This window comes from Monodelphis domestica, chromosome 2 (genome assembly GCF_027887165.1).
Source record: "Monodelphis domestica isolate mMonDom1 chromosome 2, mMonDom1.pri, whole genome shotgun sequence".
Taxonomy (NCBI): Eukaryota; Metazoa; Chordata; class Mammalia; order Didelphimorphia; family Didelphidae; genus Monodelphis; species Monodelphis domestica.
Window position 1 is genome coordinate 9795645 of NC_077228.1, and position 144179 is coordinate 9939823.

General features: G+C 43.8%; 2 protein-coding genes across 11 annotated transcripts in view; one reads left to right on the forward strand and one right to left on the reverse strand.

Annotated features, from left to right (window-relative positions):
- Positions 1–16721: 16721 nt before the first annotated feature.
- Positions 16722–85110, reverse strand: IL23R (interleukin 23 receptor). The gene is made up of 11 exons (XM_007480418.3): positions 84829–85110; positions 79908–80010; positions 78490–78792; positions 71140–71263; positions 65375–65535; positions 63457–63602; positions 54292–54442; positions 34384–34473; positions 27515–27620; positions 23105–23195; positions 16722–19051 (listed from the first exon to the last, which is right to left on the reverse strand). Exons 2-11 carry the CDS (start codon positions 79975–79977, stop codon positions 18440–18442), a joined length of 1854 nt encoding a protein of 617 aa, XP_007480480.2. The 5' UTR covers positions 79978–80010; positions 84829–85110; the 3' UTR covers positions 16722–18439.
- An 11849-nt stretch (positions 85111–96959) lies between these two features.
- Positions 96960–144179, forward strand: part of C2H1orf141 (chromosome 2 C1orf141 homolog) — a 65029-nt gene continuing 17809 nt past the window's right edge. For 3 of the 10 annotated variants that reach the window (XM_056814973.1, XM_056814980.1, XM_056814982.1), the window contains exons 1-7: positions 96960–97256; positions 104159–104256; positions 117649–117802; positions 119726–119818; positions 122156–122322; positions 124389–124510; positions 138567–138649. In XM_056814973.1, the coding sequence (XP_056670951.1) occupies positions 119747–119818; positions 122156–122322; positions 124389–124510; positions 138567–138649 (444 nt within the window). In that variant the 5' untranslated portion in view covers positions 96960–97256; positions 104159–104256; positions 117649–117802; positions 119726–119746. Of the gene's footprint in view, positions 97257–104158; positions 104257–108773; positions 108820–108965; positions 109177–109209; positions 109336–117648; positions 117803–119725; positions 119819–121298; positions 121469–122155; positions 122323–124388; positions 124511–138566; positions 138650–144179 lie in introns of those variants that run through there. The other 7 variants (XM_007480419.3, XM_056814974.1, XM_056814975.1 and 4 more) reach the window with 7 other exon arrangements.

The following is a 144179-nucleotide window of genomic DNA, read 5'->3' on the forward strand; positions in this document are numbered from 1 at the left end:
TAGAAAAAAGAATAGAAATAATAGAAAAATAGAATAGAAAATATAAAATATGATAGAAATATAATAGAAAAAATAAAAAATGATGACATGCCATCTAATTAGGTTCAACCTAAGATTGTATCCCACCCAGCTGCCCCCGAGAAAATCTTTTATGGGAAATAGACTATTAAGCATTACAGCATTCTTGAGGGGGGGGTGTTACTGTCCCACAGGATGATGCTTATGAAAATGACTTTACTCATGAATGTTACCAGGGTTACTATTACAGACAAGATGAGAAACAGTGGTTGCTAATCTGTTCTTGGGGAAAGGCAGGTTTGGTACTTTCAGTCATGATGTCACAAGGACTTCTTTGCTCTTTAGAATGAGGGGGGACTCAGGGTTTAATGATGACCTTTGCTGAGAGTAGCAGTGCCTTTGTGTGAGAGATTGGGGACCTTGCCAGCAATCTCAGGCAAGTATGGTCACTTTCCTTAGTGGGCATGACTTGTGTCCTCACAGTATGTCACTTGATCTTGGACCTCAGTTTCCACATCTGTAAAATAAGGAGGCTTGAATTCAGTGGCCTCTAAGACCCCTTCTAGATTTATGATCACATGATGATTGGAAGGGATAAAGAGCTTTATCTAATCTAGCGCTTATTTTATTTATATTTTAATCATTTTTAATTTTTAATATAGTTTATATTTTATCATTTAATTTTTATTAGATTTAATGACAGTTAAGCTACCAGATATTTTCTAAAGTAATTTCTGCATTTGGCATCAAAGTTGTGAGAACCTGACAAATGTGAAAACAAGGAAATGACATTGTAATTGAATTGGAAACTGTTAATAATCATCTCAACACTTTTTATGGTATGAGGGAGCATTTAAAAGAGAACATTCAAAATCCTTGTGTTCTCTCATCAAATACCCTCATTTCTAGTCAGCTTGATGATTCCTCTTAAGCATAAGCCAAGATAAAGCCAGTGGATGAAGCCAACCAATGAGAACTCAGAGCTGCTGAGGCACTGAGTGACACAGTTTCTCCTGAGCATAGTATCGGACTCTCATTTAAATGGTAGAGTAGGAGCAGGATGGAAAAGAGTAGTTTTTGTCATTGTGTATTTTTTCCATCACACAAAGCTGAATACAGCTGCCATCATGTGTGGCCCGGCGAGGGGGGGCACCCTCTGAGGAAGAGGTCAATTGCAGAGAATGACCGATGCCTAGTACACATAGAAGAGAGATTTCCTCTAGATGGTGAGATCCTCTAGATGGATTTGCCTAGAGATGGCATCCTGCTTATTATATCCACCCCCAGAGTTTTGTATAAGAGTTTTTAATATTCTGTGTAGGTGGAACATTTGATGAGCATTGTACCTACTATGTGGTGCCAAGCATTGTGCTAAACTCTTTACAAATATTATCTCATTTGATCCTCTGGTTAGAGAAGTGGATTTTCATAAATGTAAGAGAATGGAAGGAGTGTGGAAGAGCTAGATAAACAGATAGACAAATAGGATAGATGAATGGATGGATAGATAGAAAATAGGAGATAGAAAGATAGAATAGACATACAGATGGATGGAGAGAGATAGACAGTAGATATATAGACATAGACAGATAGATAGATGGACAGATGGATGGACGGATGGACAGATGAATGAATGGAAATAGCATTTCTTAAACTCTTGTTTTGTTCCAAACATTGTGCTTTATAAATCTTATCCCATTTGGTCCTTTGGTGGGAAAACCATGGTTTCATGAATGCAAGAAAATGGAAGGAGTGTGAAAAAGAAGACTGAAAGATAAACAGGCAGATAGAGAGGTGAATAGAAAGACAAATGGATAGGTAGCTGGATAGATAGCTAGAGAAATGAACAGATGAATGGATATAACATTTATTAAGCTCTTGCTTTGTGCCAGGCATTGTGCAAAGTGTTGGGAATACAAATACAAATACAACCAAGTAAGATAGCCCCTGCCCTCAAGGAACTTATATTTTAATAAGAGAATCCATAAAAGAGAGGCTGAAAGTGAGGTAGGTGGGAAGAGGAATAAACAACCCAGCTGAGATGGCTAGGAAAGGGTGTGGCAGCCTGTTTCCCAACAAGATAAGGCTACAGCTCACCCATCAGAGCTTGGACTCCAGAGACTGAATCCAAGGGTATGGGATAGTGGGAACAAGGATGATGGTGATAGTACAGTCAGCACAGTGAGAAAATAGGCAGGACGCCCAGGATGAAGGGAGCTCATTAACGATAGAAGGAGGAAGAGGGCACAGGGACTCAAGGAACGTAGACCTGAGGTAGTTGGGGAATGAGAAAGCAATGGAAAGAGTTTCTTCTTAGCTGATGGAAATTTTGTATCATGGAGATTAGTTCCTTTGCTGAGCTCCCAACCTATGTAAGCTTTTTCCAAAAACCATATTTGGATGATATGCTTTTGGGGGATTACCACTTTCCCAATTTGAATAATAATTTTTAGAGGGAGAAGTTCAGACCAGTGATTCTGTCACTCCAGGGGAACTTCCAATATAGAAACCCTCTTGCAGACCCCAGAATATCATATGGTTGTATTGTATAGTGAATATTTCTCTAAGAAATAGCAGTTATTTGATCTGTAACTCAAAGTGTTGTAGAGGTGCTCAGGACATTGAGACATTGGGATGTTTGCCCAGAGTCATACAGTTGATAAGCATCTGAAGCAAGATTCAAATCCAGTGCTCTTGATTCAAAGTCTAGAGTTTTTTCCAAGTCCTTTCCCCCTCTTCACTACAATTTTAGGCTAACATTCAACAATAACTCCTCTTTGAACAGAATCTTACAGCTGGAAGGGCCATCTAGTCCTATTTGTGTCCAAACAAGAACCCTCTTGCTCCCCAAATATTCCTAACAAATAGGCCTACTGCTTTTGCTTGAAGAACTCAGCTGAGTAGCAATCCACTCCTTCCTGAAGTGACCCCTTCTACTTCAGGACAGCTCTAAGAGGAAATGTTTGCTGACAGCAAGAATCAACCTGCCTCTCTGCATCTTCCACCCAACAAGTATTAAGCAATGGTGCTCTCTCAACTGGGGAACAGCGAACTAGATTGTAGTATATTAATGTACTGGAATATTTCTATGCTATAAAAATGGCCAGTGAGAGGAATTCAGAGAAGCAGGGGAAGACTTACATGAATTGAGGCAAAGTGGAGTAGCAGAGCCAGAAAAAACAATAGACCCAATGCAAGAGAAATGGTTGAATCATTCATGAAGCACTCACTATTTGTCAGCAGTGTGCTCAATGATGGGAATTCAAATGCAAATGCAAATCAAAAACATAACTGAGCCCCTACACTCAGAGAACTTTCTTTCTTTCTTTCTTTCTTTCTTTCTTTCTTTCTTTCTTTCTTTCTTTCTTTCTTTCTTTCTTTCTTTCTTTCTTTCTTTCTTTCTTTCTTTCTTTCTTTCTTTCTTTCTTTCTTTCTTTCTTTCTTTCTTTCTTTCTTTCTTTCTTTCTTTCTTTCTTTCTTTCTTCTCTCTCTCTCTCTCTTTCTCTCTCTCTCTCTCTCTCTCTCTCTCTCTCTCTCTCTCTCTCTCTCTCTCTCTCTCTCCCTCCCTCCCTCCCTCCCTCTCTCTCTCTTTCTTTCTTTCTTCCTTTTTTTACTGCATGAGAGTACTTTATTTTTTTAATTTTTATTTTTTGAAAATTTTATTTAGTCAATTTAGAACATTATTCCTTGGTTACAAGAATCATATTCTTTCCCTCCCTCCTCTCCCTCCCCCCTCTTCCAGTAGCTGACACATAATTTCATTGGATATTACAGGCGTCCTTGATCAGAACCTATTTCTATGTTGTTGATATTTGCACTAGGATGTTCATTTAGAGTTTACATCCCCATCAACCCCAGATGACATTCTAATGGGGAAAACAATTTATAAGAGGGAGACAGAAAGCAAAGGGGGAAGAGGGACAGAAGCGATGGAAAGGAATGTAAATGGAAGAACAAGAACAAACAACTGGAACAAGACTACAAAATTATAATGACCCAAAGAAGAAAGGCTATGGGAAGGCATCTTTGCAGAGGCGAGGGGCTATCGGTGGAACACTATCGGTAATGTCAAGTGTTTTTCATTATTTTGGTCAATCTTGCTGAGCTGCCCCCCTATTGTTATTTATTATAAGGGATGGCTGTCTTGGAGGAATATATTGGGAAATGTAGATGATGTTAAAAAAAGTTGTGAATTTTTAAAAAGAAATGAACTCCAAAGCCAGGATCTAATGAAGAAGTGAGACAGAATGGGGAATATGGAAATATGTATTGCATGACAGCATTGGGATAACCTCCAACACACCGTTTGCCATCTTAGGGGGGGGGGGAGACATCCTGAATAAAAAATGTCAGAAAAAATTTCAAGTGAGAAGAAAAGGGAAAAAAAAAAGGGAATGACTTATTCTTATCAGCCCCAGATGATGGAGGTGTAGAACAACCACCATATTCTTTAGCTGTAGTCCTCGTTTATGGCTGGAGAGCCAAGGCTAGTGATGGAGCCCGCGGCCTTGGTTCAAACCCTTCCTGGCTGGGTGTCTCTTGGCAAGGCACTTCATTCCCCCCCTGCCTAGCCCTCAGCGCCCTTCTACGTTGACAGAAAATAGAAAACTGGGGCTCACCAAATAAACTTTTAATATACCTCCTCCTTGTTTGAGGGACGTGAGATAAAAGCCCGGCTAACGACAGTATTGGCTACTCCTCAAACTCTTCAGCGCCCCCCCCTGCCCCCCCCCCCCCTTCTGCACGGCTTCAGCCGCACCTCGGATGCAATCTCTCTTCTCCACTTTTCCAATCCTTTCTTCAAACTTGGCTCCCGCCAGAGCTCGGACTGATGTAATGGCCAACCCGAATCTCCTCCAGCCCCGCTTCGTTCCAGTGACGTCCCGGGTGCTTCAGTGCCTCTTTATGCTGTCTAGAGCTCACTGTGTGCTTCCTTCTGGATGGTGAGCCCCCCCCCCCCCCCCTTTGTACCGCCACAGCTTAGCACAGCGCCCGCCCCGCAGCACAGCGCGTGCTTACTAAACGTTGATCCATTGACCAGACGGATTTCGGGCTAGCTGAGGGGGGACAGCTGCGGGGCGAGCCGCGCCTGGTTCCCACCCTCCGGAGCCCATATATTCTCTCCCAGCCGGGGGGAGGTGGCCGCTGCCGCTGCCGCCGGAGGCAGGAAAGCCTTCGCCAAGTCCGAGCTGGCTGCGGCGAGTCCTTCCTCCCCCGTTTCACTACCAGATGGGTTTGGTTCTACCTAGTGCGCAGCGCTGGCCCCGCCCCGTTTCCCCGCCGCCCCCCGGCCCGCATCCGCGCCGCGGGGTCCCGGTAAAGAACAGAGAGTTCTCGGGCTTCTTTGTTCGCAGAAGAGGAAACTCACTTCTCACTTAGCAGCCTGCTGGTCAGCGGGGCCCCAGCCTGGCAGCTGGAGGGGGTTTCCCCACCGCCGAGCCCGTCTACAGGTTCCCCAGCCCGCTGGGTGGAGGAAGGAAAGTTAACCACCTTGGCAGAAAGATAATCGAAACCAATAGAAGTTAGCCCACAGAGCACCTAAAGGTCCTGCGGCCAGAGCAGCCTGGGGGGCTCCCCCACCCCAGCAGTTAAGAGCATTTGGGGGATGCACTCGCGCACAATTTCCTCCCCAGCACCCTAGAGCACTGGACCCGGTGTTCCGCAGACCTGGGTTCAGCTTGCACCCCTGAAACTTACTGGCTGTGTGACCCTGGGCAAGTCACCTCCCCTCGATGGTTCTCACCTTCTTCATCCACAAAACGGAGATAATAATACCTCCAGTATTATATAAGAGCGTATTTCGGGGTATGAGGTTCTTTTATATGTGTGTGTGTGTGTGTACACAAACATTTATATTTATGTATATGTATACACAAGTATGACCCACGTGAGATTATCATCCTCATTCGTGAGGGGGAAGTTCTATCTCTATCTCGATATCTAGCCATACTTGTCTCTCTCTGATGTGAACCTCACCACCTAAACTAGAACACCCTGCGGAGGATCCCTCTGAGTTTTCTGTAGATGGGCCACTCTATGGGCCGGAACTATGCGGCCATTAGTGGGAGGAGCCTGCTTATCCTCCTGGCTCTTCTCATCTACTGGGGCTGGTTCCGAGAAGTCAGCTCTGAAGCGTCAGCAGGACCCTGGCCTCGTGCCATCCATCACTCCCGGAGATCGTCAAACATTAAAGAAACTTTCATCAGCTGCTGCCGAGTTAGTCATTGCAGCCTTAAGGTCTTGATGGTGGCCCCACGAGAGGAAGCCTAATGGGTCTGAAGCCCGCACCCAGGTCACTTGAGGGGATCTTCTCTGATTGGCTAGGCTGAGAAAATGACATCCAGAAAGAGTCACAGGCTCAATGCATGACAGGATGCCCCTTCATGTTAAAATTAAAATTTTAAATTTGTGATTCAAATTTGAAAATTAAATAAGTATAATAGAAATGAAACAAGTTAACCTTTCAAATGACATTTTTGGTACATGTGTAGCCTTTATACTTCTGAAGTTATTAAAGCATAAAACTGCACTAGGAATTTTGGGACATGCTTCGTAAATCTAGTTATTCATAACAATGATAATAATTCACATTTATCAAGAAGTCTGAGCTCCTTAAGGATAACTTTTTGGACCTTTCTGGTGGTGATGGCCTTATCCTATACCACCATCAAGTGCAGCTGATAACCTCGGCATCTTTGATGCCTGGCCGGGTTCTTCTTTTTTTTTTTTAACTCTTACCTTTAGTCTTGGAATCAATACTGTGTATTTGTTCTAAGGCAGAAGAGTGGTAAGGGCTAGGCAATGGGGGTCAAGTGACTTGCCCAGGGTCACATAGCTGGGAAGTGTCTGAGACCAGATTTGAATCCAGGACCTCCCATCTCTGGACCTGACTCTCAATCCACTGAGCCACCCAGCTGCCCCCTGACAAGTTCTAAGAGTTCCACAGTGCTTACTTCCACCGCCTTCGTAGCCATTGGAGCACATAAATAGTTCTCTTCCACCTATTCTGCCAGGGCAAATCTTCACCTACTCAGGGTGGGTCTATTGGTTAGCCTCAATCTGGCTTAGCCTATCTGCTGAGATGGTTTTACTTGGGTTGGCGGCCTCTGTGCATACTATGGCATCTTGGAGCCATAGCTGGGGGACGTTTCAGTATATACATGTATGTTATACACACATATATGTGTTGTGTATACATCCATACACACCTCACTGCCTTCCTTTCCCATTAAGAAATAGCAATCAGGAATATAGTTTGAACCTAAAATTATTTCCCCTAGACGAATAACATTTAAGGAAACAGATGCATGCATGTATATGTTTATGCGTATGCATATGTATTGATGCACACATATGTGTGTATATTTCTCATCTGGTCCCCTTTCTCTCTGAGGAGAACAGAGAGGCGGCTTCCAGCCCCAACTTCCTGTTCCCTTGGACAAACGTGGGGAGGACACTAAAGAAATCTACTCTTGCCTCCCTGAAAGTCACATCTAGACCGAGCCATGTGGCCAGACCTAACCCAAATGGGCAAAACCAAGCAGAACCCCACCTCCATCCCCCACATACTATCGATTAGTTAATGGAGCTATTGCCCATGTAGAGTCTTGGGTTTGACTCTTGCATCTCAGCTGCTCCATAGACTCTTTGCAGAAGTGAAAGGCTTTGGGTTCCATTCGATAAAACCAGTGGTGTTACCCCTTGTCAGCCTTTCCTCTGGTTTTGTGAAGTCCTGTCTATGAGCTCCAAAAGGACTTTGTTCAGTTTTTAACCTGTTTCTCGTGTGTCCTGAGAACATCCACGGAACCTTCTTCTCTTTCTTGATGAGAAAATGTTGCTCTCCATCGAGCTGCCTTGGGCTGCTGTGTTTCACTAGGCTGTACAGGGGGTTTCTGTGAGGATCCTTTCCAAGTCTGTTATTGTTCAGAAGTGTACCCGAAGCCTCTCTGTGTGGGTGTGAACGACTTTAACTGTTCTTTCCATTGAGCTCCATCCATTCAGGATGTAGAAAGTCTATTCCGCTACAGCCACAGCTTTCTAGTTAGTGGCTTCGTGCTCATTTACCGTCATCCCGATCGTCTTTTTCAAGAAGCAGTCTTGGGACGAGTCCTGTTCTCCTTCTGTGTTTAACCATCTGAAGACTGCTGCCTAGGAGGAGAGAACAACCGCCTTTCATCACTGAATAAAAGGAGGGTGTGAGCCGCTCTCCCAAGGGGGCTCCCAAAGAATTCTGGATCCACCTTCAGCAGAGAAAAGAGGATGGAGAGTCGTACCTCATCCTGTTCTCCCATGAAAACATCGCACTCTTCGCAGCACTGAGTATTTGGGATGGTGACAGCTATTGAGAATATTGTCTTTACGACTGTGTGGCTCATAGACAATGATCCAGTCTGGATAATGGTCTGAGTCCAATATGGTTATTTGTTGAATTCTCTGAAGTATTGGGAGCTCTAGATTTGTAATAGAATTTGTCATTTTTTTTCTGTAGACAATGAAAGATGGCAAGTTTCTCCAACAGTATTCTCGTGCCTTCCTAGGTATTTGGCAGGTGTTAAAGTGTCACAACTTGCTATGTGTGTCTCTATTTCTTTTTACAATTATTTTAATCACAGAGCCCTTCTCTTTAAAGCTAATTCTCTTCTGTAAATTTTGGTGGCAATGACTCATCTTTATTTGCCATTTAAATCTCTTCACTGTTATTGTTGCTGTTACTCATAGAATAATGTGTGAAACTGAAAATTGCATTTACCAAAAGACTTCAATAACCATCTTGGTTTAATTTCAGGTAGGTGAGAATTAAAAAAAAAACCAAATGAAACCAAAAAACCCCCCCAAGAATCCATCACCCACTCTTGCTAAGCTTTATTAAGAAGTACTAGTCCAGAATGTCCAAATTCCAGCAAAGCCATGCTAGAGATGGAGGGAGGGTTTTCTCCCCTCTGAAGTTGCAGAGGGTCTGCTCCAGACTTGACTTGGGAGAATTCAGCCATCCATTAACAGAGGACACCAAAAGTTGGTTCTTTTTTACAATATTAGAAAGGCAGAAGGACCAAGGGAATTCTTGGGCTGACACTCAAATCCCTCCCCAACCCAGCTCAACTGCCTTTCTGGCCCTTTCTTACCCTATTGTCTTTCATGTAATCTCTTCCATTCCCCAAACCCAGATCATCTGTGGCCACTCCATTCATTCACTTAGTCATCTCTTCAGCCCAGAGAGGTATCTACTATAAGCAAGACATTCTGCCAAGTACTGGGTATACCCAGCTTAAAAAACACCACAGCTGCTTGCCCTTTAGGAGCCATTTTGTCTCCAAAGGGGAGATAAAGCCTACAAAATTAAGAATAAAAGTACAAATTGGAAATTGAATGAGGATAACAGAGTAAGTGGGAGAACGTGAAAAGGGGGTCTAGAAAGGTTTGAGGAGGGATTACATGCTTTAAGTGAGATTGGAAGGGAAGTTTCATTTCAGAGGCTTAAAGTAAGGCTTCATCTCAGAGACTTCATAGGTTTGGTGGTACCTGAGCTAAGCCATGGAAGAAGAAAAGGCTTTTTCTGAATCCTTCAGTTGGTAATGACCTCTTTTGGAAGAAAAAATATTTTAACATATTCTTTATTATTTATCTGCCTAATGTTGTCACCTCCCAGGAGAAGGTAAGCTTTGTGAGCACAAGGACTACAGTACTTGGTTTTGGTAACCCTAGCACCCAACATAATGCTTGGCACATAGGGATAGTTAAAAAAGCTTGGGAAGGAAGGAAGGAAGGAAGGAAGGGAAAAATGAAGAAAGGAAAGGAAGGGAGGAAAGAGCCAACCTACAGCTATAAAAATACACTTAGAACTAGAATCTGAGCCTTTGAACTCCAGGTCCAACACTTCTCCCTCTGAACAACTCTTCTACTTTCCCACCAGACTATACTACTCAAGACTCAATGGTTCTGGGAAATCTTTTTCAGAGAAACATGCATGCATGAGGTCAGCTCTTGACGTAGCTGTGAACTAGTGGGACATGTGCCAAAATCTCAGAGCTAGGAGGGACCTCAGAAGCCATTGAGTCTGGCCCATACCTAAAAAGATTCCTCTCTACTACATACCTCCTGATTAACTGATCATCTAGCCTCTGCTTGGAGACCTCCAGTGATGGGAATTCACTAACCCAGAGGCAGCCCCTAGCTAGTTTCTCCCTCTTTCTGGAATGGTCCTCTGTCTTCTTACTTCTCTTGTCTCTTGAAAGTAAAGTGTTTGGTTCTTTCACTTCTGTGGCTCATGTTGGGGCTTGGGGATTTGACAACTTATGATTTCCTTCCTGTATTCTGGTAGGGCGTCACTAACTTCAGATGTCGGGGGTGTTAGAAACAACGTTTTTTTCCTCTCTTAAATTGTTAGGGCAATGACCTTGGTGAAAGAGCAATGTCTTCTGTGGCCCAAGGGCCTTCTTTATGGTGAACTGGGGCCTAGGAACCACAAATCCCTTAATTCAGAAGATGAGAATTATACAAATCATTTCACAGAATTAGGGACTCTGATTTGGAATGGATCTTAGAGCAGAGTCTGTCATACCTTTACAGAAATCCCCATCAATGACATATCTGAAAAGTAGTCATGCAGGCTTCTCTAAAATATCTCCACACTGGGGAAAACCCACTACTTCCTGGGGAAGACCAGGATGCTTTGGTTTTAAACATTTCTAACAGCTTAGTCCCTTCAGTAACGAGTTCCCAAGGGGGCAGAGAGAGCAAGCATCACTCTTGATACTCCCTCCAATTGACACAAAGCATCATGGGCAGTCAGTCAAGATGTCACTCGTTATGATGTCACTGGTCTTCCTAAAGACAAAAGATGAACAAGAATAGGGAGCCAGCGCAACTTCTGAGAAGGTCAGACCTGAGCTTTGTATCAATTTAATTTTTCAATGAACAAAAATGCTTTTCTCTTTTTCCTACCTTTCCACTTTCCTTTAAAAAAACAAAAGCAAATATTCTTTAATATAAATGTACATAATCAAGCAAAACAAATTCTCACATTGGCTGTGTCTGAAAATGTATGTGTCTGTGTTTTGAATCCATCACCTCTTCTTCATCAAGAGTTGGTTAGGGGGGGCAGCTGGGTAGCTCAGTGGATTGAGAGCCAGGCCCAGAGATGGGAGGTCCTGAGTTAAAATCTGGCCTCAGACACTTCCCAGCTGTGTGACCTTGGGCAAGTCACTTGACCCCCATTGCCTAGCCCTTACCTCTCTTCTGCCTTAGAGCCAATACACAGTATTGATCCCAAGACAGAAGGTAAGGGTTAAAAAAAAAAGAGTTGGTTAGCATGCTTCAGCATTAATCCTTTAAACTCATAATTGGTTATTATATTGATCTGAGTTTTTAAAATGTCTTTTAAAGTTGAGGGGGGGCAGCTAGATGGCTCAGTAGTTTGAGAGCCAGGCCTAGAGATGGGAGGTCCTGGGTTCAAATGTGGCCTTTGACACTTCATAGATGTGTGACCCTGGACAAGTCACTTAACCTCCATTGCCTAGTCCTTACCACTATTCTGCTTTGGAACCAACACATAGTATTGATCCTAAGACAGAAGGCGAGGGGTTAAAAGAAAGAAAGAAAATTGCAACCTTAAAACTAGTTGTTATTATTATCTCTAATGTGAGAAGACTAGTACCAGTCCAGTGTACTTGACAGCTGAAATGTCCAACGAAACTAGTGAATGTGGACATTTTTTCTAACTGGAGATGGCCAGAGAAGGAAGAAACTCACATCGCAGTTCCTTAGCTGATCCTTGACTCCATCCATTGCGCCTTATCCACCCTGAGGTTTCCCTTAAGGTGCCTTCCCCAGGATCTCTCCAATGTGCTGGAGACTGTCTTCTAGGGGAGATCACGGCCCAAGGTTTGTCCAGTTGCTCCCCGCTCCTTCTTCTCCTTAAACAAACAGCCTCCTCCTCATCCCACTAGATTCATCAGACTCAAGTCAGGCAGACGGCGGGGAGGGCAAGAGCCCGTGGAGGGTTGGCTCCTCGTCTAGTCTGCAAGAAGAGACAACATCTGCCAGACCCTTCCTTGAGGGCCACGAGAGCAATGAGCGTCTCAACTCGCCCCTCCTAGGAATAAAAATCGAGCCATTTTGTAGGGGCTTCACTTGTCTTCCGTCAGTTGGTCTGCAACGTTCTAACCGCTTAGACCCTTCAATACATGGTTCCCAAGGGGGCTGACAGAGCGTCACCCTTCAATACATGGTTCCCTAGGGGGCTGACAGAGCGTCACCCTTCAATACATGGTTCCCAAGGGGGCTGACAGAGCGTCACCCTTCAATACATGGTTCCCACGGGGGCTGACAGAGCGTCACCCTTCAATACATGGTTCCCACGGGGGCTGACAGAGCGTCACCCTTCAATACATGGTTCCCTAGGGGGCTGACAGAGCGTCACCCTTCAATACATGGTTCCCTAGGGGGCTGACAGAGCGTCACCCTTGCCCCGCTGTCCAACTGACACAAAGCTCGGATCGGAAGTCCTCCGAAGCTTCAGTGGCTCCCTGTTCTTCTTGTTGGTCTTTTTAGGAAGACCAGCGACATCCTGACGAGGGACATCTCGACTGGCTGCCGACTGGATTAAAGCGCACCCGTCACACACAGTCATCTGCCTCCCCCTCTCTTCCAAACGCTGAAGTCCGGGGACAAGACAAGATGGAACAATTGCTGATGGCCCAGGAGGCGGTGGATGACCTTGGCTTGGTCTGGCCAAGCTCAGAGCTCTCGTGCCTCCACGGCCGTTGGAATAAATTGTTCTCATCCGCCCATTTGGCCAGGATAAGCCTTCCCATGCTGGACGTAGCCATCCACCTGGACCACCAGCACCATTTAATTTCTTCTGCTGACCTGAAATAGGGCAGAATCTGCAGTGGGGAAAGCCATGGCATGGAAGGGATGACTATGCTTCTGTAGAGACGCTCTCATGTATTTACTATTCTGAGACCTCAATATCCCACCTCCCCGACTTTGCACAATCTAACCCGCAGGGACTACCTCCCCCCACCTCTTAGAGTCCCATCAAGACTGCTCAAATACTCCTGTCTATAGGCAGCCTTTCTTAATTGTGTCTTCTGCCCACCCTCACATTATATTGCATTTCATTCCCTTTGAGAATGTCATATCCTCCATTGTACACTGTAAGCTCTTGGGGTGGGGTGGAAGGAGGAAGAGAATAGATATGAAACCCCTACTGTTTAACTGACAGGCAATATGGGAAGCACTTTCTAGACATTATCTCATTGGCTCTTCACAACAACCCTGGGGAATAGATGCTATTAACACCCTTGTTTTACCAGTGAGGAAACTGAGGCAGACAGAGGTTAAATGACTTTTCCAGGCTCATACAGCTACTGAGTATCTGAGTCTGGATTTGAACTCAAGCCTCCCTGAATCCAGATTGTGGTGCCCTTTAGCTGCCAACTGGAGATCAGGGACTGTTGTCTAGCACATTATCTGAACCACAAAAGGCACTGAAGAAATGCTGGATTGGAGTGGAGTGAATTACATTTTTTGATATGTTTGTGATATATTTCATTCTAGTAAGCTTAGAAAGAACACACACTTGAGCCTCATACAGACTTTTGGGGGACTTCAACCTATAGAGAGCTGGATTCAAATCCCCCCCCATTTGTTAGCTATGTGACCATGAGAAAACTAATTGATTTCTTGTATCTGTAAAATGGGGATGATAATAAGCTTTCCCTCACAAGGCTTTTGGAGAACCAAAGGAGATCGGGATTATAAATAAAGCATTTTGTGTCTTATAGCATTCAAGAGCTGCTAGGAATATTGTCATCATCACAATGTAACTGCCCTAAGACTTTGGGGACACTAGATGGCAATACCTCGACTAACAAGCCCTCTGGGAATGAAGGTTTTTTTTTTTTTAAACAAAGCATTCTGGGACTGGCTGGGGAACATTTCGCCAATATAGACTGGAAGACCAATCCTAACATGAACCAGGCTCTTGAGCAAAGGGAAGGTCACCCAGACTTTGGCCAGATCCAGCCTCCTATCACAATTTCTGTCCTAAGAGAGGGAAGAATCTCTCATGCGGGGACCCTGGTTGGTGGAGCGATAGACTATGGTGGATCTGGAGCCAGGAAGTCTTGGATTCAAGTCCTGACTTAAACACTTGCTCTGTGACTGGGAAAATCACTAAACTTTTCTAGATCTCTGTTTCTGCAGCTACAAAATAAAGGAGTGGGAAGAGGGGTGTGCAACCAGGTAAAGCAATGAATAGAGAGAGGTCTTGGGTTCAAATCTGACCTCAGACACTTCCTAGCTATGTGACCTTGGGCAAGTCACTCAACCCCAAGTGCCTATCCTTGCTGGTCTTCTGTGTTAGAATTGATACTGAGACAGAAGGGGTTAAAATAAAATGGAGGAGTTGGGCTAGAGGTCCTCTGAGATTTCTTTCAACTCTTGTCTGAGACTCTAGCTGAACTGAATCTCGTGCTTAGCTGACAAATTCAGCTCCCCCACCCTACACTCCCAAGTCTTGGGACTGTTTCCCCCCAGGCAACAGAGAACTCATCCCAACTTTCAATACTGCAGTTCTAAGACATCCTCTCAAGGATCTCAAAAGCTGAAAGCCTTCTTCCCCGAGTCTCTCTGTCCCAGGGGATCTAACCAGGACTGAGGACAGCGGGGCCATCTATCCCCTCCTCATTCTTTATTGGCTATCACAATTTATATGGAACTTGTGGCTCACCGGGGTCCCCCCCCAGATCTTTTCCAGATGTTAACGGCTCTCTGACCGCATCTCCCACATCTTCTGGGAATTGCGTATTGGGAGACCTGGCGAGTTCTCTCATGCCTGGGGGGAAGGAAAGGGGGAGAATCCCAAGACTTGGGAGCGTAGAGTGCAAAAACTGAGTTTTGTCAGCCGAGCTCCTTCCGCTGGAGTCTCAGATCCTGAAAGGGGCTGGTGGACATGGAACGGTGGTCTGCCCATCAGAGAGATACAGGGATTCCCCCATGGATGCTGCAAATGGAGAATAAAGCTGGAGGTGTGGGTGCTCCTAGATCACCTCTTTGTTTAGTTCCCCAACTCTCTACATTCCTGAAGAGGGGTGAAAGTACTGACTTACAGCTCCTTAAGAATGAAAGAACCAGGGACAGCTGGGTGGCTCAGTGGATAGAGAGGCAGATCTAGAAATGGGAGGTTCTTAATAATAATAATAATGAGCCCATAATAATAATGCATGCCCCTAGACACTCTCTAGCTGTGTGACCCTGGGCAAGTCACTTAACCCTCATTGCCTAGCCCTTACTGCTCTTCTGGCTCAGAACTGGAACATAGTATGGATTCCAAGTTGGAAAGTAGAGGTTACAAAAAGGAATGAGAAAACAGTGCAGCCCAAACCCCCACCTTCCTGTCCCCCATGTCCGGTGAGGGGTGGCACCTTTCTACATGCTTCTTCTGCTTCTGGAGCTATGACCAGTCATCATTTCTACACTGTATATAACTCACGTCTTTTATTAACTGCATGCATGGGAGGTGGGAATGGAGGAAGCCAGAGAATAGTTTAGATAATAGAATTTAAAAAGGCAGGTCGGAGGTTTAAATCTGGGGAAGTGAGAAATTGAGAATGGTTTGTAGCAGGAGCTTGGAGTGACTGAGACTGATGACCTGGCCCTTACGACAAATCTCAGTCCAAAATGCTGAAGAGTTTTGTGCTGGGGGCTGAGTTGAATGAGAGAAAACCTGATGGTTTTGATTTGTAAATAACTTGGCAGAGGAGATGAACCACCTGACTCAGCAGTCACTTCGACTTCATAAAATGTGGGATGATTTTCCCTCAGACAGCAGGGAAAGCTTATTCCTCCCTCCCTCCTCCCCAACTGGCCTTTTCAAGACAAATCATCTGGATGACCAAGAGAGCTGGTATCTGGGAGGGACCATTGTCTAGGAGAGAATTTTGCCCGAGGACCATCAAAGGGAGGAATTGGTAAAAATCTAGCTAGCCTAAAAATGGTAGGGTAGGAAACAGTCTCTCAGCCCTGCACCACCAAACCTTGCTAGACAGTATCCCACAGTGGCTACACCTATTACATTCCATCATTTTTTACAGGGCTCCATGTTCTGGCTCTGCCATCTAATAGGTTAGTGATCCTTCCCAGCTGTGTCACTGGCTACGGATTTATCCAAGTCACTGATGATAATTACGCCCCCCCCGCCCCCCCCCCCCCACACACACAGAGTTTTGGATCGAGTATAGATGTCTTGTTGCCTCTCTGGAAACTCCCTTCCACGACAGCACTTTTGCCCTTGTCTAACTCACATCGTCCTTTTCTTTCCTTCTGGTAGGGATGAATTTTAAATTCTTTCAACATAAATGGAGTCACGCTTTTTTTAAAACATGCATTTCCCATCTCAAAAGTCAACCTCCCGAATTTCATCCCTGAGATCTTTGTGAAGCATCCCCACATTTCCTGATGTCCGGGATAAAGAATATTGTGTACAGCCCAGGGCCACAATGGCCCTAGTTTAGTTATGCTCCATAAGAGTTCTGGAATGTTTCCTATGAGGGAGATGGGAAAGGAAGTGATGCATGTGGAATGGTAACCAAGAATGCCAGAGGGCAGGAGAACCATCTCTTGTAACACAAATGCAAAAAGGCACCCTGATTATTTCCTCTGTCCTCTTTCTCCTCGTCCTATTAATTATTAGAAATCAACAAAGAACAAGTTCATTTATAGTCAAATGGGGGAAATAAGACATTTTTTGGTAGTTAATCACTGGGTACCAACACTTATCCCCTGCACAGTGCTATGGGCACTAAAAGGAAAAAGCTGATTCTGAAGTCAGAGGACCTGGAATCGAATCTCACCTCCATACTTTCTGTGTGACCTTGGACAAATCACCTTTATGTCTTTGGGCCTCAATTTCCTTTTGTGTAAAATGAAGGAGTTGGTCTTGATGGTCTCTGAGGTCTCTTCCAAGTATAGATCTATGGCCCTTTGAGAGATTTCCTTGTAAATATGCACATATATGTCTCGGTGTACTTACATATGCATCCATCTATCTACATATGTGATATAAAATTGCTTTTAGCATCTACATTACTTTTCACGTGTGGGTGTGGAGGTTCATCTCTTTTGAGAGGTTCCAAGAGTAGTGTTCCAGAGCCCAGGACAATTGGCCCAATGTCGATGGCAAGCCAGAGCATAAAGAAGGCACCTTCATGGAGAGGGAATGGCTTTTGTGTTGGGCCTTTGGGTAAGCCATCCTCCATGATGCTTGTGGGCAGCTTTGGGGAGCATAAATCTCGGTATCATGCCTTAGTGGATGAGCATCACAGGAAAAATCTTCTGGAGTAAAGACTCTATAAGAATTTGAGGATAATAAAGTTTTTCTGTATTAGACGAAGACTGATTCCTGGGTAGTAGAGTAGATGGTAATCCTCAATCACGTCAACAAGTCGGTAAGCATTTATTAATCACCGACTGTGTGCCAGGCACTGTAATAATCACTTCCTAGCTGTGGGACTCCCGGAAAATCGTTTAGATTCTCTCGGCTTCCATTTCCTCACCTGTAAGAAGGAGGTAACGGCACCTACCTCCCAGGCCTGCTGTGAGGCTCAAACGAGATAATATAGCAAATGTTTTGCCAACCACCACGAGAATGCTGGGTAAACGCCAGCCTTAAGGAGGAGGACGATGATGAAGAAGAAGATGGCCGGGAGACGGCCCATTGGGGTGGTCCATCCGAGCCGGCATCTTTGGGGAGATGCTACTTCTGGACGTGAGCTGGGCCCAACGTGGACTACCCAGGAGAGGCTGCACGGATGGGTCCCCTTTGAGAAACTGCGGGACTGCCGTAACGCCGAGTGGCTCGTCTTTCCCACAGCTGGGTCAGAGGCTGCCTTTGCCGTCTTTGGACCCCGGAACGCCGCGCTCTCAGAAGGTTCCAACGGCCCGGCAGATGATCTCTTCCAGGCGGCCCAAAGAGGAAAACAGGCCTGGTGGCACCTGGGAAGAGGCACCAAAGCCACCTCAAGGACACGAGGGTTCGGGGGGGGAGGAGCGTCCCCTAGCGGGACCAGGGCCAGCAGAGGCGCGCCCAGCCAGCAGGGATGCCCAGGAGAGCCTGCTCCGCGCACGGTCCCTTCCCTAGCCCAACACCTCGTCAGCACGGTGCCCCCCCCATGGCTCTCCCCCATGGACTGTCCCCACGTGGAAGGCGTTCTTCTCCGTACAAGGATACCTCGAGGGAGGCCAGCGAGAGAAAGAGGGAAACTGGCTGGGACGGGAAAGGGCCGCGGCTCCCCCAGCCGACGTCGCAAACAGACCATCCACGAGAGGACAAAGAGGGCGCCAAAGCTTCGAGCAAAGACGAGGCTCCGGGCCAGGCTGGCCACTGGGGGGACGAAATCTCTCTCCTGGAAGGAGCGTCTCATGGAAACGGCCTCCCAAACCTCTGAGGAAAATAAGACCGGACGTCCGGGGCCTCCTCGTCCCCTGTGAGCCTCACACAGGAGGCCGGGGCAGCGGGCAGCAGGCTCTGCTCCGGACGGCTCTCCCTGGACGGCTGCTTCTCCAAGAGCATCCCAGCCTCCAGGTCAGCCTCTTCTGGTCCTCCCACTGGGCCGCGCTCACTGCTGTCCAAGACGAGGCCGATTTCTTCCAGGGATAAGAAGTCCCTCCCGGCCCTCGTGCCGGAGCCGGGGAACACGGGGCTCGGGCAGGCTCTGATCACCACGTTCTTGCCCAAGCCCAGGGAGGCGCCTTGGCATTCGAGGGCCGAGAGCCCCGGGTCCCTCGTCGCACCGGGAGGGCTCCCCGAAGGAAGCGCGTGGGACATCTGCGGCCTGTAGCCGGTGCCGGGAGCAGGGAGATAAGGGACAGTCAGATCCCCAAGCGGAGCGCTTTCCCCGGGGTCCCTGAGGGCCGCGAGCTCGGCTCTGCTGCCTGCTCCGTGGGGAGAGGCCTCCTCTAGCTCCGTGATGACGGGGTCCGGGGCCAGGAGCGACGCCCCCGAGTGGCGCGTCATGAACTCATCGGTTTCCTGGAAGAAATGAAACGATGCATCATTCCTACAGAAGCAAGCCGAGGAAGCCAGGATGGCCGGCGGCCCAAAGCTCAGGATCCTGTCCCCCTTCCGCCTTTTCCGTTACTCTTCCTCCCCTCAGCCTCCTTCCTACCTTTCTGAGGGAATATGAATCCGGCCCTTTTGTCGCACATACGTGTCTGTACGTCTATGAACATGTTGGTTTAGTTCCATCTGACTCTGTGCCCCCATTGGAGTGTTCTTGGCAAAGAGCCTGGAGTGCTTGGCCATCTCCCTTCCCAGCTCGCTTGACAGGTGAAAACACGGAGCAAGCAGGGTTATGTGACTCGCCCAGGGTCACACAGCGAACAAGCGTCTCTCGGGTCAGAACTGAGCTCGGGCATTTTTGCCATGTTATGTTATGTTATATTATATTATAATACCACATTATATTATATTACATTATATTATGTTATATTACATTATGTTACATTATATTATATTATGTTGTTATATTATATTACATTACATTATATTATATTACATTATGTTATGTTACATTATATTGTGTTACATTCTATTATATTACATTATGTTATATTTATGTTATATTGTGTTACATTCTATTCTATTATATTATATTATGTTATGTTATGTTATATTTATATTATATTGTGTTACATTGTATTATATTTATATTATATTATATTGTGTTACATTGTATTATATTACATTACGTTATATTTATGTTATATTGTGTTACATTACGTTATGTTATGTTATATTTATTACGTTACCTACAAACCCACAGGCACGTGTACACACACTCACGCATGCATGCAGCCCCGAGGTCTTAGTGCGCTTTCGAGCTCTAACACTCAAACCCGCCCTTTGGGCCTCTCTGCTCAAAGGTCCGGCGGGGCCCAGGAGGCGCCGAGGGCTCTGAATTCCAGCAGAACAGCGTCAGTCGTCTCACCGCTCGGATGCTGTGACGGAGGCGTTCCGCTACTTATGGCCGGGTTTGGTCATACCATGAAATGAGATCAGGAGCTGCTCAGCAGAGGGCGGGCGTCTGTCAGGAAACTCTGGCCCAAAGGCCAGATCCGGCCCAAGGCCTGTTTTCATCTGACCCTCGAGCCCTCCGTATCAGTAGCCGGCAGGCCTTTGACGGCCCTGACAGAGGATGCTACCCCGCAAATCAAAGGAGGCCCAGGTTCATCTCTAGCCTTGGACACTCCTTGGCTGTTGGCCCATGAAGAAATCAGGGAGGTCCTCTGAACCTCAGTCTCTTCATCTGGATGCATTCTGGGCTTGAATCTCTCCCCCCAACTATAGGGGAAAACCATGTTCCAGGGCCTGCTTGCATTCAAAACAGAAACCGTCCTGTAGGTGGCAGCCCCAAGAGGTTCTTGGGACCCAAAGGGGATCATGAATTCAGATGCACTCCGTGATCGTCAGCTGTTGTTGTTAATGATGCGGTTGTAACCCAGGAGAGGTCTGTGAGGGTCAGCCTGATGTCGGGTGGCTGGAGGGATACCGGCGACCGTTGTCTCTCCAATGGATGGCGGCCTTCCCAGGCCCCTGGCGGGGATGAGGGGGATGTAGCCCCGAGCATCTGAGGGTCCTGATCCAGGCTTGGAAGGGGCCCCACTTCTCCTTCTCCCTCTGCTCTCTTTTATTAAGTTTTATTTTGTTTCTTCTTTTCTCTCCCTCTCCGCCTCCCATGAGAAAAATAAGAAAAAAAGAAACACAGGCCCTCGTCACAGTTGTGCAGTCAGACGTCACAAATCCCAGGCCCCGAGGCTCCTCCTTCCATCGTCAGGAGATATCGTCCGCCTGCTCCTTCACCGGCCCATCTTACAGATGAGGAAACTGAGGCCCAAGGCTCTCAGTGGCCTGTCCAAGCTGCACGAGGCCTGGTGAGCTCCTAACCAGACAGTCAACACGCTCAAGAACACAACACAACACAGAGCACGTCCATCTGTGCTTCCAGACCCAAGACCCCCTTTCACTGCCACCATTAATCCCAGCCTCTCATTTACCGATGAGGAAACGGAGACCCGGCACGGTGAGGGCCTTGGTCAGGGTTATGCAGACAGCCATGCCAGAAGCAGCGTTTGAACCCTTTTATGCTAACACTGTCGCCCAGGCTGGGGAAGGCTGTCAACAGAGAAATGCTGTAGAGAGAGGAAGGAATAACCAGCGGACAGCCCTCGGGCCCTGCCGGCATCCTCCCGGCTTCTGGAGCATGTGCCAGACCAGGAAGGGGAAGTCCTGCCTCGGCCACATGCGAGCTGTGTGACCCTGAGCAAGTCCCTTCCTTCTCTGCCTCAGTCTTTTCATCTGTAAAACGGAGCTAATAGTCACTTCTGCCTCCCCGGCTGTTTTGAGGGTCACACGAGATCACCTAGTCTAGAGGCACGTAAGCACTCCGTAAATGCTGCCGAGATCACCTAGTCTAGAGGTACGTAAGCACTGTGTAAATGCTGCCGGTGTGGTTTGTTAGTGCAGACGAGGCCCAGGACGAGGGCTGGTGGTCCTCGTTGTTCCCCAGAGTCTTGTATCCGGGCCATTCCTTGGAGCAGTGGAAGGTCTTAGAGCTCCCCACACGGAGCCCAGAAGACGGGCTCCCTTGAAAGCTAGAACAAAGATGGAGCCTCCGAGGAGGAGAGCCACGGAGCCCTCTGGGTTGTTTTTCTTTTAGCTTGTATTTGTGTCCTTAGCCCGGCACACAGCAAGCGCTTCATAAATGCTCCTTGCTTGGTGACTGAAGTGACAAATAAGGGAGGGAGGTCTTCCCGACACCAAAGCCAGTTCTGTCCAATATGGCGGGACACAACGCAGGGCCTGGCATACAGTAGGTGCTTCCTGTATGTCTGCTTAATTGTTCCGCTGAGGCAGGATTAGGGGCCATTTAGAAGTCACCCCACAAGACCACACAATGGGAAAATCTTTCATTCAGGAACTTTGCGAAGTCCTTGCTGAAGGGACATTTTTAGTCCCCAGATTGCTGGCCTTCTTTTCATTCATTACGTCGGCCAATCAACAGTTATTTAGCACCTACTACACGCCACACTGTTCCAAGGGCAGACATCAAAAGAAAGGCAGTAGACAGCTCCCGCTTCCCATGAGACTGGTCTGAAGCATCTGGAATGGCCAGCTCTGTGCCAGGGAGCCAGAGAGAGCCGACAAAAGCAGGCCCTGCCCTCCAGGAACGCACGTTCCCCTGGTGAAGGGGCAGCCCACAGAGAGGGAAATGCCAGAGCCATGCAAATCTCTTGGTGCATGTAAACATCATCATGCACATCAGTTAAGGGCAGGGCTGTGAGGAGAGGGAATGAGCCATTGGGAAATCCACGCATTGATTGCTCTTGGAAAGTGGTGGACAGCGAGTTCACTAAGGAAGAACTGGGGGCCACACAGGCCACGGAACCCTCGATCCCATGAGCCGGAAGGGACCATGGCGCCATCTTGTATGCCTTGTCCTCAGCCCAGACGTCCTTGCGAAGCTCTCCAGTCAGCGCTCTGAAGACGCCAAAGGACAAGGAAGCCATGATTATCAACCGAGGTAACCCACAAGACGGGTTCGGGTATGGCCTCAGCAGAGTAGCGACACAGTTAACCCTCTCAGAGTTTCCAAAGATATATTTCCAAATTGTGTTTGGAAGGACGCAGCGTTCTTCCTTTTTCCTTTGTATTTGTTTTCCCACCTGGGGATTCGTCCATGTGGGAAACTTCCAGTGGGTAAACTCCCTCCACCGATGCAGATTGCCACGTGCTTCTGTTCTCTTAGGGAGCCGCCTGGGGGCCCAGACTCGGCCAGGGGGTGTCAGAGGAGGGACTTGAACTCTGGGCTTCCCAACTCCCCAACCCACCCAACAGTCTTGTTTTTGCCCCCATCAACTTCCTGTCCCCTTCAGGGTACTTTGTTGTGAATCATACTAAATGATGCATTCTTAACATTAAAACATAAAGTGATCACCCTTTGGACCCTCTCCATTCCCATGAACACCCTCCTCCTTCCCAGGCCCCACCCCCACCCCAGCTCTCACCAGTCGGGCTGGCATTTACCTGGAGGGTCTTCAGAGCACAGCTATTCCTCACATTGGGAATGTCCTCATGAAGCCAGCTTGGTAGGAGCAACAGGAGTCTTCCTTTAATTCTTAAAAAAACGCCCAAAAGGAGACATTATGTAGAAATTAAATTATATCTCTAATAATAAAAATGTTATATCTTAGGGGGTTTACTAAAGATTATTAGAAATCAAGGAATAAAGAGGATACAAAATAGAAACCACACGTCATGGCTGGTTAGCCATTTTCAAAATCTCCCCACCTTACCACCATCACCGCTGATGCTACATCATGCAAGAAGAAAGGACGTGGGAGGCATTACTGCCAGTTAAATACCAAAAACGCGATCTCACCAACCACGTGGAGACGCAGGAGAGATTATAGGGAATTCTGGGAAATTCCAAGGACTTCTGGGGAATGAAGTCTAGGGTTCAAAATCTCCAATTACAAGAATTGCCACATTCAGGTCTGGCGGTCTGAAGACTCCAGAAAGAGTTCCTCATATGTACTTCATTTAGACCATGGGCCTCAGTTTCCTTTTCCAAAAAATGGGGATAATAGTACTTACAGGAGCATACCTACCTTATAGGGTTCTTAGGAAGAACTATTAAAAATAGTAGCAGTGGTGCGGTCCTGCCCTCCTCTTTGTGACCCCACAGGAGGTTTTCTTGGCAAAGATACTAGAGGGGTTGGTTATTTTCTTCTCTAACTCCTTTTTCAGATGAGCAAACTGAGGCAAACAGGGTGAAGTGACTTGCCCAGGGTCATACAGCTAGGAAGTGTCTGAGTTCAGATTTGAACTCAGGGCTTCCTGACTCTAAGACCAGCTCTCTAATCACTGCACTACCTAGCTGTACTTCAGAAATATTGGTATTTTTCTAATACAAGGTCTGGAGAGATAGAGAAGAAATGACAATTTATTAATTGCCTGCTATATCCTGGGCTCTGTACTAAGCAAAGAGAGCGGATATGGTTGCTTGTCTGGGATAGAGTAAATCATATTTGTTCTGTGTGAAGAGGATTGTAAAGGAAATCAAGATTGAAAAAAAAAAGTGGTCCAGGATGAATTTAGCGGTTATAAACATCGTACTTTTAGCTCCCTTTTAAGTCCCAAGAGCCAGCGAGGGCCTTGGCGATCATCTCTTCCAAGTCTTGTTTGGCAGACGAAGAAACCGAGTCACAAGAGTTGGGCAATCAGTCTGGTCATGCTTTGGAGCCTCTTCTCCAAATAAGATTTTAAATGCACAAAATAAAAGATAAAGGCAATTATATTGAAACAGTTACTGGCTAGGTGATTCAGTGGATAGAATGCTGGACCAAGAATCAGGAAGACCGGAGTTCAAATCCAACCTCAGATGCTGACTAGCTGTGGGAACCTAGGCAAGTCATTTAACCTCTGTCTGCCTCAGTTTCCTCAGATGTAAATGGAAAAAATAGCATCTACCTCCTCGGATTAATGAGATATCGATACAGTGCTTAGCACAGGAGCTGGCACATAATAGGCGGATTCTTGTCTCCTCCTTCTCCTGCTACTTGTTGTCTCCATCCTCCCTCCCTTAGAATGGAAGCTCCTTGAGGATAAGAACTGTTTTGTCATTCTTTTTATTCCCGGAGCTCAGTACAGTGCCTGACACTTAGTGGGTGCTTAATACATGTGTGTGGACCTGAAATAGTTATAAAAATATTAATTTAGAAAAATTCCCTGACCTGACCCCAGGTTTGAACCATGTTCCTGATCATCCTCAGCTGCTCCAGCCTCCCCTCTCTCCATCCCCTTTATTTGCTGTCAACATATTTTCCATTTCTCCTAAAACGTGCATCCGGGCTGTAAGATCCTTGAGGGCAGAGACCAACTCCTAGTTGGCTTTGCATCTCCAATCCCTAGCATAGATCATGAGGGCACACTGATGTTCTGAATGAGGCGGACAGATGGATGGATAGATGGATGGATGGATGGATGGATGGATGGATGGATGGATAAATGGATGGATGGATGGATGGATGGATGGGTGGATGGATGGATGGATGCATGGATGGATGGATGGATGGATGGATGGATGCATGGATGGATAAATGGATGGGTGGATGGATGGATGGATGGATAGATGGATAAATGGATGGATGGATGGATGGGTGGATGGATGGATGGATGGATAGATGGATAAATGGATGGGTGGATGGATGGATGGATGGATAGATGGATAAATGGATGGATGGATGGATGGATAGATGGATAAATGGATGGATGGATAGATGGATAAATGGATAGATGGATGGATGGATGGATGGATGGATGGATGGATGGATGGATAAATGGATGGGTGGATGGATGGATGGATGGATAGATGGATAAATGGATGGATGGATGGATGGATAGATGGATAAATGGATAGATGGATGGATGGATGGATGGATGGATGGATGGATGGATGGATAGATGGGTGGATGGATGGATAATGAATGAGCTTGGCAGCCTGATCACCAGGTCCTCAATAGAAGCTTTAGGACAAAAGCTTGGACAGCTTAGGAGGAACTTGCAAATGGACGCCCCCTTTCCCACTTAGTGTCATTTGAAATGTTTTTCCAAGCTTATTTCCATTTCTGTTTCCTATAGGAGGATTGGACAAACAATTCCCAGTTGATCATTCAATAACAGGATATGTTCCAATGTATAACAATTAAGTTGGCTTTAGAATCACGCTCCTTCTCTTCCTCTTTTAAAGCATATTAATCAAGTCAAAACCATTTCCTGCCCCGCGCCCTGTGCCTGGGAATCCTTGCCAACAGAAGGCTGGTCTTTGGTGCCTCTTTCCGATTTGCCCTGAGAAGCTAATTGGGAATCTTTGGTTCATGCTAGTCATGTTAATGACTTTCTGTAAAGCCCAGTCTCAAAGGGCTTCTGCCAAGCTTAATTAAAGGCAACCTGGAATGATGGTGCAGGTTCCTGGGTTCACAGCTTTGTGAAGATGGTTCTACCTGGCTCATCTCATGCTTGAAATGTTATTACAGAAGAGACCTCAGCAGCCCTTTAGTCCAAGAACAGGAAGATTCCTCTCCACAACACACCCAACAAACAGTCTTCCAGCCTCCCTTTAAAGCCCTCCAGGGAGGGAGATCCCACCTCCGATCAAGGCAGCCCATTCCCATTCAGGACAGCTGGTTGGAGGCTTATCTGGCATGAGGCCCGAACTGTCCTTGGTAATTTCCCTCCCTGTTCCTGGTCCTGACATCAAGAGACAAGCAGAACAAAGCTAATCCTTCCTCCATGCAATAGCCTTTCCAGTATGTGAAGACACCTGGCACCCCTATCCCTTCCCAGCCTTCTGCTCTTTGAGCTACCTGTTCCCAGTTTCTCTTGCCAATCCTCGTGGAGCATGATGTCTAACCCTCTCCATTTACTTCAAGCACACACATAATAAATAGCAGAACCAGTACCCCAACCCAGGTCCTCTGATCGCAAATCCCAAGAGATCGCCCAACGAATCGGCCATCTTTCTCTTTAGCCAGCAATGACTGCTCTCTGTCTACCCTACTAGCAGATTCCTACGTTTTCCCCTCCTTCCTCTCCTCTTCCTTTCTCTTCTTGAGTCTCCATCTTCCCTCAAGCTCAGTTAGAAGCTTATGGCCCCAACTTCAATAATAGCATTTGCTTTTAGAAATTAGGATGGTGCTTTGAACAGAATAGGCATGTCAACCACATTCGAACAAACCAGAGAAGCCAGAAGAACTCGAAAGGATGGTTCTGTGGTTGGACTCATATTCAATTCTGACCGTCCCAAGAGTCCCTACTGAGATCTTCATTGTGGTCGGCTTAATTTCTGAAATGCATTTTTCTTTTTGGTAAAGTTACAGTTTTTTTTTTGGGGGGTAAAAACAGACTAGGGTGGTTTGGTTTGTTTAAAGAGGAAAGAAACAAGAAGCTCCTTGTTGCAGTTTGGGCATGCGGCCCCTCCATTCACAACAGCTCTATGCATTTGAGAGGATGAGAACCTTGATGTTCCTAAGCCTTATTCAGATTATATTTATTCTGCCTATACTCGCACCTATGGATGTTCCTGGAGGAATATAAACACCCTGAGGGAGGGACTATTTCATTCTGTCACTCAATCTTTAATGCAAAGCAATGTCTTGGCAAAGGATAAGCACTGACTAAATGGTTTTTGATTCATATATCTGAGTGGATTTAAGAAAAAAAATCCATTCAGGCAGTTGGGTGAACAAAGCTAAAGCAGTTGTTGGGTGCGAGGCCAAAAATATCCAAGTGATTGATGGGATTATTTTTCATGGAATGAACTGACCAACCAGATATGCTTTGCTATCGTCAGCATGCATCCACCTGGTGTTTGGTGACCCGGAGCTGGAGGGAAGGGCACGGTGGGGGGACTGACATGGTGATGAACACACTTACCTAACTCGGAGGGACTGTTTAAATATCACGGTCAGGAAAAGAGCAGACAGCACCATGATACCCAGGACCATTCCAGCCAAAAGTCCAGCGCTGGGATTTCTATTGCCTGAAACGGGAAAAAGACACGTGCTTGGCTTTGCTGGGGCTGAACAACAACAGAATCGCTTTCTCTCTTCACAATGTACCCTGGACCATGGATGTCTCTGCAAGGGGGCAGGAGGCGAGGAGGAAAGGGATTCTGCTTGATGGGTTTCAGTCTTACAGGCAGCCACACACTGGAGGCTGCAACAGTGAATTCCAGAGCAAGCAACCGTTAAGGAGCCACGGATGTGCGAAACCATCGTAAATGGACGAGCGTGGCCAGCAGAGGTCCAAGAGAGGATGGCAGCATTCTACGGGAGACGGAACGAATGTTACTCCCCTGTGCTGCCTGCTGGGAGGGTTGGCTTGCAAAGCTTGTGAACGATTCAGTGTTCAGACATTCATGAAAGCTGGTTCCATGCCAAGCAAAGTCCTTGGTTTGAGCAAACACCGACCTTGGAGGTAGAGGCTACAAGAGAACACTGGAAGCAAATCAATCCACTCATCCATCTATCTTTCATGGGCTATTTATTAGTTTTGCCTACTATGCTGAGCAAGTGCCTTGGGAAGAGGAGAGATGGGAATTGTTCTTTCAGAACAGGATTCTTCCCTCATTTTCAACGATACCACGAACAGCCCAAATGTGAGAACGAACATCTGCATGACCGTTTATACTTCCTTCTTTCTTGAGGCATGGTGGAGAGCCTCTCTTTTGATAGGTGAGGCTCTTCTCTAAACCTAACCTTTCACTCAGGAGAGCTGACGGGCATGGAGGTCTGGCGTCAGAGTTTCTAGAGGGGTAATTCTGAAAATGTGGCCAGATGCAATCCCTTTGGGTGCTATGTGTGCATCTTTTGGTGGAGCCCTCTTTAGTCATGCACCTTATTTGGTCTGTCTGATCCAGGGGAGAATTCTCAATCACCCTTCACAGGTAGCAAAATGAAGTTCAATGGGGTCCACACTCGGGGCTGGATTTTGTTTGTTTTCTGTTTCTTTTTAGCCATCTGTGCAAAATAAACAATATTCGTGTCCATTTTCAAGATAAAGAAGAGAACTCCTTCCAGTTTGTTGAACAAAGCATTGTTTGTCTTCTCAGAACTAGAGGAGCAAGCTCCCCAAATCGCTCTTGGCAAGATCCACATTATCCCTCTATTAGATTAAAAATGCAGGGCATTATGGGATATTAATACATTCATTTGTCTACCTACCCAACTATCCATTTTTCTGTGGACCCACCCATCTGCCTGTCTGTCCATCCATCCATATTCACCCAACATTATTGGGCACCTGCACACTCCTGTATACATATAGGCTACTGTGCTATAATGTTGACCATGCTGAGTCATTTCCTTCCTTAACAAGTTTTAGCCCTGCCTCCTTCCCCAGCCCAACTAGAATGGAAATTTCTTGACGCCAAAGACTGTTTTCCATGTTCTGTTTGTAGGCTCCGGCACCCCACATGATGCCTTGCACATGGAGGGCATGTGATGCTTATTGGCTTGACCTGGAGTAGACTGGAGGAATCACAGCATTCAGAGCCAAAAGGCAATTTAGAGATCATTTGGTCTACCTAAGCCACTGCCCTCATTCAGAGAAAGAAGCTGAGGTCCAGAAGAGTGAAATCACAGAGGCAGTGATAAGCAGGGTGAGTGGAATTTGAATTCAGGTTCCCCCGGAATATAAGATCTAGGAACCTGGGTTCTTAAATCTTGTGGGCTGTCACTGCACCATGACTGTACGACCCAACAGGGTCCTCCTAGAAACAGCTGTTTCAGACTAGCCTCCTACTAGTAGGTGGGGGACAGGAGCCTCTCATGATAACTTTGACCAAGTTGGTGAAAGTGGCCAGCATGACAATATCCATAGTTGGCTCCACCAGCAGCTTTATGCCCAGACCTGAACAGGAAGCATTAGATGTCCAATGCCCACTCTAGTCAATGAATAAGCACTTGTTAGCCATCTACTTTGTGTTGAGCTCTCTGCTAGGGCCTGATGACCCAAACACGAACACCGAAGCAAGTCTTCCTCTCCAAGAGTTTGCATTCTAACATGGCGGACAGCCCAAGGACCTAGGCTTGGCTCTGTCTTATTTGTGTCAATTGCTTGGATGAGGACGGGGAGGGTATCTTCGATTTTCAGGTCTTCAGGCAAAGGTGGGATGAGCCTTTGTCAGGGGTGTTGTAGAGGGACCCTGTTCAGGTACATGATGGACGCAATGGGCACCAAGGTCACTTCTGACCTTGAGATTTGATCATTTCATAAATCTTATAGACAGCCATTCTCTAAAGGGAATAAAATATTGGTTGTTTTTCTTTTGTTTTCTTCTTTGACTGTATGACATATTCAACTTGTTTTTGGTGGATTAACATTAAAAAAAAATATCAAGCCCTTCAATGAGCCTTTCCTGGCTTTTAAAAAGAAGATTCCCTCTCCTCCAGGCTGTACTCCTGACCTTCTCTACCACGCTCTTCATTCTGAATGCTTGCTCTGGCCCCTGAATTCCCACACTGGATTTAAGTTACTCTGCCCTTGTGGTCTCTTCTTCTAATTCAGTTGGGCCCTTCCAGAACCTCCAACTAAGGAGGATGCCCAGGCCAGCCATGCCTCATTTCTCTCCGGGCTGTAGGATACCTTCATTCCTGGCTCCCCAGGCTACGGTTCCCTTCATGTCTTCTCCCATTTTCACAAATGCCCTTTGTGCCCAGGGACTTTCTTCCTCCTTGTATTTGCGTTCCCAGAAGCCTAGCTCAGTGCTCTCCATACACATTGCTTGTTGAATAAGGGCTTGTCGACTGACCGAATGCGTGCTATGTTCAAGGCATACACTGGAATATTCAAATAACCTGAGAGATGCATGACCTCATCAGTGTGGATGTTATAGATGCCAACCCATTTCTGCTTGTCCATCCTGTGGAATTCGTCTGTCTGTCTGTAAGTTCACCATACTGGGTCCTTCCACATGGTGGAGGGCCCCCTTGACATCACAAAGATCCTAATGGAGCCAATAGACTATTTATTAGCCCTTGAGTTCATTCTCTTTGGAACTTGGTGCTTTTTAAGCTTGTGTATTGCTCTGTCACGGAGAATGCGGGGGGCCCTTCCTAGCCTTCTCTTAACCTGGCATCACAGGGACAGCAGGGTAGTGTTCTGGCTGCCCACCAGCCACTCCTCCCTCTTGCCACACCTTCCCTTCCCATCAGACATTTCCTTGGCGAGATCTCCTCTGCTCCTATTCCAGGTCCTCATTGCTCACCTACTGTACCCGGCCCCCTCCCTTGCCTCGCTTTAATTCTTCAGTCTGGGGCTCACGGCTATCTAGCAACGCTGATGGAATTTTGGTTTGGAAAAGGTGGGCTCAGGATCAGGAAAAGAGCTTGGAATGTGCTGGCGTCCTGGGTCCATGCGTGGCCCCTGTGCAAGGCTTCTCTCATATCTCTAAACTCATGATGCCGACGCCATGGTCGGCACGGCCCAGCTGTGTGCCGAGTTGAGCGTGGGAGGAATCCTGTGCTTCAATCTGGAGGGTTTATATCCCCAACCCCAGGTTCGGCCCCTGCGGCAGCTAACCAGGCACGGCTAGGTGGTGCTGCTGAGCACTGAAAGGATGTTGGTGGTTCAGGAGAGTCCTAGGTCTGCCGATTAGATATCATCTGGGCCACGTAATAAACTGCAACCACTTCCCGAATGACCAGGGAGTAACAGTTCATCCGTTCACTGTATCTCTGATGTATGTCCGGTGATGACTTGGGGATCACTGCAGGGAGATTGCAAGGAAGGAGACGTCCGGGCTCCGCCCTGAAGGAACTTATAATCGAGCCAGGGAGGAGGGGTGACCCCACAAAAAGGGGGCTCATGCCTTCAAAACGGCAAAAGATTCGTGATTGGAGCAATGCAAATACTAGCCAACAAAGAGGACCTGGTTGGGGTGAAAAGATGAAATGTGGGAGAAAGTGGCAGAAAAGCAGAGGAAAGGTCGGTATCCCCAGACGTGTACCCCATCTTTTCTTGGAAATCAGGTTTGGAAGGGTTCAGAGAAAGGTCAGACACCATTCTACGGCTTCAAATCCTATAGGGACGTCCGCTCGGAGGGGAACGGGTCAGTAAAGAAATTCTGAAGATCCCCAAATAATTTCTTTGAGGCAGAAAAGGATGAGCCGCTAAAGAGAACAAGTTAGATTTTTGGACAGAATTATTAGAGCAGTAGATTGAGGCCAGGGACCTAATCTGCCTAGATTTCAGCAAGAATTTCAGAAAGTCTTTCATGTTATTTTTATGAAAAAGGAATGTGCTGCTGAATTGGGAAAAGGGCAGTTGAGTGGAGTCAGACAGGTTGAATGATGGGACCTAAAGAGCAGTCGTTAATCATGCTGTGTGAACTTGGAAACAAGCCAGCCCGGAGGCTGTCCCAGGGAGAGAATCGTCCTTCTCCCAATAACCCAGCCTACAACCAAAGTGCCCTCTTCAACGCCTCTCACCCCCAAATTCCTTCAGCTGCCTAAGCCTGCTGAATCTATTCCCACAGCATCTCTGGCAGCTGGGCAACACTATAGATATATAGAGTGCTGAGCCTGGAGTAGGCAAGATCTGGGTTCAAATCCTGCCTCAGGCATTTAATAGTTGAGTGACTATAATTAAGTCAGTTATTCTCCCTCAGTCTCGGGTTCCTCATCTGTGAAATTGGAATAATAATAGCATGTACCCCTAGGGTTTCTGTAAATGAATAACTGTAAAGGACCTTTGTGAGTCTTAAGATACTGTATAAGTTCTAGTGTTATTGTTATTATTTCGTATGTCACCTAATCTCTCCTTCAGATATTCATCAGCTCTTGCCTGGACTACTGAAATAGCCTTCTAGTTGGTCTCTGTGCCTCAAGTCTCTCCCGACTCCAATTCATAAATGGATAAAGTGATCTTCCTAATTCACCAGGCTGAGCAGATCACCTGCCTCTCCTCCTGCCACTCCACAAACTCCAGGGCATTCAACTGTCTTTGGCATCGAACATCAGTCTTCCCAGGTTCTTTCACTCTGCTCTCTGCCCTCTCCTCCTCACACACAGGAAGTGCCGCCATGTTCCATCTCTCTGCCTTTGCACTGGCTGCCCTCCATACCTAGAAGGCTCCTCCCCATTCGTGGCTCATGGAATTCTCCATTTCCTTTAAGATTCACCTGGAGCATTTTATCACGGAGCCTTTCTAGGTCCCTGTGGCTGCTCGGGCAGCTCCTTCCGAATCTGTGTATATTCAGGGGTACATGTCGTCACCTCCTTTGCTTTCATGTCCCCAGCACTTGGCACACCAATAGAGATGCAAAAAAAGGCAAAAGATAATATGCGTCCCAAGGAGCTCCTCATCTAAAGGGAGTGACAACAAGGAAATAAATGTGCCCCTTTGGTTCTGTGCAGGATAACTAGGGGGTCATTAAGAGAAGAAAAGCACCAGGATTAAGAGAGGTCAGGAAAGGCTTTCTGTAGATACTGGGATTGTAGCTGGGTTCAAGGAGGCTAAGGAAGCTGAGAGGCAGAGATGAGAAGAGAGAACATTTGCATACTTAGAAATCTTGAACCCTTGGACTCCATCTCCCAGAATTCTTCTAGCATCTCTTTCCTTTTTGTCCCCAGTTGCCTGCTTACATTGTTTGTATATAAGTTTCCGTAACTCCACCCGATCTCATGACCTCAGCTGAGTTAGCTCCCTTTTTACTCTAGCTTTTATTTTAGTTATTATTAACAAATCTTATTAAATTTAACACTTGGGATATTTTGGATATTAATTTTTAATCTACACATTCCAGGCGTAGAACATAGCCACAAATGCCAAGCGATGGAGTGTCTTGTTCATAGAACAGCACGGGAGTCCGTGACCTCGCTTCGAAGAGTACGTAGCAGAGAGAAAAGTCTACGGCCAGAAGATTAGGGGAAGGCGGAGTTATGAAGTTACGAAGGGCGTCAAAGGCCAAACGGGGGATTTTCCCATTTGGCCCTGGAATCAATAGGGAGCCACTGGAGTTTATTGGACTGGATGGGGCATGGGGGGAAGACATGCTAAGATTCGCGTAGTAGGAAAATCACTTTGGAGGATGGATTGGAGTGGGGAGAGACTTGAGGCAGCCACACCACCAGAAGGCTAGTCCCTTGAGCAGGAGGTGATGGGGGGAGGGGGTAAGGGGCCTTGGCAGCAGATTGGTCATGGGGCCGGGGAGAGCGAGGAGTCAAAGATGGCAGCCCCACTTTGAGCCTGAGGGTCTGACCAGATGGCAAGAGCCTCAACAGTCACAAGAAAGTCTGGAAGGGAGGAGTATGTGTTTGGAGGGGAAAGATGCGGAGTGGAGTTTTGAGCAGGAAGGCTTTGAGACGTCTACAGGATATCCGGGGTCCAGGGTCTGCTAAGCCGTTGAAGACGTGAGTCAGGAAAGAGGTCGGGGTTCTGGATCCATCGCCATAGAACTAATCATGGGATCTGTGGAAGCTGACGAGTCCACGGCTAATGGGGCAGCTTAATGAATTCGTTACCTAAAGGCTGAACTTCTGAAAGGAGAACTTGGAGGGCAGGAACTAGGTCTGCCCTTCTTAGCCCTGCCAACTCCAGGTTCCCAAGCCCTGCACTCTTCTACTGGCATCTGAATCTTTAGTGTTCATCTTCTAGCACCCACGCTTAGTGGCTCTCCGTTTCCCTCGCTCTAACAATGGGAAAACGAATCCACTGGACTATCCACCTCCCCGGGCTGATGCGAGGCGAACCTTATAACCCTTCGAGCATCATGGAAATGTGAACGATTACGTCGTTCTTACCCGAAATCAAACGGTCTTTAAAGATGGAAGCATTTAGAGGTACGATGCGGCGAGGCGGGTCTTGGAGCGGTTTCCAGGAGACCTGGGCAACTTGGAGAAAAAGAGAACAACGTTAGCCCGCTGGATGACAGGGCGCCGGAGGCTGGAGATGTGTCTGCAAACCAGTTTTTCCACTGGCCTGGCGAAGAGGGAAGGAAGCCAACCACCTTTCCTGGCTTGGAAGGTGAACGAAAGGCAGCAGCCTTTAAATGGAGCTTTCTGATCAGGTAAATCAGGAGGAGGAGGATGGATTGCTTGGCCTAGAAATCTACTTGGTGTCAGGAAAAATCGAACGTGGCGTCTGCATGGGAAGTACCAGCAGAGTTGTATTTCCTGGGCCCAGCGAGGTGGCTCAGGAGACGTCAGACTCTGGGCTCCTCCCTATCCACAATCCATTTCCCTGAATCCCCAAAGATGCCTCAGCCTCACCCTTCCACGACTGCTAGGAGGCTGCTCTCTCCCTTTCTTGGCACTGCAAAAGAAGCCCAGTTTTGTCTAGCAGGCATTTGGGGGAAATTCAAGGCAGGGAAGGGGTCTACTGCCAGAGCCTTTGGAATGAGCCTTCCCCAAGGTCTCTGGTCAACATGGTACCACGAATACAATCTCAGGAAGCAGGGGCTGTGGGGAAAGGGAGGGAGGGAAGAGAGGGGGTCTTTCAGCAGTAGATTCTCTCTAGGACTAGGGTATCTTGGTGCTTTTTTCACCTAAGAGTCTCCTGCCCCCCCCTTTTTAATACCCCACCTTCTATCTTAGAATTAGTATTACTTCCAAGGTAGAAGAGTGGTAAGTTAGGCAATTGGGGTTAAGTGACTTGTCCAGGGTCACACAGCTAGTAAATATCTGATACCAGATTTGAATTAAAGATTTTCCATTTCCAGGCTTGACTCTCTGAACACTGAGCTATGTAAGATTCTCCTTTAAAAGTTGCCCAAGATAAGTTTGAGGGTGTTCTCCTCTCTTCGACAGAAGAAAGTCTATAAAAAAGCTTTTAAAATCGGCTCTCTAATCATTTAGGAGGCATTAACTTTAGAATCAGAGGACCTGGATTTGAATTCTGTTTTGGGTCATTCCAAACTGTGTGACCTTTGGTAAGTCACTTAATTGTCCCACATTTCAACTTGCTCATCTGTAACGAGAGAATGTATACTAGAAGATCTCTGAGGTTCCTTCTAACGCTAAATCTGTGATCCTCAACCCTAATCACTCGGTATTCCTGATGTTTTGAATTGCTCTGTGTTCAAATGATCCCTTTTTAAGAAATCACACTTAAAGACATGAAAACATCATGCATTGGAGCTATGTGTAGGAGCGGCACAGAGTTCCCATGAAGTCTACACCCTGTTGTCTCCCCAGCCGGAGTTCTGCTATAACGGGGCTCGGAGATTTCTGAGAAACGGCTTTGTTCAATCCCAGTGGAATGTCTTTGGGAACAGTTTAATCGGGTACAGGTCTCTGCGGAATGGCTTCCAGAACATGGCAGAGAGAGCATTTTGCTAAGAGCACCAACAAAGCAGGACTGAAAGGCTCTTTCCTGCTGCTGCAAATAAATAAATAAATAAAGACAATCCCCTCGTTAATCTGACTTTCCTACCTAGAACGGAAACATATTTCTTCGTTCCAAATTGATTGCTGGAAATTTGACTTTGCTTGAATTCTTTCCTGGCCTTTCGGAATCACGTGCCTTCGTAAGTCATGGGACATTCCGAGGCATTGCCAGCCCCATCGCGCTCCACCGCAATTTCCCCGAGATTTCGTTTACGTGCAGCAACCATGTCTACAAATGTTTTCTGCAGTTATGTGACCTAAATTGTCTCCTTCCCTCCCCCTGGAGAAGGTGAGCAATTCGATCTAGATTAGACGTGTATATCACACACACCATGCTTCCATTGTTGTAGGAAAAACTCTCCCCCAACCCAAATCCCCAACTAAAAGCCTCTTCTTTCACCTGCATCTGAGTCCAGCAGTCCTTGTCCCACGTCCTTCAGAAGGGGCCCGGACCTCTGAGAGCAGCTAACTCCACCCCGATGGCCCGTTCCACAGTCCTGCGGTACTGGGATCTCCTGGTTCTGCTTGTTCACGCTGCATCCGTTCGTGGAGGTCTTCCCGTTCATCACTCCTGACCGCGTGACAGCTGTACTTACTCCGCCCCCAGCACGTGCCACCGTTGGCTCGGCCGTGCTCCAGTGGAGGGACGTCCTTCCGTCTCCCATTCTTGGTGGGTCCTTCCCCTTGTTGGGGCCGAGAAGTCGGACTTTCCGCTTTTCTCTTATGGCTGTTTACAGCCTCATATGCATGTAAAAGGTACCCGACTCTCCCTGCCTCATCTGCTGGCCTTTGCGGGCCATTTGTGGCTTCTGCTAAACTCGCCCCAAGTTCCCGTTTAATTTCTTCCGCCAACTCCCCACATATCCAAACCGCGATGGAGAAAGCGGCCCTACGGAGGGGCTCCCTGCCATGGCTCACGGCTCAAAAAGCCCGTGAGGGAAGCTCATTCTCTGTAACACCTGTCACAGCGAATCCTTGCAAGAACGCCAAGAGAAAGCCACCAGCCATCTCCATCTCACGCTCGTCTATGTGAGTCCAGGACTTGGGTTGGGCTTAAATGGACAATACGGCGGGAGGCCGGGAGGCCATGCACACGCTGGCCGTGACACGGGCGCCATATTATACATGGATGGCCCAGGGGAAGTGCTTCTCAGCGCTGGGAAGGGGGAGGGAGAGGACGTGAATCATGTACATTTGGAAAACGTGTGTGTACATTTGTTACTGGAATAAAATAAGGAAAAAATATAAAAACAAAGCAGAAATGGCTAATAATGGGTGGGGCGCCTCCCCGCCTCCCCACTGAGATTGGGAAGCTCCAACAAGAGCAGGGTTGTTCAGTGATTTGTACATTCTAAAATGCTCTTTAAATGGCAATTATAAGTGAAGCAACAAATATTTCTTTAGGGCCTGCTTTGTGCCAGGCACCAGGCTAAGCATTCGAGATGCAGAGACAAGCACATGGGATGTTTGCAGTCTAATAAGGGGACACATCGGCGGTGAGGGGGGGTCTGTCCCAGCAGCCTCCCATGCCCCACTCAGAGCCAGCCAAGCAACAGTGCAAACGAGATGTGCGACAAATCCCTAATCAGCCAGAGCGCAGTAAAGACCTTTGAATGTTAGATGGAGACAGATGGTGCTACCCAGGAGACGGCTCGGAACTGGCTGAAAATGTCAGACCCTGCTAGGCCTCTACAGGGGGTCCCCGAAGCCTTTAAAGCTTTGGTTGCTCTTCATGTTAACAGCTGTCAAAGTTTAACATTGCACGAACACTTTGGGCACACTGAGTATCAAAGGGAGCCGTCAGTCCAGCAGGGAACTTAAGCAAGGGGTAGACCAGCCCAGCCCAAGGTGGAAAGGCTCCATTTCGGAGGATGTCAGTGATTAGAGATCATGATCATGGTCAGGGAAGAGAGAGCCTCAGACACTTACCTCTGTAACCTGGGGGAGTCACTTAAGTTCTTTGTGCCTCAGTTTCCTCATCAGCAAAACAGAGTAATGATCTTGGATCTATCTATCTGGCAGGATTAGTGTGAAGAAAGTAGGAGGGAAGGAAAGAGGAAAAGAGGAAAGGAAGGAAGGAGGAAAAGAGGGAAGGAAAGAGGAAAAGAGGGAAGGAAGGAAGGAGGAAAAGAGGGAGGGAAGGAAGGAGGAAAAGAGGGAAGGAAAGAGGAAAAGAGGGAAGGAAGGAAGGAGGAAAAGAGGGAGGGAAGGAAGGAGGAAAAGAGGGAAGGAAAGAGGAAAAGAGGGAAGGAAGGAAGGAGGAAAAGAGGGAGGGAAGGAAGGAAGGAAGGAAGGAAAGAAGGAAGGAAGGAAAGAAGGAAGGAAGGAGAAAAAAGGGAAGGAAAGAGGAAAAGAGGGAGGGAAGGAAAGGAGGAAAAGAGGGAGGGAAGGAAAGAAGGAAAGAAGGAAGGAAGGAAGGAAGGAAGGAAGGAAGGAAGGAAAGAGGGAAGGAAGGAAGGCAGGACAGTGGGAGGGAATGAGGGAAGGTGTTCGTGGACCGTAGGGAGACAGAAGCTGTTGGTCTCTCCTGCCCAACCTTGAGCATAAAGTTCAAAATGATTTTTCTTAATTGGCATCCAAAGGCTCTTTACATGCTAATTGGGTTTGCCCAGAATCAAGGCTCCTTCTTAGCTCATTTGGCCCAACTTTTCCAAAAAGGCCAAATCCATTCCATTGATTGTAAGAGATGCCCAACGAGGAAAGGATAATTTTACAAAAGCATCCCCAGGACTAATCCCAGGCAGAGCTGGGAAGAGATGGGCGCACGCTCCCTGGATCTGCCATGGTTTGCTGCCCCCTGGTGGACGCTGCACACCCCAGCCAGGATTCAGACATGCGAGGGGCAGAGCAGGCAGAGCAGGAAGGGGGTGCTGAGCTGCAGCTAATCTAAGCTCCTCACTTCTGAGAGGAGGGAGCTGTCTGGAGTTTCCATTCCACCTGGGTGGAGGGTCAGGATGGGCAGAAAGAGATATGGCGCATCCATACAAAGGATAGACAAGACACAGGGACAAAGAGAGAAAGCTGGCCTCGGCAGAGTCAAGTCCTGGGTTCAAGACCTGCACCTATTAATCCTGGCTGTGTGACCCTAGAAAGTCACTGACCTCTCTGGGGCCTCAGACAAGCCTAAGAAGAAAAGAAGGTATCGGTCGGCTTTGGTCTGGAGGACTGCTTGCTTCCCGGGGAATTCCCAGCCCCCTGAAATCCCAGGTGCCCAGCACAAGAAGAACATAGTCAGCAGTCATTTAGCACAAAATAAAGGGGCAGCCATCCCCTCCCAGCAGGACTTTCCAAATACTGCAGGTGGGCAGGAGAAAGGGAACTGGGGGGACTCATGCAAGAGCCAGGAATGACATGCCAAGGCCAGCAGATGGCACAGAAAAAGCTTAGAAGCTCCAGAAATGTGTGTATAGTTTTGGACATTATCAGCAGAGTTTGGCTTTTAGTACCATTCACAATCCCCATTTCTCTCTGAAGTTAAATGTAAGTTTATATGTATAAATGTCATATATATAAAAATATAAATATATATAAGGAGGAAGGAAGGTTTATATATAAATATTTATATATAGTAGTAGTCTCTCGGTAACCGAGGATGACGATTGTCTTTGTGCATGAAGATTTAAGTGGAAAAGCCGATGCACAGAGACAGTCCCACTCTCTCGGCGTTGGAAGCCTGGGTTCAGTGGCACGAAAAGTCGTTACACCTGGAGACTTCCTCAGCTGCATTGGATGGCCGTGTTGTCCTTTGTGCTCCAGCACGCCCTGAGCACTCCACAGTGCCTTGCTGCATTGCCATCTCAGCCGTTGAACCTTCTTATTGGTTTCTTCCTCTTCCGCCGAAACACTCTTCACATGCTGGGTGAGCAAAGCCCTGGTTCACCAGGGGTCGACGACCCGATGGCTACCCTCACAAGGTTTAGCCGGCCCGTCGTTGCCCAGGGTGTGGCCGCTGCCGCATGCTAGCAGCTACTGGGAGTCACAAATGAGAGCTGGGTGTCAGGTGAGGGTCAGAGGCTGGAGAGCTGCCCTAAAAGGGCACAACAAGCCCTCTATTCCAGAGATACTACCCCTCCCTGAGCACCCCATATACCCCATTTATATATAAACATATATATCATACATGTTTATATATAAATGTTATATATAAAATATATTTTATATATAAGGAGGAAGGTTTATATATAAATTTATATATGTCATACATGTTCATATAAATATGTCACATGTAAAATATGTCAAAAATTTACATATATAAATACAAGTTCTAAAGTTAAAGTTTGTGAAAAGGTTGCAAAAGCCAGAAGAGGACTAGAAATACAGAGATATAAGCCCATTGACCTTCCTATAGCTTAACCCAGATTTTACAACAAAGTGCTGTCATCACCTTGTAAAAGAGGAAAAAATCAGGTTTCTCTGGTCCAAAGGGAGGGCCAAAAAAAGTTACCTGGATTTTCCAGATTGGTGGTGGTGGTGGTGGGGGTGGAAGAGATAGTTGGAATTTCAAGAGAGAGAACACAGACATGTTCTAATGAAGTCAGGAAGGTTCATGTGTGGTGACGGAGTCCCTTCAAAGGCAGCCAGGGACTCCTCGACATGGAGGACTGTGAGGCTGCATCCTAGGACCAGGAAGGGCCTTACGGATTGATTATCTACCCCAACTGCTGCAAAGACTGAAGGAGGTCTACTGTCCTTGGCCCAGGTTCCCAAGCTAGTCCCCAGAAGAGGTAGTGTTTGAATGCCAGTTTTCTGCTTCTGAATTCAGCCCTCTCTCCATAGACCCACAATATCTGCCATCTCTCCCAGTCTCCTGAAGAGTTTATCCTAAACACATGCTTCACCTCCATCTCCCATCCCCCTCCCACTTTTCCAGGCTTCCTTCCCTTTAATCTCCCAGGAAGTCCCATTTTCTGGATGTTTCTCAAACAAGATTCTCCATCTCTGGGCTCTGGGCATTCTCATCTGGCTCTCCCTCGTACCCAGAATTCTCTTGCTCCTCATTAGCTGCCTCCTGGCTTCCATCAAGCCCCAGCTCAAATCCTGCCTTCTCCAGGAAGCCTTTGCCAACCCCTTTTAATGCAAGTGCCCTCCCTCTGATGATTCATTCCAGTTTATATAGAGTTTGTACATAGGTCTTTGCACGTGGTCTCCCTCTTTAGACTGTGGGCTCCATGAAGGCAGGAAATGTCTTTTGCCTATTGATATGCCATGGGCTTAGTGCTGTGCCAACCTCACTTGGATTGGATGTTAAATCTGTGATGCTATTGGCGAGCCAGTCAGTCCCGCTTCCCCAGGGGTGCTTTAAGCATCGCCCTTTGTCTCCGCCCTTCCTCATCCCTTCCCTCTCCAATCAGTTAGCTTTTCTCGGAGGGGCACCATCTTTCATGCCTTGGCGGCATTTCCACAGCTCCTCCTGTGCTCACCACCAGGCGCACAAGCAGTTTCTGAGAGCCTGAAATCAGTCACTGAGCATGAAAGTTGTAGGTTTCACTCACTTTTTCCTGCAAGGGAGAATGACTTTTCTGTCAGTCAATTAGAAGTGAACGAAACTCCAGTTTTGACCACAATGAGTCGGTTCTGACTCAGGAAACTTCTTCTTTCTCTGTTGGCATTACGTAATCACAGAATCGCAGAGCTGGCAGGAGCTTAGAAGCCACACAGCCTGCCCTGTTCCTTCCAGAGGATCCATCCATCCCTTCGACAAGCCGCACCTTTGCCTGAAGCCCTCCATGGAGAGAGAGAGGGAATCTAGAAGGGCAGAGCCAACTCCCTCTCTCTACTCTGGGACAGCTCTGGTTGTGGGCGAGTTTCCTCCTTTCCTGGGGAGAAATCGGCCCCAGCTGCAGACAGTTCTTGCTCCTCCTGTGCCTTCTGAGCTCGGGCATCCGGAGGACTTCTTGACCCCTGAGAAAGATGGCTCCAACTGGGCAGAAGTGGTTCAGACCACAGTCTCCTAAGAAGAAAACCAAGACAGGAAAGTCTCTGCCCACAGCAAACAGGCTCTCTGCGGTGCCGGACTTCTCTTCTTCACCTGACAAATTGGCTTTAATAATGCCTATTTCTGCAGCATCCTAAAAGCTCCTGCCTTCAAGGATGCTAATGAAGCACACAAAGCTTCCCATATCCTAGCATTTCAGTGGCTCCATGACCTTACTCATATGCCAGTCCTTCCTACAACACAGGGAGCAACCCATCCACCTTGCCTCGCCTGCACGATGAGGTGCAGGGCTTGGAGTTCCAATCCAGCCTCAGACGCAGACTAGCTGTCGATAGCACTTAAGTCACTCAGCCCCGTTTGACTTAGTTTCTTCATCTGTACAGTGAGGTAGTTGGGCTCACTGGGCCCTTCCAGCTCTAACTTGATGATCCTAAGTTCACCAGATGTTGTTCACCCAACACACTGGGAACCCTCCTCACTTTCTCTTGATCTAGAGATCTCAGTGGCATCATCATAGTAATTAATGATAATATTTAGCTCTTCCAGGTTATAAAGTGCTTTACAATGATCATCTCATATGATCCTCTCACCAAACCTGGGAGAGAGGAAGGTGCTGTTACGATCCTCATTTTACAGATGAGGAAACTGAGGCAAACCCCTAGGGTCAAGTTAAATGTAAACAAGAAAAACTGAAAGGAACCACCAGAGGGATGTGACTTGTCAAGTATGCATGAGCTGTCTACTATTTATTCCTTTCATCCATCTTTTTCGACACATAGACTTCTTTAGTTAAAATATTCTATTTTTCTTCATCATTCCTTCTTTATGCCGTGTTATAGCCGGCCCATACCTGCCATTCACCTCCCTTTTGTCATCTGGGTGGTTTTGGTCTTCATTTCTTCAGGAAGGGAAGGGAACAAGCATCTTACTAAGTCCCTGCGAGGTGCCAGGCATAGTGCTAAGCACTTCACTACATCGTCTCATTTGAGCTCCACAGCATCCCTGGGAGGCAGGTGCTGTTGTTATTAATATTTTACAGTTGAGGAAACTGAGGCAGAGAATTTAGTGGTCCAGGATTCACAGCCTCACCAGTTTACAGATGAGAGAACTGAGGCTTAGGGAAGTAAAAGAAGTTGCTCCGATGACCTAGATAGCCAATTTCAAAACAATGCTGATCCGGGCTTGTGCTTCTTGCAGCAGATAATAATCCCATCGTACTTTAAATTGCATTTGAAGGTTTACAATGCGCTTTATATGCGCCATCTCATTTTGTGACTTCCTGGAGACCCTCGAAAGGTCCCTCCAAGCCCTGGGCTTCAGTCTTCTTATCTTGAAAAGGAGGAGGCTGGGCTGCCTGGTCGCTGAGGTCTCTCTAATTTTGTTCGGAAGTCAAAAACATGCAAACCACAACACAGAACATGAGGCCGACATCCCTCTGCTTTTTCACATTTAATTAAATTGCAGAGTCTCTATTAATCACCCACTGTATACTGCGCGAGGCATTCAAACAAGGTGCTGTAAAATCGGCGTCGCTGGATGCTGCAGGACGTTTTGTGATCTCAGCATTGGGCCCCCCTTCCAGAGTCCTCTGGTGGCTCCCCATGGCATCCAGGGGACTCCGGGTGCTCAAAGGCCAGGCCAATTAAGCAGAAGATCTGGGAGGCTCTACCAGGTAGTCAACAAGCATTTATTAATCACTTACCATGAGCCAGGCGCCGGGCTATCTCGAGTGTGCATGAGGCAAATGCTGGGATAGCTTTGAGGTTGGGCTCAGCAAGAGATGAGCTGCTTGGGGTCAAGGACGACCCCAGGGGGTTGCCTCCAGCTGATGAATTCTTTGGAGATGGCCAGTGGGCTAAACACCCAGGTCTGGACCCTCTAGTGCCTTCTGGGAGCTCGTCTCTCCAGGGTGACTTCCTTCAACTCTCCGCATTAGGAATAGACTGATTTAGGGTTCTCTGGTTTCCCCCATGAGACTAGGACCTCCTTGAAGACAGGAAGCATGGCTTTTCCTTTCTTTGGATCATCAATGTATAGCACAGTGCCTGGCACATAGTAGGCACTTCAAATGCCTTTTAATTGGCTTATTGTCGTCATGGGCAGGGAATATGGCGGATACAAAATAATTGTATGAGAGAAATGCAAAGATGGGGCGTGAGAGGGAAAGGGCATTCTTCACAAGGGGCTCCAGGAAGATTTCAGGGGAAAGGCGACATTTGAATTAGGGATTCAAGGATAGTGAGGACTTAAATATTTACTATGGGTCAGGCATTGTGCCAAGTCCTAGCCAAAAAAAATCCGGCAAAGGTCCTTGCCCTGAAAGAGCTTACATTTTTAATGGGGGAGAAAACAAGGTCATACACAGACATATGCATGAGAATACATACATACACATATATGTGTGTCTACACTCCCTTTAATATGCATTCTACATAGGTATATCTCTATATACTATATATCTCTCCCTCTCCAAGAAAGGGAGACAAATCATTTGAGAGACAGGGAAGAGTGAGAACCAAAGAACAAAGGCAGGAGAGCAAAACAGGCTGGATTACGGGTGCAGGGCAGCTAGGTGGCTCAGTGGAGAGAGAACCAGGCTAAGTCAGGTGTCCTGAGTCCAAATTTGGCCTCAGACCTCTTCTAGCTGTGTGACCCTGGGCAAGTCACTCAACCCCAATTGCCTTGCTCTTACTACTCTTTTACCTTGGAAGCAGTACCCAGAATGGATTTTAAGATGGAAGATGAGGATTTAAAAAAATAAAAAGATATAAAGTATGCAGAGGGAAGCTGGAGAGTAGCAATAGATTGTAGACATTTGTCCTCAAATGCCAGACAAAACAATTCGAACTTAGCTTGGCAGACCATAGAAAGCCTCTGAAGGGTTTGGAGCTTGAACGAGATCTGGGCATGAGGAAGATGAGTCTGCCATGGCGGGAAAGAATGGATTAAAGGAGGAAGGGCAGGAAGACAAAGCAACAGTTTCGAGGCTATTGCCAAAAACTCAGTCAACTCTAGTAGGGTAGAGGCAGCAGGAGAAGAAGGAATAAGAGCAAGGAGTCCCATGGAGATTGGCCCCTTCACTGGACCTCAGCTTCCTCCCTCGAAGAGGAAGTTGGGTTAGATAACCCCAAGGTTAATGTTAGCAGTAAATCTAGGAACATTACAAAATCAACAGCTCAGCAACGGAGTGCCATCTGGATGGGAGGGGAAGGGAAACATATAGAGATAACCCCGGGGTTTAGAACACGGGAGATCTGAGCAAATGGTAGGGCCTACCCTCCCTCCCACCCCCCAAATAGTAATCAGAAGGAGAACAGCCCCACCTTCTACAAGAAGTCATTCCTGCCCTCTCTAAATGGCGCTATTGGGGGCAGCTGGGTAGCTCAGAGTATTGAGAGCCAGGGCCAGAGATGAGAGGTCTTGGGTTCAAATCTGACCTCAGATACTCCCAAGTTGTATGACCCTGGGCAAGTCACTTAACCCTAATTGCCTAGCCCTGACCACTCTCCTGCCTGAGAATCAGTACACAGTATTGATTCTAAGACAAAAAAAATAAATGGTGTTCTCCCTCCCTCCCTCCTTCTCTAGCCTATCCTATAAAACCCCTAATGCCTTAGAGGAATTTACCTTTACTCCATCTCCATTTATTTTGCCTATTATCTGTGGGGTCTCACTTTTGTTCAAATGCAAGCCTCTTGAGAACAGAGATTGCTTCTGATTTGTATTTGTTTCCTCAGAGTCTGCACATGGTAGGGGCTTAACAAGAGTTTGTGCACTGAGGGAATGAAGGAGGAGCATATTTGAAGGCAAGGAAATGATGGTATTTTCATAGCCCTTTGGCCAAACATTGGCTGCCTCCAATACGGGTGAATCCCTAAAGAGCAACGTCACTTAGACAAAAAAGTATACGTGTGTATATAATAATAATAGTAATAGTAATAGTAATAGTAATAGTAATAGTAATAGTAATAGTAATAACTAGCACTTCTCTTTCATACGATTTTACAAACATATCTATATATGGAAGATGCTGGGTATAGAAAGACAAAAGCAAAATAATTTGGACCCTCAAGGGGTCACATGTAGGCAGGGAAGAAAAATACCTCTAATGCATAATCGTTATGGCAAGACAGTTTGGCGCCAGACTGTGAAGGGTCCTCCAACATGAAAGCTCGTATTTTATCGAAGAGGCAAGAGGAAGCCCCTGAAACTTCTTGAACAAGAAAGTGTTGTGAATAAACTTATGCTTTGGGGATCTCCAAAGGGGAGGTGGATAGAGGGCAGAACAGGCGGTAGGCATGGCGGGGGCCAAGTAGGCACTATTATCTGGACGAGAGTTAACAAGGTGACAAGGACTGACCCATTGGTTGGTTATTGTACTTGAGGAAGACAAAATGACATCACGATGTTGGGATCCACGTATAGCGTGTTCCCCTGTGGCTGACCAGACCAATACCAGCTCAGAAGGCTCTTTCATAGGGCGGGCACAAATAGGCTGCAGGAATGTCTGGGATGAAGATGTCTCTGAATTTGCACATCCCACATCTTGTTTGAGCTCCCACAATCCTGCTTTGCTTCCAGAGCATGGAACCTTCTTTGATGTGGGCACACCATGCTGGACAGTCCCATGGCAGTCTCCCATGCCTCATAATTGATGCCAAAGGTCTTTGGAGAGACCTCGAGAGTGTCCTTGCCCCACTTCTGACCTCCGTGTGAGCACTTTCCTCCTGTAGACTCTCCACAAAAGTCTTTTAGGTGCATTTGAACAATGTGGCCAGCCTATTGAGTTGCCGTATGAGGGTGGTGGCTCTCTTCATCTGTAAAAGGGGATGATCACACTGACAGAGCCTCTCTCCCAAGGTTGCCTGGAGGCTACAATGAGACGATGTGCATTAAGTGCAGGGAGAACTTTGAAAGTTGCACCAGGGACAGGGGTGGGCAATAGGAGCGCGTCCACGTCATGAATTGGTCCTCCTCCTTTCCCCAAGCTTCTGGAAGCTCCTTCATTGGGAAAACCCATGGCCAGGGATAGTGTTAGAAAAGGTTTCCAAGCGTTCAATATCTGTGAGGATAATGGAAACTCTGAGTAGAGCCTGTTCTGGCACATGGAGAACATTTGTTTGATAGGGCTTTGAGACTGGGACACGAGCTGCTTTTCTTGTCTCAGAAAAGTTCTGAACCAACGGCAACTCTTGCAAAATGTGTGATGATAAGAAGAGGCTCGTGTATCTCACCCTCTCAGACGTGCCTTTAAAAAACAACCAAAGCGTCCCAAGAAAAGTCCGAATTAGAGTTTTGAGATAATCTTGAAGAGAACACATGTGTTTACTTCACAGTGAAGTAAGCATTAAAAGCCAAGGATCATCGATTTAGTTCTGGAAGGCGCCTGGACCAGAGTTCAACTCCTTTATTTTATTGATGAGGAACCTGAGGCAGGCAGAGTGTAAGGGACTTGCCCAAGGTCACACAATTAATAAGAGACAGGGCTAAGATTTTAATTCAGTACTCTCCACCATACCATACTCCGAGGTACTTCTAATATTGGAGTTTAGAACCCCCAGAAATCTGGCTCCCCTCTACTTTTCCAGCCTTTTTAAAAAAACATATTTCTCTGTTGCATACAAATGTAGCTGTTCTCTGAATTAAATAATTATAAAATAATAATATTGAAATGTGATAATAATAATCATTCCTTTTCCTTGATGCTTAGAAAGTCAACTCTCCTCTAACATTTGGTTTAAGCAAAGGCACCTACCTAGGTGATCCTCTACACCTCAAGTAAGGATTACGTTTATATCCTGTCTCAGACACTTACTAGCTATGAGACCCTGGGCAAGTCACTTAACCTCTATCTGCCTCAGTTTCCTCATCTGTAAAATAAGTTGGAGAAGGAAATGGCAAACTGCTCCGGTATATCTTCCAAGATAAGGCCAAATGGGGCCACAAAGAGTGGACCACAACTGAAAATGACTGAACAACAGTCTAATCTGCTCATACTTGTCCTGATCTTGAGCTGTGTTGGGGGAAAAACCCTGGAAAAAATCCTTGCTGACTGAGCCATCATTAACACCGACTGTGGGAACCTTTGCTCCAGCAAGTAGCAACCAGACTTTCACCTGGGAAACAGGCAGCTTAATGAGTTCCTGTAAATTTGCCAGCTCCTCCCTCCCAGCCTCTGACTTCTCATTAAAGGGATAATAAACCCAAGTATTTCCTCCATTAGCCCAGAGATGAGATGAAAGCCTTCTCGGCAGATATCAGAAACTGCAGAATTCGAATGCCTTTAGCCTCGTTTCCATCTGTCTTTCTATGATAATAGATTGAGAACTCGTAGGAGCCTTGGAGATTCTCCAGCTCTGCCCCTTGGTTTTACTCAGGAGGAAACTGAGGACCAGGTAGGTTCATGGTGCTTGGAAGTATCCGAGGCAGAATCCGCTCCCAGACCCTCCAATTCCAAAAGCCAGTTAGCATTCCACTGTATGAGCTGCCCCTAACTCATTGAGTGCTTGCTAGGAAACTTCCCTCCCTGTTATCTACTTTTATCCTTACAACAATCCTGGAAGTGGGTGCTATTATGATCTTCATTTGAATAGATGAGGAAAATGAAATAGAAGTTAAGTGATTGGCCCAAGATCACACAGCAGCATCCTCGATTAGCCTATAAGTCTTCTCAGCATCAGGTCTAACACTATCCACTCTACCACCCAGCTGCCTTTCCTTAATATGATAAATGTTGTCAAATTAAAAAACAAGCAAACAGGATTTGGAATTGTGTGTAATGGGGGGAAAAAACTAGAGAGCTTTCCAATAAGATCGGCGTAAAGCAAGGATGTCTGTGCTCACTAGTAAGTGACAACGAGGCAAGAAAAGAAGTTAGCACAGGCTAAAAGGAAGAAAGACGATATGAAAAAAAAATAGTAGATTAGAAACTAAAAAAAGTGCATTATAAATGAAATCCAGAAAAATCACCAACTTTTCTGTGCCGTAATCACAAAATCCAGTCTTATATGTCATAGCACAATCTGCAGACAGATGTTTTCAATATCGTTAAGAAACTAGAGGAGAACACAAGGAACCACCTCCTCTCCACCTTCTCCAGGTGCCAGGGCCATGACACCCAGGCAGCATCACTGCAGCCCTTTGGGAGCAAACCTGCCAGGGGCCTCCACCCTGCAGCAGCTGCTTTGAATTGCTGGTGCTAGGGCAGAGACAGAAAGGGCAGGAGAACCAGGACAGGACGCAGCATGTGTGAGAGGGAGAGGGAGAAGGAGAGGGAGAGGGAGAGGGAGAGGGAGAGGGAGAGGGAGAAGGAGAGGGAGAGGCAGAGGGAGAAGGAGAAGGAGAAGGAGAGGGAGAGGGAGAGGGAGAGGGAGGAGAGGGAGAGGGAGAGGGAGGGAGAGGGGGGGAGACAAAGACAGAGAGAGAGAGACAGAGAGATAGAGACACAGAGAGACACAGAGACAGAGACAGAGACAGACAGAGAGAGGGGGTAGAGAGAGAAAGGAAAGGAAGAGGAGGGGAGGGGAGGGGAGGGGAGGAGGAGGGGAAGGAACAAGAAGAAGAAAGGAAAAAAGACCCTCCTCCTAAGTGAGAGATGGATCCAGTGGGCTGTGCCCCCAGCCTACCCGGCACAAGAGGATCTTCCCATTGCTTGCCAGAGCTGGGGACAGGCGGGGAGTGCTACCCTCATGCTGCTCCCTACTGGTAGCTGCTCTCCGTTGCCTTCAGGAACAGCCCCTTCTTTACCCCTGCACTGGCTCTTTGCTCCGAGGTCCATATCGGTTCTTCTGTCCGGCACTTTATTTCCCTCCCTCACTGCAAGGTCTAGCTGTACTGAACTGCTTGTTCATTGAGAACTTAACCTGGCACAGTAGAGAGGAGGCTGGGTTTGGAGGCTGCTCCCCTGGATTCGAATTCTGGGCTGGTTCTGTTTGGTGCCATCAGTGTGACTGACCTCCAGGGAGCCGCTTCACTTCCTTGTCTGTAAACTGCAGGAGCTCAGCTAGCTGAACCCAGAGGTCCCCCCCAGCATGTGTGATGCTGGGATCATACAAAAATATAACTGAAAGAAATGAAGGGTGGAGCAGTTGGACTGAGAGCCAGACCTGGAAACTATCAGGCACTGGGTTCAAATGTGAATTCAGACACTTCCCAGCTGTGTGACTCTGGGCAAGCCACTTGACCCCCATCACCTAACCCTTACCACTCTTCTGACTTGACAATACACAGCATTGATTCCAAGATGGAAGGTGAGGGTTTATGTGAATCTTAAAATTTCTCTACTTCAGAAGATTTGATTAAGCTATTCCCCATTTTCTACAATGGAGGTACTTGGTCAGGAATGTATTGAGAACTTTACATTACTCCACCCATACTTAGGTATACTTTAGGGGAAGATGAAGTTGTAAACTCCTGATTGAACAATGAAAGTCCCCAACTCATACTTATAGTAAAGCTAGAACCTTAAGCTAGATCTATTTTCAGATCTAATACAAAAGGGTGCTAAGTACCTATAAAGGTTAAATTAATCACTAAAAGGTCAAGCAAAAGGGCAAGCTTAACAAAAGAGGTGTGAAGTACTCAGAAGATATCATCTACCCAGAGGTGAGAACTCTTTAGAGGGGTGAGAACTAAGAATGGGCAGTCCTGGGAAAACATCTACTGTGATTGGTAGATGTGAAAATTTAGGGGAGGTGACATAAGAGAAAATTCTCTTTAAAAGGAGCTGTTTCTCTGAATTTAGTTGGAGGTTTGCTTGGGACAAAAGCTTGTGGTGAGTGATAAAAGACTGACTAGTCTCTCTTAAGGCTTAGGCCATTAGGCCTAGGTCTTTTCCTACTATTTCCTCTTACTCTGTCTCTCTCCCTTCCCTTAATTCTTTCATTTGTATTAATTAAAATCTCCATAAAACCCAGCTGACTTGGGTATTTTCATATTTGGGAATTTTTTCCATGGCAACCACTTATTTTTGATATAAAATCAAGACGCTAAAAATTATCTTTACTGTTTTGGCAACTCACAGTCTTGAAACCCACATTTTTCACGATCACATTTAAGAGAAAGGAAGTTAAGGTCCAATTAATCAGAACCATGTAAAGAATGAGGCAGGGATTGATTTAGACTGAAAGCATTTAGCTGACTTGCAGTCACAGATGTCACTTGCTGTTTCTGCACACAGAAAACCCAGAAGGCTGTGTTGGTCACTAATTTATGACCGATGACTTGAATATTATATTGGGTATTCTTCTATGTTAAAAGTATCTAAAATCTTAAAAAGAGATTCACCAGGGGACAGAGAGATGGCTCAGTAATTGAGAGCCAGGCCCAGCTCTGAGAGGTCCTGAGTTCAAATGTGACTTCTGACATTTCCTAGTTGTGTGCCCCTGGGCAAGTCACTTGACCTCCATTGCCTAGCCCTGACCACTCTTCTGCCTTGGAACCAACACATAGTATTAATTCTAAGATGGAAGGTGAGGATTAAAAAAATTCACCTCTTTGCGTCAAACCAAACCAGTAACTAGGTGCCAAGCTCTCTGCGCACTAGGATCAAATGAACAAAATAAGGACTGTTTTATCGCTTATTAGTGTCTTGCACTTGTTCTATTTCTATCGCTTATCATTTGAATGGTTTCAAATGAAGCCTGTCCCGGGATGTACTATCTACTAGTCAGTACACATTTCAGTATCACTCTTAAATCCTCCTTTTGAACTGGAGATTTGGGGTGTTTCACAATCAAAGGGAGCTCTGTAAGGAAAACCCTCCCGAGTATATGCAGGTGAACGTTCCTGTATGGGGGGGGCAACTTTTTTAATGTACATTTTCTTGATTTAAGGGCATCTGGTCCAAAAAGCGGGGCCAGGACAGGCCTGAAGAAGGGCCGTTAGCAGGGAGCACTTCCTGTGTAAGTCATGGAAGCAGAGGGGCCATAATCGAATCCAACAGCATCCTGAGGGCAGACACGGGCTTCAAACTCTGCCCTCGAGAAGCTCCCAGTCCACTGGGCGAAACGGCACAAACAGATGAGTCCATGGGAAATTCCCCCTTTAAGATAATTTCAAAGGGAGGAAATAGTGCAAGCCCAGGGGAACGGAAAGAGCTCTGGCACCAGGTGACCCTGAAGGAATGGAGGGGCTCTGAGAGGGAGCCATTGGGAAAGGGCACGGAGGTGGGAGATGCCATGTCCCACTGAGTCAACTCCAGCCTAAAGAACCAGCTCCTCCATCCTGTCTCCAGCAGTGCTTTTCTAAGATGTGGGCAGCAGAGGGCACTCAAGACACTTCAACCCATCCTTGTTTTCCTCTAAACAGCCTCTTGGTTTAGACTAGAATGAGAGAATGAATGGTAGAGTGGAGAAGGTCTTTAGAGATCACCCTGCCCTTCCCCCTCACTGAAAAAGAAAAAAAAGGAAACTGAGCCCAGAGAGGCCATTGTCTATTTCTATCCATCCAGTTGAACCCACCATTCATTGGGGCAATCCACCTGCTCATGGTGGGCAGCAGAATTATTCCGAGCCATCCAGGCAGCCATAAGTGAACTAAGCAGATGATTAGGGTCTTCCTTTTGCTCTCAAAACTAGGCAGAATGTTCAGTGTAATAAAGAACTTAATCTTATCAATGGGATAGAAAATAAAGAGGGTCGTTTTTGGTTTTGTCCTCAAATATATGGAGATGGTGCTGGGATTAGTAAACCACAAATTCATTTAAAGCATTACTGATTTCATAGGAGCTTTCTTTCTGCCTTCAAGCTTTTTCCTGCTCATCATGATGGCTGATCTTGGAGTCAAGGGACCTGAATTCATCTGTAAAATCATGAAGCTAAACTAGGTGATCTTTAAGATCATATCTAGGGGACAGCTGGGTAGCTCAGTGGATGGAGAGCCAGGTCTAGAGATGGGAGGTCCTAGATTCAAATCTGGCCTCAGACACTTCCCAGCTGTGTAACCTTGGGCAAGTCACTTGACCCCCATTGCCTAGTCCTTATTGATTCCAAGATAGAAGGTGAGGGTTAAAAAAAAAAAGATCCTATCTAACTCTGGATCTATGTGCTATTTAGATAGTACTTAAAGGTTTATAAATTCTCATATGTAATCTAACTTGATCCTTACCCTGGCTCTATAATGTTTATCTCCATTTTGCAGATGAGGAAACTGAGGCCAAGAGAGGTTAAGTGATTTGTCTAGGGTCACAGAGCAACTAAATATCTTAGGCAAGATTCCAGACCCCAGACTATCTCAATTCCAAGTCCAAGGCTCTATCTCCTGTGGCATGTTAGGAACCTTTAAAGAATCTGACAATAATTATCTATCAGAAAGTGAAGAGTGAAAAACCCACCATGTGATGGGTCCTACTAGAGAAACAGGGACAGAGCACAGAGAACACAAGCTGAATTCAATCTCTTTTAGAGCTCACCTGCTGGCTCTTTGCAGTGGTAAAGAATTGGAAACTGAGGGGCTGTCCATCACTGGAGAAGGGCTGAGCCAGCTGTGGCATGTGGTTATAATGGAATACTTTCCTGCCATAAGAAATGACAAGCAGGACGGCTTCAGAAAAGTCCGAGAAACCTTGCACAAACGGACGCAGAGTAAACGGAGCAGCGCCAGAAGTACAAACGGACAGACACAGAGTGAACGGAGTGGCGCCAGAAGTACAAACGGAAGGACACAGAGTGAACGGAGCGGCGCCAGAAGTACAAATGGACACAGAGTGAACAGAGCGGCACCAGAAGTACAAACGGAAGGACGCAGAGTGAACGGAGTGGCGCCAGAAGTACAAACGGATGGACGCAGAGTGAAGAGAGTGGCGCCAGAAGCACAAACGGACGCAGAGTGAATGGAGTGGTGCCAGAAGTACAAAGGGACGGACGCAGAGTGAACGGAGCAGCGCCAGAAGTACAAATGGACGCAGAGTGAACAGAGTGGCACCAGAAGTACAAACAGACGGACGCAGAGTGAACGGAGTGGCACCAGAAGTACAAATGGACACAGAGTGAACGAAGTGGCGCCAGAAGTACAAACGGACGGAAGCAGAGTGAACGGAGTGGCACCAGAAGCACATTGTGCATAACAACAGCAGCCAAGGGTGATCCCAGACAGAAGACCTGATGGAGTCCAAATGCAGAACCAAACAGGCTCTATCGCACTTTCTTCTCCCTCTTTTTTTGTGGCTCGAGAACTCTTCCCCAAGAAGACTAACATGGAAAACCACTATCCATGATTGCACATGTAGAACGTTTGTCGATTGCTTTTCATCCAGGAGAGGGAGGGAGGAGGGGTGAAAGAGAAAGATGGAGGGAGAGGACTCAGAACTTTACTTTAAAAATGATGGTGAACATTGTTTTCACGTGTATTAAAGGGGGCTATTATGTTTTTAAGTGGAAAGAAGAGCTCACCGGCTGCTGGGGTGGTGTGGAAAAAGGGCTCGCTCCACGCCTGCCCGTGGCCCTTCCCCATCTGTCGACAGCGAGCTTGAAACTCATACTTGGTGCCGGGCTCCAGTGCTGTGTATTGAATTGAGCTCAGATTGATCTCCAGTTCTTTTACCTGATTGAGAAACAGAGGCCGATTTAGGCTTATGACAGACTTCCCAGCAGAAACCTGTCCAAAGGGAGAAGGAGCTGCCTTGGGAGACCTTGGGTTTCCCTTACTACCGAGTCTTACAGCTTAGACTGGAAGAGCTTGTTGTTCCAGTGTGGAGAGGACTAGAGAGCTCGGAGGGACTTTTTTTTTGGGGGGGGGATTTATTTGATGAGTTAATTTAGAATATTTTTCCATGGTTACAAGATTCGTGCTCTTTCCCTTCCCCCAACCCCTTCCCGTAGCCGACAAGAAATTCCACTGGGTTTCACATGTGTCCTTGATCAAGACCGATTTCCCTATTATTGATATTTGTGCTTAGAGTTCTGAGGGACTTTTGAACCCTGAAATTCCTTCATTTTTAAAAGCTCTATCAAGCTTCAATCAGTCTACAAGCGTTGGGAGGAGAGCTGAGCATATACAAAGATCAAAAGGACCAGCCCCTGCCCTTGAAGAGTTTACCTTCTACTGAGGGAGAGAGAAAGAGATGCAGAAAAATGCTTAGCTACGCTACAAAATAACGTCAGAGGAGGCGCTGCCGTTAAAGGGGACCAGCAGAGGTGGGAGCAGAAAGTGGAACCTGAGCCGAGTCTGGAAGGAAGCCATGGAAAGCAGGAGCCAGAGATGAGGAAGGAGAACATTAAAAGCATCGGAACAAGAAAAGGAAGCAAGATAATAAAAACTAGCAGGGAAAGTAAAACACAGTCTTGCTGGTTTGGGGGTTTTGCTTGTTTTTTGGTTGATTGGTCATGTCCAATTCTTCATGACCCCATTTGGGGTTTCCTGTATTATATTTTTATTATTATATAATATAGTTTTCTATATTATATTAGAGTGGTTTGCCATTTTCTTATCCAGCCCATTTTTCCAGATGAGGAAACTGAGGTAAATAGGTTTAAGTGACTTGCCCAGGGTCACCTAGCTAGAAAATGTCTGAGATTGGATTGAAGTAGGAATACTTGCTCTAGAGTGTATAGAGAATGGGAAATGGGAAGGGCCAGAACCCAAGTCTCTATGCTCCTGTTGACTGTCCCAGAGTTTTTGCCTGCTTCCTGCTATGGACCTATCAGATTAGCTAAAGATCAGCAAGCAAGCTCTCAGCTGCACCATGTGTCAGGGCATTGAACCCTCCCTTTCCTCCTGTGAAACTGGCTCCTTCTGCCCACTATGTATCAATAACAGGTAAAAGTTACACCTCTTCTGCAATTTAAAATTGCTCATTTTGCGGGGAGCTGGATGGCAGCGTAGATAGCATGCTGTTTGGGGAGTTAGTAAGACCCAAGTTCAAATATGGCCTCAGACATTTACTAACTGTATGACCCTGGGCAAGTCATTTAACCCTGTTTGTCTCCATTCCTCATCTATAAGGAGCTGGAGAAAGAAATGGCAAATCACTGCAGTATCTCTGCTAAGAAAACCCCCAAAGGGTCAGGAAGAATCAGACACAACAGAACAACAACAAACTCAATTCTTAAACTCTTTCTCACCAAATAGTGTCCAGATGCTATAAAAGAGGGAAGAGACAGACAGACAGACAGATAGATAGATAGATAGATAGATAGATAGATAGATAGATAGATAGATAAATGAATGGATAGACAAACAGATAGATAGATAGAAGATAGATAGACAGACAGATAGATAGATAGAAGATAGATAGATGGATAGATAGAGAGATAGATGATTGATAGATAGACAGACAGACAGATAGATAAATTAATGGATAGACAGATAGATAGATGGATGGATGGACGGACAGACAGATAGACAGACAGACAGACAGATAGATAGATAGATGGATGGACAGACAGATAAATGGATGGATGGATGGATAGATAGATGAATGGATATATGGATGGAATGATAGATGGAAAAGATAGATAGATAGATAGATAGATAGATAGATAGATAGATAGATAGATGGACGGGTGGGTAGATAGACAGATAGAAGGATTGATGGATGGATGGATAGATGGACAGATAGGTAGATGGACAGATAGATGGATAGATAGATAAATGGATACAGACAGACACAGACAGATATAAATAGGGCTATGGGATATATGTGAGAGAGAGCTGGCCTCAGAGTCAGGAGCACCTCAGTTTCCCTCAGTCCCTCAGACACTGATGTTGCTCATGTCATCTGACTTTTCAAGGACCCAAGCTGCAACAGTAGGAGTTCCTTTTTCCAGGAAGTTCCCAATGCCAGAGAAATCATAGGTTAGTCTCTAACCTTGTGATAGGTCTGCACTGCAACAAGACTGAACCCTGACAATAAAGGGGAAAAAGAGTGCAACAAAAATCAAAGGGGAAATTGGGAAAACACAGCTAAAAATGCCCAAGAAAGCAATTCAACCGTCTAAAGTTGCTTCTGCAAGGCAGCATGCAAGAACATGATTCAGGGAAAGTAGTCAGGCTGCCAGGATGAGAGGGAGACAGGAAGTGCCAGGTTCAGGCAGCAGAAAGTTTGGGTGCAAGTTCAAGATGCATGCCTGGAGCCAGGGAGAAAACAGTCACCAGAGACTCAGGACTTTCCAGAGGGAAAAGGCATAAACTCCCACTCTCAGTGAGGACTGATTGCTTTCTGAATGTTAATTTTCTCCTTAAAAAACATTAAGTGGAAATATGTTTTGCATGACTTCACACAGACAATATCGCTTGCCTTCTTAATGGTTGGGGAAAGAGGGAGAGAATTTGCAACTCAGATTTTTTAAAACTGAATGTTTAAAATAAATAACATTTTGATGGCACTTTAAGGTTTACTCAGCCCTTTATAAATTTTATCTCATTTGATTCACAGCCCCCTGAGAGGTAGGTCCTATGGTTATTGCCACCCTATTTAAAAAACAATCCTTTCCTTCTATTTTAGAATTGATACTGCGTAGTGTTTCTAAGGCAGAAGAACAGTAAGGGCAAGCTCAGGGGTTAAGTGACCTGGCCAGGGTCACTTAGCAAGGAAGTGCCAAGGTCAGATTTGAGCCCAGGACCTCCAGCCTCCAGGCCTGGCTTGCTATCTACTGAGCTACCTAGATACCCCCTTGATTCTTATTTCCTAAAGTATAATTTGTCGAGGGTAGATTTGAACTCACAAAGACGAATCTTCCTGATTCCAGACCTGGCACTCTATCTGCTACACCGCCTAGCTAGCCTTTTGTAATGTCATGCATGAAGAAAAAGAATTAGGACGTGAGGGGGGAAGTAATTTGTACTCATTTGGAAAAGGCAGGCTGAAGGCAGAAGGACTATGTGCCAGGCACTATGCCAAGCATGGAGATGCAGAGATCGGAGAAGCTCAAACAACTAGACTCATACTCTAGAAAAGGGAAGATTTCAGAGGAAAGGCACTAACAGAACTGGGAAGTGGCTTTTTCAGAAGGTAGGATCTGAGTTAAGTCTTGAAGGAGACCAGGAAGGCCAAGAGGTAGAGGTGAGGAAGAGAAGTCCAGGCAGGAGGGGAAAGCTAGGGCAGATGTCCAGTTGGGAGAAGGAAGGTCTTGTCTTAGGAAATGCAGGAAGGAGGTGACAGCAAAGCAGAGCAGATGGAAGACAGTAAGGTGTAAGAAGAATGGGAAGGTAGGTCAAGGCAAGATATGAAGGACTTTAAAAGCCAGAGGATTGTCTATTTGATCTGTAACGTAATAGGGAGCCATTGGAGTATCCTGAATGGAAAGGGGTGACATGGCCAGACCTGGGCTTGGCCCAGGAAAATCGGGTTGACAGTTGAGAGAGGATGGACCGGAGTGAGGAGAGACTCTGGGCAAGCAGAGCCCTCCAGCAGCCATTGTAGTAATCCTGGCATGAAGAGATGAGGTGGGAAGCATCAGAAGGGGCAAAGCGGGGTATTGGAGAGATGCCAAGAAAGTGGAACCAAAGGATTGGGGGATCGATAGAATATCTGGGGAGAGGTCCGTGAGAGAGCGTGAGGAGGGAAGGATCAAGGAGGAGATGGGGTGACCTCAAGAGAGAAAGGGAAGCCAGAGAGGGAAGAGCTTTAAATGCCAAAGGAAAGAGTTTGTGTTTGATCTTAGAGGTGATGGGGAATCACAACACTGCTGGAAGAGAATAGTGATAACCCCAGACTTCCGCTTCTGGCACCGTTTGGCAGCCACGTAGAGGGTGGGTCGTAGAAACAAACAGAGGCAGAGAGTCCAGGGTCAAGGCTCTTACCAGGGTCTTGGAAGAGTCCAGGAGAGCCTAGGGCTGGGGTTATGGGAGTGGCAAAAAGGGGATGGTGGAGAGAGATGTTTTGGAGATAAAACCAACAAGACAACTGGATGGAGATGGAAAAACCCCAAGGTGACTCAGAAGTTGGGAATCTGGTTGATCAGAAGGATGACTGTTGTACCATCAGCAGGCATGGGGGAGTTGGGAAGAGGAGTGGTGTAGGGGGTGGATGAAGAGTCCCATTTTGAACCCGGAGCTCTCTGATGAAAGTCTGCCCATACCTCTCTCTATTGCCCTTTGGTGACTCTCCAATCTAATTCTCTAGGGCCTTTTAGGACATGTGAGGAATAGTGTCATTGCAATGAAGCTTGGTCTAAGGTCCTCTGCTCTAAAATGCCATGAAATCGAATGGCTCTGATCTCTAGCCAACAATATTTGCTAACAAGATAACTTGATAATAAAGCTCATCCAATATTCCTTAGGTGGTTCCAGAGCTGTGGTTATAGGCACCAATGTAGGGAATTCCCAGTGTGGAAATTCCCTCTCTCCACAATTTTTCTGCTGTCTATAATCTCAGAGAGCTGCCTGGGGGTACTGTTACTTGAGCATTGAATAGTAACAACAGCCAGCATAATTCTGAGCATTAGGTTTTGCAATGTGCCCCGGAGGTAAGTGCTGTGGTACTTAACATATCCTGTTTCGTTTGATTCTCACAATGGCCCTAGGAGGTACGGTGCTCATTTTACCGAGGAGGAGGAAACAGCAGTAGGCACAGATTAAGTGACTAGCCTCGGTCACATAGCTAGTGAATGCTCCAGGCCGGATCTGACTCCAGCTTCAGTATTCTGACTGCCTACTTGCCACAAAGTCACTCTGCCAGAGGCGGGACTTGAACCCCTATTTTGCTGAGGCCAGTTTTCTGTCTAGTATGCTAAGCTGCCTTGCGCACAGTAGGAACTTAATAAACATTGAATGAATGAATAAAGGACCTCTTAGGTCGGTTTACGAATTGAATTTTAAGAACTTAACAGGATAGTATTAATTTCCGTTTCAACGGAAAGTTGGTGGTATTGAGTTCACTCATTAGGCAAGGACACAACTTCAGAATGTGTGTGTGTGTGTGATCATCCTTCACTCTCTGTGTGTGAGCTAAGGTCAGTCTCATCATTTCTTGGGGTTTTCTTCTGTAAAAGAAGATCGGCAGCCATCCAGGATCTCCAGGGTCCCGGGAGCCGGAACTATCTCCGATGAGGACTTTTCCTCATTTCTTCTAATCTCAATCCGCACAGAAAGGTTCCCAGCACCACCAGGTGGGGACAGAGCCCAGGAATGCTGCCAATGGGCTGCCAATGGGCTCCCTGGTGAGCAAGTGCTTTCTGAAAGCTTTGTTTTCCTCACCGATCTAAGAATTTGGATAGCCGGAATCTCCCCCAATAGCCTCCGTCCCCCTCTACAAACCAAGAGCTCGGGCTAAAGAATGGACTGGAGGAAGGATGCTCTGACCTCTACGGTGACCCTTTGGTGGGTAAGCAACAATGCTGGGCGCCGCCTATCTTAGGATGCCAAGATTCGGGTCTGGAAGGACCTTGGAGCTGTCGCATCCGGCTCCTTCGCTATCTAGACTAGAAAACGGAGGCTCAGCGAACTGCCATGACTGGTCCAAGATCATCGGGTCAGAGGCAGAAGCAGGACTGGCCGTGCCCTCCAACTCCACCTCTAGCTGACTTTCCGTTGGTGGTAGTATTAGTCCAATAAGAGAAAATAAATAAATGGCTCTGGCTCTGGAGTCTCTGCAAGGGTTCTCCAGCTACAAGGGTCAGGGAGACCCCAGGCTAGAAATCACAGCTCTAGGGAACCTTATGAGTTCAGTATAGGGTGAGCCCAGTCTTAGTGTATGCAGAGTAATAGCTCATTCCCAGAATGGGGTCCCAGGAGGAGCCTCGAAAAAAGATTAAATTCCTTTTCTGCTTAATGTAATCTTTGTTGTTCAGTCATTTAGGCTGGGGGACCCTTTTAAACCCATTTGGGGTTTTCTTGGCAGAGATACTGGAGTGGCTTGCCATTTTCTTCTCCAGCTCATTTTACAGATGAGGAAACTGAGGCAAATAGAAAAGGACCTGCCCAAGTTCACATAATATCTCGAGGGCAAAAAACAGGAAATGAGGAGGAGAAGCTGGCAGATGAATGAGTCTCCCTCTCACCCTTCACCGAGTTGGGGTGAACTTTGACTCTGGTGTCCCAACACAGCCACAAACATTTCATGTCCTGGCTAGAAGCCTGCATCCAGGGCTTCTGTGGTCCTCTCCATAGAAGGACGCCAGAGCTACTCTGGGAACAGTGTGAGGTGGCTGCCCAGGGTGCAAAATATTGTCTCCCCTGTAAAATGGAATGAATAAACGTCTTCAGGACTTCCCTTTTGGGATTCAATGAATGAATGTCACTTTATGAATCTTAGGGCTTTGTATAAATGCCGTTGTTATTAGCTCACCATAAGTGAAGATGAGAAGCAGTGGGAGCAACGTGGGGGGGGGGGCTGCCACCATCATGAATGTGCTCAGGATTTTCTAGGATTGTCCTGATTTCAAGGGGGAAAAAACAGTTTGAAGAAAGTTTTGCAGTGGCAGCTGGGCAGCTCAGTGGATAGAGAGCCAGGCCTAGGATGGGAGATCCTGCATTCAAATCTGGCCTTAGATACTCCCTAGCTGTGTGGCCCTGGACAAGTCACTTGACCCCCATTGTCTAGCCCTTACTACTCTTCTGCCTTGGAACCAATACAAAGCATTGATTCTAAGACAGAAGAAAAGGGTTTAAAAAAGTTTTGTCAAAGGAATGGACTCTGTGAAATCGCTTTTCCCTGAAATCATTGTTTCAGGAAATCCCTCCCCAAAACACTGGGTAACTTTGACCCTGGCTACAGAGGGAGAATGAGGAAATGGAAAGAAACCTGGAGGACTTAAAGGGAGTCCCGCTACCAGAGGCAGGGCCAGGGTCCAGCCTTTCAAGTCTGCCCCCTCTGATGAGACCTCATGGAGAACAAGATGGCAGCCATAGGCATAAACTCACACCCAACTCCATGTTGAGGTGCTGGTTTGGTTCCAGAGAAGAACAGAGCCACAGACTTTTCCAGAACAGAGTTTCCATTTCTCTGGCCACTGGACATGTCAAAATAGGTCCCACAGGCTCTTCAGACTCATCACGGGGCACCACAGTGGCCAGTGGAGTCGGGGAGCCCCACATTCACCTCCCCCTTTGCTCTTTCTTGCTTCTGTGTGATGACCTGAAGTCACGGAGCCTCCTTTCCATCAGCCATAAAACAGTGATGATACAATCTTTATGACCTCCTTTATGGTACTGTTGAAGCCCAAATGTAGATCGTAAACTTGAAAACAGGGGCTCCCACTCCGGGAAAGGGGTTCAGGAACCTACAAGATTTTGTCTAGATCATTGCATTTCAAGCTGATTGGGGTTTTTGTAACCTCTGCATTCTCTATTATATATTTAAAAACATCCTAGGAAGAGGTCCGTAGAATTCACCAGGGTCCCAAAGGAGCTGGGGCAGAGCGTGGAAAGCTAAGAACACTAGCTTTATATAAAAGTCTATTATTATTACTATCAGCAGCAGCATTATTGTTGTTGTTGTTACCAACGTGTGGGGTCCACTTTCCTGGGCCATTCCTTGAACAGGGCAACTTACAGGCAGCATGACCCAATAGGGGGAGCACAGGCAAAAAAGTCAGAGGAGGTGAATTCAAATCCTGTGTTTATTATTACTGTGTGGCCACTGGGCAAGCCACCCCAAAACCTCAGTTTCTTCATCTGATAAAGGAGACAGTTGGGCTGAAATGTCCTTTTCCAGCTCTAGATTTATGAGCCTGGCATCTTATAATCTCACCAATAAAATTGGGGAGGGTTTGGGCTAATTTTAGCCCTCAGTCATTTTTTTTAACTCTTACTTTCTGTGTTAGAATCAATACTGTGTATAAAGACAGAAGAGCAGTAATGACTAGGCAACAGGGTTAAGTGACTTGCCCAGGGCCACACAGCTAGGAAGTGTCAGAGGCCAAATTTGAACCCAGGACCTCCCATTTCTAGACCTGGATCTCTATCCACTGAGCCACCTAGAGGCCTCCTAGCTCTAAATCTATACAACTCTGACTCAATAAGGAGCTTTTCTACTGAGGAGTTACTGATTTTGCAACACTTGTAGTGGTTGTTCAGTCATTTCTCAGTTATGTCTGACTCTTGAAGACCCTCTTTGGGGTTTTCTTGTCAGAGATATTGGAGTGGTTTGCCATTTCCTTCTCCAGTTTATTTTACAGATGAGGAAACTGAGGCAAACAGAGTGAAGTGACTTGCCCAGGATCATCTAGCTAGTAAGTGTCTGAGGCCAGATTTGAACTCGAGAAGATGAGTTTTCCTGCTTTCAGACTCGGAGCTCTATGCACTCTGGCACCACTTAGCTTGCCCTGATTGGCCCCATGTTGGCATCAATTTAGTTTTCTCACTGATTGTTGTGACAAGCAAATATCAATGGATCAGAATTCGCCTCTTAACTGAGGGGTTCTTCACCTTCAGATCCCCTTGGCAGGTGGGTCTAGCCTATGGGCTTCCTCCAAGAAGAAGATGTTTAAATGCATCTAATAACATGCAGAGGATTCGAAAGGAACACAATTGTGGGATTCTTTTCATCTCAATTCACAGCGCCCTGAAGTTTATACAAGGACCCCTCCTGGGGAGTCAGGTCTAAAGGACTCTGCTGCCATCACCTCTTCAATGGGGCTGTTTCTGTACCCCAGAAAAACTGAAGGTGCGCTTACCTTCCAAGCCGGGCTTGTGGCCGCCTTGTGTCTCATCTCACAGGACACTCCAGCCATTAGTGTCAGACTTTGCCAATGGATGATGGTGGTGGGCACGGAGGTCCTGAGATCCTCAGCCCTCGTGATGACCGGGAGGGCAGGGATCACTGGAAAACAAAACAGACCCAGCCTGGGCTCAGTCACAAGAGGATCCCACGAGAACCCATCACCCCTCCGGTGCTCTGAGAACCCGCGCACAGGAGAGGGCACCAGGAAGGGCTCCCTGGCTTGGAAAGGCAGAGCCGTGATGCACAGAGCCACAGGGCAATAGGCTGCGGCACCTTTCCCAGGAGTGATTATACACCTGATCCAATTCTGATTTCAGAACTGGAAAGGGAGGGAGGAAGGGTCCGAGGATCGTCAGGAACAATAACAGCCCTTGTCTCAACCTGCCTCTAAGAAGATAATGTATGCAAACGCTTAGCTAATCTCAACCTCTTCCAATAATTAGGATAACAAAAATAATCCCAATCACTAGCATGGATGTAGCGCTTTAAGGGTTACAAAGCACTTTATAGATACATACCTACATTCTATATGTCTGTAGAGCAATATATAGTTTCTACAGTTCTATAAGTCTATAGTTTCTAGCTTTAGAATAATGTACTAAATTTAAAACTGCTAAATAAAATCTAATGTTCTAAATAAAATCAAAATATAAAAGAAAGTGTCACAGCTAATTGGATGGACAGTTCCTAGTACCTCTTTGGAGAGGCAAATAACAGAATTGTGGCAGTGGCTTTGATGGTGTGTCTGACAGAAACAAGCCATACAATTCCAGGAGATATTTGACCATCCCATATTTTAGCACTCGTGATCAATGTTGACCAAAGGGCCACAGGAAAGTACTTCCATTTTATATGCCAACATCTTTTTCAGTGGATGAGGAGATAGAGAAAGACTTGGGAGAACCCCATAAGAACCTCCAAATGGAATCAACACATATCCAGTGTGATGGTGGATACAGGTGAGGACAACCAAGAAATCATTTAGAAAATATAGTTTAAAAAGGGAAGATAGTTCAAGGAGAAGGAGAATGCCTCTACATGTATAGCTACGCAGAAATTTGATACTCTAAATATTCATGCATCCTTCAGAAAACTCTCTGAAGATGCTGGACATGGGAAGCTCCAAATAACATCCCCCAAAATGCTATTGATGAGGAAATAACTGATGCACAGCATGAGAGAAGCTAAATGGGTTTAGCCAAATCACAACTTGTTAGAATAAAAATTGAAATGAATTTTTCAAAATACAAATAAAAGATAGTATATGCAATTTTAAAAAATGAAGTGGACTTATTTAACTCTCTGACACACAAACAAACAGAAAATGGAAGGAGAAAAGGGGCAATGAGATGGATCACAACAATTTCATTAAGGAGCTTAACCAATATAAATCAGATCAAAGGGGCTCAAACAACTTCTGTTCAGGTGTGTCTAGAAGAGAGGCTGGGAAATAAAATGATCAGAGAGAATTGCAGAAAACTCTATTTCCATAGCTTTGCCTAACTCCTTATACTGGTTCAATGATGACACTCTAACTGTGTTTCCCTCCACCTTTAACAGAAAAATAGCAGGAAACCCTCAAGGGGTTTTCTGTAGGTTTGTCTAATTTGGATGTGTGCCTCAATGCTGTAACTTGTATTGGATACATATGAATATCAATGAGCTTGTGAGCCTCCTTCCAGACACACGTTTTGGCACCAGACTTCATCTCTAACTCACACTATTTGCACTGGTTGGTTCACAAGCTCCCTAAAGAAGGGGATAGCTTTGTATTTATCTTTGGATCTCCAGTGCCTCACACCCATGACTGGCACATTCATTTGTTAAATTGAGTTTTTATCAACACCATCGTCAAAATTCGAATTCTTTACCTATTTCATCGAGGTTAACTTGCAGGTGGTCGGACTCTTCTGTGCCAAGGGCATTTGACGCTTGCACCCAGATGGAGTACAGTCTACCACTTTGCAGTGTGTTGGTCGAAATGCTGATATACTTTGAAGTAAGATAGAGTTGTTCTTCTCCTGTCTGCAAGCTGAAACAAGATGATGAGCTTAATTAACGTGTGCAGTTTGGATTTGTTACCTCCAGTCTCCACTGAGGACATCCAGATCTATGACTATTATGAGGCCAACGGGGCTTGGCTCCAAGGTCTCCACATGGGTGGGACATGTATGTTCTTTCTGGGAAAATGAACTTCCATGTGGTCAGTCTCTGGAGTCAGAGGTCCTGGGCTCTGTCACTTCCCATCTGGGGGACCTTGTCAGATTACTTATCCCATGTGGATTTCAGGGTCCTCAGCTCTAAAATGAGGCGGTTAGACTAGATGCCCTCAAAGGTTCTTCCATCTCAAAATCTGTGATCCTTGGATCTCTCCAGTCTTTGGACATCCAGTAGCTGTCCCCAAGGGACTCTGTCTCCTGTCTGTCTGTCCCTGTGCCTCTCATTTCCATTTCCCCAGGTTCTCCCCAAACTCTATTTGGTCCAGTACAGTTCACAATGGGTATAATTCTATGGATGCTTTTTTTCTCCTGGAAATATTGTATGCCATATTTGAAAACAAAAACAAAAGCCCCTTACCTTCTGTCTTAGAATTAACACTAAGTATTGGTTCCAAGGCAGAAGAACAGTAGGGATGAGGCAACTGAGGTTAAGGGACTTGCCCAGGGTCACACAGCTAGAAAGTATCTGAGGCCAGATTTGAACCCAGGACCTCCCATCTCTGGGCCTGGCTCTTAATTCACCCAGTTGCCCCAAGATGTGGAATTTGTTAACACCTAAGGTTGTTGAAGTTAGGAGGAGAACTTGAATCTTGTTTTTTTTTTTTTAATTCTGTCCTAAAAAGAACAGTGTACCTGGAACACTCAATAAATATAATGAGGCCATTTCCCTGAGTATAAATATTGTTTATTAACATGACGATGCAATCTATTAATAAAGGATAGACCAATGGCACTGACTCCTTTTGCCCAAAGACCAAGAGCAAGAGCTTTTTATACCTAGGAGTGTCTTCCTTCTGATTGACCTGATGGTATATCGTTTGGACCTCCCCTGGTAATCCCAGTTGGTGGATATTTTAATGAGGAATTGGGCATAGAATTCTTGCTCCTGTCCCATGTACTTCATCATTTGGAGGAGAAAGACTGCTCCTCCCCTAGGTAGATCTCTACAGCTTCACTACAGCTAAGCAAATGTGGCTGACCCACCCGTCTCTAGAATTTACGAAATAGAATTTTAGCTGTTTTCTAAAACTCCAGCTTCCTCTAGCAATCTGTAGCTAGAAAAACCTAAGCTATCTTAAACTAGGTTTTCACTGGTTTATTCTCCTCTACCGTAGACCAAGTCACCCCAAATCTTTTGTTTAAAATATTTGATTTTTCGACATTTCTCATTTTCGACATTTTTTTTCCACTCTAAATCTTGATGAGAAGAATGTCAAGGATAAAAATGGGCAGATGCCTTGCTCAGGTTTGCTCTGTGATAAACCAACAGGAAGCGGGGCGCAGGCTGAGAGTAGATTACATTTCCTTTAGGAGCTGTCTAACCCTTCAGAGGCTGGAGTCTGAGAAAATGGATGGATTCACCTAGAAATATTGGTGGTAAATAACACAATCGACATTTATTTTCCTCAGTCCCTTTATTTAATTATGTCAGTTATATAGAGGAAGACTTCTCAATGGGTTTTCCTAAAGGTTTACCCTTTACCTGACCTGCTAGCCTTCCCGTTACTTCTCCCCTACGTTTCATAGCTCAGCTTCTGAATGAGGACTCGTCATCACTCCCTCCTCCTTCTCACCACCCACTACTTCCCCGAAGCCCTCATGAGCTGATTTTCTTCCCATTCCACTGAAACCATTCAAAGATTGGCAGAAACCTCTGAGCTAGAGTCCAGGAGGGGCTTTGCTGCCATTTCAATATCTTAAACCTGTCTGTTGCCTTGGGCACTGGTGGCCATGCCCCTCTTGGAATTTTCCCTTCTGCTCTCTGAATTCTAACACTATAGAAATGTGATTCGGGTAATACCAAATCCCTATAACTTCTCTCTGGCCCCGGCTTGAGCTTTCTTAACAAGGCTAGCTGAGAGAGATCCCCCTCCATAGTTCTATTCCCCCGATTCCCAGCCCTGCTCCCCTTTTGCCCCCCCAACAGCACCCATGAGAGACCTTTCCTGACCCAGCTCAATCCATTGGGCATTGGTTAATCTACACTTGTTGACTGATTAAGCACTGTTAGGCACTGGGAAATACAACCACCCAAAAGAAGTCATCCCTGCCCTCAAAAAGCTTACATTCTCCTTGGAGTAGGAGTGAAAGGTATACAAAGCATTCAGATAACTTCATGTAAAATGCACACAAATAAAGACAAAGCAAGTCAGAACAAGAACTATTGGGGAAAACCAGGAAGGATTCTTGAAGGAGTGGTCCATGGGCTGAGAATAGAAGATAATGAGGCTCTCTACAAGATGGCGCCCACCAGTTGGTAGTCATTGGTCACTCTTAAATTTACTTTGTAGATGCTTTCTTTTTATCGATTTCTGTTCATGTTGTGCCCCAGTAAAATGTAAGTCCCTTGAAAGCAGGAAGGCAGCTTCATTTTTTGTCTTTGTAACCCCAGTGCCTAGCACCGTGCCACCCAATGAAGAGGTGCTTAAGAAATACCTATCAATCGGTTGAATTTCATAACATTGTTGTCTTAGCAGGGCTCTTCCCAGACTCAGAATTTACTTTTCATCCGATTCCCTTCAAAGCCCAAAGTTTGCCTTCAGAGCCTCTACATGCTTTGGTCTCTGTCTCCTGCCCAGTGAGACGTCTTCCATGAGGAGAGGAGCATGGTGGGTGGGCCACGTGTAAAACAAAGTAGGACACCTTTGAACGTTTCCCTGGTTACACAAACTAGAGCAAGTGTGTGTCAGAATTGGTTTGTGGCTTCTCCTTCTCTGACCACACACACTGAGACCACAAGACAGAACTGAAACAGCTTCCCAGCACTGTTGTGTTAACCATAATCATCAATTAAGGAGTTCTCCTTTTTACAAAAGCCCATGACCTGCCCCTCCTTAGCAAGTACCTCGGCCACAAATCAGTCACCCGTGGCCTAGAGAAGGCTGTCTAGCCTCCAGGAATTGTTTTCTCACTGATTTTTCAGAATCACATGTTCAAGTTTTATTTCTCTGTCTGTCCGTCTGTCCGTCTGTCTGTCTTTCTCTCTCCCTATCTGTGTGCGTTTGACAAGCCTGCGGAAAACAGGGCATGAGGCCCAAGGAAGTCAGATCATCCCAGCTCTATTGCAATATGAAACTGGAAGGCGAAAAAGAAATGGATGAAAAATGAACAGATCTGTCAGCAGTTCTGAAATGAGCCGTTTCCCCCATCAATGGCAACGGAATGATCAATTTGGACATAGTAGCTGCTCCCAGACACGTGAGGAGAGAGGAAATGGCACCCCACAAGATGAAGCGGGGAGGCTTCCACTAGGCATCTACGTCAAAAATCTGGGCTGTTGGGGGCACCATCTTGAGGGCACCGAACAACTGGCTCCTAAGATGCTGGAGAAATATTGAATCAAAAGAGCCAGGGAAGTCCTGCAGTCCATCTAGAGTGTTGGGCTTGGAATCAGGAAGACTTGAGTTCAAATCCAGCTTCAGATATTGGCTACATGACCTTAGACTAGTCACTTAACCTCTTCCCACCTCCATTTCCTCCACTGTAAAATAGGGGTCCTAATAGCTCCTACCCCCTAAGGCTATTCTTAGGATGAACCGAGATGGTATTCATATAGCATTTAGCACCATACCTAGCATATAGGTACTTAAGTCGTCCATGCAATTCCTATTTAAGTACTCATCGCCTTTCTTCCTAATGAAAAACAGTAAGGGGCGGTGTGACTGCTGAAAAAGACAATGAAGGGGATGTCAGTCATTGGCTGTGATTTGTCTATCATTGCCAGGAAATCTTTTTTGAGGACGATTCGGACTAAATTCAAAAATATCCTGACCAGAGGACAGCTGGGTGGCTCAGTGCATTGAGAACCAGTCCTAGATCAGGGAGGACCTGGGTTCAAATGTGGCCTATTTCCTAGCTGTGTGACCCTGGACAAGTCACTTAACACCCTTGCTGAGCTCTGACTGCCTTCTGCCTTAGAACGGATACACAGTGTTGATTGTAAGGGGTTAAAAATACACCTAACTGGGAGGAGGCTAACACCATGCCAAAAAATACGAGTGAACATAAATAATATGAATGTTTCCCTACGTTAACATGGGGCCCTTGTGGTCCAGAAAGTCCCGTTTCTCTTGGAGTCTGACCCCTTTGGCCTAGAGCACTGCTTTGCACCAGGTCACAGCCGGAGATGGCAGCAGAGGCAGGCCTTGAACTTCGGTCATCCCGGCTTCCTGTTACCTTCTTCATGATGCCCGTTTCTGTCTCTGTCTCTCCTCTTTCTCTCCCCGCCTCCCTTTCCCCTTTCTCTCTGTCTCTCACGTATCTCTCTCCTCTTTGTCTCTCCCTCTCTCTGTCTCTCCTCTTTGTCTCTCCCCTCCTCCCTCTCCCCTTTCTCTCTGTCTCTGTCTCTCACGTATCTCTCTCCTCTTTGTCTCTCCCCTCCTCCCTTCCTTCCTCCTTTCTTCCCCCTCTTCCTCCCTCTCCCCTTTCTCTCTGTCTCTCATGTATCTCTCTCCTCTTTGCCTCTCTATCTCTTTCCTTTCCCCTTTCCTCCCCCCTGTGTCTCTCCCTCTCCCCTTTCTGTCTCCGTCTCCATGTGTACATGCACACACGTATGTGTCTGTACAAACGCCGGACCTGCACTGGAGTCTCTGCGCCCACAACTCTTCTGCTGGCTGGAATCACTGCTGAGGATGTCGGGCTGCCCTCTGCGCTCCTGGTCCTGGGCAGTTCCGGGGCGTGGCGTGGGGGGGAGGGGCCCCTCGAACCCACTGACTCCAAGGTCAGTTTGTGACCTCTCCAGGGTACACAAAATGGGCGGATGTTTGTGAAGCGCTTCACAAGCCCACACAGCGTCGCCGTCATCACGTGACCGCCATTAGCACTTATCACGGACACCCGGCGGGTTACTGACATCCAGCGGAGGATTCTGTTCTGCTCCTTCAATAGGAATTCCGTGAGCACTCCGCAAAGGCACACACAGACCTCGCTTTGTTCCGGGGCGCAGCTTTCCGGTCGGATTTGAACCCCGATTTTCCTTGCCTTGAAGATGGCCAGGACGGCGGTGGGTCGTCCCTAATACTGACATCAGGGAGCCTTCGGACAGCCGCTGTGAGAGCCCACAGGCGGGGCCCCTGGAACCTCGGGGAGGACAGTGGAAGGGCCGGCGAGCGCGATGGAAGGCCCCACAAGGCTCGTCCGCCTTCGAGAACGTCTACGTTCCCCCCCAAGGAGGGACCCTCGAGCCCCCGAGGAGGCCGACCGAGAGCTCAAGCCGGGGCTTGTGCAGCCTTCCTGGTCCTCCGGGTCGGGCCCTTCCCCAGAGGGGGAGGCCTGTGGCCGCCCTCAGACTCTCTGCCAACCTCTCACCCCCCCCCCCCCCTCCCGTCTCTTTCCTAGGCTAAACGCCGTCATTACCTTCCCATGAGCACCATCGCCGCTCCGCCCCCCCCCCCCAGGAGCCTGGGGCGGCCACTCACCTCCTCACGTGCACGCTGTAGTGGGTGTCCATGTAGGTGGGGCTCCCAGCGTCCCACGTGCACGTCATGTTGCCGGAATGTTCCGCAATGAAGCACGTTAAATTGGCAGGAACAGCCGGAGGGTCTGCAGGAAGACACAACAGAGAGTGCATCGCTGTGGGCGGGAGAGAACAGGCCCAGGGAGGGCCAGGAACCCCGAGCGCTGCTCCAACCGTTCTTTAGCGCTTAGATCCGGGCCACAGCAGCTTCCAGTGGACTCGGCTGCCCTCTCATTTCTCCACCCCAGCTCAGTGCTGCTGCTGGCTTCTCCAGTTACCTCTTGTCCCACGTGGTTCTCTTGTCTGTCTGTCTGTCTGTCTGTCTGTCTGTCTGTCTCCCATCCTTCCTCTCTCTCTCTCTCTCTCTGTCTCTCTGTCTCTCTGTCTCTGTCTGTCTGTCTCTGTCTCTGTCTCTGAGAGAGAGAAGGGCGCTCTCTCTCCTCTGTCCCTAGCAGGGCGATGGTGGGCCTGGATCATCGCCTACCCTGGTAGACTTGCTTGGTAGGATGGACCGTTGGTGCTGCCGAATTTCTCCTTCCCCTCCTTTAAAAACTCCCTTCGGAATAACGATGGCTGAAGGGGCAGGAGAGGGAGACGGACATATTTGGCAATGGAGGTGAAATAAGAGCAAAAGATAATTATAGCCGTCTCCAAGGCTTGAGCAAACCCGTGTGAGGAAATAGAATTTACTGTAAGGTCCGCGACCCATCACGGGAAAATTTGGTTGTGAAACAGTACGAAGGAGAAAGTGATGAATTCCTCGGTTGCTCAACTCCCTACCATATAAACCTGTGGAGTAGCAGCATGGAGGACGAAAGGAAGAAGAGTAGACAGGTCTGAGCACAGGTAAAGACACTGAGTCTGGCGTGGTGGGTCCTTCCCCTTCCCCTCCCACTACCAAGAGGCACCAAAGCACACTGGGTCAAGCGTTGGACTCCGAGTAGGAAAACCTGGGCTCATTCACTTCTTTGGCCACTCACTAGGTGTGGCATCTTGGTCAAGTCACGAAAGCAGTCCCAGTCTTAGCTTCCTCAACTATAAAATGGGGACAAGAATGCTATAGGAGGATAGATCTGGAAGAGACCTCAGAGACCCCTGAATCTAAACTCTCCATTTTACAGATGAGTAAACTGAGGCTTGAGGACATTAAGAGACTTACTCAACATCACACTGGTTTTAAAGGGCAGAGCCATGATTCAAACCAAAGTCTTTGGACTCCAAATTCAGCATGCTTTCCATTATTCCCATGGTGTTCTCCCATGACTGAGTCAATCTTTAATTAATTATATTTATATATTATATATACATGTATATAAAATATAAATAATAATTAATTAATTAAATAATGAACATGTCCATTCATGGTTCCAAGGAATTCAGAGATTTGGGTTTCAGATTGTGAAATGGAGAATGTGAAAACCTAGTCTACAAAAACCTGGTCTCTTCCTTACATTTATGTCATCTATCAATTAATCGCTGTTCATTAAGCACCTAGTATATACCAAGACTTTATTAGGTCCCAGGGATGCAAAAAATGAAAAATAAACCCTTCACTTAAGGAACTTAAATTCTGCCAGACCCTAGTTAGCACTAGAAAGACATAATGCATTCACAGAGAAGGAAGTAGAGAATACGTACAGCATAAATGCATAGTGAATTGAGAAGAAGAGCACTGGGGGAATTGGATGGTCTCAGTAATGAAAATAGAGGCTGATTCAATTTTCCCTTCTCATATTTATTATATGAGCACACACATAATTTACTCTGATAATAATAGAAGTCCTATTTAGCTTCAGATGTTTTCTGATCACATGACTAACAAGATGGACATTCTCTCTGATCCTCAGGATCTCTTAGACCTCTCCAAAATAGGAATCATGTACAAGAGATGTCATTTTGCCTACTCCCATGAAATGAGACCCTAAGATGTAATAATCTGATAAACTAACAGCAGGGAAGCTAATTCCTAATTTTTAAATATTCACTCAGAATTCCTCTCCCCACTAGTCACTGTCCTTTGGCATGGATGTACAAGAGTTGACCTGTGGGCTTGCAGCAGAACTCAATTCTCTCTTCCACCCTCACCATGTCCAGGAAAACCAAAAGGTAGTTTTTTGCAGTTCTCTGTACTATCATAATACATAGATAGAAAATCAAGAGACTACTAGGACAAGATACTAATATGTAGGGGTTTTTTTTCACTAAACTGAAGGAAAAGGGGACTGAGATCCAAGTGGGGACAGTTTTGTTCCCTCCAAAAGTCACTGAGGACAGAGATTAATAAGACTGATGAAACATGAATTGCCAAATGTGAAGATGACTGAGATAGCTTTGAGGTTTAGTTCCACTGGGAAAGGGGAAGGAGACAGAAAGTGAGCAATAAGAGTATATTACGAAAAGAGATTTAAATTTCTAAAGATTTCAGGAGGAAGAAAACTTGATCAAAGACTTTGAGCATAAGTAAATTGGTCAATAGGGAAGATAATAGAAGGGAATGTTGCTTCCAGATAACCTAAATGAGTCTAGACATCTATGAATAAATATTGCAAGATAAAGGAAAATAAAGCAACACCTAAGAGTCAGAGGATCTTTGGATTCCCAAAAAAATATGCAACTACAGCAAGATGGTCCCAAATGGTTTAAAAGAGAAATAAGAATTGAGGAATTATTTTTTCAAATTGGTGTTGTAGAGGTTGGTATGCCAATGAACAACCAACATAATATAGTAAAAATCTTTTTTTCAGAAATAGATTTGAAAAATATTATTCTGACTTGACCAACTTAAAACTTAATTTTTTTATTTAGTCAAGATGTATAATTATTAGAGTAGAGAATTCTTAATGTGGAAAATTAAAGAACTTTACAGCTATCTGACAAAGACTCAGGCTATTAGAACTCTGACCAGGATCATGGATGTGGTTGTGCTGCCCAGACCCAAACTGGAAACTTTCAACATTCAATCTGAGAAGGTAGTGATTGGACAATGCCCAGGATCAGGAGTAAAGTAAGACAATGGGAAAAAATTTAAAAGATACAGACAACAATCCTTAGAGAAGTTTCATCTCTGTAGAAACTGTCCTCAACAACAGAAATAATGGATCAATAAACTGGTCAGACATCTAAAACAAACTTGAAAGACAATGGAATAAGGAGAACTGCTGGAGCAGCTAGGTGGCTCCATGGATAAACCTTTAGACTTCAAGTCAGGAGGACTCTGGTTCAAATCTGGCCTCAGATGCTAACTAGCTTTGAAATTCTGGGAAAGTCACTTCTACAATAAATGTCTCTCCTCCTTCCCATTTCCTTAACTGTAAAATAAGCATAATAATATCTACTTACCATGATTATTTTGAGGATGAGACGAGATAATATTTGTAAAAATGCTTAGAATACTGCCTGACACATAGTAGGAACTATTCAAATGTAAGCTATTATGATTGTTAAAATCAAATATTAAATTAACAACATTGAAAGAACATTGAATTAATAAATTAATTTAGGCACTGGTTTTTTTAAAAATCATAAACTAAGTATGTAGCTAATCTGATTTAAGAAAGAAAAAAGAAAAGCAAATTTTCAGTAATGAAAATGAAAAAGAATTCTCAAGAAATTAATAAAGGAAATTACTCTAAACTTATCTAATTCTATGACAATAAAATGACAATTTAAATGAAATAGATAAATATTTACAAACATAAAAAATGACTATATTGATAGAAGTAAATACTCTAAATGAGTCAATCTCAGAAAAAAAATTGAATAATCCATGAGAGCATTCCTAAATATAAATAGATTTTCAAGGAAACACTGGCATTCAAAGAACAACTAATTCCAGTTAGACATAGACTGTTTGCAAAAATAGGAAAAGAAAAGATCCTACCAAAATTCCTTCAGTGATCTAATTTAATCTCTTGGTTTCATAGAAGAGAGAATTGAGTTCCAGAGAGGTACCATGACTGGCCCAGATTCACATTGCTAGTGATAAAGGCAGGATTTGAACCTAGGTCTTCAAGATACCAAGTTTAGCACTATGGGATATGGAAACAAAAATATTTCTTTTGCCTCATTTCTGTCCTAATTTTAATGACAAAAGCCAGGCTTGCTTTATGTCTCAATAGACATTACCCCATACCTTTTCTAAGGAAAATGGGCCCAATCTTCTCTCTAAAGGAAAAAAGAGTGGATACTATTTTTTTTTTCACAATGGACTGATATCTTATGCTTCCTGGGGATGTGGAGAAACTAAATAAGTTTGCACAGACCTCAGCCATCCACCTGTACTGCAATACTTCTCTGTGGTTTTCATTTCTAGAATTCAGGGCAATTCTAGAATATTCATACTTGGCAGATTTACTTAAATCACCTGTTTTGTTCCTCTTGCTATTGCTAATTAGATGAGAAAACTGGTCAAAAGGACAAGGTATCTTCTCATCTTTTGCATCTTGAGCTTAGTGCCTTCCAACCCTTGCCACACTTGACAAAATGCATATACAGACACAATTTTCCAATGTCTGCGAAGAATGCCTAGCATGGAGCCAAGTGAAGGTAGTTTCCTTATTTATAAAATGATAATCTTGGAGAACATGGTCTTTAAGATCCTTTCTGACCCTAACATTTTCTCGTTGAATCATGGAGCTGGAAGGGACCTTAGCAAATATCTGTTCCAGTTTTCTCATTCTGTGTAGTATGACCCTGGCCCTTAGAGTTGGGTAGTGATTCATCCGATGTCCTAGAAATAAGGTAGGGGAGTGTTCATTCATTTCAGTTGAGTACAATTCTTCATGACCCCATTTGGGGTCTTCTTGGCAGAGAAACTAGAGTGGTTTGTCATTTCCTTTTCCAGCTCATTTGACAGATAAGGAACTGAGGCAAATGGGGCTAAGTGACTTGTCTGGAGTCACCTAGCTAGGAAGTGTCTCAGTCAGGATTTGAACTCGGGAAGATGAGTCTGCCTGATTCCAGATACAACACTATTCTCTGTAGCAGCTTCTCAATAAGAGAGATAATTAGTGGCCAATTGTCATTCTCCTGGGGCACTGTGGCTGGGTCTTGGTGATGAGCACTGACCAGTCCTGGCAAGCCAAGGTGACTCTGTGTCTGTGTCTGTGTGTGTGTGTGTGTGTGATAAGACTTTGCCAGGAGCCATCCTGTTTGACACGATCACACATAGAAACCGGGGACTGCAAAATGGCCCCCAGGAAGGATGGAAACACCCACTTAAACCCCACTGAGTAACTTTCCTTATTAAGATCCCCTTATTATTGGAATTGCTATGATTATTATTCTTACTTAGCCCCAGGAAAAATAGATAAGAGCAACATGCTTGCAGGGTTAATACAGATGTCCCACTCTCTCCCCCCAGAATATCACCAGGAGATCACATTTACAAAATAAAACATAAGGATTCTTATGTACCCACTTAGATGGGACCCTCTTTTCTAGGCATAAAACTTCTTTTTTTGTCATGTTGATTCTACCCTTTGACCCCACATTTAGCAACAGTGTTTTGTTGACTATCTTCTTAGGCTTCGCATCTGTTGTTAGAATCTATGGAAACATGTCTATTGAAAATGAAACTATGTGCCAAGTAGATATGTGTCCATGAGGATATAAAATAAAGCCAAACCTCAGCCAAGGTGGAGCAGTTTTTCCTGTGAAACCTGTGCTGTGGGTTGAATATGAAAGTTGTGTCCCATTCATCATTCTGCCAACACCATCCCACCTCCAAGACCCCATCCCCTGTGGGAGGCTGGCCCATCCTGCAGCAAGACTTGACCACGGGATGGGGAGGAATAGATGATAATGACAATACCACCTTCCTTTGTTGAACTGGTCCATATGCCATTGTACCCAATCTACTCCAACAGACGTATATTAAGCCCCTACTATATTATATGCAAAATACAGCCACTAAAGATACAAAATGAGTCCCTGCCCACATAGAAGAGATGCCCACTCTGAGAACACATATGTGGTGACAGTTCTTAAATTCAGATCTGGCAGAGACACAGATGAAGACACAGGATGATAAATCAGAGCTGGGAGGAATCTCTGAGGTCATGCTGTCCAATTTCTTTTTTTGCAGATGAAAAAACTGAGTCAGGGAGAAGAGAAGTGATTTAAATAAATTGAGATCCTCTAGCAATAAACAAAAGAGAAAACTGGACAATATATTGAATATATTTCATTTGATCTCTGCAATGTCCCTATGAGTAAGGAACTATCTCCCCCTATTTGATAGATGAGGAAACTGAGGCCCAGAAATTTTAAGGATTGTCCCCTAACAATGTTAACGATGGAGTCCTTTGATTCTAGGTTTGCTGCCTTTTCCATTATAGGAAGAAAAGGAAGGGAAAGCATATTTTAAAAGCACCTATTATATACCAGGCACTCTGATAAGTGTTTTACAAATATGATTTCATTTGATCCTTGCTATTTTTATACCAATTTTATAGTCAAGAAAACTGAGGCAGACAACAATTAACTAACTTTTCTAGAGTCACATAGTTATCCAATAAATATCTGAAGCTGAATCTAAACCCAAGTCTTCCTAACTCCATGACCAGTACTCTATCCATTGAACTATTTACCTACTAGACACACCTGGTAGAAGATTCCCCCTTTATATGAATGCCAGCAAATATTGTTATTGAGCTAACAGAAACACTTAGAAAAATGCTCTTTGGAGGATTTCTAGGGAACTATTGATTGAATGGGATTCCCAAAGGATAAGAATACATAGATGGTTGAGCTTGGTATTGGGAAGGGGCTACCCATACCTGAAAGATCACAAGTCCATGAAAGTAGGATTACCACCCCACACACCTTCAGTAATGTTTAATTTTTTTTCTCATTTACATGTAAAAGCAATTTTAAATTCATTTCTAATGAAAGCATCATTTTAAAATCTACAGAAGATATTAAGTGAACTCAGATGAGTTTTTCATTCATTATCTTGCCTAGAATTTTCGGGAAGAGAGATTGGTAGGGAATGGCAACTAAGGGATGGAGGGCATAGAGCTTTGGACTTGGGGTCAGGAAGATCTGAATTCAGATTCTGATTGAGATATGAGCTGCGTGATCCTGGGCAGGAGACTTACTATTTTTCAATCTCATTTTCCACAAAATAGAGGTAAGAGCCCTTTCTCCCTAGCATTATTGGGAAGCTCCAGTCAGAGAGTCTGTATAAAGGGCTTTGCCAACCTGAAAGCCCTATCTAAGTGCCAGCGATTACTGTTTAGAATTATTACTAGCCAACGGCTTTGTCTGACTGGCTTGTGGGTTTCCACATATGTTAGCATTCAGTACTTACAGCCAGAAGCAATGTCTTTCCCGCATATCAGTGTCTCTCCATCTTGCCTGGCACATGCCACTGTACAGAACACATGGGCCTTGGGCTCTTGGAAGTTGCTAAGCCGGAGCTGAGCTGTTGTTCGGTTGATTTTTTCCATATGAAACCTGTCCTGGGCGTGTTTGCTGGTTTTATACAAATGGAACTCCCTTGGCTGGCAGTGTCGCAGATTGGACTGGCAAATGATAGAAACACTCAGTCCCATCTCAAAGACAGGGGCTGGCTCTACCCAGACCCAACCAGAGCAAGTGACCTTTGTTAGATCTAGGAAGAAGAGAAAAAAGAATGGGCACATATTAATGGGGAACCAAATGTCTCCTTATAGGCTAGGAGTCCTGCTTAGTATTGGGATCACACTTGACATTTGAAAATATCATTTTGAGGCATCTAGGTGGTTCAGTCAATATAGTGCCAGGCTGCCCTGGATTCAAATCTACTTGGCTATTTAACAACTTCAAGTTCTTTCCCTTCTGAGGAAAACTCATCCATTTTGGTTGATGGGAAAAGGCTGGAGATCTCTGTGGGTCTTTGAAGCTAGTCCTTGGTTGTTGGCCAAACCCTACTGGAGAAGCTTTTCCCTCTACAACACATAGACGAGAAGTTGGAGAATGAATGGGTTACCCCAGTGAAGGAAGAGTGTGAGGACCATCATAGTCTGGTCTATGCCTCTTAATGGAGAGCCCATGTTTTAATTAGCTTTTTGGGCTGCTGTACCAGCCTGCTCATGGTATTGTTATCTCCAGTCTATAGAGAAGTAAGTGACATCTCAAAACACCAAGACGAGCTGCCCATGGTCACACAGTTCAAAAACGAAACAATTCCTTCTCTCTGGGAGCTTAATTTTACTAAAGAAAACATAATATGCAAACAGCAGGATTGGACCTCGCATCTTCCTGATTCCAAGTCCTGAACTGCGGTTGCCATATTGGAGGAAGTAACAGAGGAGAATTTTGATTCAGTGAAAGGAAAAGCATTCTAATCAGTGGAGCTAATTAAAAATGGAATGATCTGGCTTACTAGAACTGGGCTCCAATTTATAGGATCTAGATCTATAAGAGATCTCAGAAGCCATCTAGTAGAAGCCCCTTGTTTTATAGATGGGGAAACTGAGACCCAAAGATGTGAAATGTCTTGTCCAGAATTTCCTAATAATAGGAGGCAGGATTTGAACCCAAGTCCTTGGGGTTCAGAGATAGTGCTCTTTCTGCTAGACCACACTGCCTGAAACTATTCAGGCAAAGGTTGTGAATCCCATATTCCAAGATTTTTGCAGCAGAGACTCTTGGCTTTGGTAACAGACTAGGCTAGACAATCAGTTTTCACTCTGATTCCATTCTGCTTTCTCACCCTTATAAAGACAGACAGCCCACGTATAATACCTCCATAAGTCCAGTTGAAGAATAGACAAAATGCTATTACTACTTCCCATTGGCTGAGAGCTTTTCTCATGTCGGAAAGTGGTGAGACGCCATGAATTCTCCCCTGAAAAAGAAGTGGAAACCTTTATATTCTCATAAAACATGATAATTTAATCAACTGTTCTAAGGTAGAGTCCGTCAACAAACATCTATTAAATGCCAGCCATGTTCCAGCATTGGTAATATAAAGAAAGGTTTAAGACATTTCCCGCCCTCAGAGAGCTCCAAGTCTAATGGGGGAAGATAACTCCGGAGAAGATGCTGAGGAGGAGGTGGGGAAGGGAGGACGGGGAACCCTGCATAAGAGCACGAGGAAGTCCTGTAGCCTGGGTGGGAAGTGATCTGAAGAGGTGTCAATTACAGAGTTGAAGTCATCTTGCAGAATGATGAGGTTCTGGAGATCACAAAATCCAGAAGAACAGCCAGCTTGGAAATGGAAATGGGAGGGAGAATTTTCTGCTTGCCCTCGTCAAACAGAGGCTGGGGTCAGGAGATTTTCCCAGGTGCCCACCTCTACTCTCTGTAACAAGAGGCAGGGAGAGAACTAGAAGCAGGGAGTGATGAGGAACTGAGTGGATGAGATGATTTCATCCTCCAGAACAATGAGTTTCCGGAGATCATAAAGTCCAGGTGGTCGATGGGGTGGGAAATAATAAGGAGAATTTCCTGCTTCAAATCCCTGCTTAGCTCCAAGCTCAACCCAAGGACCACCTCCTTCAAGAGCTGTTTCCTGATGGCTCAAAAGTTGCTAATGATGCTCACACAATGACCCAAATTACTTTTTATTGGTCTGCTGTGTTCTACCCCATCCTCTCCCCCTCCCCCAAGGAGAATATAAATTTCTTTGTGGGTAGGGACAATTCTCTTTCTATCCCCAGATGCTGGCAACCCTCTAAGCCCAGAAGTTGCTGAGAAGGCACTGACCTACATCCCCAGAGGCAGTGTTCTAGGAAACTCCCTGAGATTCTAAATGACAGAGAGGAAAGCAGTGAGTTTCCTCACCCAGAAGTACCACAAAACTACTGAAATGAGTGGTCCAGTCCCCATCCCTATTCTAGTCCAATGAATCTGGCCAGCTTCCTTATACATAAACACTCCATCTCCCTTCTCCATGTCTTGGCCTAGGCTGCCCCCTGTGCCTGGAAGAGCCTCCCACCTCACCTCCACGTCCATCTTCGTCTCCATCAATAAGTCAATAAGCCATCGGGAATCACCTGTTCTGTACCAGAAACTGTCCTCATTGCTGGAGAGACAAAGGCAAAACCCCAATTGGTCCTGCCCTCTAGGACTTTATATTCTATGACTTGACAGAAAGTACATATATAAGAGTTTAAGAGCTATCGCCAGGGGGAAGCTGGGTAGCTCAGTGGATTGAGAGCCATGCCTAGACGTAGGAGGTCCTGGGTTCAAATGTGAGCTCAGACACTTCCCAGCTGTGTGACCCTGGGCAAGTCACTTAACCCCCATTGCCTAGCCCCTACTATTCTTCTGCCTTGGAGCCAAAATACAGTATTGACTCTGACATGGAAGTTAAGGGTTTAAAATAAAATAAAATAAATAAAAATAAAAGAGCCAACTCCACCAAGGCACTTTTCTTGGTCCCCTCTGCCTCTGGAAAATTCCATTTGTATTTATTAATAATAACTGGCATTTAGAGAGTGCATCATGGTTCACAAAGTGCCTTGCATGTGTGAGCTCATTTGATAGTCCTGTAATTAGTCTCATTGACAAATGAGGAAATGGAAGCTGAAGGACATTATGCGACTGGTGCAAAGTCACCCAGTTAGCAAATGTCTGAGGCAGAATTTGGACTGGAGCATCATTCGCTCCAGAGCCAGCAGGCTTCCTCCACTTCGCTAACTGTGTATGTATTGTATGTTTGCTTTCATGTTTTCCCCAACAGAAGCCCCCAGAGAGCAGGCACTGCCTAGTCTTTGCCTCTGGCTCACCAGGGTCCAGCATCCCACTTGGCACAGAACAGAGGTTACTGAATTCTCTTTGAATGGTTGATTGAATAGAGGAAGGAAAGCGGAGAAAGACTAGATGAGCCTAGGCAGAGCTACTGGAATTGGAGGGATCCCAGAAGCACAGGATCTCCGAGCTGGAAGGGGCCATCTTGGTTCTTGGCCAACCCCTACCTGAGAAGGTATCCCCTCTACAGCACACAGCCCAGAGTCACCCAAGGGACTCGGAGTTGTTGAGCTGTGTTAGAATTTCTGAACCCCAAAAGAGAGGGCACCCTTGTGAAACTGGGCCAGCATTATTCTTATTAGTAATGATGCCTTTGGGGCAGAAGTTGGAGTTTATAAACCAGTTCACACATCCATGAGCCCACTGGATTCTTGCAACAACCTTCTGAGGTAGGTGCCACAAGGATCACACTGCTTTCTCGTTTACAGAAGAGAAACTGAACTGCAGGGAGCTGAAGTAATTTTCCAAGCTCATACAGCTACTAAGTGCAAAAGACAATAAGGAAAAAATACTCTCTAGTGGTTCTATAGAACCTTAAGATCAGCAAAGCAAATTCACCAAGATTGTCTCATATGCTAATCACAACCACCGTGGGAGGTAGGTGTGATTATTATCATTATTTTACAGATGCGGAAACTGAGGCAAACAGAGGTTAAAGTGTCAAACTCAGTCACACAGTAAATGCAAGAGGTGGTGGTGGTGGTGGTGGTAGTAGTAGTAGTAGTAGTAGTAGTAGTAGTAGTAGTAGTAGTAGTAGTAGTAATATCTAGAAGATCTGTAGCTCTTTAAGGATTGCAAAGCAGATTTACCAACATGAACTCATTTGGTCCTCATAACCACCCTGGGAGGCAGGTACTATTATTATCCCCATTTTACAGAGGAGAAAATTCAAGTAAACAGAGATGAAATGAATTATCCAGGGCTACACAGGCAGTAAATGCAAGAAGTGGTAGTACTAGAAATAATAATATCCAGGAGATCTATAGCCCTTTGAGCATTGCAAAGCAAATTTACTGTTAACTTATTTGATCCTTACCACAACCCCAGGAGGTAGATACTATTATTATCTCCATTTTACAGAGGAGAAAACTGAGAATGTGATATAAGCAGTAAGTGACTGAGGTTGGATTTGAACTAAGGTCTAGGGCTCTATCCATTGTGCACCTGGCTGCCTGTGTAGTATCCCATCTCACATCTTCTAACGCAGAGCCTGCTGCTCTGGCCAGTATACCTCGAGTGGAACCTTCTTTATTTTACTTTTTCTTAGACCAAGTACTAGGCTCTGATTAATTAATTAGGCAAAGGAGATCAGTGGAGAGAGAACTGGACTTTGAGTTCAAATCCTGCTTCAGATACTTAAAGCTGTTCCATTCTCTCAGCCCCAGTGTCTTCCTTCATAAAATGGGGATTACAATAGCACCTACTTCTTGGGATTGTTCTAAGGTTCAAATGAGTCAATTAGCCTCAGTTTCCATATCTGTAAAAGGAGGATAAATAAGAGAATCTACCTAACAGGGTTGTTGTGAGGTTCAAATGAAAAAACATCTGTAAGTGCCTCATAAACCTTAAAGTGCTATATAATTACTAGCATATAAAAGTATTTAACTTATTTAGAGTTCTTCCCTTGAGGAGCCCCTTCTTCCAACTTTGCAAGGACTTTGCAAGGCATAGTTTTCAAGATGTGCCGGGGTCAGAGTTATAAATGAGGAGATGTCATAGGTAGAACTTGAACTCAAGTCTTCCCGCTCAGCGGCTGGCTCTTTCACCACTCTAATACACGGCCTCTCAAATGGGGGAAAGGATCAGATCCTCGGAGAAAGCCCCCAAATTGGAGTGCTCGTGGGCTTCCCGCCAGTAGCCTTAGAGAAAGGACTCCGTGTGATTCCTTCGGCATTTTTGTATCTCCACATCCCAGTTTTTGCCAAGTTTGTCCCATCGCTGTGGCCGGGGACAATGATGTCGCCTTCTTGAAAAAGCAAAAACCGTCAGACTTCCCTCTGACTCGGGCAGAGAAAGTGAAGTCCTCCGGCTCAGGCTCAGGAAGCTACCACGTTCGGAAATGAATCAGAAATCTATCGACGCTCTCTCTATCCTTATCATTCCGCGGATTCCTGGGAGGTTTCCAAAGAACGTCCGCGCTCCCGGGTCTTCAAGGGCTTCAGAGTCGCTGTGGCCAACTCCCTCATTGTATGGAGGGGGATCGGAGACCCCCGGGGAGGGGCCAGGATTCGTCTGAGGTTACCCGCCCAGGAGTAGGGACTGATAAGTGAGCAATGGATAGATATTAGGCTTGAAATGGGGAAGACAAGGTCAAATCCAGCTTTAGGTACCGTGTGACCCTAGACAAGTCACTTAACTCTTTGTCTGGTTCTTCCCCTGTAAAATGATCGTCAACCACTGCGGTATCTTTGCCAGGAAAATCTGTGGACAGTATTGGCACGCTACGGTCCAGCGGGTGGCAAAGAGCTGGACACGACCCGACAACAAAAGCAACTGAGCAGGAAGCGTCCAATTAGGATATAAACCCAAGCCCGGACTTTTAACACAAATTTCTTAGAAGCTGAAAGAAGAGGGGAAAAAGAAGATAAAGGAGGAAGAAGAGAAGAGAGAAAAGAAAAGAAGGAGAAAGACAGGAAAAGAGGAGGGGAGCGGAGGAGAGGAAAAGAGAGAAAGAAAGAGGAGAGGAGGAGAAGAGAAAAGGGGAGAAGGGAGGAGAGGAAAAAGGAAGAGAGGGGAGGGGAGGGAAGGAAACTGGTTGGTTTCTTTTTTCCCAAGCTGCCAAGACATTTTGTTGACTCCACTTTCAGAAGCCCAAAGCGAGTTATGAGAAGCCCCCAGATGGAAGAGTGCTGAGTGAGCCGCAAGCCCCCCCCCCCCCTTTTCTGGCCTCCAAGGCTGGCGCTTCTCTTACCTCCTCACGATGCTCCGCTCAGAACTGAGCCCCCGAAGCAAGTGGAAAAGGCAGCAGAGCCTGACCTACATCTCTGGCGCTGGCACTGTCCTGCTGTGATGACTGGCGCAGACTGTTTCGAGTTCTGGGAAAGCCCAGATCGCTTCAAGCCGGCTTCTGCTTTGTCAGGACCTTTCATGTGGTTCCAGGCTCTTGTGTCCCTCCAGAAGTAGGCAATGGGGTTGAGCTTTAATTTCCCCCAGACAGCTCTGAAATAGATGACTTTAAGGCAACTTGCAACTCAGGCAAACCCCCAGACCTTGTGGTGGGAAGCTGGACTCCTGCCTTTGGCACCACGTGTGGCCCCCGGGGCTCCCGCAGGACGGGGAGGCTCCCTTTCTTCTCTCCTAAAATGGGAATAAGAAGACCCCGAGCTCTTTTAGCCGGCTAGGTTAGAGGAGCAGCCTGGGGCTGGCAAATGTTTAACAAAGAGAACAAGCTTAAGGCTCAGTCTTCATTCTTAACGTTTTCTCTAGTCTAGATGGGGCGTCCAAGTCAAACCGAGAGGCTTTTCTGGTCTGTTTGCGTGGATTCCCACAGGGCATGCCGGCTTCTTTGAAATGGAATGCGCTCGGTTCGATTTGTATTTCTTTCCTTCCCTGTTTCCGGCTTACACTTTAATCTGGGCCGGAGCACTCTGGGGAATGCTGGGGACTTTCACCTGCCCCTCTGGGCTAGACTGTCATCTAGATGAGAGATCAGTCCCTGGTGCCGGTGCTTGCTGATTTCCACTGTGGAACCGCTCATGCCGAAAATTTCATCATTAGCACTCTGGAGTCTGTAGGAGTTGGCTCCTGCCTTAGGAAAATCCCTTTGAGGGCTGAGGAGAGGATGGCCTGGAGAGGGCAGAGACTGGGGCAAGCAGACACCCCAACAGGCTACTGAAATACTCCAGAGGTGCGGGGATGGGCGGCTGCACCAGAGTGGGAGCAGTGTCAGAGGAGGAAGGGGGGGTGCATTAGAGAGATGCTGTAGAGGTGAAATCGACAGGCCTTGGCACCATATTGGATATGGTGGACTCCAGGGTGACTACTCGTGAGCCTGGGGCCTGGGAGTCTGGAAGGGAGAAGGGTTTAAGGGAAAAGACAACGAGTCCATTTTGGATGTGGTGCGTTTGAGATGTCCAAAAGGCAGAAGGAGATGCAAGATTGGAGACTGGCAGAGGAGTTGGAGCAGGAAAAGTAGATTTGAGAATCTTCATGGGGACAGTCATTCCATCCAGGGGAGCCGGTGAGATCCCCAAGTGACGTAGTCTAGAGGGAGAAGAGAAGAGCCTGAGGGACCCCTATATTTAGAGTGTGTGGTCTGGAGGAGGGTCCAGCAAAGGAGACAGAGAACAAGGGGTCAGAGAGGTAGGAGGAGAACCAGGAGAGAGAGCAGTGTTCCCCAAACCTAGAGAGTAGAGAGTGGGATGATGACAGCACCTACGTAGCTCCCAGGATTGTTGGGGAAGAGCTGACGAAATATTTGTAAAACTGAGCTCAGTGCCTGGCACAGAGTAGGTACAGAACAAATGCTTGGTATTGCAGATATTACATGCAAAGAGCCATGGAGTCAAGGACCCTGGTTTAAATCCTGTCTCCTCTGATGTCCTTGAACAAGTCATTTTTCTTCTCTGGAACTCAGTTTCCTCATCAGTAAAGTGAAGGACTTAAACAGCATTGCCTCCCTTTCAAGCCCACATCAAATCTAAGTCATGCAACCTTTCTGAGTCTCAGTTTCCTCTTTCGTAAAATAGAGAGATGGGACCCCAGGGTCTCTAAGGTCACTGCTCTAAGTCTCTGCTCCTTCGCTGTATCGGGTACTAGGCTAGGCAGTGAGACATCAAAGACGAAATGGACACTGTAAGGGGAACCATAACATGTTAACTGACCTCAGGAAAGGCCATGGGGAGATCATCTTTGGAGGGTGCCTGGGAAAACACCGGCAGAGAAGAGCCCACAGGGCAAGAGAGCATGGATGGGTTTCCAAGGAAACCGGCCCAGAGAGAAAGCCCTAAAACCCTCCAGTGATGGAGGTGGTTACTCTCTGTTTAGAGCAAGATTTCCATTTAAACAGGTTAACATAAAAGAGTTGAGGTGCCTAAAGGACACAAGCCAGGCATTTAGAAAACTGTTTATCTGGAATGCTCCTGGCACCAACCGAGCTAGATAAAGAGGTGTGTGTGTGTGTGTGTGTGTGTGTGTGTGTGTGTGTGTGTGTGTGTGTGTGTGTGCATTCATGCGCAGGGGCACTATTATCCGTCTTTTTAAAAAACCTTTACCTTCAGTCTCAGAATCAATACTGTTATGTATTGGTTCCAAGACAGAAGAGGCTGGGCAATGGGGGTTAAGTGACTTACCCAGGTCACACAGCTAGGAGGTGTCGGCAGCCAGAATTGAACCCAGGAACTCCCATCTCTAGGCCTGGTTCTCAATCCACTAAGCCATCCAACTGTCCCCAATTTTCATTAGAAAATAACTGATTTGGGGGCAGCTGGGTGGCTCAGTGGATTGAGAGCTAAATCTAGCCACAGGCACCTTCTAGCTGTGTGACCCTGGGCAAGTCACTTAACCCCCATTGTCTAGCCCTTACTGCTCTTTTGCCTTAGAACCAATATATAGTATTGATTCTAAGATGGATTTAATAAAATAAAACAAAATAACGGAATTAACTTCCTCAAAACATATAAGAAATAAAAAGAAATAAATGGAAGCATAGAGGAAGAAAAATAGGTGAGCCCGGATCTCTTTCTGATTCACCCAAAGGAGAGCTCAGTTCTCAGCCCTGAGCACCCTAATATTCATGCAGGGACTTCAGTGGGAACTGACAGAAGGAAGAGTTATTCAGTGAGTCATCTCCACCACTTCCTGTTGCTCCCAGTGGGTCGGGGATGACATGTAAGACTTATTTTTTCTTTCTAAAAAGAGCTTGCTAGGAATTCACCAAGGTAAGCCCCAAGTCAAGAGAAGTCCCTCAGCGGGTCTCAAAGGCTATCTAGTCCAGCTCTCTAAGTTCACAGAGAAGGAAACTGAGGACCCAAAGGTGAGGTAGAACCAGAGGCAGCTCGGACTCAAGAGCTGGCCACTTTTGCAATGGACCACATGATGCATTCATTTCTGGAGAGTTTTCCTTGGACCCAAACTTACTTCGAAGTCCTCAGTGTCCACCACTGGCTGAAGTTCATTGGCATTTCATAGGTGAAGAAAGAGAAGAACAGAGAAGTTAAGGATTTGTCATCCATCACACAGGGAGTAAGTATTGGGGGGCAACATTCGAACCCAAGTCCTCTGACTCCAGAGTCATGCTTTTTCCTTTACACCATGCTGTCTCCAGTCAGCACTGGTCAGGGAAGGGCAAGACCATGAGCTACAGGGCTTTTGAAGCCCCTCCCAGATCTAAATATGTGGCCCCACCGTCTCTCCCTTAGACTCAGTCGCTGCACAACGGTCATAACTAAGGCCAGGTGATCAGAACTTTTCCTCAAGGTCCAAAAGGTGCTGGTGGCACTTATGGCATTTTTTTAGATGGCAGAATCAACTTTGTTAGGACTGATCATTAAAATAGAAAGCTGAGCTCAGACTGGAAGGTGGCTTCTGCTCCCCTCTTCCCTTCCCTTTCAGTGATGACCGCAGTATTGATGCCCCAGTGTCTGTTGCCTGATTGTAGAGCCGAGTATCCCAGGGTCTTTGTCTCCTCTAAGTATGGCACGCTGGCCGTGGTCCTGTCTTTCCGTGTCTCTGTGTCTCTCAGTCTCTCTATGTTTTTGTCTCTGACTGTCTCTCTGTCTTTGTCTGTCCGTCTCTCTTTTTCTCTCTTCCTCCATGAAACCCTGTATCCCAAGAGCCTGTCTGTCCCTCCCTGAGATCTGGGGAATTCATTTTAAAAACTTAATGGGGGGGATCTATGTGGCTCAGTGAATAGAGCCAGGCCTGGGTTCAATTCTGGTCTCACACACTTCCTAGTTGTGTGACCCTGGGCAAGTCCCTTATACCCAAATGCCCCAGCTCTCACGGTTCTTCTGCTTGGAGCCAGGGCTTGGTTTTTATTCTAGGAGAGAAGGTGTTTGTTTTTATAAAAGACGGAACTTGAAGGCGCGTCTTCTGTGCAGCCTGACCTGCTCATTCCACTCCCAGGAGCCCCCCAAACTTCCCCCTGACCCTTCCTATCCCCAGGGACCAGCCAAATCTTAGTAACACCCAGAAGACTCTCTCGTGCACCTTCTCTGCCTTCCTCGTCCTTAAGGAGGAGCAGCCAAGATCTGCGTTAAAATGCCCCAGATGAAGGACTCATTTGGTCCCTGGATGGGAGAGGGGGCGGAAGGAGAAGCTGGGCTCCCGTCCCCACCACCACTGCCACACGTGCCTTCCTGGGCAAGTTGCCCTCTGGCTGGCCACCTCGGAAGCGACTGAGACGACAAATTGCAGTGTGTTCCTCGCCAGGCAAACTAAAGGATTAGAAGCGGCTTTTTCTGACCCACGCCAGGGGGAAGCGGTCAGGGCAGAATAGGGGTCTGAGACTCTGGGCAGGCAGCCCTCCCAGCCCTTCTCCCAGGCTCTGCTTCATCCCCGGGGCGAGGGGGGAGCCTTCAGCAGGCTCTGCTCTTTGACCCTCCAGACTGGACTCCCCTTGAAGCATGGCGCCCAGGCGACCTGGACCGTGGCTGCCTTGGGCAAGCGTGCTGCTTCTCCTCCCCCACACCCGCACAGCCTCTGCCCTGCCGCTCCAGGGACGAGCAGAAGAGAAGGGAAGATGTGCGTCAGCTAACTGGGAGGCCACTGAGCCGGCTCCCACCGCCATTTCTCTTCCCCGTCTCCCCCCCGCGTTTTGCCTCAGTATTCTCCATTGCTCCTCAGCTGTGTCTGACTCTTCGTGACGCCTTGGGGGCTGTCTTGGCAGAGATGCTGGAGTGCTCCGCCACCTCCTTCGCCGCTCATTTTACAGGTGAGGAAACTGAGGTAAACAAGGTGGAGGGACTTGCCCAGGGTCACACGGCTAGTGTCCGAGGCCAGATTGGAACTCACAAAGCGGAGTCTTTCTGACTCCAGCTCTAGCCTATCTACTTACTGGTTCCCAGCAAGGATGGACTTTATAATTCTGACTCATCTTAGTTACAGAGCCATCGGGGACCTCAGAGCCCACCTAGCCCAACTCTCCCTTTTCACATGGAGAAACGGAGTCTCGTGGAAGTTAAATGACTTGCCCAAAGTCTCAAAGGGAACAAGCACCTAAATCAGGATTTGAACCCAGGTCCCCTGACGGCAGAGCCTATGCCCTTGCCTTTGTATTATGCTGGGCAGCCCTAGAGTGCCAGAAGTCTCTTGTACCATTTTTCTTTCTTTTTAAAGACTTTATCAAGGCTTACTAATATTATAATAATACTTTCTGTCTTAGTGACAGTTCTAAGACAGAAGGACCAGGGTTAGGCAATGGGGGTTAGGTGACTTGCCCAGGGTCACACAGCTAGGAAGTGTCTGAGGCTAGATTTGAACCCAGGACCTCCCGACTCCAGCTCTGGTGCTCTCACCTCCTTGGGCCACTTTTGGTATTGCTCCCCTTTCAATCACCAGAACCAGATTGTCCACGTGGAGCAGCCAGATCTCAGCACGAGTTTTCAGAAGTCCCAGCATCTCTCCAGCCAGCCTTTCCCCTTCCCTGCTGCCGCAGGAGGCTGGGGGCGGGGCTCGCCGGTCCCCTCTGCTCCCTGCCAGGCTCCCCCGCGATCCAGTCCATCCAATTGCCGAAATGAGCAAGGAATGACAACTGCGTTCTTTGTGGTAAGATGGCGACCACCGACCTTGCCCACCGCTGGGCAGCCGGTTCTCCTCCGGGCGCCGCCGTCTCCCTCGGTTAGAGTCGGGCTTGCAGTCTGGAAGACAAGTTCAAATCCAGCTTCAGACTCTCCAAAGTGGGCTGACCCTGCCCGAGTCACGGAATCTCTGCCCGCCTCAGCTTTCTCCTCTGTAAAGTGGGATGAGAGCAGTTCTTGCCCCCCGGAGCCCTGGGAGGATCAAGGGAGATCATGATACCGGGCTTAGCCCGGGACACGGTAGATGGCGGCGGCCCGCTCTTCATGACTGCATTTGAGGTTTTCCGGGCAAGATTCTGCTGGTTTGCCATTGCCTTCTCCTGCTCATTTTCCAGTTGAGGGAATGGAGGTAAGCAGGGTCGAGTGACTTGCTCAGGGTCACACAGCTAATAAGTGAAAAACGAATCATTATTACAATATTATTAAGTCTAGATTCATCAATCAAACAACTAAGTGAGCCCTAATTTGTAGCATTTGTGGATTTCTGAGTTGAAATGCTCCTACTGGCAGCTAGGTGGCATAGAGAGAGTACCAGACCTGAAATCAGGAAATTTCTCTTCCTGAGTTGAAATGCAGCCCCAGACACTAGCGGTGTGACTCTGGGCGAGTCACTTAACCTTGCTTGCTGAAAAAAAAAGTTGTTGGGGCAGCTTGGTGACTCAGTGAATACAGATGGGGTGTCCTGGGTTCAAATGTAGCCTTATTTATTTCCTAGCTGTGTGACCCTGAGCAAGTGACTTAACCCTAATTATCTAACCCTTCCTGCTCTTCTGCCTTGGAAGGAAGGCAGAAAGAAAGAAAGAAAGAAAGTAAGACAGAGAGAAAGACAGAGAGACAGAGAGAAAGAAAGAGAGAAAGAAAGAAAGAAAGAAAGAAAGAAAGAAAGAAAGAAAGAAAGAAAGAAAGAAAGAAAGAAAGAAAGAAAGAAAGAAAGAAAGAAAGAAAGAAAGAAAGAAAGAAAGAAAGAAAGAAAGAAAGAGAGAAAGAAGAGAAAGAGAGAAAGAGAGAAGAGAAAGAAAGAAAGAAAGAGAAAGAGAGAAAGAAAGTAAGACAGAGAGAAAGAGAAAGAGAGAAAGAAAGTAAGACAGAGAGACAGAGAGAAAGAAAGAGAGAAAGAAAGAAAGAAAGAAAGAAAGAAAGAAAGAAAGAAAGAAAGAAAGAAAGAAAGAAAGAAAGAAAGAAAGAAAGAAAGAAGAGAAAGGAAGGAAGGAAGGAAGGAAGGAAGGAAGGAAGGAAGGAAGGAAGGAAGGAAGGAAGAAAGAAAGAAAGAAAGAAAGAAAGAAAGAAAGAAAGAAAGAAAGAAAGAAAGAAAGAAAGAAAGAAAGAAAGAAAGAAAGAAAGAAAGAAAGAAGAAAGAAAGAAAGGAAGGAAGGAAGGAAGGAAGGAAGGAAGGAAGGAAGGAAAGGAAGGAAGGAAGGAAGGAAGGAAGGAAGGAAGGAAGGAAGGAAGGAAGGAAGGAAGGAAGGAAGGAAGGAAGGAAGGAAGGAAGGAAGGAAGGAAGGGAGAAAGGGAGAAAGGGAGAAAGGGAGAAAGGGAGAAAGGGAGAAAGGAAGAAAGAAAGAAAACACTTTTACTGACAATTTAACAGTTCATCTTGAGAGCTGGATCAAATGGACTGGAGTCTATCTCTACCCCATTGACATTTTAAATCCCTGAAGGAATAAACCAGCCTTTCTCTGGCTCTAATGTGAAAGCATAGCTCTGAAATTTCAGCCCCACAGAGTCCTTAAGCCTACCAGGAGGGAACTTTCTGGATTTATTTGAGATCATTTGGGCACCAGCTCAAAACTTCTATTATTCTATGATTAGTCTATAATTGGCTTTCACTGTGGCCCATTTCTCCCCAGAGGATTAAAAGATTAAGTAAACAGGTTTCTAAAAAGCTTTTCAGACCCTCCATCACGTTGCTGATTTTCTGCCTTCTCTCCTTCACTAGAGAGCACATCAGAGATGGTAGACTTCATCTGGATGTCTTTGCTTGCAAGCTTTTTGGTTTACCTTGACAGATCCATGTTGCCTTTGCATTGCTGTGGTGTAGTAAAAGGGATCTTAACCCTTTCCATGTGTTGGACCCATTTGGCAATCAGGCAAAGCTTTCTTAAGAATCCTGTTTTAAAGTAACTGGAAGAAAGCAGACATTTCATTTAGAGATAAGTAAAAGTCAAAATGCAATTTTCCCCCATCCAAGTTCACAGCCCCACTGACATCTGTCCACAGTCTCTGGGGTCCCAGATAAAGAGGGGGGAATAGAGGTCTCGGGTAAATGAATCTCAGGTCCCTTCCCTCTTCCACCCTCATTTGTTTTATCTATAAGACCGAGATGCTGATGCTGTCATGACCCACCACTCTGTAATGGTGTGGAGAGAGATCTTTGTAAAGGACTGCCTAAGAGTGTTGTGTGAATCATAAGTTTGGGGTGTTTTAAGCCCCCCCTTTTCTTCCACTGAATCTGGGAATTAGCAATTTTCAGGGAAAGTAAAAATAATTTAGGAGTTGGTGGGTTGTTACTGGTAAAGCTCAGCGAATGCCCTAAGGATTCAATCGAAAGGAAAAATGGACCCAGGGGGCTATTTACTGCACCATCCAGCTGCCCAAAATTTATGACTATGGGCTGATAACCCATAAAAAGAAGCTTTAATAAAAAGGTGAGTAAGCAAAAAAAATACAGCTCAATCTAGTGTAAAGATTACTCAGCATCTATTTTTAGTTCTGATAGTAGCCTACCACTATGTATTAAAAAGTAAGGCAGCTCCATATTTTTTCACCACATTTTCCTGTGACTCGGGGGGCCACCTCCTGCAGGGCTGGAATAACTACCACCCAAGAGTGAGTTATTCTCTGTTCAGGATAATAGAAACAATTTCACTTTTGATCATTTTATTACAAGCTTGTCCAGAGAGCAGTCTTCCAATCCTTTGGAATTTACCTGATGTATAAACATGAACAGTTTACATATCTTGCACCTTTCTCATTATTTCTCCTGATCTTTATTTCCCAGAATTTCTTTACTGTCATCTACTGCCACTTTCACATTGTCGTCACTCAGCATGAAAGGTTGTCCATTTGAAGGGTCCAATCGAGTTCATTTATTTGCTTTTTTGAAAAATTGAGTTTCCCTCCCCCTTTATTCTCTGAAACAGGCTGGAAGCTAAGTTTCAATTATTTTCATCATTGATTGTTGCTTAGAATTAGTCTTAGAATGAATACTGTGTATTGGTTCTAAGACAGAAGAGTGGTAAGGGCTAGGCAATGGGGGTTGTGTCTTACCCAGGGTCACACAGCTAGGAAATGTATGGGGCCAAATTTGAACCCAGGACCTCCTACTCTTGGCTTGGCTCTCTATCCATTAGGGCACCTAGCTTACCTTTCTTAGTCATTTATTTAAATACCTATCTTTGTCAATGCAAGTACAAATAAAATTAGTATTAACAATAGAAAACAAATATGTCCACCCAAGATTTTATTAGCTTTATAGACGATTTCTTCCTTTCTTTTTTTAACCCCTCACCTTTCATCTTGGAATTAATACTGTGTTTTGTTTCCAAGGCAGAAGAGTGGTCAGGGCTAGGCAATGGGGGTGAAGTGACTTGCCCAGGGTCACACAGCTGGGAAGTATCTGAATCTAGATTTGAACGCAGGACCTCCTGCCTCTAGGCCTGGCTCTCCATCCACTGAGATACCCAGCTGCCCCCTATAGATTTCTTGAGTGTAGTCCAAACAGAAGAATTTTCTGTTTAATGACAAGAGCTCCAAATATTACTACTGTCAGGTATCAAGACTTGGAAAACTACAAAGCATCCTCAGTAGTAGTAGCAGTCTCTCGGTAACCGAGGATGACTATTGTCTTTGAGCGTTTTTGTGCACAAAGACACTTGTGTGTGAAGGAGATTTAAGTGGAAAAGCTGATGCACAGAGACAGTCCCACTCTCTCGGTGTGGGAAGCCGGGATCCAGTGGCACGAAAAGTCGTTACACCTGGAGACTTCCTCAGCTGCATTGGATGGCCGTGTTGTCTTTTGTGCTCCATCACGCCCTGAGCACTCCACAGTGCCTTGCTGCGTCGCCCTCTCAGCCGTTGAACCTTCTTGTTGGTTTCTTCTGTCTGTTCCGCCGAAGCAGTCTTCACATGCTGGGTGAGCAAAGCCCTAGTTCACCAGGGGTCCACAAAATCCATAATCATTCAAATGGAGTCTACATAGTTTCATGTAAAAAAGCAAAGTGGACTTTTAAACATTTGTTTTTGGGGCAGCTAGCAGGCTCAGTGGATGGAGAGCCAGCCCTAGAGACAGGAGGTCCTGGGTTCAAAACTGGCCTCAGACACTTCCTAGTTGGGTGACCTGGGCAAGACACAACCCCCATTGCCTAGCCCCCACCTCTCTTCTGCCTTAGAGCCAATATACAGTATTGATTCCAAGATAAAAAGTAAGGGTTTGGTTTCGTTTTAAAATATTTTCCAGTGTAATATCTTGTTTTTTTAAAAATATGTTATATATATTAATAAATATATTCATATGTAAATATGCATATTAAAGAAATATATTTTATTGATGTTTCATCTTTACATTACATTTTACATTTGCACACCTCCTCCCCAGCGAAGCTGAGCTCACGCTTCCCTCACTGTCTCATATCACCGTCCTTTCTGTGCCAAAAAGGGCTTTTCTTTCCCAGATCTGCAACTTATATCCCCTGTCATGTTACTTTTCTGGGTCCCTCTGATGGGCTGGACTTGACCTCAGTTTGGGTCAGAGGCCCGTTTTCCAGATGCCAAGAGTCACATGGATAAGAGGCTAGAATCTTCCGAGAGCCAGGGAGCCAGGAGTCTTCTAGCATCCTCCCCAAGTGCACATACATCCTCCCCACTCAGAGAAGTCTCAGGGCTTGTTCTTAACTCAATCAAAGGAAGGGATTGAATTGCAACTCTAAAATAAATAGTTCAGACCAGTAAATTCTAACATAAGTCATCTATTTTCTCATTTCTCCACCTCATTTATAGACCACAATTCAGTCAGTCATTCTTCAATTATTGAACTTTTTTTAGTTTCCAGTTTTTTGTTATCACAAAAAAGTGTGGCTAGAAATCATTTTGTACCCAAAGGACTTTTTGCTCTTTCTTTGATCCCTTCTGGATTTAGGTCTAGTAGTGGCAGAGCTAGGTCAAAGAGTACACATTATTTAACAACATTTTGTGTATAATTACAAATTGCTTTCCAGAATGGTTGTAACCATTCGCAGCTCTATCAACAGCTATCAATGGGCCTGTCTTCCCATAACCTCTCCAATATTTGTCATTTTCCATTTTTGTCATCTTTGCCAATACAAGGGGCATAAAGTGGAATCTTGAAATTACTTTAGTTTGAGTTTCTCTGATTTGTAGTCATTAAGAAGTGATTTTTCTAAGTATCCACTATAATTAACTTATTTAAATTATATTAACATATATTATGATAGATATATAATAGTTATATTATATATGTGTGTATATATAATGGGCAATATAATAGCTCTTAAAATCCACATGGTTCCTTCCTTTTTAGTATTAGGAAGCTTATTTGAGGCTAAAAGTTATTCATTCAGTTGCCATTGCTCTGAGCCCCCAGGTAGGACAATTCCTAACATTTAGACAAAAGATGGCTCTGTGACCAACTTTACATTTCTATATTTCTTGTTTAGCTTGCAAGGCCCCTTTGAGTCTGAGGCAAAATTCAATTTAGTGAAAGCCATTTGGGTAATGAAAGAGTAGATTACCATATAGTTTCTGTGGACAGAAAGGCATGGGGAAGGAAAGTTGACCGAAGAGTCAGTTTTTTCTTAGGACGTTCCTTAGACTGGGTTTTCTGCTCTAAGATGTGTATTAAAGCCAGTGATCCTCCTCATTATGTCTCTTCTCTGCCACAGTTATTCCTTTGCTCCTCAGGGGTCTGCTATAATATCACACTTCTCCAGCCTTTCGAACAATCCCTAATTCACTCTCTTAATAATTTATAGGGGCAGAGTCCAGTTTTCTCAACCTATTCAAATATAATTCTCAGAGGGGTTACGCCAGTGGGGATGAAGCCCAAGGCCTGCAATCTGACTTGATTGATGGACTGTTTCATGATTTCCTTTTAATGGAACAGAGTTGAGTAAATCAATCACAACACACTTCCTCCATTTATGGCAGGCAGAAAGACAGGTGCTCATCAGTATGTACAGAGATCCCTCTGATTATGGACTACATGTCCCAGAATTCCAATTCCATAAATTCTATTGCTCCTCAGGAGAAATTCTCCCATCGTTATTTCCCTGGAGACCATGTTACCATGGTTCCCAGTGATTGCATCAGAAGAAGAAAGCTGGAGGAAGTAGAAATATGGCTACCAGTTAAGCCAAGGCAATCCAGCTAAAGAGCTTAGGGAGTGCAAACCTGAAGAGTGTGGGTAGATGAAGGGCTAGAGATCGGGCTTGGAACATCAGCAGGGAAGCCTTGAGTAGCTGAGATTGAGGGTGTCTGTACTCCATGCTCACAGCCCTTGCTCTCCTACAACGATGAATTTGGGAGGAACTTTTCCCAAGATATGCTTGAGAAAAAGGAGAAATGAAACTACCCTCCATCAAAAAATGTATGTGAGATTGTTTTTATGTCATTTTGCTTTCTCTCCTGAGTAAATTTGCTTAGTCGGTGCTGCCTTTTAACAAGAATGCTATTGGTCTAGGGAGCAGCCGAATATCTGGACCCAACATGCTAGTTTTGGGCAAGATAAATTATTATTATTTTTTAAACCCTCACCTTCTGTCTTGGAATCAATACCATGTATTGGTTCCAAGGCAGAAGAGTGGTAAGGGTTAGGCAATGGGGGTTAAGTGACTTGCCCAGGGTCACACAGCTGGGAAGTGTCTGAGGCCAAATTTGAACCTAGGACCTCCCGTCTCTAGGTCTGGCTCTCCATCCACTGAGCTACCCAGCTTCCTCCTAAATTATTCTTTTAAAAAATTGCCATCACTTGGGTTCTACTCCATGAAATTCCAGAGAGAAGGGCAACTCAGGTGATAAGTATTTATGCTTTGGGAAGATGCTACAGAAGGACAATGGGTTGGGCTCAGAACTGAATACATGTAGGTTAAAAAAATGAACCTAGAGGAGATATAACCAGATAGTAGCTCATCTGAAAGTAATCTGGAAGGCTTAGCGGACTGAGAATTCAGTGTTTAAATAGTGAGACATGGTAGCCAAGAAAGCAGATGCATTGTTAGGCTGTACTGAGAGGCACTCTCATCGGTATTCAGAGCTATTCAAAAATTCTAGGACATGGTTCCACTGGACTCTGACTTGGTCTATAGGAAGGATATTGATGAATTGGAGAAAACCCAAAGAATGGCCAACACGGATGTCAAAGAGCCTCAGGTTCAAGGCATGTCTTCGAAGGTGGGTTGAAGGAATGAAGGCTATTCAATCTGAAAAGAGGACACTTAGAGTGGAAGGTCATCATCTTTAGCGTTTGTCATATAGAAGAGAACCAAGCTTTTTTTGCTTTGCTCCACAGTAGGAAGAGGAGAAAGGGCAGAAGTCTCAGAGAGGCAGTTTTAGACTCAAATAAAAGAAAAGCTTCATAATAATTAGTTCACCAGAAGTGGAATGGACTGACTCAAGAGGGAATGAGCTCCCCTTCCAAGGAGATCTTGGGCAAAAACCAGACAAGCAGTTAGTGAGTACACTAGAGAGACAATTCTGATGCAGGTACAGGCTATTCCAGATGGCCCCTGAAGTCCCTGCTGGGGCTCAGATTCTTTGATTCTGTGACTTGGGGGAGAGGTCTTGTTTGAGCAGCACTTCGAGAGATCTCAAGTTCTAGACTGTCTTTTTGCTCTTTTTGTATCTTTAACATTTAGCCCAGTGCCCAATACAGAGTAAATGCTTCTGGATTGATTGATTATGGTTCTCACAGAAGCGCCACCCTTGGTCATCAAAGGCTACCAATAATGTTATATGTGTGGGAACCATGATCTCAGAGGAAGCAAAATGGCTTGGCTTAAACTGAGTGGCATGTGCCTGGCTAAAGAAGGGAGCTGGTCACTAGTAAGAGGGAGAACAGCAGATAGTCAGCCAGAGTGTTGCACTGGTGCCTCCCCAAAGAAACAAAACAAAGGAAAGTCTCCAAGTTCCTGGGTATATCCTGCATAGGTCCTTTATGGAGCAGTGAGGACAGAAGCCACACGAGTTAAAAAGGCATAGACAGGTTCCTGTCTGGAGACCTATCAGATCACAGAACAATCAAAGTATCAGAAAGTAATAAACATATATGTGTATGTACACACACATATATGTATAAACACACATACATATGGACACACATATCTGGCAAAACGATCTGAGCAAGAGAAATTATTATAAAAATATCCCCATTGTTGGAATTCTACTCCAAGTAATTGTGGAGATAAGGACAACCTATTCATACATTTATAAGATTATAAATATACTTTTGACAGGTCCTACAGAAGGACGGTGGGTATGCAAGCACACACACACACATACATATGAGAGGAAAGAATGAACATTTATAACTATTTTGATACTGAATGAAACTTTTAAATTTCATTTGAGAATTGATTCTAGATTACAATATTTTGTTTTATATGTTGCTTAACAATAATTATTATTTTTTATCCTCATTTTGAATTAAATTTGAAGATTTTTTTTTTATGTACCAATGACCAAACCCAACTCCAGAAGCTTCATGATGAGGGGTGCATTCCACCTCTTGGAGGAGAGCTGGTGGACGTACATTTCTGGACACAGTCAATGCGTGGATTTCCTTTGCTTGACTAGATGTATTTGTTACAAGGACAGGGGGAAAGGGAGTGAGTTATGAGAGGAGGGAGAGGAAGTGATAGTGATGCCAAAGAAAAGAAACAAGCATCACTGAGACATTTGCTATTTCTTCTTATCTCATGGAGTCACTCACTAGCTTCTGTTGGTCCATTCCAATTTTCAGAGGGTTTGTTTCTTGGACAAAGTTTTCTTATACCAGATTGTTGCTTTGCTTTCCATTTCTTTGCTTCATAGCTCTCACTTCTTTTTGATTTTTCTTCATACATTCGCATACCATTGATACATTTTTAAATTATTTTAAAAAAAACTCTTTATTCATATCTTCTGAGAATTTGAGATGAATTTGGGCCCAAGCTGTGTTTTTCTTTAAGGTTTTAATTGGAGAAGTTTGGGAATCATTCTCTTCTTCTGGGATTGCATCTTGAGTGTCCTTGTCACCATGGTAGTTTTTTATGGTGGGATTCTTTTTTGTGTTTGCTTTTTTGTGTTTCTAGCCCACTTTCTGACTTTGGACTTAATTTTAGGGTTGGATCTGTTGCTTATTTGGGTTAGTGTGCTGTGGTATTCTAGAATCTCAGAGGCACACTAGAGATCTGGAAGCTTTCAGTGTTCCCAAAGTGGTCCAATTGGGGTCATGAAGAGGTAAAAATGCCTAAACAATGGATCTCCTCAGCTCCCCTATATTTATTTTCCTCCATGCTGATGATTCTCAAAAATACTTATCCAAACATAACCTCCTTGCTAACTTCCTGCTATGGCCATTACCCTTATCTTCCTCCTCCTATTGGACAACACTAACTCATTGTTCCATAAACTCAAAATATCCCAAACTGACCTTATCTTTCCTCCCAAGCCTTTCCCTCTTCCAAACTTCACTATTAGTCTCCAAGGTACCACCATCTTCCTAGTTGCTCAAGATTGAAATCGGGTGTTATCCTTGATGCCTCACTTTCTCTCACCCCAAAACCCAGATCTAATGTGTTGCCAAGAGCTGCAGCTTTTGCCTTTTTAATCTCTCTCTGAAAGATCCCCTTTTCTTCTCTTACACTGCCACCACCCTGGTCTAAGCCCTTATAACTTTTGACCTGGACTGTAATAATAGCCTGCTGATGGGTCTACCTCAAGTCTCTTTCCAGTCCAGTCCATCCTCTACTCAGTTTCCAAATTGAGCTTCTTAAAGTATAGTTCTGACTACATCAATCCCTTACTCAATGAACTTCAATGGCTCCCTATTTCCTCCAGGGTCAGACATGGAATCTTCTGTTTAGTATTCAAAGGACTCCATAATCTTCCCTTTCCTACCTTTTTAGTCTTCTTACATAATCGTTTTACATTGCCCTCATCATTAACTTCATCCATGAAGATAAACAGTGGCCCCCTGGTTCCCTTGAGCAAGACAATCCATCTCCCAATTCTGGGAATTTTCACCAGCTGTCCCCATGCCTGCAAGGCTCTTCCTTCTGGTTTCCCTCGAGCTAAGATCTCATCTTCTGCAAGAACTCTTTCCAGCTCCCTCTTAACACTAGTGCTTCCCCACCACTGGTTTGCTCCACTTTATTCGGACTCTATCTTGGTTAAACAGAGTTATTTGCATTTTATCTTCCTCCATCAGACAGAGAGTTCCTTGAGGGCAGGGACTGTCTTTTGCCTCTTGTGTTCCCAGAATGTGGCTCAATGCCTGGTACCCTGTAGGTACTTAATAAGTGCATATTGACTAACAATAGGACACATTTATGGAGTTCTTTAAGACCAACAAAGCTCTCTCTTCACACTGACACATACTGAATGTGCTCTTGGTCAAGTTATTTAACCTCTAAGTGCTAGATAAATCTTTAGGTCTCTAAGTAGCAGAAAACACACCTGCCTCTATTGACAAATCAGCTCTTCACTAAGAGTGCCCTATGCTAATTGGGTGACAGGTATTTAAAATGTATATATCTGGGGTAGGGCAGCTGGGTGGCTCAGTATATTGAGAGCCAGGCTTAGAGACTACGAGGTCTTGGGTTCAAATATGGTCTCAGGCACTTCCTAGTTGTGTGACCCTGGGAAAGTCACTTAACCCCCATCATCTAGCCCTTCCCACTCTTCTGCCTCAGAAATAATACATAGGACTGATTCTAAGATGGTAGGTAAAGGTTTGTTTTTTTTTTCAATGTGTATGTGTCCAATCATCCTTAATAATCTTACTGTTTTTCACATCTAACATTTCCTTCTTCTGATTATGTGCCTTTTCATTGGTCCTCTGGAAGTGACAGATCCAAGGACCCTACTTTCCTGTGATGATCATCTCCCATTTTTCATATTATATATATTTCATTTATTTATGTAGCTCAGAGTTTGCACAGAGTTGTTTTTGTATTGTCTCCCCCATTAAACTGAGAGCTCCATGACTGCTGGATCATTGTTTTTGCTTTTCTATCTATCCCCAAAGCTTGTCACAGTCATAGGCATAGAGAAAATGCTGTTGGCTGCTAAGAGGCACACAATGACATCTATCAAGGGGATTATGGTGGATGGCAACCCAAATCAGGACCTGCTGGGATCAAGGCAAACCTCTCAATTTCTAGCCCCTAGAAATGATGAAAGGGAAGAAAAGGGAAAAGCCAGAGGGAAAGAGCCCCTCCTTAGCTCGGCTCCAATCAGAACAGACCCAGTTCAGTAAACCAGGCAAAAAGAGAGCCCAGATTTCTTCTGGGCCAGCAGAAAGCGGGAGGGGAAGACAGGAACAGAGCCCTGAGGTTCCTGGTTCTTCTATGGTCCCTTGGACAAAGAAGAAAGGCTCTATCTTCTGCTGTCCTCCTTCCATAGTCATCAAGTGAAAGAAGGACGGAGAGGAAAGGCCAAGAGTCCAAACTCCAGAAGACCTACCTCCTTCCTAGGTCCCAGGCTCAGCCAGATGTCCTTGCTTACCTCTGGGGCAGAGAGATGGTACCTGTATATGTTGGAAAGTCTTGACAGGAGAAGTTAGTTTGAAAGGGAATCAGAACCTTCCACATGAACAGAGATCCCCATCTTTCCTCTGGGTATGGAATGAATCCTGCTCCCACAGCTGTGACTAATTAAACATTTGGAACTACTGCTAGACACAAAGGGCTGGGGAATGACACTTATTCATCCCTTCCTAAAGGGAATTCTCTGGAACTCTGCCCACTATTCCTAGAGGAGTCCTCTTCTGCTGCATGGGTAAAGGGGAGACCATGAGGTTCTCTTTTCTCACATTCATAACCTGGAAATCTTCTGTATGGAGATAATCATCGAGCTCATGGGAGCGGAAAACTATGATAGACAGACCTTTGGGGTCACCCATGGTAAATGGGCATGAAATGGATGAAGTTCAGTGAAAGAGACTGAGAAAGAGATTTTTTTTTAAAAAGAGGTTCTCCCCCAAAAGCTCAAAGCTGAGGAGGGAACATTTAGAAGGGAATCAGTATTGCCAAGTGCTTCAGAGAGGGCAAGAAGAATGATGGGAAAGGTCACTAGACGTGGCAATGAAGAGATCATGGGGAACTTTGCAGGGCAGTTTCAGCTAAATGATGAGGTCAGAAGCCAGATTGCTGGAGGTTTAGAAGGGGATGCCATTAGGAAGCTTGAGGCAAGACAAGAAAGTTTGAAGTAGCTTCTATGGACAATGGGAGGGTAAATCAATGAGGGAGGAGGAGAGTGAGTGCCTTGCTGCTGGGACAGTCCAGCTGAAGTTAGGTGACAAATTTGTAGAGGATCCAATCTATAGTTTTGTGATTTCCTTCAGTTCCATTCATCAGCAAGTGATTGGTGGAGTAATCCAGGTTGATATATTTGGCAATGTATGATCAGTGAGAGGAGCAGAAAATGAGGGATTCAAGAGTATAAAATAGTCTAGAACTGAACTAGTTCTCCAGGAGTTGAGATAGGGGAGAAGAGTGTGAGTAATGACCTGGGAAAGAACTGAGGAGTGGAGGGAATGGATGTCCTAGGGAGGATGAAGAACAGGAAGTCAGATTGTGAAGCAGAGGGAGGAGTGGAATGACAACAGATTGTATGCAGATAAAGAGACTTTCAGAATTCATGCAAGTGAAAGCATTTGTGGGCCATGGCAAGATCAAGGTTATGGTTGTCTTTAAATGAAGCTGATATGGGATGGAGAAATACCTTGTCATGAGGAACTGATGAAGTTAAGCAAGGAGAAGGCAAGAATGTTTAGGGAAGTATCAGATCTATGATGAAGTCCCCTAGTATGGCAAATGGAGTTCAAGAAGGGATAATTGCTATGACCCGGCACTGAAGTCAAGCAGGAAAGATGGAGAGTGTCCTAGTGGTTGCTATTAGACTGGGATTGAGTGAACCATAAAGGAAGAGAGGTTACTGGACAAGAGGCAGAAGGAGAGGCTGGAAGTGTCCATAGGGAGCACAGAGTGTTTCAGCACCTCCAGCCCAGCCATTGAAGAGGGAGAATGACTGAAAATAGACCTAGTGCTGGAAAGGGTGGTCAAGGAGACTCCGCTTATCAGGGGAAAGCCAGGTCTCAGTGAAAGGAGTGGGAAAAGAAAAAAAAATTAAGGTTAAATCAACTTATTATCTACAGAGCATATATTCTGGAGATCACAGCAGAAGAGGTGGGAAGCTTTAGACATTGGGGGGCTGTGTGTTCAAGGGGGGAGTGTGGAAAGGAAACCCCTGTCCCTCTTCAATCCTCTACAATTCCTTTAAATATTACAGGAGGCAAATAAGGGAGCAGTGGGGGAATGGAGAATGGGATTTCCATGAAGACAGCCAGAGGTTCAAGATCCCTGAAATGGGGAGCATATGACTGAGAGGTAAGGAGTTTATTATCTTGAATGAGTTTATTTTAGGAGATTTCTTAGCATCTCTAGGCATTCATCCTCAAGGTTGTTGTCTCTCCATTTGTGACAGCTAAGGGAAGGATACCAAGAGGAGTTGCATAGCTGTTGGAAAGTGTTTCTCTCTTTCCTGCAGGCAGGCCAGGCCAGGAGATATGAGGAGGTAGGAAGGAATGACTTCTCTATGATCTATGTGGGCAGGAAGAGACCCTTACAAGTAGGGCAGTTAGGATTTGGGACCAGATCATTTATATGTATGTTGAGATCCTGTATGGAATCAGGGTGGAAAGATTGAGTTCACGGAGAAAGTAAAGAGAATATCCTGGACATCAAATAGGTAATTGTCCCCAACATCTGGATCCTAAGAACCTCACAGGATCAGAGTTCCATATGAGAGTCTTTCAATATGAGGGTCCTTCTACCATATGAGAGTCATTTAAAAAGACTTGGGAGTATTTAAACTAAAAAACAAGGATTTAGAAGGCATATCATCCCAGTCTTCAAGTATTTGGAGGACCTTTGTGAAAGAGAGTTTAGCTTGGGGGCAGCTAGGTGACTCAATAGATAAAGTGCAGGCCTAGAGACAGGAGGTCCTGGGTTCAGATCTTACTTTAGACACTTCCCACCTGTGTGGCCCTGGACAAGTCACTTAACCCCCATTGTCTAGCTCTTACAGCTCTTCTGCCTTGGAACCAATACTTAGAACTGAGTCTAATGATGAAGGCTGGCAATGGGCAATGAAAGGCAGTAATAAGAACAAGACCCTCTTACTCTGAAATCTTGCATTTCTCACCAATTAGCCCTGGTTAAACATCAACTGCAAAACTTGTAGTTTCAGCATTAGTCAAGCATGAATTGCAGATTGATCAGTTATCCATCACATAACATCAATCACCTGCCCTGGATTTGTAATGTTCTACACTGGTCACCAGCTTTGTGCCTAGTGTGTTTTTATCAATTACTCATATTGTTCTCTATTTACTTTAGTTCTGAACCGTTAGACACAATTCATTACCTGGAGTGGTCCATCCTCCAATGTAGCGCACCCCCCACTGCATGTTCACATTCCAGAAGGGTAGTGAGACCTCTCCCACTCTGACAAATGATGACAAGGTGGACAAAGGGGGAAACCTGGGACATGCACTCTGGGGCCTCTGGCATCCCAGAAGGAGCCCCTGGACCTGTGCATGCTCCTTATTCCTTGTAAATATCAAACCCCAAACCACACCTCCACCTCAATTTGGCCATGCCCATTCTCCAGGGGTTTCAGCTATAATGAGAAAAGGTGGCTATTTCTCTAGAAGCCCCCAGACCCTCAATTAGCACAGAAATCCAGATCCACACTTGGGGCTGCTACTCCTTTACCTATTGGGCTATTCCATCAGCCCAGGGCTATGGAGCTGCTATTCCACACTTGGAGTTGCTACTCCACACCTGGAGAGCCGCTATTCTACCAACTGGCTCCTGGGCTAATCCATCAGCCCTAGGGCTACCTGATTAGCCTCAAGACCATTTCACCAGCTATTAGGCTGTTATACCACCTTAAATCTCTTCTTCAAATAAGATTCTTTTTTTACTTCTGGATTGAACTAAGTTTGGGTCTCCCATTCTTGGGAGTGAGACCCTGCTACAAATTTGGGTGTATATCTCCCACAACACTAAGACATAAGGTAAAAGTTAAAGAAAGGGAGAGACAGAGACAGAGACAAAGATTAGCTCGATTCTGCTTAGACAAATAGAAGCTTGATTCCTGGAAAAGCATCTTGCCTACTCTGCCCAGCTATCTAAAAGGAGAAAGGACAGCATGTGTCTGTTCTGGAAGTTCTCTCACCAGAGGACTTCAAGAAGACTGGTCACTATGCTATAGATAGGAGTAGGTGGCCATTGTGAAAGGGAATTTTTTATTCCCTTTGTCTATTTTAAGTTAATCAGGAACTCGAAGTACCCCTACTTAACACTTATTAAGTCACTAACAAAGAGAGTTCACACTTAGTCATTAACACTTAGTCCTAAAAGACCACAAGCACTGCCCCTGCCCAACCCCCTCCCACAGTGCTAGGCAAATTAGGAGACTTTGATTGGTTCCTGAAATGTGATAGACCAGCCCACGTTGAAAGGAAGGAGAAACCAGAGAGACAGGAAGTGATGTGGAGATAACTGTTTATAAAAGCCATCTGAGGGCATTCTGATTCATTCTACTGCTTCTTGCTGAGGGAGAACTTTTGCCTTGGTCTTCTGCGTTGGAGGGATCCTTCTGCCTTGGACTTCTGCGTTGGAGATTGATTCTGTGCTGGAAAGACCCTTGCTGAAGAGACTACGGTGACTCCTGGTTGGAGATCAGGACCCGAGGGAACCTTTGTGGGAGATGAGCTGCATTTCTTTGGATTGGCAATTATAGAGTATTTAGCTAGGCAATATTTTCTCCCTCTTTATAACACTTCCCTCTTCACTATCTCTACCCTGCTGTAATAAAGCTACTAACACTCATAGTTTAAGTTGTAATTTTTATAAACGGTGACCACAATAATTTTTTTAACTCATAAATTTAGTCAAACAATGTTTAACTCTTACATCCCTAAAGTGTCATTGGAAGTAGGGATCATTGCATTTTGGAAGTGCAAATCCCCAGAGCCAACGAGTGCTTGTCACCTTATTAACACTGGAGGACTGCTCCTTGATTTGTTCTGCACAGTTCTCCAAATGTCAGGCTAGTGGAAGAGCAGAACCTCCAACCAAAGACCACTCTGTCCTCCACCTTCTTTCATTAGCCAACTTCCTTTAGGCTAGCTGTTGGGGCTTTGGAGAACATCTGAAGCAGGGCTCAACTTTTTTGTGGGTCATGAGCCCCTCTGGAAGTTTTGGAAACCAAACATTTATTTAAAAAACTCGTACCTTCCAAGCCAGAAAAGCAGTGAAAGCTAGACAATCAAGTGACTTGCCAGATAACCCAGCTCAGTTATCTGAGGAGAAATCTGAACTCAGAACCTCCAGTCTCCAGACTTTGCTTTCAATCCACTGAGCCACCTAGCTGCCCCCAGAAACCAAACTTGAATTAAACAGGAGTCTGAGGGAGGGTGGAGATAGTGAGGGAAGTCGAATATGTTGGAATCGTCTCAGAATCGTTTTAAATAATTGAAAGACATGCTAAATCTCACTTAGAGATTAATGCGGAAAAAAACAACCTTATGATTTATTTTCCATCCAAATTCACAGGCTGCCCCCTCCCCCCCCCCCCCAACCCTCACAATGGAAGAGACCCATGGCCTCCAGGTTAAGAGCCTCTGATCTAAAAGAATGGGTCGGGGGAGGGAGATTCCTTCCCAGGGTTAGAGGACTGGCTGCAGCAGGTTCTCAGTCCTCCCTTCTCTTCAGCACAGCCCAGGTGGGAAGAGACCAGGAGCCGGGGCAGAGGCTGGTTCTGTTAAGTGATTGGTGCTGGTGGGACCAGATAGTGCACCTGACGCTGGCCCAAGGATCGCGGAGGGGGCGGCATTTGGCTCTGCTGGAGCTGGTGGAATAGAGGAGAGGGTGGGGAGGGGAGGGGAGGAATAGTTGCTGGAAGTCAGAAGGGAAGAACTTGGGTTCCTCAAAATGCCCATCTTCCCCTCTCCCCTGAGACCCAGGGAGAGGACCAGGTTGCAGGATGAGAGCCGCTGCTGGGGTCGTGGCTGCTGTCCCCGGTCCTACCTGCCGGTTATTGGCAGAAGAGAAGCACCAGGGAGTCACTCCTGGCGGATTAATTAAAAATACTAGTTGAGAGGCGGGTGTGCACTGCCCGGGGGCTTATGGGCCTTTCAGGACGCAATTTCCACGTGGCTTCAATTGCAGCCTTAGTCCTGGATCTGCCCAGGATGATTCAAGGACGAAAACCAAAACGCAGAGGGGAGGAGGGTTTACGTTCTCTTGCCATCCTAGAGAGACATCTCTTTCTCTTTCCCCCTTTCTCTCCTCAGCTCCCTTTCCTTCCCTCCTCCACCTTTTCTGCTTTCTTCCTTACCTTCCTGGCTTCTTTCCCTCTCCCTCTTTTCTCTCCTCTTCTCCCCTTCCCCCTCCCAGCTCTCTCCACTCTTCTCCCCATTCCTTTCTTGGTTTTCCCCTCTGGCCACCTTCCTCAGGCCGTCCTTCTCTCCATCTTTCCTTTATCTCTGGCCCCATCTGGTAGATAGAACTAGGAGCTATGGGTGCAAGGGGCCGAGGGGCGAATTGAAGCTAGATGTCAGGGAAGTTGAACCCTTGGAGCTTGCCAAAAAGAGAATGACTGCTTCAGGAAGGACTGCTTCCTGTAGCCTAAGAGCTTCGAACCAAGGCGCGATGGTCCCTGGCTGGCTATATTGTCTGGCGGATTCCAGTTGGAGTCCTTGACCTAGGAGGTTCCTTTGAACTCGAAGATTCTGACTGTGATCCGGTCCCGCCTCAGGCTCTCATCCCTTTAGCTAATGAAAGACAAAATCTGCCAGCGCACAATGGGCCTTAGCAACAACCTTGTCCCTCTCTGCCCATCCCTTGTATTTTCGCGGAATGGGTGAAAAGAGAGACAGGGTGAGCCTGGGCTCCCAAGACGAGGGGGTGAAGCGAGAGAGCCTGGGGACCAGGCGGAAGGGCAGGCTCAGAGGGAGGCGGGAGGCGGGAGGTGGGAGGCGGGAGGCTGGAGGCAGGAGGCTGGAGGCAGGAGTCAGGGTGCTGCTGCCAATTTTCTTGAAGGGACGAATAAGCAAAATGGTGGGGTGGGGGTACACGGGGCTTCATATGCACAAAACTCAGCTCACTGAGATGCATTTCATTGTGGGCTGAAACAAAACCCCTAAGTTACTGATAGAGCACCAGATTGGGTTCAAATCCCAGCCCTGCAACTTCAAAGGTGAAGAATGAAAACTGGATTTGAGGCCTGAGATGGAGGTAGGGGTTTGGGCCCTGCCTGGGTGAGCTCCTGGAGGAAGAAAGAAGGAGAAGGAGGAAGGAAATACCAGGATGCCATTGGAGAGTAGCTATTTCATCCTGTTTATCTCATGTATAGAAGTTGGTAAGAGAAGCAGCCAACTAGGACTGTAAATGGAGGTGGGAGCCAAATGTCCGGATGCCTATATTTTATGCTATTAATTAATCCCCAGCATCTTAAGTGCCTACTCCTTATAAGCCTGAGGATAAAAGGACCAGGGAGACAGTCCCTGTGCACTAGCCATAATAGGGAGCCACTGAATGTTTCCCAAGCAGGAGTTGGAAGGGACTTCCATGACCATCTAGTCCAATCCACTTCTCCTTTACAACTTTCCCAACAAAGGTTATACCCAGACTTTGCTTGAAGCCCCCTAGTGAAGGGGATAGGGATGAGGGGTTCACTGCCTCAGGAGGTGTCTCATACCACTCTTGGATGGCCTTAGACATTATGCTACGAGCTCCTAAGAGCAAGCACTAAGCTTGCCTTGCTTATACCCAAATATTATTATGCCTAGCTCACATAGTAGGTGCTTAAAAATTCTTGTTGGCTTGGTCTAATCTACTACTTAGCAGCTTCTTCCACCAACTGTTCCTAGTTCTTCTCTCTTTGGGTAAGTAGAGCAAGTCAAATCCCCCTTGTGCATCATAAAAATGGATAGCATGCATATACTCATCCATCTGTCTATATCTATCTATCTATCTATCTATCTATCTATCTATCTATCTATCTATCTATCTATCTATCTATCTATCTGTCTGTCTGTCTCTATCTGTATCTATTTGTCTATTATCTATATATCTGTGTCTATTTGTGTTTATCTATTTGCCTATCTGTTTATCTATCTATCTATATTTCTGTCTATTTGTCTGTTTATCTGACTATTTGTCTATCTGTTTATCTATTATCTATCTATCTGTCTTTCTGTCTATCCATCTATCCATCTATCCTATCCATCCATCTATCTATCTATCTATCTATCTATCTATCTATCTATCTATCTATCTATCTATCTATCTACTATCCATCCATCTATCCATCTATCTATCTATCTATCTATCTATCTATCTATCTATCTATCTATCTGTCTGTCTGTCTGTCTGTCTATCTATCGCAATCCTGAGAAGTAGATGCTATTGTCATCCCCATTTTACATTTTTTTTAAAACCTCACCTTCCATCTTAGAATCAATACTATAAATTGCTTCCAAGGCAGAAGAGTGGTAAGGGCTAATCAGTGGGGATTAAATGACTTGCTCAGTTTCTGAGGGACACACCTACCTAGTCTGTTGCTGACAATGTCTAAATCAGGAATATGGTTTAGCTAAAAATAGAAGTAGCAAATGGTATGTGAAAAAACTGAAATTATCTGAAGTTTTAGGTGAATTGTGGGATCTTAATTTGTTGTTCTTGTTACAATTCTGTTCATATTTGAGCTGCTTTTCACCATATGAGCTAGTTATAGAAGGTTGTACTCCATTGTATTGAGTAATCTCTCCAAGTACCTCGGAATGAGAGAGGCGAATTTTCAAAGCATCTCCTTCAGAGCTGCCCTGAGAATGAGATCTATGTCCAAGAGAAGATGTTTCCAGGGACCAGATGGGTCTCAAGATGAAATAGACTGTCTGAATAGATATTGGGAATGGGTTACTAAAATACAAGGAAACTTGATGTTAGTTAATATTGATGATCATTCTTGTATTACTTTGGATTTTTGTTTTATGGTATTTATGTTTGCTGAGTTTTCTTGGTTACTTTGGTGACATGTAAATCTTCCCTCTAAAATTAGTTCATGTTTTAGATATTCTTACTATGGTTTGTGCTATGATTAATCTTCTTGTTCTTACATCAACCATTTGGGGAAATTGTAACAAACTTTCATAAAAGCCAACAAATTATAGCAGAAACACAACTACCCATTATAGGTGACCACTGGTGGATTCTCTCTTTTAGGTTACAGAGAAAGAGTCTATTGGCCACCCTTGCAAAGGGGCCTTTATTACCCTCTGTCTTATTATTCTTTTCAGACTTTGCTTTAATTGCTCTTTTAAAACTGCCCCAAATTTGCAACAGATGAAATTGTCAGTGCATACTACTGATAATGGCCATGTTAAAAATCTTAATTAAATTAGCTTGTAGATAAATGATCCACGGGAGTCATGCTTCTCATTGATCAAAGGGGGAAATTGAAAATTGGGAAAAGTGAATAATTTCTATTTTGTTATTGATTTCATACTGTATTGATTCTGACATTCTTTTTACTGCCCAAGTCATGTCTTATTTGTCTCAGAGTTAAGCTTGGAAATGCAACTTTCCTGTAAATCACTCATTGTCTCTTAATTAAGTTTAGAAGTTCAGTTCTTTGGGTAATCAATGTTCTATTCTTGCCTCAAGGAAATCTGCTGACTTTGAAGGATACAAGTGGATGCCAAGGAATCTGGTTTGCTGTCCAAAGTAGTCTGGCCCATCACTGCTAAACTGTCCTGGCAGTGGACTCTAACAATGAACGTTTATTAGTTACTGGATGGAAGGTGGGGCCTTTGCTAGCCTCTCATTCCCAATTTGCAGCCAATCATATTATTTCTCGTTCCTGTGATGCTACAAGCTTTGTAACCAATCATGCTCTTTCCCCATCTATGTCTTCTGTTCTGGGCATTCCTCCTTTTGTCCTTAAAAAAATAACGGCACCCCTTATTTAGGGCCTTAGCTTTTCTGAGGGACATGAAACCCTGTTTATTGGCAAATTCATACTTTGCCAATAAATTGATAGTGCTTAGAACTTTGTGCCTCAGTTTACCTTATTTCAGTCATAATGGCTGGAATTTTGCTAAAGTTATTGTTTCAATTAATTTTAATGGATTCTCTAGAGTTTTCTAAATCTATTACAACATAATTTGCAAAAAGCAATAATTTTGTTTCCTCTTTTTCAATGCTTATTAATCTCAGTTTCTTGTTCATATTTTGTTATTGTACTCACCATCTGTAGCACCCTATCAAGTAATAGTTGTAATAATGGACATCTTTGCTTCATTCCTGATCTCACTGGAAAGGCCCCTACTTTATCCTAGTTACATAAAATGTTTGCTCTTACTTGTAGATAAATACAACTTATATTGAAAAAATATTCATCCCCATTTTATCTAGTTTTGTTTTAAAAGGAATGGGGGAGCAACTAGGTGGCTCAATGGATTGAAAGTCAGACCCAGAGATGAGAGGTCCTGGGTTCCAATTTGACCTAGACCCTTCCCAGCTGTATGACCCTGGGCAAGCCACTTACCCCTCATTCCTTAGCCCTTACTGCCTTTCTGCCTTGGAACCAATACACAGTATTGATACTAAGATGGAAGGGAAGGGTTTAAAAATAAGAAGAAATGAGTGTTGCATCTCATCATCTACCTCATTTAATCTGCTGTAAAAATAGAGAAATAAGAAAAAAAAAGTTTGGGAAATTCTGATGTTCTAACAACTTAGAAAGAAGAGAAAAACTATTTTTAAGGCCAGTAATATATTCATCCCAGACAGAGCTCTTTTACTTACGTGGCTCTGCTTAAAGCATGCTCTGACTTTCTCACTAGATAAAGACTTTTGCTCACTCGTTGGCTGGGCAGAATTGTAGCTAATGCCTCATAAATGAGATGTCCTAGGTAGCTGCTAATGCCAAATAATGTACTCCTTATATTCCACCTGAAATTTATTATCTACCAAATGAGAGGAGCTGGGCTAGGTGCTAGAATTTCAGAGGCAAAATGCAACAATCCTTGTCCTCCTTTACAGTTTTTTACAGTCTTTACAGGTTACTGAGGAGACCAAAAATATTTGCAGACAAGTTCCATTCAGACAGATCATGTGTTAAAGAATGGAAGTCGTTTTGAGAAGAGAGAATAGGAATAGCTGAGGGGATCAGGAAAGTTCTTGTGTTGGGAATGGCTCCTGGGCTGTCTTCACCGAAGCTAAAGACTATGAAGCAGAGATGAGGAGGGACTACGGTTCCAGGAATAGAGTTGGGCCATCAGGCAGGCAAGAGAGAAATGGTGTGGGATGCAGGATGGAGAACAGGAATCAAGTCAGTTTGACTAGAATCAATCACAGGATGGAGAACAGGAATCAAGTCAGTTTGACTAGAATCAATCAATGAATCAACAAGGTTGTAAAGGCAGGTTATACAAAATAAGAGCAAGAAGGCAGGTGAGATATGGCTTTGAATGCTTGATGGGAAATGTGTATTATTGTATCTTTGGAACCACAGAGAGCCATCCAAGGTTTTTCAGTAGGAAGATGATATCATGGAATGACTGACTGCTCCATGGGAGATGGATGGGAGAAGGAATAGCTTGAAAGCAAGAAAAGCATTTAACAGAGTATTGTAGTAATTTAATAGACAGATAAGGAGAAGTGATGGAGGAAGAGTGGAAACCATATGAGTGGAGAAAAAAGAAGGGAGAGATGTGGAGGTAGCATCAAACAGCCTTCGTGTGGCTGATTAGATTTAGGGAATGTGGGAGAATAAAGATAAAATAGGAAGGGATCAAGTTCAGCCCTTGCATTTTCAAGATAGGGAAACTGAGAAAAGGCAGTAGTGACTTTTCCAAGATCATAGAAAAAGTAGCAGAATATGGATTTGAACCCAGGTCCTCTGACTCCAAATGAATTTTTTTTTATGCTTGTGTACACCAGTGACTCAGAGGACCAGAGTCTTCATCAACTTGGATCTCAGGTTTCTCATCTCTAAAATGAAGTTGGGAGGCCTTGGTGATGTTTGATCCCTTGATGTTCTCAGTCTATGACCCTATAATGAGTTCTATGATGGTCATGCTGACTTGGAGATTCCTACAAGATATCCAAATGGGGATCTCTGGCAGCCATTTGGGGATCTAAGACTAGAATTCAAGAGACAGAGCTTAGAGCTGAATCTTTATCTACACAGAGGCATAACTGAAACCATGAAAGCCGATGAGATCACCAAGAAGAAGCCCTCAGACAGAGACTTAGGAGCTGCCTATTTATTGAGTGGAAGGAAATGAATGATCCAGCAAAAGAGATGAAAAGCAGAGAGGAGGATAACTACAATCAGTGTCAAGGAAGCCACGAGAGCACCTGGAAAGAAGGAAGTGATGGAAATGCCAAAACTCGCCCAGAAATCAAGAAAAACGAGGAGCAAGAAAAGACCACTCACTGCTGGAAGCAGCTGATTGCTTTTTTGTGACTTTTTTATTTTTCCTATTTTCCTTGTTCTGTGGTTCAGTTGTTTTTCAGACATGCCTAACTCTTTGCAACCCCATTTGGGATTTCCTTGGAGTAGTTTGCCATTCCTTCCTTCTCAGGCTCATTTTACAGAAAAGGAAACAGGAGCAAACAGGGTTAAAGGGACTTGCCCAGGGTCACACGGCTAGTAAGTGTCTGAGGTTGGGTTTGAACTCAGGAAGACGAGTGTTCCTGGCCCCAGGTCTGGTACTCTATCCATTGGGCCACCTCGATGTTGCCCCTATTATTCTACGTTCAATTAAATAAAAGTTAAACAATTATTTTGTGCCAAATATTCAAACATCTTAGCAACAATGCTCCCACTTCCTGACAAAGGTCTCCTCCATTTTCAATAGATTGTATTTTGAGCTTAAGAATTTGTAATCGGTCATTGACTCATTTTAGAAAAGCAAAAAGCTTCAGTGATGTTATGAAAGCAGAGGAAATTTTGTGTTAGTTAGGGGGCCATCTTCTGGCAAACTCTGAGATAGCCATATGCTTTGCTTAGACGTAAAAACCCAGCCATAAGAAGAATTTTTAAAAATTGGGGCCACAGGAGTTGTAGTAAAAAGATGGTTAAACCCTGGGAAATGGCCAAAAGCAGAGGTGGGGAAGGATGGCAAAGAGGAAGTCCCTGGCATCAGATAGAGGTCCAAAGTGTTCCTGGAAGTACTCACCAAGCCTGATTGCAGAGTGCCTCTGACTTGGCAAACATTTTCAACTCATTCTATTATAAGGACTCATCATAGACAAAGATGTCTTCTTATTGGTGAAAAATAAGTAGGCTCCTGTGGAAATTCTCTCTATTTCCACCTATATCTAAATGCATTTTTTGGGTATTCTTTACTCCATTGGCATTGGTATTCTCTGTCCTGATACAGATCACAGCCTCTACGAACTTACTCATCTTGTACGACTCTTTCCCCTATTTTACCATAAATGCTTGTAAAATTTCTAACTTATTAGAAGCTTTCCTTTTTCATTTATTTTTTCTCCTTGCTTTCCATCCTTCCTTTCTCCCTTCCTTCCTTTCCAATCCTCTCACCGTTCTTTTTTTCTCTTTCTGCTTTTCTCCCTTTCTTCTTTTCTTCCCTCCTTCCTTCCTCCCTTTCCAATCCTCCCACCTTTCTTTCCTCTCTTTCCTCTCCCCTTCCCTCCCTCCTTTTCTTCCTTCCTACTTTCCTTGTTAGAAATTTATATGTAATTTATTCTCTTAGTTGCCTAGGGCCCTGAGGAGGTAAATAACCATTCCTGGTCACACAGATTGATTCTTCTATTTATTACACCACAGGACTTCTTGAATATTTCAAGGATGGTATTGTGATGTTTACACTGCTTCTCTGCTGTTGCTCATTCTCATTGTATTTTCAGTTTGTCTCCCGACTCTCAATCCTGTTTTTCCCCTAGATCAGTGAGAATCATTGTCCCTAGCATTTCTTTTAGTATGCTGGAATGTGATTGATTTGAGCCCAGTGAATAACTCCCTGAGGGTAGCTAAGTGCTCTCTCAGCATCTCTCCTGCCTTTTGAGTATCAGCTTCCTGTTTGCCACTTTGGTCCTGTCGGTCTTAGCTCGCCAAAAAGGAAGCTAGGGCTCTTCTGTCTTCTCCCTGCCATTCATCATCCTCCCAGCGATGGGTCTGACCTTCCTTGATCTTTTCTGTGACTCAAACAGAGCTAAAAATGGAATTTCTGTGGGCCACAGCATTAGCTCAAGCATAGCATTTGTTCTGAATCCCATTATTCTTTTGTGTTTACTTTCCATTAATCTGCTCTTCCTTCTATCTTCTCATTGTTGGATTGTACGTGAAATTTTTTTAAAGATAGTTGACAAATTTCTGGTACATCCACAGAGACTTTTAAACAGCTCCTGCTTGGTGTTTACATCTTCAAAATTGCATTCTTCAGAGCTCTTCTGGACTAATTTCTCTACACATAATTTTAAGTCAGGCAAGCAGCCAACAAGCATTTAAGTGCTTACTTGTTCAGAAACCAAAGTTAGGCAAAAAATAGTTCCTGCCCTCAAGGAGTCCCCAGTTTAATGAGGGAGACAATATGTACAAATTCTATGTACAAACAAGCTCTAGACAGAATAAATTGGAAATGATTGCAGAGGGAACACTGATATTAAGGGAGAAGCAGGAAGGGCTTCTCAAAGAAGGGGGGATTTTAGTTGATGCTTGAAGGAATCTGGAGACATTAGGAGGTGGTGAGAAGATGGAAGCACATATAAGCTATGGGAATCAGCCAGCAAAAAATATCAGAGGTTTGTGTTTCATAGTCACAGAGTATATGGCAGGGAATAAGGAATAAGAAGAGTAAAAAGGTGGAAGGGGGAGGGAATGGGGATCACAGCATTTTGTATTTACCCTTGGAGGAACTCAGAAGTGATGGAGGTTATTGAGGAGGGAGGGCTGACATGATCAGACCTTCCCATACTCCATTGGTGACCCAAGGAAGATGGACTGGAGTGGGAAGAGATTTGAGGCAGGCACACCCCTCCCCCCTTCTATTGTACTAGTCCTGATACAAGATAATGAAAATCTGTACCAGGGTGAGGGCAGTGGCAGAGGAGGGAAGAAAGGGGATTTGAGAGAACCCAGCAAGGATGAAATCGTCAGATTTGACACCATCTTAGATATGGGAGGTGAGAGATAATGAGGAGCCCAGCATGATTCCTAGGTGCTGAGTCTGGGAGGATAGTGTTGCCCTTCTCAGTAATGGGAAAAAAAGTTGGGACCCTGTGGGATTCCTTTTATCCTATCTCCAAACTCTGCAATCTGTAATTCCCAACATCCATGATGCTTGTTAAAAATGCCCCTCTTCCTTTTTCTCCATCTAGAACTCTTGGGATGGTCATTTCCTCTGGCAGTTCCCATCTTTCTCTTTTAGCATTTCTTTGTGGGTTGGAATAAGATCCAGAAGAGCAGTTATCCTTATTCTTTCCTCTACTTTTTGGAGAATGAAATTATCATTAAGGCAAATAAATGAAGTCCCCTGTAACTACTCTATTATGCTGGGTTTTTAATATAGGTTTTTTTTTTAATCTCTTTCCTGAACTGCTTTATCTGTTTCTTCCTTCTGTCCAGGTGGTCTGTAGAATACACATGAAAAATACTGCTTTTCTCCTCTGTTAATATTCACTCGATTGTCTTACACTATGTGTGACTCTTATATTTCCTGGATTTCTCCACAGGAGTATCTCACAGTCCTGAGTGGTATTCCCAGCCTCTCCACATAAAGCCCCAGGAGGGAACAGTGATACTCTAGTTGACAGGCTTCAGAAGATTCCATCACAGCCTGGATATAAACCCTGACAAGACATCAGACTTCTCTGTTGTACACATCAGGTATGCCTAAGGCTGCCCCCCTCCCCAGACCTCTGATTCATTAGCCTCTACCTCATTTCTCCTGTTCTTCTGAACTGGCTTCCTTGACCTCTCCTCTGGAGGCACACCAATCTTATTGTTGTTGTTATTATTTTGTTTTTCTAATTTGTTTTATTTTAATTCCAAATTCAATCTCTGCCCAACCTATTGAGAAGGAAAGAAAAATAAAACCATTAGAAATATGTACAAACATACAAAATAAATTCCACATTAGTCATAGTAGCCAAAATATGCCAGCGCAGATTTAACTCATTTTGAATATATTTGTGTTTGTTCACTTTATTTTTAAAGGCCTGTGAATTTGTGTGTGTGTGTGTGGGGGGGCTCATTAAGCCCTAAATTCTTTGCAAGCAGAGATTATTTCACTCTTTGTATTTTATCTCCAGTGCCTAGCACAGTGCCTGGAAAACAGCAAGTGCTTAATAATTTCTTGATTGCTTGCTCAGTAGAAATACTGGTGTAGAAGAGCCTTGGCTCAGTTCTCCACTGACATTTAACCTCACCAAGTCTCAGTTTCCTCCTCTGTTAAATGGAGATAATAATGCCTGGTGCTAGAGGCAGCCTGGCTTAGTGGATGTAGGTCTTGGAATCCCAGAGACACGTTCAGGACCCTCCTCTGACCCAGACTGACAGTTAGCCTCGAGTGAGTCACTTTAATCTCTGTTTGCCTCAGTTTCCTCTCCTGTAAAATGGAGATAATAGTAGCACCTCCCCAACAGGGTGGCTGGGAAGACCAAAGGAGAGTCATCTCACAGTTCTTTACAAACTTGAAAGCTTTGGGTAACAGTTAACCATTGTGACTAATTGCAGCCCTTGTCCTTTGGCCTCAGTCAAGAAATGCCATTCATTGGGCCAACTATGGACAGTGCAAGCAGAAAGCCTAAGGAGGAAAGCTAGGAAAGGCCAGTCGGCACCATGTGGAGGCCACAACCAATGGTCCTGTTGGGCGGAATCGGTGCTGGTGGCTTCTCTAAGGTCTCCATTTGTACCTAAACTTTTGTGGCAGAAATCCATTTCTATGGAAATAAGAAAGGGACTCGGCTGAGAGCTTAGACTAAGAAGAGTTGGAGACTACCTGATTAGGTTCCTACTGTCCAAGCCCTGGGGGGGGTGTTAAAGGGTCTCTAATGTAGAACGATGACTAAAGCCCTGGGAAATGGCTAAAAGCAAATGTTTCATTTTTAAATCATTTCCTTCCATCTTCGAATCAGTACTAAGTATTGGCTCCAAGGCAGAAAAGTGCTCAGGGCTAGGCAGTGGGGATTAGGTGACTTGCCCAGGGTCACACTGCTAGGAAGAGAAGGTAAAGAAAGAAAGGAACTGGGCATTCTAAGTGTGTGTTTCCAGGCAGGGGTGGTGAGGATGGAGCGCCTTCCACCATCTATGCTGAGGCGTGGAGGAAGACGATGGAGCACCAGCTAGTGGGCTGGCTTGGTGGAGAAGTGGGAAATGATGACTAAGTTAGATGGCAGGTAACCACATTATGGCGGGCTTTAAATTCCCAGGTGGAAAATTGGGTTTTTTATCCTAGAGGAAAAGCTATGGAGGAGTCTCTGGAGACCTTTGAGCCAAACCTAGGCTTTAGGAAGGTTCATTTTGGTGCTGGTTGAGGCTGCGAGGTGTCCCGATGAATAGAGCATTGGCTCTGGAGGCAGGAAGACCTGAGTTCAGATCTAGGCTCAGATATTACTAGAGCTAGGAAAGGGATTTGACCTTCTCCAACCTCAGTTTCTTCATCTGTAAAATTATGAAGATAATAATAGCCCCTATTAGTCTTCATTACAGTTTTTGGAGAGAGGAAAGGGATGGGGAAGGATGAGGAAAAACTCAGGACGTGACATTGTTCTTGCTATTATTTTCCGAATCTCTCTGTCTTTCTTTCAGTTAAGACATTATTGAACAAAAATGACTGACAGACTCTTAGAGAAGATAGAGGCCATAGACGAATATTCCAAGATGATGGATTTTCGGATTCGGGTAAGTGCAAGTTCAAGGGTAAAGTCAACTTCTGCCATGATTAAAAAATGAACATACTCACCTGAGAAATGTTTTTTAAATTTGCTAATAGGGCTTTTGTGTGATTGGGAGAGAAATAATTTTAATTTGCAGGAAAGGATTGCTTTGATTCCTAGGTACAGTGGTAAATGCACTTAACTCTGATGTCAGAAGACCTGGGTTCAAATCCTGCCACTTAGTACTTTGGCCAAATGATTTTTGTCTCCCCAGACTTCAGTTTCCTCATCTATAAAAAGAAGGGATTAAGTTAGATGTCCTCTAAGGTTCTGTGTTTCTCTTAAATTTATAATTGCTTTATATGTAGTCACCAATCCAATTGCACATAGTTAGACCACAGTGAAATCGATAGTGTTTTATGCAAGGATTAATCGCTCTATGCAATGTACAAAGCAACTGTGATGGCATTAGCTCAGGGAACTCCCCGTGTGAGGAATTCCTCAGCCAATGCAGATCTCAACTCTTCTGTGACCTAGATGAATCCAAGAAAGTGGTTGAGGGTCCGAGAGGGGAGCAGTGACTTATCCAGGTGGGATTTCAGTCAACACCTTGCTGATGGGATTCCAAGCCCAGTATACTATTCATGATGGCTCATCTCAGTTTAGATCCTTTGTGTTGAACTTGAACTCAGAGAGAGATGGCCTCAGAGTCCAGAAGCCCAGGGGTCAAGTCTCACCTCTGGCTCATCCTAGCTGTGTGTCCTGTCTCCCTCCTGAGGTGCCTTAAGCCTCCCTCTCGCACTATGAATTGCCCAAGAATAATTAACCAATTTCAGCGACGGGGTTGGATGCCTGGACTTTCCAGCCCTGTTGAATTCTAGGTCTGGACCCCTAAATGTCCATTTACTCTCAAGATTGTCTAACAACTGCTACTCTTGCACAGTGGTTTCTGATTTACAAAAGAATCTGGACATGTGATTTCATTAGACCCTCATAACAATCCTCTGAAAGAATAGAGTCAGCTAGAAGAGAACATGGCAGGATGGAGGGATCATTGGTCTTAGTTAGAAGGCAAAGAAGTCATGGGACCTGGGTTCAAATCCCAATCCTATCACTTACTACCTATGTGATGTTGGGTCAGTCCTACACCTCTTGGTCTAAATGATCTCTAAAGTCTCTTCCTGCTCTAAATCCTAGGATTCTGTGATTTTTAGGGGAAAGGGGAGAGGAGGCCATTGGAGGATGCAAGTTCCCTTCAGGTGGATGGCTGTGACCTCCCCTAAATCTGGGTGAGGGCATGAGGAAGACCATTAAATAGGTCATAAAATACAGGAATTGCTCATTATTCTTGTAATCAATCAACAAACATACATTAGGCTCCTACTATATGCCAAACACTATGCTGGGGAATGGGATTTTGAAGACAAATGTAAAACAATGTCATCTGAGCCTCACCAGAATCCTGCAAAGTAAGTAATATGGGGTCTATTACCCCCATTTTACAGAGAAAGAAACTGAAGCTCAGACAGCTTTCATGTTGTGCCCATGATCACACAACTAGTGAATGTTAGAGGTAGGAATTGAACCCTTGTATTCCTGACTCCAAGCATGAAATTCTATCTGCCACACCTGTTCTACAGATGAGGAAACTGAGGCCCAGATCCAGACTATACAGGTAATAAGTAATACTAATAGCAAGCATTTATATAAGATCTGCCAAGTGCTTTACAAATATTACTTCTTTTGATCCTCACAACAACACTAGGAAGTAGATGTTATTCTTATCCCCATTTTACATATGAGGAAACTAAGGCAAATTAGGGCTCAATGATTTGCCCAGGGTCCCCTGGCAAGTAAGTATCTGAGGTAGAATTCCTACTCAGGTCTTCCTGACTCTAAGATCAGAGCTCCATCTCCCACACAATGGTAGCTGTGTCATAGGATCATCCTTTTGGACCCCAATGTTCATCTGGTCCAACCCCTTCATTTTACATCTGAGAAAACTGAGGCTTAGAGAAGGAAAATCCCTTCCCCAAGGTCATATAAGTCAGGAGTCATCTGGGTGGGATTTGAACCCAAGGCTTTTGACTTCCAAGCCAGTAGTCGCTCCTCTGTTCTGTCTTCTCCAGTCCAAGTGGGTTATGAGGCTTCCAGTAGAATGGACATTCCTGGAGGGGGATGTGTTTTATTTTTGTCTTTGTTTTCCCCAGTACCCAGCCCAGTGCCTAGCATACAGTAGGTACTTAATTCTTTCTGCTTAGATGGAACAGAATTGAAACCTTATTTACATTTTCTGGTAAGGAGACAGCCATTCTCCCAAACTCCACTGAAGCCAGTTTTTGTCACCCCGTTGTCACAACAGAGGGATCGGATGCGAAACATCAGTGTAAAGAAGAGTTTGTGCATCCCCCTGACCTTTGACTTCCACACTGGCTTCGAGAAGCCCTGCACAAAAATCATCACCTCCAAACCTGGAGAGTCCTCCCACAAGGCTTCAGGAGACCAACAGAAGGGTGCCAAGACGATCAGGTAGGTGTGATCAGAAAGACTCCTGACCCTGACCTGGGATTTGGGTCACTGACATGCCATTAAAGGGTCAGAATTTAAAGCTGGGTGGGATTGGTGAGACCATCTCCTCCCACCCCCTCATTTTACAGATGAGGCCACTGAGTCATAGAGAAATCAAATGAATGCCCAAGGTTGCACGCAATGACAGCACTGGGATTCTGGGTGTCTCTAACTCTAAGGCAGTGGCACTACTCATTCAGCTACCGTACCCCTCCTACTCTCATTTCATAGTTGAGGAAACTGAGGCTCTGAGACTCCAATGCCCATTCCCTTTATCCACTGATAACATTATTCCATACTTCCAAATAAAGGGTGACACCAGTTTTGGTATCATTAAACAAGGATGCTATTTCAAAGGTTTTAATGTACCCACCTGTCTTGCAACAAGGACCTTCCCCTAACTCCAAAACAATAAAGGAAAGAGAAAAAAAGAAATGGACATTCTATGTGGGATATATAGAGAATTCCTATAGTAAGAGGCTGACCTACAGATGTGGGTCCACACCTTCTCATGCTAGAGAGCACCCTGGAACACTAAGAAATTAAGTGACTTATCCAGGATCACACAGCCATGATGTCTCAGGACTTGGACTTGGCTCTCCCTGTTTGGCACTCTATCCACCACACTACATTGACTCTAGAGGACATTTTTTGCACCCCAGGATAGTGTGTCATCTATTCAAGCAATGTTTGGTGGGACTGACAAAGGTGCCAACAGGACAATAAAATAAGGCAGGAGGAGACAGAGGTGGATTAGGTAGGAATCAGAAGAATAACAGAGAAAGAAGAAAGGATTTGAATACTCCTCCTCCGTCCACCTAAATTCTAGCAAGAGAGTGGGAGAAAACAATGGATGTGAAGAAATTCTGGCCTATCATCTTAGGCACATCATGCTGTCCTTACATCAGAAGAGGCTCTTTATTCGAAGGAGCCTCTGGACCAATTTTTAGCTCTAACAGAAGAAAGGGAAGGATCACAGAATAGGGCATCTTCTAGGAGTAGTTGGATGATGATAATTCACATTAGAGAGAAGATATTACTTCCATTTCCATTTTGTCTGGCAAGGAGAGTGCCATTTCCACTGGAGTGACTTAATTAAAAATGACCAATAAGAAACCAATACTCAAGATAAATACTCAAGGTGCTGAACTTGGAAGCAAAGACTTGAATTTAGATCATGCCTCAGACAGGTCATTTAGCCTTTCTTGGCCTCAGTTTCCCCATATATAAATTGAGGAAAATGACAGGATTTGCCCCATAGGATTATTTTGCCCATCTAATGAGATATAATATACATAAAAATATACGCAAAACATACTTTGCAAACTTTAAAACACCATATAAATGTGAGCTATTCTGAAAGCATCATCTATTATTCTTGTGAAGATAGATGGTAGGGTAGACAATAATACAATTAGTTGGATTTATAACTGGCTGAATGATAGAACTCAAAGTTTAGTCAAAACTGATTCAATGTCCCAGAAATCTGTGCTTGGCTGTCCTAAAAAAATATTTTTATCAATGATTTGGATAAAGACAAAGAAGGCTCATCCCTAAGATTTGTGGTTAACACTAAACTATGAGCATCACAGTTGGGATCTAAAAAGGGAGCTTAACTTTCTTCTGATTGGCCCCAAAGGATAGCCCCTGGACCAGTGGGTGGAAGATGCAGATTTAGCCTTGATAGCTTCACATGTTGGAAAACCCCAAAAATGTCCTTAATGGAGTTGTCCACTAGTAAAATTGTCTTACTTGGGTCATTGTGGTCTCCCCCTCATGGGAGATACCAACATTGAATGATCATTTGCTAGAATTGGAGTGTGAATCCTAAATTAAGTGGAGTTTAGACTAGATAGTGCCAGTGGTCCCTTCCAACTCTGAGTTTTGGGGATCCTTTGAAGCTATTGACTGAGCATATAGTGTTTCTTCCTGAAAATTCCAACCTTGCCTAGGAATAAATGCATCATGAATAAACACATCTTTAACAATTTATCTCTAATTTATTGTTTCTTTTTCTTAATTTACAGTGGTTTAAATGTATGGAAGCCCAAACTCCTAAATAATGGATTTGTGCCCAGAAGGTGTCTCTATGGGAAGGCAAATATAAGACCTTACTCTGTTCCGGGCAATCTGAAATACTACCATAGAGGTAATTCCTTCTGAAATATAGCTTCCTTAGGTTCTGGAAGTCACGTAGTGATTAGCTATCTTTGAAAAAGTCGTGAGAGGTTTGGGGACTCTCACCACTGAACAACAATAAGATAAAGTCAGCTAGCAAGACCTTCAAATGTGACTCTCATCAACATGTTTAACATTTTTATCAAAGATATAGATTATTAATAATAGTAACAATCACCGATGTTTAAAGAGACTGTTAAGAAACCAATGAAACCAAAATTAGAAGGAAAGCAACAAACTGGGTGAAAATTTTGTAACAAAAATCTCTGACAAAGGTCTAATTTCCTAAATTTATAAGGAACTAAGTCAAATGTACAAGGAATTAAGCCATTCCCCAATTGACAAATGGTCAAGGGATATGAAGAGGCAGTTTTCAGATGAAGAAATCAAAACTATCAATAAGTATATGAAAAAGTGTTCTAAATCCCTCCTGATTAGAGAATGCAAATTAAAACATCTCTGAGGTACCGCCTTAAATCTAGAAGATTAGTCAATATGACAATAAAGAAAAATAATAAATGTGGCAAATGAGGGGATGTGGCAAAATTGGGACACGAATGCATTGCTGGTGGAGTTGTGAATCAATCCAACCATTCTGGATGGCAATTTGGAACTATGCCCAAAGGGCTTTAAAAGACTGCATGCCCTTTGATCCAGCCATGGCACTGTACTCCAAAGAGATGAGAAGGAAAAATGTTGGTACAAAAATATTCATACCTGCATTCTATGGTGGCAAAAAATCAGAAAATGAAAGGGTGTCCCTTGATTGGGGAATGGCTGAACACATTGTGGTATCTGTTGGTGATGGAATACTGTTGTGCTCAAAGGAACAATGAACTGGAGGGATTCCATGTGAACTGGAAAGACCTCCAGGAAGTGATGCAGAGTGAGAGGAGCAGAACCAGGACAACATTGTACACAGAGACTGATACACTGTGGCACAATCGAATGTAATGAACTTTGTTAATACAAGACAATCCCAAGAGACTTAGGAGAAAGAATGCTATCCACATGGACAGAAAGAACTGTGGGAATAGAAAAGAAAAACACATGACTTGCCATTTGTTATATGGGTTTATGAGTTGGGATTTGAGTTTTAAAAGATTGCTTTATTGCAAAAAAGAATAATATGGAAATAGGTATAAGTGATAACATTTGTATAACCCAGTAGAAGGGCTTATTTCTTCTGGGAGAGGGGAGGAAAGAGGGGAGGGAAAGAAAATGAATCATGGAAAAATATTTTTAAATTAAAAAATTAAATAGTCTAAAGTTTTTAAAACCCTTTTTATATTGCCTCATAGATATGGTTTTTATCCCATTTTATATTTGAGGATACTGAAGCAGACAGTGCATTGTCCATGGGGCATTCCATGTCCATGGAAGAAAAGGAGAACCAGTTAATAATCTCAGGTGATAATTTGAACCCAGGTCCTCCTCACAGGTTCAACTCATTTCCACCATCTCCTACATATGGTAAAGATTACTTGTCATTTTTGTAGTAAACAAAAAATTTGGAGACATCATTGTCATACTTTGGATGAGTCAAGATCCCTCCAGATCCACAACCTTGGGCTGAATGGGCTTAGATGTCATTGAGTAGGGTGACAGAGAAAGTCTTCCACTTGGGCTCCTCAAACCAATTTCATGAGTGCAAGATAAGCTCCTAAGGATGTGGAAGTTCTTTGAGGGTAAGGAGCGTGTTTGCCTTCAGTTTTATTCCCAGGGTTTAGCCAGTGCATTGATTGATAACAGATGTAGGAGGGCTGTGGTCTGGAGAGCACTTCCCCAGAAGATCTGAGATTTCTGATGGACTGAAAGCTCAGGTCAGAAGGGGATTTGAAGCCAAGAAACCTTAATTAGATGTTCAATCACTCAATTATGTCCGAATCTTTGTAATCCCATGAATGATACTGTCCAGTAAGTTTTCTTGGCAAAGATACTGGAGAGATTTGCCATTTCCTTCTCCAGTGAATTAAAACAAACAGAGATTAAGTGACTTGTCCAAGGTCACACAGGTCACATTTGAGCTCACATCTTCTTGAGACTTTGGACTGGATTAATGGAACTAGTGTCCAGAACTAAAGAAGTACTATTCTCCTCTAACTCTGTCCTTGTTAGACCTTTTCTAGAATATGGTTCTAGGAGCACTGGAGAGCATCTAGGAGAAGTCAACAACTTAGTGAAAGACCATTTAAAAATCAATTAGAAAGACTACTTAAAAATCAACTAGTCCCAGTTACTTCCTAGCTGTGTAACCCCCATTGCCTAGCCTCTTCTACCTTGGAACAAATTCTCAGTGTTGATTCTAAGATTGAAGGTAAGGATTTTTTTTAAAGCATCAATTGAAGGAGGGAGATGGAGATGTTTAGCTTGGAGGAGAGAAGGCTTAGAACAACTTGAGAAGTACCCTTGAGTCTTAGGAGTAGTTGAATAATATTAAAGCATTATACCTTCAAGTGTTTTGGTGTAAAAAGTACATATTTATTATAATTATATTCATTACATATATTTATTATTATATTTTATATAATTGAATTTCTATTATAATATATAATTTATATTATATGACATATTATACAAATATTATAGAAATATAATAATAAATATAACATAATACATTACACCACCAGAAAGAGGGCTTAGATTTTGAATAAGCAATAAGTTAACAATAGCTTTTACATTTAAAAATAAATAAATAAAAATTTAAAATAAATAAATATCGTCTTTTAAAATATAAACTATGTCCTTAGCTTGTGAGCCATCTAGAAAGAGGTGGCAGGCTAGATTTGTACATCAGCTCTGTATTTTGCTGAACTCGGAGGCAGTGTGCTCTACTATAGTTTTGGCACATAGTAGGTCTACTTAGTGAATGTTTTTTGACTTGAATTAAAGTTTTTTTGGTGATGTATCCTTTTGGCACATTGATGATGACATTGATGATGAGTATTAACTCATCATCATCATATTTTTAAGTGTATCAAATGAAACCAAATTATTAGGGAAAGAATTATATTGAAATACAATTATCAAAATATCCATTTTTGAAGTTCATGGCCCCTAGCTTACTTCCCCTGATGTAATGTATAGGCCATTGAACTTGGGATCAAGGAAATTTGGGTTCAGATCATTTATTAGAACCAATAACTGAGTTAAGTTACTTCAACTCTTTCTGTCTCATTTTCCTCATTTATAAAAAGAGATGTTTGGACTTGGCGACCTCTAGGTTCCCTTCTGGCTATAGATTGATGCTCCTATGAACCTTTGAGATCTCTTTCCATTCTGAGTTTCTGTGATTCTATGAGTTGGGGCTGGGGCTGGGGAACCAATAATACAGATGAAGTTCAAGGCAAAATAATGAGCTTGGATGTTCAGTTAAAGGTGTAAAGCCAGTTTAAGAATAATGAAAAAATTAACCAAGGTGCTAAAGCTTTAGGGATTGCCACCTAAGAGTGATGGAAACTAAAGGTGAGACTAGTGCATCTCCTCAAGCTATTCCTGACTCTGTGCCAAAGAGGTGTGTCCTTCCTTCAGAAAATCATTATATAAACATTTACATTTTTCAAACTAAAAAATTGGGAAGTGAGTCTTTTTTTTTAAACCTTTACTTTTCATCTTAGAATTAATATTGTATATTGGTTCCAAAGCAGAAGAGCAGTAAAGGTTAGGCAATGAGAGTAAAGTGACTTGCCCAGGGTCAGGTAACTAGGAAATATCTGAGATCAGATTTGAACCCAGGACCTCCTTTCTCCTTTCTCCAAGCCTGATTCTATCCATTAAGACACCTTGCCTGGCCCCTCCTTCACTTATTTTCAACCTTTCCCTATCTTACCGGCTCATTTCCTACCACTAACAAACAACTTAAAGTCAACCACACTTGAGTTCAAGTCTAGCCTCAGATATTTGCTAGTTATATGCCTATGAGCAAGTCACTTAAATTATCTCTGCCTCAGTTTCCCATCTGTAAAAATTAGAATAATAGAGGCAGCAAGGTGGTTCAGTAGATAGAGAGCCAGGACTAGAGATGGGAGGTCTTGGATTCAAATTTGGCTTCAGACACATCTTAGCTGTGTGACCCTGGGTGAGTCAATTCACCCCATTACCTAGCCCTTACCACTCTTTTGCCTTGGAACCAATACCCAGTATTGATTCTAAGACAGAAGGTGAGGGTTTAAAAAATAGAGGACTAGATATTTTTTCCCAATTCTCATGACCTATTGAATCTCTCCAAAATTGGAGTTGTGGGCAAGAGAAAAATCAATTTCAATCATCTCTGTGGTCTATGACCCTCCAACAAACAAACAAACAAATAAATAAATAAATTAGAACAGAAAAGGCTACTCACTCACCCCAATATGCTCATTCAGTAACTGCTGTCCTATTGTCCACCATTCTACATCAGCAGGGCTGCACAAGCCTACCCAGAGCAGAATTCCCCTCTGCAAGAGGTAGGAGTTTGCTTTAACTGAGGTATGATGTGACATTGTTCTGTACTACAACAGAGGGCAGAGAACTAAAGAACTGAGGTTACTGGGACACCAGTGAATCCTGCCCATCCAGCACACACATGTGTTATTGTGTGGCACTCTACTAAGCCTGAGGGTGAAAGCCCAGAGCCTGTACCACTGCCACAATCATTTGGGTCTGAGACTGAGGTTGGTGAGATTTAAATTGCATAGGGTCAAACTGTGCTGAGAGAGCTTTGAAGTTTGTAACCCTCAGGGAAACCCCAATGAGAGGAAAAAAGGAGTGAGAAAATATGCTATAGGGGAGAATAAGAAAGAAAAAAATTGAGATTATCAAAGATATTAGGAGGAAGAAAATTCAAATACTTTGAGACTAAGCAGATAGCCAACAGGAAATAATCAATAACAGAAGGGAGTATGGCTTCTAGATTGAGTTAAAGAATCCAGTACATCTATGAATAAATATTGTAAGACAAAGAAAAATGAACCAAGACACCCATTGAGAGAGAGGACTCTGTGGATTCCCAAGAGAGCCTAAAACCATGTCAGGATGTTACTGAATGGTTTAAAAGAGAAATAAGAATTCTGAATTCAAAATTTAAGTGCTGGACAGCAGAAATAATTGGTAGGTTAGAAAAATGTGAGTCCATAGGAACAAATGTCAAGAAAGAGAAAGAAAGAAAGAAAGAAAGAAAGAAAGAAAGAAAGAAAGAAAGAAAGAAAGAAAGAAAGAAAGAAAGAAAGAAAGAAAGAAAGAAAGAAAGAAAGAAAGAAAGAAAGAAAGAAAGAAAGAAAATGAAAGGAAGGAAGGAAGAAAAAGAAAAACAAAGAAAGAAAGAAAGAAAGAAAGAAAGAAAGAAAGAAAGAGAAAGAGAGAAAAAGAAAAAGAAAAAGAAAGAAAAAAGAAGGAAGGAAGGAAGGAAAGGAAGAAAGAAAAGGAAGGAAGGAAAGGAAGAAAAAAGAAAGAGAAAATAACTGATTAAGAATGCAAACAATACAGGGTAATATGAATAATGAGAAATAAAAAGCAATGTTGTGAAAATGAAACTCTGTACAAGCAAAACGTTGATTTCAAAGGCAGGATGCATAGAGATAATTTAAAAATTATAAGTCTCCCACAAGAACATGACAAGAAAAGGCAGAGAATCAATAGATGAACTTTAGCATGCAAGGGAACAGCCCTCCTTGAAGATAGTTTTCATGTTCTGTTCCCTCTTGAACCCCAATTATTCTCTTCTCTGTGGTAAGCATACCCATTGCCTTCATGGGATCCTCACATGACATGAACTCAAAACTCTTCCCTATACTAATTGCCATCCTCTGAATCATCTCATTATCAATGTCCTTCAACTGTGGTGCCCGGAATTAAGCACAATATTCTAGTTAATGGCTGGTGAAAACAGAGAACAGTGGGATTGTTACTTTCTTATTCTTGGAAGCTGAACCCCTTCCTGCAGTTCTAGGTTTGCCTGTCATATCACAAGGCTGACATATCGAACTTGTGATCTGTTAGAATCTCCAGATCTTTTTCAGACAGATGACTGTCTAACTTTATATGCCTCTCAACTATTGTACTCATGTTGTCAATTTTTTTTGACCCACGTATAAGATTTCATATTTATCTATTAGCTTTCATCCTCTATACTTAATACAATATTCTAGTCTGCCAGAATCTTGTTTAATCTCATCTCTATCATTCAATGCATTAGTTACCCCCAAAAGCCATGTCTTTTTGCCCAAAACTAATGGTAGAGGGCCAGGACAGGGCAATCAAGGGTGTGCCTGATTGAATCAAGAACAGCTTGAGACCAAAAACTTAAGCTAGAATTTGATCAGCTCCTGACCTGATTAAATTCAGACTGAGATCAAAAGCTTACACCCAACCCTGAGGAACATCTTTAACATATCAGCATATCAAGGGTCAATTGAATCAGCAGGGGGAGAGGGCTCTCAGAGCTCTCAGCTCTCAGACCATCTTGGAAACTAGTAACAACTCAGAATATAAGCTGAAAATAGCATTGAGGAAGGACTGAAGTTTAAAAGGATAGCCCAACTTCCAAAAAAAAAAAAAACCAGAACCTACCTATAATTGGATAGGAAAAATGAGGAAAGAAAAAAACCCCAACATTTTATTCTAAAGAATTTTTATGGAGACAAAGAGAAATGTACAGACCCAGAAGGGGACAGCATGAGCAAAGGAACCACACACAAAGTCCAAAAGAAAAATATGGATTGGTTACAGAGTCTGGAAGAGCTAAAAAAAAAAAAGACTTCAAAAACCAATTAAGAGCGGCAGAGGAAAAGTGGAGAAGAGAAATGAAAGTGATGCAAGAAGAAATGGGCCAATTGAAAATGGAGAACCAAAAACTGACAGAAGAAAACCAGGTCTTAAAAATCAGAATTGACCATCTAGAAACTAATGATTTCATGAGTAATTAAGAAACAATAAAGTAGAATCAAAGTAATGAAAAAACAGGAAGACAGGAAATATTGAAAAAACAACTGATGTAGAGAGTAGATCTAGGAGAGACAATTTGAGAATTATTGGACTACCAGAAAAGCATGATGAAGATAAAACCTTGGATATCATATTACAAGAAACTATCAAAGATAATTGCCCAGAGATCCTTGAACAAGAAAATAAAATTGAAATTGAAACAATTCACAGATCACTTCCAGAAAGAAATTCTCAATTGACAACTTCCAGGAATGTTATAGCTAAATTCAAAAGCCACAAAGCCAAGGAAAAAATACTTCAAGCAGCTGGAAAGACACCATTCAGATACCATGGAGCTACAAAACAGGATCACACCGGATCTAGTGACTTCTGCATTAAAGGATTGAAAGTCATGGAATATGATATTTAGGAAGGCAAAATATTTGGATTTACAACTCAGAGTCACCTTTCCAGAAAAAATGGGTATATTCTTTCAGGGGGTAAATGATCATTCAATAAAATAGATTTCCAAGCATTCCTGAGTAATAAGCCAGACATAAAACATTTGAAGGCTAAATATGAGACATGTTAGGGGTAAATTTATGGTTGGACTGAATATATATTTTTAGCTGGTAGACAGGGATTTAAATTCTAAATTCCAATGAAATACTCAAGTCAGAATGGCATTTTATGTTGGTTTATTTACAATAGAAGGAAGAAATTAAGAATGAGAGAGAGAGAGGAAAAAGGGAAGGATAGCTGCCCTGGCCTGGTCTGAACCCAGCAGAAGTTCAGAGGCTTCAGCCAAGGGGCCTTTCTGGAGGCTGTACCATGTTTAGCAGCCATTCCTGGTTGCTAAAATTCTAAGACTAAGCAGGGTGGAGTAAATCTAAAATTCACAGACACAAGAGAAGCCAAGAAAGGTAAAAAAGAAAGAGAAAATTTAAGGGACTCATTAAAGTAAAAATGTTTAATATGTCTACATAGAAAAAGGATTTCTGTAATTCTCAAAAATTACTCTTAGTATTGGAGAAGATAGAAGGAATTTACTCAGAAAGAGCATGTAAAAGTAAGCTGATTATGATAATATATTGTATACTGTAAGGGTTAAACATAGGAGTTTGACAAAAGTCAGGAGAACAGTTGAATAAAACACTTAGTCTAATTTGAGAAGTACAGATAGAAAATAGAAAGGAGGAAAGAGATTATTATTATACCATATCATTATACTAAATTCTTAATACTATCTAAAATTTCTAAAAATTCTACTCTGTCTTCAAGGACAGGTGCTTCTTGCCTGGCCAGTCCAGGCCTATCTAACCTATACTACCTAAAATTGATTCACTAACTACCTATTAACACTAATAAATCAATAGCCACTACCCACAACTTCCTTAAATAAGGTTTTATCTTCCAGCTGTCAGTAGTAAAATTGCCAGTAGCAGAAAATAAGACAGACCTTCTACTCTCAAGAGATCCAGAGCAAAAAGCTCAACTGCCAACTCATTCCTTCCTTATATATCTTTCCTCATCTCCCTGGTAATGAAATCTTCAGCTCTGGCACACAGATTCCTATCAGCTCTGCTCCACCTAGAAATCCCCCCTCTTCTGCCTCTTAAAGAGGCAGAGGGAGAGATTAAGAAAATCCCTTTAACAATATGATAATATATGATGATATGATGTATATGCAAATATGATGATATGGAATGGTATGTATGTATGATATATGTAGGCATATGAATGACATGTAAAAATCAATCAAGGGCTTAAAGAGAGGGTTGCACTGAGAGAAAAGGGAATGGAGAGATTGAATGGGGTAATATAACATAAAGAGGTATGAAAAATCAATACAGAGTGGGGAGGATAAAGGTATTGACAGGCAATGTTTAAACTTTACTCTCATTGTAACTGGCTTAGAGAGGGAAAATAAGTATACTCAGTGGGGTATATAATTCTATCAACTTAGAAGTAGAAGGGGAACAAGACAAGGGAAGCAGGGGTAATTGAAGGGAGAGGGGAAGTGGAGGGGTGACAGAAAGCAAAATACTGGTGAAGAGGAACAGAGTGAAAGGGAATAGAGCAGGATTTAAGGGAATAATACTATGGAGGGAAATACATAAGTTAGTAATCATAACTCTGAATGTGAATGGGATAAACTCACCCATTTAAAGGAAGCAGATAGCAGAGTGAATTAAAAACCAGAATCCTACTATATGCGGTTTACAAGAAACACATTTAAGGCTGAGTGACACACAGATTCAAGGTAAAAGACTAGAGTAAAATTTATTATGCATCATCTAAAGGAAAAAAAAAGCAGGAGTAACAATAATGATACCAGACAAAGCCAAAGTAGAAATTTATCTGATTAAAAGAGATAAGGAAATTACATCTTACTAAAAGGTATTATAAACAATAAAGTAATATCATTACTATACATTTATGTACTAAATGATGGTATAGCATCTAGATTTATAAAGGAACTCAAGGAGTAAATATATAGTAAGACCATACTGGTAGGGGATGTCAACCTTCCCCTATCAGAACTAGATAAATAGAAACAAAAAATAAATAAGAAAGAAGTAAGGGAAGAAAATGAAATGCTAGAAAAATTAGAGTTAATAGATATCTGGAGAAAACTGAACAGGGATAAAAAGGAATATACCTTCTCAGCAGTACATGTTACATATACGAAGATCAACCATGTACTAGGGCATAGAAATATTGCAAACAAATGCAGAAAAACAAATAATAAATACCACTTTTTAGATCACAATGTGGTAAAAATTATAATTAACAAGGGTCCAAGGAAAGGCAAATTTAAAACTAGTTGGAAACTAAATAATCTAATTCTTCAAAACTGATGGTCAAAGAAGATATAGAAACAATTACAAATTTCAGTAAAGAGAATGATAATGAGGAGACATTATATCAAAACCTATGGGATATAGCCAAAGCAGTATTCAAGGGAAAATTTATATTTCTAAGTGCCTATAGCAACAAAATCAAGAGGGAGGAGGAGATCAATGAATTGGGCTTGCAACTTTAAAAATTAGAAAAAGAACAAATTAAAGATCCCCAGATAAAAAGTAAGTTGGAAATCCTAAAAATTAAAGGAGAAATTAATCAAATTGAAAGTAAAAGAACTATTGAACTAATAAATAAGACTAGGAGCTGGTACTTTGAAAAAAACAAATAAAAATGGACAAAGCATTGGTTAATCTAATAAAATAAGAAAGAAGATAATAAAATTAACATTATCAAAGATGAAAAGGGTGATATCACCTCTAATGAGGAAATTAAGGTAATTATTAAGAACTATTTTGCTCAATTATATGGCAATAAATATAACAATCTAGGTGAAATGGGTGAATAGTTACAAAAACATAAATTGCCTAGATGAACAAAAGAGGAAATACAATACTTAAATAATCCCATCTCAGAAAAAGAAATTGAATAAGCCATCACAGAACTCCCTAAGAAAAAATCCCCAGGGCCAAATGGATTCACAAGTGAATTCTATCAAACATTTAAAGAATAACTAATCCTAATGCTATACAAATTATTTGACAAAATAAGCAAAGAAGGAGTTTTACAAAATCCCTTTTATGACACAAATATATGGTACTAATCCCAAAGCCAAGGAGATCAAAAACAGAGAAATAAAACTACAGACTAATCTCCTTAATGAACATAGATGCAAAAATCTTAAATATAACACTAGCAAAAAGACTCCAGCAAGTGCATGAGGATTATTCACTATGATCAGGTGGGACTTAAACCAGGAATGCAAGGATGGTTTAATATTAGGAAAAAACATCCACATAATTGACCATATCAATAATCAAACCAACAGAAATCATACGATTATCTCAATAGATGCAGAAAAAGCCTTAGACAAAATACAACACCCATTCCTACTGAAAACACTAAAAAGTTTAGGAATAGAAGGGCCATTCCTCCAAATAATAAACTGTATATATATTTAAAACCACCAGCAAATATCATCTGCAATGAGAATAAGTTAGAAGCCTTCCCAATAGTGAAGACATGGATGCCCATTATCACTTCTATTATTTAATATTGTTATAGAAATGCTAGCGATAGCAATTAGAGAAGAAAAAGAAATTGAAGAGATTAAAGTAGGCAGTGAGGAAACTAAACTCTCACTCTTTGCAGATGATATGATGGTTTACTTAAAGATCCCCAGAAAATCAACTAAAAGGCTAGTGGAAATAATTAACAACTTTACCAAAGTTGCACAGTGTAAGATAAACCCACATAAATTATCAGCATTTCTAAATATTTCCAACAAAACCTAGCAGCAGGAGTTAGAAAGAGAAACTCCATTTAAAATTACTTTAGATGTTATAAGATATTTAGGAACCTATCTGCCAAGACAGACATAGGAATTATATGAACGCAACTACAAAACGTTTTTCACACAATTAAAACTAGATCTAAATAACTGGAAAAACACGAATTGCTCCTGGGTAAGATGAGCTAATATAATAAAAATGACAATCCTACCCAAATTAATCTTATTTGGTGCCATACCTATCAAACCACCTAAACACTTTTTTATAGAATTAGAAAAAATTATCACAATGTTCATCTGGAAGAACAAAAGATCAAGAATATCAATGGAAATAATGAAAAAAAATGTGGAGGGGGCCTAGCAGTAACAGATCTTAAACTGTACTATAAAGCAGTGGTCACATGGTACTGGCTAAGAGACAGAAGGGTGGATCAATGGAATAGACTTGGGGTAAATGACCTCAGCAAGCTAGTGTTCAATAAACCTAAATATCGCAGCTTTTGGGATAAGAATTCCCTATATGACAAAAACCTCTGGGAAAACTGTATGGAAAAATTGGGTTTAGATCAACATCTCATACTCTATACCCAAGATAAATTCAAAATGGGTAAATGACTTAAATATAAAGAGTGAAATCATAAATAAATTAGATCAACATAGAGTAGTATACCTGTCAGATCTGTGGGAAAGGAAAGCAAAAGACCAAGCAAGAGAGAGAACATTGCAAAATGTAAAATGAATGACTTTGATTATATCGAATTGTACAAAGAAAACCAATGCAACCAAAATTAGAAGGAAAGCAACAAACTGGGAGAACAAAACCCTCTGACAAAGGTTTAATTTCCCAAATATATAAGGACAAAAATCAAGCCATTCCCAGTTGACAAATGGTCAAGGTATATGAATAGGCGGTTTTCACACAATGAAATAAAAACTATCAATAAGCACATAAAAAGTGTTCTAAAATCCCTCCTGATTAGAGAAATGCAAATTAAAACAACTCTGAGGTACCATCTCATACTTAGCAGATTGGCCAATATGGCAGCAAAAGAAAATAATATATGTTGGAGGGGATGTGGCAAAATTGGTACAATTATACACTGCTGGTACAGTTGTGAATTGGTTCAACCATTCTGGAAGGCAATTTGGAACTATGCCCAAAGGGTCTTAAAAGACTGCCTGCCCTTTAATCCAGCCATACCACTTTTAGGTTTGTACCCTAAAGAGATAATAATGAAAAACGTTTGTGCAAAAATATTTATAGCCTCACTCTTTGTGATGGCAAAAAATTGGAAAATGAGGAGTTGTCCCTTATTTGGGGAAAGGCTGAACAAATTGAGGTATCTGATGGTGACGGAATTTTATTGTACTGAAAGGAATGATGAACTGGAGGGATTCCATGTGAACTGGAAAGACCTCCATGAATTGATGCAGAGCAAAAGGAGCAGAACCAGGAGAACATTGTACACAGAGATTGATATATTGTAGCACCATCGAATGAAACTGACTTTGCTGCTAGCAGCAATGCAATTACCCAGGACAATCCTGAGGGATTTATGAGAAAGAACTATGAGAGCAGAATCACAGAATAAAAACATATGATTGATCACATGGTTCTATGGGGATATGATTAGGGTTTTGATGTTAAAGGATCACTCTACTGAAAATATGAATAACTTGGAAATAGGTTTTGAACAAGAATACATGTATGAACTCCTTGCCAGCTCTGGAGGAAAGAGTGGGCAGGGCAGGGGGAATCATGAATCATGTAACTATGGAAAAATATTCTAAATAAAAAAGGAAAAAACTTTTCATTATAAATTGAAAGATTTAACTTAGCTCCAGTGGCTTTAGAAAATTATAATAACAAAAAAGTAATTATAGCGAATTATAGCTAGGGTTTATATAGCCAAGCTTTAAGATCTTAGAAGCAATAAAAGTAAATAACATTTAATGTGTAAGGGGGAAAGGGGGCTAATTATAAAAAGGTTGGGTTGTATTATTCAAAATTAGGGTCACCAGGAATTTAATTAATTCCAAAGATATTTATTTATAATTTATTTACAAAATATAGAAAGAGTGAAGTTAGAAAATCAGAAAGAAGATACGGTAAGATATCTAGCCTAAGCACTAAGTATTTTGCTTCAACCCCTGGCTCAAAAACAGGCAGGGGAATTTAATCCTTAACAGGAGAGGCTTTGGCCCTTGTGACCAAGGATCTGGGGATGCAGGGAGCCTCACTCAAGAGCATAGGTCTCCCCTGAGGATAGTCTCTTCAGAAAATTCAGGAAAGGAGTTGACTCTTTTCACTCACCACGTGTGAGTTGAAAGGGAGAGATTTAAGAACAGCCACACCAAGTACAGATCTCAGGTTCAGTCATCAGATTCTTCACCAGCCTCCAACTCGAACTCAGAACTCCAGCAAAAGATGAAGTCCTCTCTGAAGATCTCAAATGAAGATCTCCCCACTGGATGTTGTAATTCCCTTTTAAAGACACTTTATTTTTCATAATTTCCTGTGCCTTCCTCCACTTTTTACATGGACAAATCATAGACTAAAACTTTCCTTAGGATTGCCCCGGGGTAGTCAGTCGACTCAGATTCATCATCCACTATCACACACATGGGTCACAGACCTCCCCCACTCAAGTGTGAATGGGATGTTTACACTTTTGATGATTAAATCTAAAAATAGACAGGGGAATTAATTTAATCTTTGCATTCAGGGAAGAGTTAATTAATTTCATTTTCACAATCAGAGGAGAGTTAAATTTAATCTTAACAAGTCCTACTTTTTTTTTTCCATTGGTAGAGAAACTACAACATTTAGAATCACCCACAGCATGGGAATCAGTCAAGACTTCTCTTCAACCAAAATCCAAGGACAAAGCTGAGGTAGGTTTCATTTCTGAACTTGAGATTTGGCTCAATCAATGATAATTCAATTTAGCACAAGACAGTTTACATGTTCTAGTGGCAACCCAGGATTTAAAGAGGACTCGTGATGCACACTGGAGGAAATGGGAGAGCTTAATTTAAAATTTACAACTGTTGTTTTGTCTAATTACATTTTTAATATTAATTTAATTTTTTCCCATTTGAATTAGTTTATTTAGTCAATTTAGAACATCATTCCTTGGTTAAAATAATCACATTATTTCCCTCCCTCCCCACCACCCACTCTTCCTGTAGCCAACACGTAATTTCATTGGGTATTACTTGTGCCCTTGATCAGAACCTATTTCCATGTTGTTTGCATTAGGATGTTCATTTAGAGTCTACATCCCAAACCTTATCCCTTCGACCCATGTATTCAAGCAATTGTTTTTCTTCAGTGTTTTTACTCCCACAGTGTTTCCTCTGAATGTGGATAGTGTTCTTTCTCGTAGATCCCTCCAAGTTGTTCAGGATTATTGCATTGCCACTAATGGAGAAGTTCATTACATTTGATTGTACCACAATGTATCAGTCTCTGTGTATAATGTTTTCCTGATTCTGCTCCTCTCACTCTGCATCACTTCCTGGAGGTTGTTCCAGTCCCCATGGAATTCCTCCTTTTTATTGTTTTATTTTCCTTTGAGCACAATAGTATTCCATCATCAACATATACCACAATTTGTTCAGCCATTCCCCAAATGAAGGGCATCCCCTCATTTTCCAATTTTTGGCTACCACAAAGAGCGCAGCTATGAATATTCTTGTACAAGTCTTTTTCCTTATTATCTCTTTGGGGTACAAACCCAGCAGTGCTATGGCTGGATCAAAGGGCAGACAATCTTTTATCGCCCTTTGGGCATAGTTCCAAATTGCCCTCCAGAATGGTTTGATCAATTTACAGCCTCACCATCAATGAATTAATGTCCCTACTTTGCCACATCCCCTCCAGCATTCATTACTTTCCTTTGCTGTCATGTTAGCCAATCTGCTAGGTGTGAGGTGATACCTCAGAGTTGTTTTGATTTGCATTTCTCTGATTATAAGAGATTTAGAGCACTTTTTCATGTGCTTATTAAGTTTTGATTTCTTTAACTGAAAATTGCCTATTCATGTCCCTTGCCCATTTTTCAATTGGAGAATGGCTTGATTTTTTGCACAACTGGTTTAACTCTTTATAAATTTGAGTAATTAGACCTTTGTCAGAGGTTTTTGTAATGAAGATTGTTTCCCAATTTGTTGTTTCCCTTCTAATTTTGGATGTATTAGTTTTGTTTGTACAAAAACTTTTTAATTTGATGTCATCAAAATTATTAATTTTTCATTTTGTTATTTTTTTCTAGATCTTGCTTGGTTTTAAAGTCTTTCCTTTCCCAAAGATCTGACAAGTGTACTATTCTATGTTTGCCTAATTTGCTTATAGTTTCCTTCTTTATATTCAGGTCATTCACCCATTTTGAGTTTATCTTGGTGTAGGGTGTGAGATGTTGATCCAAACCTGATCTCTCCCATACTGTCTTCCAATTTTCCCAGCAGTTTTTATCAAAAAGTGGGCTTTGGTCCCCAAAACTGGGCTTTTTGGGCTTATCATAGACTGTCTTGCTGAGGTCATTTACCCCAAGTCTATTCCACTGATCCTCCTTTCTGTCTCTTAGCCAGTACCAAATTGTTTTGATAACCACTGCTTTATAGTATAGTTTGAGATCTGGGACTGCAGGCATTTTTTTTTCATGATTTCCCTGGATATCCTTGATCTTTTGTTCTTCTAAATGAACTTTGTTATGGTTTTTTTTCTAATTCCGTAAAGAAGTTTTTTGGTAGTTCAATGGGTATGGCACTAAATAAGTAAATTAATTTGGGTAGGATTGTCATTTTTATTATGTTAGCTCGTCCAATGTTTTTCCAATTGTTTAGATCTAGTTTTAACTGTATGGAGAGTGTTTTGTAGTTGTGTTCATATAGTTCCTGTGTTTGTCTTGGCAGATAGATTCCTAAGTATTTTATATTGTCTAGGGTGATTTCAAATGAAATTTCTCTTTCTAATTCTTGCTGCTGAGATGGATTTGAGATATATACAAATGCTGATGACTTATGAGGGCTTATTTTGTATCCTGCAACTTTGCTAAAGTTGTTGATTGTTTCCACTAGCTTTTTGGTTGATTCTCTAGGATTCTTTAAGTAAACCATCATATTATCCACAAAGAGTGATAGCTTGATCTCCTCATTGCCAATTTTAATACCTTCAATTTCTTTTTCTTCTCTAATTGCTACTGCTAGTGTTTCTAGTACAATGTTAAATAATAGGGGTGATAATGGACATCCTTGTTTCACTCCTGATCTTATTGGGAAGGCTTCTAGTTTATACCCATTGCAGATGATATTTGCGGATGGTTTCAGATATATACTATTTATTATTTTTAGGAAAGGCCCTTCTATTCCTATACTTTCTAGTGTTTTCAATAGGAACGGGTATTGTATTTTATCAAAGGATTTTTCTGCATCTATTGAGATAATCATGTGATTTTTGTCAGTTTGCTTGTTAATATGGTCAATTATGTGGATCGTTTTCCTAATAATGAACCATCCTTGCATTCCTGGTATGAATCCTATCTGGTCATAGTTAATCCTTGTGATGACTTGCTAGAGTCTTTTTGCTAGTATCCTATTTAAGATTTTTGCAACTATATTCATTAAGGAGATTGGTCTATAGTTTTCTTTCTCTGTTTTTGACCTTCCTGGCTTTGGGATCAGTACCATGTTTGTGTCATAAAATGAATTTGGTAGAACTCCTTCTTGGCTTATTCTGTCAAATAGTTTGTATAATATTGGGATTAGTTGTTCTTTGAATGTTTGATAGAATTCATTTGTGAATCCATCTGGAACCTGGGGATTTTTTCTTAGGGAGTTCTTTGATGGCTTGTTTAATTTCTTTTTCTGATATGGGGTTGTTTAGGAAATTTATTTATTCCTCTTTTAGTCTGGGCAATTTATATTTTTGTAAGTATTCATCCATTTCACCTAGATTGCCATATTTGTTGCCATATAATTTGGCATAGTAGTTTTTAATGATTGCCTTAATTTCCTTTTCATTAGAGGTGAGGTCTCCCTTTTCATCTTGGATACTGTCAATTTGGTTTTTTTCTTTCCTTTTTTTAATTAGACTGACTAGTACTTGGTCTATTTTATTTGTTTTTTCAAAGTATCAGCTTCTAATCTTATTTATTAAATCAATAGTTCTTTGACTTTCAATTTTATTAATTTCTCCTTTGATTTCTAGGATCTCCAATTTAGTCTTCATCTGAGGATTTTTAATTTGTTCGCTTTCTAGCTTTTTAATTTGCATACCCAATTCATTGACCTCTGCCCTTCTTAAGTTGTTAATATATGAACTCAGGGATATAAATTTCCCCCTGAGTACTGCTTTGGCTGCATCCCATAAATTTTGAAAGGATGTCTCATCATTGTAATTTTCTTCAATGAAGTTATTAATTGTTTCTACTATTTGTTCTTTAACCGGTTTTGGAGAATCATATTGTTTAATTTCCAATTAATTTTTGATTTACCTCTCCATGTACCCTTACTAATTATTATTTTCATTGTATTGTGATTTGAGAAGGTTGCATTTATGATTTCTGCTCTTTTGCACTTGTTTGCAATGTTTTTATGTCCTAATACATGGCCAATTTTTGTGAATGTACTATGTGCTGCTTAAAAGAAGGTATATTCCTTTTTGTTCCTATTTATTTTTTTCCACATGTCTACTAACTCTAATTTTTCTAAGATTTCATTCACTTCTCTTACCTCTTTCTTATTTATTTTTTGGTTTGATTTATCTAGTTCAGATAGAGGAAGGTCCAGGTCTCCCACTAGTATAGTTTTTCTATCTATTTCATCCTTGAGCTCCTCTAGTTTCTCCTTTAGAAATTTGGATGCTATGCCATTTGGTGTATACATGTTGAGTATAGATATTTCCTCATTGTCTATACTGCCTTTTATCAGGATGTAATTACCTTCCCTATCTCTTTTAACTAGTTGTATTTTTACTTTGGCTTTGTCAGATATCATGATTGCGACTCCTGCCTTCTTTTTATCAGTTGATGCCCAATAGATTTGGCTCTATCCTTTTACTTTCACCCTATGCATATCTACCTTCCTCATGTGTGTTTCTTGCAGACAGGTAGGGTTTTGGATTCTAATCCACTCTGCTATTCGCTTGCGTTTTATGGGTGAGTTCATTCCATTCATGTTCAGAGTTATGATTACTAGCTGTGTATTTCCCAGCATTTTGATTTCTACTCCTGGTCCTGCCTTTTCTTCTTTCACTATTTCCTTCTACACCAATGTTTGTTTTTAATCAGTTCCCCTAGTTCCCACCCTTATTTTACTTCCATTTCTACCTCCCTCTCTTCTTATTTTCCCTGTAGTCTTTTTAAAATTCCCCCCACCCTCTCCCTCCCTTGTACTGCTTCCCTCCCCACCAGTCCATTTGTTACCCTTCTACTCCCCTATAGGGCACAAATCTATTCTCTGCCCCAATGGATTGGATTGTTCTTCCCTCTTTGGGTCAATTTCAAAGCACGTAAGAATTGAGTATTTCCTATCTCCAATCTCTTTACCCTTCCAGTGTATTGATGTTCTCCCCCCTCCCGTCATGAGCTTCTTTGTGACATATAAATTTACCCCCATTTGTTTCTTTTCCCATTTCTTTTAGTATTAACCTCTTTTTTTAGCTCTAGTTGTATATATATACACACATGTATATGTATTTATACATGCATATACCTATATACCTATTTATGTCTTGTCCTTTCATCCTATACAGTTTGTCACTGTTCCCTCTAAGTGTAATTCTTCTACCTGTCCAGGTGATAGCAACAGTTTTTAAGAGTTACCAATGACTTCTTTTCTTATAGGGATACATATCATTTTAACTTATTGAGTCTCTTAAAAATTTTTTTTTGTTTTTGTTTAGTTTTGCTTTTCTTTTTCCCCTCTTTTTAAATTACCTTTTGATGATTCTCTTGAGTTCTGTGCTTGGTCATCAAATTTTCTGTTCAGGGCTGGTCTTTTCTTTACAAATTCTTGGAATCCTTCTATTTTGTTGAATGACCAGACTTCCCCCTGTAAGAATATAGTCAGTTTTGCTGGGTATTAACATTAATTAAAAACAATTTTTTTGAGTTAAAAAATCTTTCCTTCCCTCTCTCTTTCCCCTTATTTCACATCAAAAGGCAAGCAATTTGAAGCAGGTTTTATATATATAGCCAAGCAAATTTTTTTTATCATATTAGCCATGTTGCAAAAGGAAACACAGACTCCCACCTGAAAAATAAAGTTTTAAAAAGTATTCTTTGATCTGCATTCAGACTCCATCAGTTCTTTCTCTGGAAATGAATAGCATTTTTCATTATAAATCTTCAGAATTGTCTTGAATCATTGTTTTGCTGAAAAGTTAAATTATTCACAGTTCATTGTAATATGATATTGCAAT

Excerpts from the sequence above, each read along its gene's own strand:
- IL23R (XM_007480418.3), bottom strand. The coding sequence starts at position 79,977 with ATGAGAAAAGCTCTCAGCCAATGGGAAGTAGTAATAGCATTTTGTCTA. Across the intron at positions 71,264-78,489 it reads GAAAGACATTGCTTCTGGCT|ACCCTCCGGCTGTTCCTGCC; the intron begins GTAAGTACTGAA and ends GTCTTCCTGCAG. Across the intron at positions 23,196-27,514 it reads AAACAGTCCCTCCGAGTTAG|AATTAAAGGAAGACTCCTGT; the intron begins GTAAGTGTGTTC and ends CGTTTTTTTAAG.